This window comes from Lepidochelys olivacea (assembly GCF_965140295.1).
Source record: "Lepidochelys olivacea isolate rLepOli2 genome assembly, chromosome: 27".
Taxonomy (NCBI): domain Eukaryota; kingdom Metazoa; phylum Chordata; order Testudines; family Cheloniidae; genus Lepidochelys; species Lepidochelys olivacea.
The window spans coordinates 15585097-15727383 of NC_140437.1; the positions used below are offsets into that span (position 1 = coordinate 15585097).

Sequence of the window (142287 nt, forward strand, 5' to 3'; positions counted from 1 at the left end):
TCACCTTATCCCTAGGGCCCTGCAAGGGGGAGATCGCCACCGGTCCTCCAGGAGCCTAACGCCCCCCACCCCGGGCAGAGGGCTGCGTCTGCCCCCTGGGAAACTTCACCCATCACCCCTCATCTACCCAAGGAGATCACACGCCCCAAACCTGCCCAGTGGGAGATTGCAGCCCCCTTCCCCCTGGAGCTTTGCGCCCCTCCTGCACCCGGGGGGCTGCCCCTCTGGCAGTGATGGTTTACCCCCAGCTGTGGCTGCTAGCGCTCCCCCCAGCGGTGCCAGAGGAGACTGCAGCAATTTCCGGTAGGAACCGCCGTGCCCCGGCTGCGGCCAATCACCTCCCCGCTGGGCGGGGCTTCGGAATGATGGCGGGAGAATCAAGCGTGGTAGGGGGGATTTAAATAGGCCGAGCCGCAAGAGGTGCGGTGGCTCTGGGGAAGGTAGCAGGGATGGACTCAGCTGAACGTGAGCTGCAGCTAGAAGCCCAGACGGGCTGAGGAATTCAGACCAAAAAGCCCGTCTGAAAGAAGGACTCTCCGCCTTAGGGAAAGACAGATTCCCTCAGCTGAGGAAAACAGATTCAACAGGAGCAGCACCCTAGAATCTACTACAAAACTCCAGAGTAAAAGGAAAAGCACTACCCTGACACTAGATCAGAGGTCCCTGGTGGTAAATTATGGCTGTTGGAGCCTTTTCTATTCTCCACTACACCCTGTGGGCAAATACCCATTTAATACACGTTGTACTTCTACAGTGCCCTTCTTCAGAGAATCTCAAAGGACCTTAGAAACATCACTTAACTTTCCCAAGAGCATTGTGAGAGAGGTCCACATCATTTACAGATAGGAGAAACTGAGGTACAAAGAGGAAAAGGACCTTGCTCAAGATCACATAGTTAGGCAGTGGTATAGCTAGAATTAGAACCCAGATCCCGACTCCCAGTCTTGTGCTTCTGCTTAAAACCATCTTTCTCCTCACATCAGTCCTCAGTTGGGCCAGTGAGTGCTCTCTGTATCCTGTTCAACTGTGCACATTTTAACCTATGGGGGATCTTAGGCAGCAACAATCACAGTCTTGAAATTGTACTAGGGTGAGGAGCCATCTAAGTTCCACAGTGGTTTATAGGAGACAACTGAATGGAAGACAGCTGAAGCACATCAATTGTGAACATAGGCTATAATTAAGGGACTTTAAAGGACCACTAGGGATACAGAACTACTGCTCTGTAGCTGTCTTATCCATAAACACATGGCAAACATTTATATTCGACAAGCCAGTGAAACTTGGTGACCATTGGACTACATTGAATTTTTGTGTAACAGAACAGATTAATCCAATAGATTAGCTTCCTGTGTGGAAGCATGTCTCCACCAAACATTTTGCTAGAACTAAACTAGTTGCTAGCTAACACTAGTTCTCCCTTCACTAATGTCAAATTAGTTACAAGAATTCCTGGTCCTGTCCAGTGATTTTAGCAATTCTGAACAAGGACTGTGTATATGCATATACGGTGCCCAGTATGTTGTGGGTACTAACAGAGCTAAATGACAAAAACCTTGTAAACTGAATATATTATTTGATCATCAGTTCTCACTTAAGAGGGCTAGCCATGAAAGGCACAAATCATTAGGGAATACAAATTTTCCTCCCCATTTTATTTGTTCCTCTTTACCATTAAATCAGATGAGGGCTGTAATTCTAAACCAGAGCACTAAAAAACTACACGTTAAGATTCAGTGCTCTGACCCCCAAGACATGCAGCACGGAAGGCACAGCTGGTGGACAAGGGGGGCAAAGATGGCTGCACCCCTGGGATTCTAGTCTGCTGCAGCCCACAGAATAAATTAGGCTGCCAATGGCCTGTGTTACAGCCCAAAATCTACATTAGGCCATGCACTGTGGAGATGGTTTTAGCATAGCCCTTGCACCAAGGCATACAAAGGAGGTGGCCTTATGGTGTACCTGTGCCTGGGGCATTCTCCCCTAGCCTCTTGCAGCACAAGTTCTGGCTCCTGCATGCCACCAGAGCAGTGGACAGAATGTGTCCCGTACTGTCAGAACCAATGTTTCACTGACAGGCGATAGCAATCTTTGATTTCTAAAATGATTTTTTGTAAGAGTGTTGACTTTACATACCTTGAAGTTAAGACAGTTCTTGGGAAGCAGAATGCTTTTAAATAAAGACAAGACAATATTCTTACCAAAGAAATGTATTTGCATGTAAATAAACATGTTTTGTTTTTTTGCAGTATTTCCAAAAAAGTTGAAAGTACACTCTACATTGAAAAAGAATGAAAAATTAGCAGGAAGTATTTACACGGTTGCTCACAAAAAGCAGATTTGAAGACACTTATTTACATAATGACCATTTAGGAAAGAACCATTTTCTTTTAATCTCAACATCCACTTCTTAACCTGAGATTAAAAGGTTTGGCTTTTTAAAAATTTTTTAGTTTGTTTACACATTTATCTTTCCAATACTGAAAGATGTAAAATATCATATAGAATAACAAAAATATTTTAAAAATAAAACATTTGTAAGAGATCAAACATTTACATGTAAAATGTCTGTGTAATATTGACAAGTGTACCTCATCTCTGATCAGTGCAATAGGAGCATCATGCAACTGTTGCCTGACTTTTAATGGCTGTCTTTCTCCCTTACTTAGTGTAAAACAAATAAGTGTATAAAGGGGAAAGGTTACAGTGCATTATAAGTGGACTGAAAAGCTATTTACCTGCTATGACTACTGTTCAGGATTCAGTTTCTCTCGCAGCACTCAAAGTCACAGATGCTTAAAGAGGATGCAACTTTGTTCCCTGTATTTCTTTAGGTGTTAGCAATGATGCCCACCTCTTGCAGGAGAAATTTAGAACCCTGAACTTGAGTCTTAGGTAAGTAGTGAAGGAAACACATTCAGCTGTTTCATTTAAAATATATTTATAATTTAAATCTTAATAATTTGCAAAGCTGAACAATTTTTTAAAAAGCCTTTTACTGAATCTTTTATACTGTTAAAACACCAGTCCATTTTATTGAGAAAATTATTCCTTGAAAACCCAAACCTTGCTTTCCTTTTGTAACAGTGCTGTTAGCTTCAGCTAAGCCGTCACACAATCCAAAGACATTTAAAGGGTTATTTTAAATAAAGCAACTTAAAATGAGATGGACAGAACTAAAACAGATGACAACCTGTTGCCATCTGAACAAGTATTATTTCCAAGGTGCAGCCACTCTAGCAGGGTCTCAAGATGGGTGTTGTATTTCTTACATCCTCTTCATTGACACCACACAGTCATACAATTCTGATACTGCATCAAATAATGTCATTTGCTGCAGGTTTGGACTTTATTTACTATTTTCTATGGGAGTATTGGTGAGAGGGAAGCCATGGAATGCAGACCACTAGGAGCAAGGGATGGAGGTTGGAAAATAAAAGGGAGAGCTATTGTGTTTGAGAGAGAAATTCCTGCCTGCTTTCCATGTGACAACAGCAATTTCAGTATACAGCCCCAAATAGAGCTGAAGACAGGAAGAATGGAAAAGCCTATCGATAGCTGCATAGAAGCCAACCCACCAAAAAGATACGACCATTCCAGTTTTTTAGGGGCTCTACATGAGCCAGAAAAGAGAAGCTGTTTGGCCTGAAAATTATCAGGGGGCTGGACTGTGTGCAAGACAGGAAATATCTACAGTTTAAAGGAAACCTAAACCTTGAAGTCTTTTCAAACTGCAAACCCAAAATAAAGGGTATTCTCAAGCCCACAGGTGAAATCCTGGCCCCATTGAAGTCAGTGGCAAAACTCAGTGGGGCCAGGATTTCACTCAGTGCATTTCCCTGCAAGACCTAAAAGGAGATGGGTTCACAGTACTCGTTAGATACACTGTGTTCCCTTGTCTGCAGGCTCTTCCATGTCTCCTCCTCTATCAAAACAATCCTAAGTGCTTTTGTTTATAAAATGGACTTCTCGTTCCTATCCTCTCAAGGACAGAGACTAGCAGGTCTTGCCTGCCTCTTCCTTTAAAGTCCTGGTGAGAGAGGGAAATCCGCCATTCGGGGAAATTATTGCTTCTATTGCAGCCAATCAGTTTTCACAGAGCCAAGACATTTCAGCATGGTTTTCATCAACATAAGTTCTAACACCGGCACAGGAATGATTCACACCTATTGGTGAGCTAACAACCTCTCGGGGGGGGGGAGGCATGGGGAATGCTTGTGTGTGTATTACCAGCAGTGCTGCTGTGGAAAAATGTGCTGCACACACACAAAAATTAAAAACTCCCCTTAGGCACTTTTGCAACAAAAAGATTAAAAAAATAAGGCCTGATTCCACAAACCGTTTGCGCACACGAGTAACAATAGTTGCACTGACTTCAAATGGGATTTTTTACAATGAATAAAGTTAAGCCTACTCGTAAGTATTTGCAGGATTGGGCCCTAAATGTATCTCTGTAAAGGTTGTGAATTTTCACAGCACTGGGATTCCGGGGGATTTCATTTCCTTTAAACCTAGCAAAGAGCGCTCAGATCAGGGCAAAGCATGCTGTGATTTTACCAGCTTTCCCAAAGCTACAGTGGCTGCACATTTTCCAAGCTTTCCTAACCCACAGCTAACCAAGCTCCCACTCTCCCAGAGTCCCTTCAAACCCCGCATCACACCATTGAAATATAGAGACTGCATGAAAACCAAACAGCATGAGGCATTCAAATAGGGACATAAATAAATAGCTAAAATGCAAGGTCAATCAAACATCGACATAAATATCCTTCATTGCTTTGACCTGGAATAAAACGCTGATGTCCATCAAAACACAGTGCCTGATTTTGCAGAGCTGCTGCTGTCAATGGAAGATGAAGGTCCTCAGCACCTCTAAGAATCAGACACTAAATGATGAAGAAACTCCATAAAAGAAACCTGCAAAGCATTTCTCTTTTCTCCAGCCACCCTTCAAAAAAAGAGAAAACCACAAGCCCCAAACATTAAAATATGCCCTAAAGTTATTAGCTCAAAACTTTCTAAAAATTTCTCATGAAAAGGAGAGGGAGGGGGGAAAAATCTGATTCTCCCACAATAATTTATGTTTCTGCACCAATTTAGGGTCTGTTTCTCCAAACACTTACCCACATGCTTAACTCTACGCCCACTGACTTTACAGGACTATTAATACGTGTAAAATTCAGCATGTGTGTAAATGAGCTGCACACTTGGGGCCACAGTCAGAAGACTGGTTTGCCATTCCCAGTCAGAAAGATCAGCACTCGCAGGTATTCTGTGCAGGTTTTTGAGATCCTCAGGAATACTGTTTTCATTTTAAACCATGTCCCTCAAGGTAAGTGTGGAACTCTGAAATGAACGATTCTTTGCTTGCTATCTCTAGAACCCACTAGGGGGTTCTAGAGATCTTTTAAAATTATTTTTTTTTAAATTAATTGCCAATCAGAGCAACATCCATGAGGTCATCATCTTCCTCCCCAATCAAAAAATCAGGGCTTGGCCGAGATGGCCTGTCAGCTGATAGGCTAGCACTACTTGTCATGGACAGAGTCTGGTCAGAAGAAATTGGTGATTTAGACCAACTTTCTGGTTTAATGCTGTGTGACTTCTTCTTGTCTCTGTCTTTGTCACGATCCCTATCTCTGTCACGGTCTTTGTCTTTCACTTTCTTCTTCTCTTTTTTGTGCTTCTTATGTTTTTCTGAACTATATTCCGGCAGTGGCCTAATGCCATCATCAGAGCTGGGACTGTTCTGATAGGATTTCTCTGCTATAGAGGAGCCAGACTCGCTCTCACTGTCTATGTTTTGAGGAGTGTATGCTGGTGACTTACTGTGGCTGGGTGAGCAACGTTCATGCTTTGGAGTAGACCCACTGATCAGAGGGGATCCATAGCTTTTGGAAGAAGCCATCTGAGGCCTTAAGCTATCTCCACCTCCTTCCCCAGGTTTCTGCAAGGTTACTTTGGCTTTTATGCTAGGGGAACCACCATCGTGTTTGCTGATGATAATCTTGGCCACTCCAGTACTACCAATGTTTTTGGAATCCGAAGTCTTCTTGGAAGAGTCAACAGATCCTCCAGAAACAGAGACTTTGGATTTGTCTTTGTCACTTTTCTCCCGCTTCCCCTGAAATTCACCTCCAGACATGTTGTGTTTGGAGGACAAAGAATGGCTTGAGGAATTGGAACTTGGCCCCATCTGTCCATCCATTGGGTCTTCACCTCCAGGCCCACTAGTAACAACCCCATGTTTAAGTTTGTCTATGACTGCAATCAAGGATGGCTTCTTGTTTCTGCTTGGAGATTTGCCCTTGGAGCTTCCATGCTGGTTCTGAGATGAAGACATGGAAGAACCACTAGATGAAAAGGAAGATGAAGATGTTGTAGAAGAGTTTGATGAAGGAGGTGGTTTCTGGGACATGGACCCAGAGGATCCCATTCCTGAAGAGGACTTCATATTTGACCCTGATCCAGTCCCAGACATATGTGAGCCCCCAGAACCTGAAGTGATAGGCGATTTTGCTTTAGATGATGGGGGAGTACCTGGAACAGGTTTCATTGGAGAGGCAAGCTTGTCAGAACCCCCTGATGGTCTAGAATGTGAAGGAGAAATGTTTGGTTTACTCATGGAAGGGTTCATAAGTGATGAAGGCTTCCCTTGAGGCTTCATCTTGGTACCTCCGGAACTGCTGCTGAGGCCATGTTTGGTGATAGGGGAGGATCCAGGCTTTCCCACAGACTGAGCTGAGCTTTTTGACTGACCTGAACCTGAGCCACCTTGGCTCAGGTAGAGGCTGCTGCTCATCTTTGAGCCAGAAGACCCTTCTGATTTACTGCTTTTTACTTTGCCTGAGGCAGAAGAGGAGGAGGAAGAGGAGGACGAATGGCTGTGATGGCTTTTGCTGCTCGAGACAGAGCCACTGCTTGTATACTGGCCGTGTGACGGTTTGCCAACAGTCACTGTCCCTTTGGGGATCTGAATTGTGATTTTTGGAATAGGAGGAGTGGCTACACCAGGAGGAGTCTGAGATCTGCCTGAACTTCCAGGAGATTTTGATCCGCCGGAGCTTGCTGGTGGGGTGAAAGGTCTGTTTGATGAACTATGAGAGGGAGATTTCCCTTCTACGTCTGCTTTCTTCCGCTTTGGAAGCTTTTCTTTACTTTTACCATCACTGGACGGGGTCCGGCTGCGTTTTCCTGGCTTACCATCTAGCCCAGGACCCGATAAACTACTCCCAGAGCCATTGCCTTCCTTTACCCGTTTCTGAGACTTTTCCTTTCCCAAATCCCCTGTACTTAGTAAAGGGCTCTGGCTTCCACTGTGATGCTCCATAATGTCAGAGGACCCCAGGGTTTTGCTCGCAGCTGCAATAATACTAAAGTCAACCATGTCTGCCTGATTGCTTCCTTTAAACTTATTTTCTCCCCCGTCACCCCCCAACACTTGCACTCCCAAACTACTTAGGGCCTGGGATGCAAAGCCCTTGAAATCGTCAGCATCTCCACTCTGACTGCTCTCATCGAAGTACTCCTCCCCAAAGCCACTCTGACTCTGACTGTTCAGTAAGTCAGGGTTGAAATCTACTCCTTCAGGGAAAAAATGGTTTGAAGAGTCACTGTTTGGGCTCACAGTCGCATCTGCTATAAGGTCGGCTGGATCAGTGTACGGGGTCTCACTGCTATTTGTCTGAAAGACATCTGGGTCAAATAGGGCACTTTGTGAATGTCCTGAACTAGAAGAGTCCCTTACAGGCGTTCCAATGGGTGGACAGTCCTCGTTAGTGCTGGGGAGCTTGGCAGCCTCCTCTGCTATATCAGAAAGGATATCAGTAACGTCAGCTCCAATGCTGTCTGAACTGGAAAGTCGAACCATCCTCTGAATACTGGGCTGAGAGTGAGGTATAGGCTGGGGGTACGTAGTAGGAGGAGTGCTGCACTGACTGGGCGCTGGAGTAATATGAGGGGTATCCAGAGTATCGGCGGTCATGTTGACATCAAAAATTGGGTTCTGGGAATCAACGTCCATTGAAAACAGCTCTCTCTGAAAATCATCCTCAGTTTGATGCTTGGGCTTATCTGCTGGTGTGCGAGATTTTTTTTTCTTTTGCTTGTTCCCCCCAGGGCCCATTTCCATTCTGGGGGAGCCAGAAGAAGAGTTCTGCCTTTCAAGAGGGCTGCTCCCATACAGAGTGGAGAAGTCCTGAGGAGGATTGTCTTTAAGGAGGTTCATGAGCATCGGGTGGTTCTTGGTGTTGCTTGCTGGTGAGGATACTGGTGGTGGCGTGTGATGGGGAGGGGTTGGACTTGAGCCTATGGTAGACCCCACATTCCCTGTGATCTGCAACAAACTAGTGAGAATAGGGTTCTGAGACACTTTGCTGTAGTCCTCCCCATGGCCCACCGAGTCATGCCTCTCTTTCATGCTCATGCTCATGTTAAACAGGGTAGTGATGGGCCCCCCCGGAAAAGTGTTTGTTGGTGTAGTGGTACCACTCATTGGGTTGCTGCCTGTGGTCATGCCGTACCCTGGGCTGCTGGCGGGGGGCAGGTTTTTCTTCACCATGTCTTCTACTGTCTCTGCAATAAGGGACAGGGCTGGTGTATCTGCCTGAATGGTTTCTGCCTTTCTACGAATGGCTCTCATCGTCACAGGAATGGACATACATCTGCAAGACAGAAAGTGTGAAGGATTTAGTATGCAATTTGCTCATGTATAGAAACTGTCAACTAAAGAGTTTTAAAAACATTACAGGATTCACTGCAGCTCTGAGAGTTAGGAATTATCTCCCTTTTGCAGGAGGGTAAACTAATGCAAATCGCAAGAGACTTGCCTCAGGTCACATGGAAAGACAGCAACTGAGCCAGGAATTGCCAGAATTTAGAATCTTTTGTTCCCTGCTGTATCTATTCATAGCTACTCTATCATACTCCTCTAACCACTGAACAACAGTGCCTCTCTACGTTGCCTTTATTAATATTATCTGCTACATTTTTAATTACAATCAAACTTTAATAATTAGTAACTAAGTAATACTTAAGAGAAGAAGGATGATCTTGCAGCTAAAGAGATTGGGAGTTAGGAGGGATAGGTTCTGTTCCCGGCTCTGCCACAGGCTCTATGTGTGACCTTGGGCAAGTCAACTTAATCTGTGCCTCAGTTTCCCCATCTATAAAATAGGAATAATCGTACTGACCTGGAAGGTAGGTAATTCATCAACATTGTTAAAGAAGTCTGTAGGGTCTCTGTATGTGCAGAGCATTATTAACACCTTGTAGTTTTCTAAATGCTTCCAATGTTGCCTGGGGCTGAGTAATTTTGATAAATGTAAAATCTGGGGGGTGGCAGGGCTATCAAATGTTGGAACTGTGAGTGAGTCACCCTCTAATTCAAAGAGAGGCAGAGACTTTGAAGGCAAATACAAGCTCATCATGAAGCATGAAAACACATACAACTAAGACAGGCATCCAGGAAACAAATATTTAATAAGGTCAGCTGTTGCTGCTCCACAGTTACAATTGGAACCGAGATTCCAATACAACCCTGGTTTTGCCTCCCTTTCTCCCGACCATCATTTGCCTGAAATCCACAGACAAAGGATGAATGGCTTCAAATCTGGTAGGTTTTGTCCAAGGCTGGCGTAGAAAACTCTCAACAACAGGTGAAGTGCAATAGAAATGGAGTTCTGGAATGATGCCACCCAGACAGAAGTGTTCATCAGAATTCAGAAGTCTTTTAATGATATTTTGTCTCTTTTGTAGCTAAGAAATAGAAAGGATAATGGAAGCCGTATGTACCAGTAGACAGGGCATTAGACAGAGGCTCAAGTGACTTGGCTTATATTCCCATCTCTGCCACTTGCCTGCTCGGTGACCTTGGGCATATGACTGTAAACCTCCGTGCCTCAGTTTCCCCATCTGTATAATGGGAATAATGCTACTTAAGTCATTTGTAAAGTGCTTTGAGATTTATGGATGAAAATTGCTACAAAAGATCTAGGCATTATTATTTATTTGTATTATTGTAACGCTATTACTATTATACAGAGAATTGAGGAGGCTAGAAATCTATGTCGCATGCTTAACACAATGATTGTTAAGCAAGAGTTACTGATATATTAACTCGGTTTCATTAGACACCTTCTATTCAAAATTGGAAGACTACAAATGTTCAGCTATTCAAGCACTCTCTTTGGCTGAACAAACTGTAGTGCTTTATAAATAACTATGGAGGATAGTCTGAGCGAGGTAGCAGGTGATACACAACGGGATCTTTCTGCAGAAAAATGAACTGTAGAACCACTGTCCCCTAGATATTTGTGAAGTGCCCACCAGTATCTGGGTGCTAATGTTCTGGGGATTTATAAAAGATGCTCTGAGTAGCATCTTATAGCAGCACAGAGAAGGCCTGGTTTACCTCTGAACAACTTTGGCAATGAAGTCATCTGTGCAGATGAGAGCATCAGAGAGCCCTTTATATAGTTTACAGTTCACATGTGTGGAGTCCTGCACATCCATGACCACTGAAAGACAGAGAGGAGGCATTTGGGAGAAATTAAACTTCCAACTGTAGTGGCAAAAAACAACACCCCTATCTTCACCTGAAATCCATTGATAAATACATGCTTTTCACTGAACCCTACTCACCACACACCAGGGAGTCATTCACAGGATGCTGAAAGGATACACTGAAGCAGGAATCTGAGAGGGGACAAACTTCAAATTGCAGGATCCCAGGAGAATCTGAAAGACACAGGAGCTGGTAAATGCAGCATCTACACAGCACAAGAGACAAAGACAGACATGAGCTCAAATATAGCCATTGAAAAGAAAGAAAAATAAAAAGGTGAAGCAAAGCAGCCTGGGCCTCTAATTTCCTATTCCCCAAACCCGCCGTCTGATTCTAATATGCTACAGAAAACAATCCAGGATCATCTCCAGTCACAGAATTTTATTTATGTTAGTCAATGTGTCACCCACCTTCTTTTAAAACAGTTCGCTTGACACAACTGCCAATCAGTGTGTTGTAGGCCACTTGATGCCTGATCAAGTTGAGGATGAGAGGAACCCGGCCAGGGTGCTGGAAGGTGATTTTACTAATGAGAGTTCCTTGCAGGCTCCTTCCATCTGGAAGAGGAGCATCCTTGTTCAGGAAATAGCAGTGCTGCTGTCCTGGAAGAGCCTAGGAAACAACCTGTGCGTTACCCCAATGGTACTGGATACAAGGAAGTAAAGACAGCTACCAAAGCAAATGCAACTCCAAAATCTGTGTCATGCTAAGTTACCTTTGTGGTTGGAATTGACAAACATTGTAGAGACACTTTCTAAGAATCAAACCCTTTTATAAACTGATTTACAACCTGAACCAACAAAATACCAGTCTAGAAATACCACTGCCAAGAATGATAGTATCACTCTGTACCTCTATACTGCCCCATCAGAGGTTCTCAAAGCACTTTTATACACAGTAAACTTCACTGTCCTTTTGTGAGGTGGTTAAGTATCGATTCATTTTACAGTTGGGGAAACGGAGGCACAGAAGGTGAAATCTTGGCCTCACTGAATTCAATGTGAGTTTTATATTGACTTCAGTGAGCCCAGGATTTCACACAAACTGTTTAAGTGACTTACCCAAAGGTCACACAATGTAGTCAGTGGAACAGCCACATACAGAACCCAAGAATGCTATCTCCCAGATCTCTGCCCTAACCACCACGGTGACATTCCACCTCTCATGGTGCTTGGGTTTTATAATTACACAGTCAAAGTCAATTCCCACTCATTGTACCTGCAATTGCAAAAACATCTATAAACCCACAAAAAGTCCATTCAAATTACATTAAGAATCTAAGATACCTATAGAAGCCACATAATTCCATGTTAATGTAAACAATCAGTCACTTGCTTTTTACAGATATTGGAATGTTCAATGGAAACTGCATCCTTCAACACAGTAGCCAACCCAGAAAGTACCTTTCTCTTCCCTCCTCACATCAGCTACAAGTTTTCCAGCTCATGGCAGTCACTCAGAGAAGCAGTGGTTTAACAGTACAGATGATTTCAATACCTTCCCATAAATCTAGGCTCCGGCATACCATAATTTTGGCTACCCTCATAGTTCTCATCTGTGCAATTAACCCAATCAAAAGAGCAAGTCTGTCCTTAGGAGGATCAGCTCATTAGTACAGGCACACATTTAAAAGAGGTCATTTATCAAATGTTATTAGACCAAATTGCTGATCTCCTCTGGTCACTTTACATTCTCCACTTGTGTTCTGGTATGTGATTCTCAGTTAAATAGGAACATTAAACAAGACAACCCATGCAGACAAACTCATTGGTTGCACATGCATCGGTTTATTTACCAACACAGTACATCGTGGTTTTGGGTTACCTTTTGTAATGGAGGTAGATCAGTTGCAAAAAGAAACTCTTGCAGCCCAGAGGATGACAAATCCACAGTTAAGACAGGACAATTAACCTACTGTGATTGTGTCTTTTCCAGCATTCTGGCTTGGATAACAGGTTGTGTCTACACACAAAAGCTGTAGCTCTTTAAGTATAACTGCATCCACTCTAAGGGCTGTACTGGAATAACTACTGATAAAAACATGCCCCAATTGACAGTTATACTGGTACAAGAGAAGGCTGGAGTTGTATTTAATAGATTCCAGTCCAGGGTTTCTAACTTTTTTCAAGAGTCTTCAACCTGCCTCTTCTGTGTGCTTAGTTCCCCAGTTCTAGTGACATACTTACTGCATAGAAGCGCATGTTGTGGTTTAAAGGTACAGAATCGGTCTCCTTGGATAACTCAAACTGTGTGATCAGCTCATACAGGGGGACAAATGTTGGCGGGGTGTCAAACAATGGGATTCCTGAGGGGAAACAGCAGAGCATAATGACATCACAGAGCTAAAAGGAGCTGCACAATAACATGGACCTAGTCAATCCTCAAAAGCACATATAAAAGAGAGTATAAGAGTTTGGGTTAAACTCACTTGGTGTGCTTAAAACAATCTACTAGTAAAAGCTAGTGAATACTTGTCTGATAGAGTTACAGCTCACCTGTGCAGCTCTGCAGTTTCTGAATGAAAGGCCGGGATACTGGAATAGGTCGTGGGAACTTCAAGAAGAAGCAAGCTGGCAAGTCAACACTGTTGGCACTGGTGACTGATGAGAAGGACGGAGTCCTAAAACGTTGAAGTTACTTGTTATTTTTTATTACATGCATATTTGTATTTATGTAGGTACATTATGCTCCTATCCCCCGAAAACAATGCCTGAGTACCATACAAACATTAATGAATTTATCCTCACAACACACTTGTAAGGTAGAAAAGTATTATGATGTATGCACAGAAACATTTTTTAAAGTGTATATACATTTTAAGTGTAAGATACACATTTTATCCTCTGCCCAAACAGAAGTATAGTGTCTGTTACTTCTGAAAAATTACGACACTTGATTAACACCTGAAAACTAGGCTTCACTCATGTCTCAAGTGCAGGGTATTTCACAGATCAGGGCAACATCAAATCCCATGACTGATGATATGACATTGTGTTACTGACATGCCTTGGAAAGATGACTCAAAAGAGTGACATGCCAGCAGCATCTGAATGAGGCCACTGTGAGAGGCCCCAGCAGAAGTGCCCTTTCCTTACCCTTTGTTGTCAACAGGATGAGATCCCATAATTAATGGTGCAATTGGGAGTTTGTACATAGCCAAGGTTCCTTCGATTGTTATCGACGCGTTCATGCCCAAAGACCGAGGGACTGGAAGGGGAGGCAAGAGAAAGGAGACCATATCAAAACCTGCTGGAAAACCCATTCATGTGTTTTAGAAGTTAAAAATACTGCTCACATAGAGATGTGTTATTTGTCTATGTAGCACCTCTTTTAAAGTTTGATATAGCCTAGTTTGAGTGTGCAGCCTTTTGTTTATGCTATTTGAAGTTCTATTTCTGGAGTGGGCTTGTTACCGGTCAGCAATAACTTTCAGGTGATTTTACAAGCTTGCAGTACACGTCTATGTGCAAAATTATTTATGATTTTGGAGCATTTCAGCCCCAGTGTCTTATTTTTCCAACTTGTCTCGCTTTTGCTAGATACAGAGCTTGGTGTTACTGTATAAAATGCTACCGAAGAGCAAACACCTACGAACAGGTGAAGTTTACTATTCTCGTCCTACAAAAAGCCACACTCATAATCACAGCTGGAACCAGGGGAAAGAATTTTTTTTAGTTTTCTTTTTAAATTAATCAATATAAAATAAACCTACAGTTAGCCATCCTGGATGAAATTCACTCCAGTGCAGAGGACCAGCATATTTTGAGGGCTTAAGCAGGATTTAAGTGATGCACTGGCTTTGTGCAGGCCTGCACAGAAGTGGATTTCACCTCCAGAGGTCAACTGTATCCAGAAAATGGGAGAAGTGTCCCAGGATTTGCATGTGCTTATCAAACCTATGTCCGTCACTCTGCCCTTGATTCTCTCATATTGGAGAGCAGTGGTTGCAGACAGCCAAATGGTCATGACTCCCTGATCCTGGCTGTCCAGCCCCAGTGGAAGCTGGAGTAGCAGGGGATCTAGTTTAACTTCTGTCACTGGTGTAAGGTCCTGAATGGACCATTGGCTTTATGTTAGTGGATGACCAAGAGCGCTGTAGCTCTGCTTCGCCCTGCTCCTCCTGCCCTTGGAACACATCGGCCATGACCTCTCCTTTCTGTTATGCCAGAGGCAAGGGGCTGGCTGGCGTAGAAAGCAGAAGAGCCACCTCTGCCAGCTTTCTGCTGGTGAAGACTTCCCCTATGCAGTGTGAATTCTCCATCAGCCAGCTCCAGATAGGAAGGCCATTTTGTGCTGCTTATGAAGGAGAAGCCAGCCATCAATCTTCAGAATTCTACACTTTCCTCAAAAATCTAAACTCTACCACCAGTGAGTCAGTCACTCACGCTATAAAGAAGCTGCCTTCTTCTACAATATTCTCGCCTCTGACTTCATAGAAAAGTTTAAACAAAACTAGGAACAAGTTTTAGACAGACTGAAAATCTTATGTGCCTAAAGTACAATCAGTGGCCAGAAGCAGCCTTTTAGGTGACGTACCGTTGTTCTCATGCAAAATAATGGTTGCTCCAGTGCCTTCTTCAAATAAATCATAGGGTGAAATGTAATACTTGAGATTCATCAGATGACCTGTGGGAAAAGGCTGGTTAATGAGGGCCTTGATGGATGAGTTACTCTGATCCTTCATAAAAGTCACTAGCAACCAGACCATACTCACTTTGCAATACTGCACAGCACATGAAGTGCAAAGCTGTTCAAACAGTCGCTCTTTTTAACAGAGGCCAAGATGTCTGACAGAGAGAAACTGTGCATTCTAAATCCAGTATACTGAGTGATTTTGTAAAAGTAAAACTACCCTACTGGATCATGAGATACTTAGAAATATGTAGATGACCACCACTCTTACACTGGCAACTCTTATCCACTATTAGTATCTGCTAATATGAAGCTCAGCTACCATCTGTAAAGGTTTAAGTCATCTGAATAAAATCAGACAACTAAGAAGGGTCTGTTCAATCCCCTTTTCTCTCTTTTGGTTACACAAAAGACACAGATACCTCCACTTCTTGGGGTGAGATACCCAACACTGCCATGAAGAATCTTGTCAAGGGGACTTGCATTGGTGGCTTGCCTACAACAGAGAGAATAGTACATTTAGGATGTGCTGGAGCATAGCTCGAATCCCAAACATCTAAGCACTGGTGGCTCCTTTAAGATCTTACAATACACACTTCACAGTCAGATAAAAGTAAATATCTTAAGCTCCACACTATAACTGGAAAATGTCTCAAAGTATTGGCAAAAGGAGTCATCAGTTTCCCCACTAGCTAAGTGGGTTTTAGTCCACTAAACCTAATGTAAGTGGTTTCCAACCTGTTTTGTTGGAACAACCTCTGTGATGGGTGGCTGATCAACCCCATCCCAGGATCTCCTCCTGCTAGATACTAAAAAAGCTGCTGTATCTATTTTTTTTTTTTGGTCAGTCTCTCGTCCACGCTGTCTCTGCTCTTTTTCTATCTCTAATCTCTCTTTTTCATCCTCAGCCTGTTTTTTCCTCACCTTCTATTTCAATTGCTCATTCTGCAGTTAAACACAGACTTTAGAAAAGCCGAAAAAATTATGAACAGTTTCTATAACGCTTTGTATCAACCTCCAGTTGCATGGGGTTGCTCTAATGTAAGCATCAGTTTTTAAAAGGAAGTCAGAAAGTACCGGTCTCATCATGCCGCCAATTCATGCCCAGGTATTGAGAAAATCAAAGGTGTATAAATGTTCTTACCAGTACATCACTGCCATCTTTGAGAGATCCAGCTCCAAAGATTGAAGAGCCAAGTACATTTTAGTTTTAAGTTTGCTTGGAAAAAAGCAATATGGAAAAAAAAAAAAGAATTCAAGAAACTGTACAGAACCTAAAGTTACCTCAGAACTTCAGATTAAATTCTTTACTAAAAGTATTACCCTAATCATGGTATTAAATCACTAAAGACAGTCACTTTTTCCTATTATGGTTTCAATGTAAACTGATAAGACATAAACAGTGAATGATACAATGTCTCACATCTTAGATTGTATATTATATTTTATCTTCTTTTCTCAATTTGTACAGAGCAAATCATGTACATATGTATTCCTAATTTGATATCTGTGTACTTCATGATTATAATAAAATATAAAATTAAGGGATTTACACGTACATCTGTGTTTTTTAAATAAAAAATGCACAGAACCACAGAGGAGAAAATGAAAAGAATAAGAATTTTTATGCTTCATAGTCTTAACTTAGGCCCTGATCCTGCAAACATGTATGCATCTGAATAACCCAATGTAAACCCTTTGGGGCAGGGACTGTCTTTTTGTTCTGTGCTTTTACAACGCCTAGCACAATGGGATCCTGATCCACAATTGGGACTCTTAGGCACAATGGTAATTCAAATAAATACACAGAGGATCAGGGCATTGGTAAGGAAATTTGTTAATATTGTTTATCTTGACAGTAACCTTTAAATGCAGTGCTTTTTTATGTATAAAAGACAGATGGTTATCTGTCACACAAGCAGGCGCATGGAAGCCAACAGGACTAGTCACCTGTGTAAAATTAACATGGGTTAAGTGCTTGCAGAATTGGGGCCTAGACTGGTTATATAACCATGGGGGCGGGAGGAGAATACACTACATACACTTACTTGTCTCCAGGAAGTTTATAAAGGTTCACAAGCCCCTTTAGATGCTTAGAGAATTCATCAAAGTTTTTCTCTCTAGGAGGAGGAAAAAATTGTCATTGTTAAACAATTTGGATAAATTGTTCATAGTAGATCGTTTTATTTTTAAGAATTATTACCTTTATAATACAATTCTTAAATCACTGAGGAATTTACTTTTGCAACACAAAAATTGCGAAAATATGTTTCTTTAATCACTCCTTTAATATTTGCAGTTGATTTAGTTTTAGTTTTTTGTTTTTTAAATGTCTCTGCAAAACACCCTGGTCAAGAGACAATTGTGTGGCCTCGTACAGAGGCTTCAGAGGTACCACACATGATGAAGAGAGTCAGGAAGCCCTAGCCAAACAAAGCCAGAAAACCTCTTGTGAAAGTGCAAAGACTTTGTGAAGAAGGAACAGTTACCAACTGCTGTACAATTCCTCCCATAAAATAGTACTGCTGATCAATATCAGGAAAAAGAATCTTTTTCAGGATGCAATGAACAGCTGTTTTTGCTCACCTCAGCTGTTGCACCAGTTCTGGACAGCTCTGAAATGGAAAGAACATATACTACATTCATTTCAAATTCATCTGTGACTTTTGAACATTTCTATGACTATAAAATACAGGGACAGAATGAGGTTTCTGACCATTATCTTCTGGTCAGAAACAGTTTTACACTCACTGCTCTACACCAGCATGGTTCTGATGCCCTGTTTGTCAATCACTTGCAGCACAAATTCATTTAATACTATCTCCTGTTAAACAACTATACCAGTTTTCAAACTTGGGGGCTTTAAGTTGAATACCTAAATCCATATGTAGGTATCTACTAAAAGTGGCATGGTTTTCAGAGGTGCAATTAAATCAATGGGAATTGCAGATGCTACTGCCTCTGAAAAATCAGGCCACTTTTTTATGATGCCTAACTTTAGGCCTCCAAGTTGAAATATTTTGACCCAAGTTTCATCTTCCATCTACAGAACTGTAAGTTTTATCAATGATAAAGAAATATGCTGAAGAAAACCAATAAAAAGCTGCAGATAACTGTAATTCTGCTTTGTCAATTGATTATACTCTGACTCAAAGAAAAATATGGACCATTATCTAAGTGGTTCTTGTTCACATGCACAGAACTGAACCAATCACCAAATTTAGGAGTGAGAAGGAATCTCCCCATGGAGGTTTTCACCTTCCACTGAAGCCATGAGTAGAGATTTTCTATCAGAACTAGATGGACATATTTTACACAATTGATTCCCTGTGTTTGTGCAGAGGGGAGGCAAACCAACACTGCTTGCCTTTGGCGTTACCCATCTCCTCTTTCTAGGTTATACGTACCACAGGATTTTCTCCATGGTGCGCCACCTTCACATCACACAGCAGCCCTGTAGGATCTAACTGGACTTCCACATAGAACATGTCTGAAGTGATGTAACATTCAGTGCCATTTGCACTAAGGTGAGATCCAAGGCTTACATACAAAACAAAACAAAAATTGCTATGAGATGCACACAAAAAACAATCAAACCAGCAGTGAGATTATGATGATTCTGTACAGATACACAGGAAATGCTTCTGCCACAAAAGAAGACTTACCCATTTTGTCTAGCTATAGACTCCAAGCGATCGGTCATGGCAGGCAGAGATGATACTAAACAGGAAAGACACAAGGCAAGTTTAGATCGAATGACTCTTACTTTTCCCATAGGAGTGTATTCCTTTGGCACTAAGTGCAGTCTCAACTACCCTTCCTCACACACACACGAGCCAACATTATGCACTTGTGCAGTTACACATCTGGGTGTGCGCACACATGAATTATCCACATGCAAAAAATAGCAGGAGCAATTTTTAAAAAGAAAAATACAGCCCACCATCGCAGTCACAACTGCAAAGAAATGAACTGATATTCTTCCATGTTCCCATACCTAATCACTTTTGGGTTGAGGCCAGGCAAATGGTTTAGAATAAAATACTACTGGCAACCTAAACTATGACATTCTACTGTGGCATAAGTGGTAAATATGTGCGTGTGAAAGTGTGCACGCATATATGTCAATGCACATACCATAAACACAAAATGAAACATTTGCTATTTCTGTTTGTTTTTACAATTTAATATTTCTATCATGTTTCATTCTGAACACCATGGAAAGCGTAAGTACATTTTTTGTTGTTACATTTCCAAAGAGTTTACCAACCTTTTAATGCTTTCTGCAAAGTCTCCAAACAGCTCACCAGATGTTGATGGCCCCCAGAGTTCATCGCAACCCGTTTTTCCTAAGTGAAAAGGGAGAAAACAACCCCCATTTGTATGCAATGTTCATCAAGAGTGAGTCATTATAACTATTATTCAGGGCCAAATGTTGTTTATTCAAACAATTTAAAGTAAATTAAATCCCATCCCAGAATTACTCTTCCATTTAGGTCCCTAAAATGAGAACAGGAGCAAGATAACAAAGATATCCACTGCGCACACACCTCTTTTTTTTCCTTAAGCAGCTGATTGAATTGGAGGAACTGACTCTAATAGCTTTTTATATATGCATAATTCTAAACAAACAGAATAATAAAGGAAGAAATGGGGGGAGGGGGAGGGAATAGCCAGGCATGCAAATTTCATACATCACAGAACAATATTTGCAGAAAACTTTTCGTTACCTTTCCCTAGCATGACCAGACGTCCTGATTTTATAGGGACAGTCCTGATATTTGGGGCTTTTTCTTATATAGGCTCCTTTTACCTCCCACCCCCATCCCGATTTTTCACACTTACTATCTGGTCCCCCTATCTTTCCCTTCCCCATTGCTGCCTTTTCAACAAACACACCAGCCGGGCAGTGGTGCTAAAACTGAATGCAACATGCCTAGTATTAGGAACACTTCTACAATAATTTGGTGCAGTGTCTCACAAATTAACTGTACTTCTACCAGAAAAGGAGAATGAATGAGACTGTGCTGCATAACTGCACTAACAGCTAGTTGCCAAAGGGGACTGGTACCTTAGTTCTAAGTAGACACTGCAGTCCAGTGGTTAAGGGCAGCAGGATCATGGGGTCTATTCCTGACTCTGCCAATGTTCCATGGGTGTTAGCCCTTGGGTAAGCTACATCTTCTCTTTGTGTCTGTTCCGATGAAGTGAGCTGTAGCTCACGAAAGCTCACGCTCAAATAAATTTGTTAGTCTCTAAGGTGCCACAAGTCCTCCTTTTCTTGTTTCTCCTTAGTCTGTCTTGTCTATTTAAATTATAAACTTTCTCAGGCAGGAACTATTTCTCCCTGTTTCAGTTAGCACAATGGGGACCCTGATCTTGGCTATGCCCTCTAGGTGCAACTGGTAAAACTCTATCTTCTATGAGCGATTGTAAGGATTAATATTTTGCAAATCATTTTGAGATAGCTGGCTGAGGAGTGCTAAAGAAGTATTACTACTAATCCAGACTACATAACTACACCATTCTCCCAGTAAACAATCTCATCCAGACTCCTCCAATTCTCACCATGACTTGACGGACAAGCTTCACCGTTTCAGTCCAAGGTCTGTTTTGGTTAAACTTTGCATGAAGTCTTTCCAAGAGAGAACTCATCTTATTCAGCTTCTCCGTTTCTACAGGACAAATGATATGGGACAACTCAGTCAGGGGGCCTGCCACTGTTTAATCTCCGTGCTGACAATAAAATTCAAACTTTTACAAATAAAAACTCCTGCGAGTTCCAAATAAAAGATGTGTCCTTTGCCCTTAACAGCAACATAAAACAATTCAGAGAAATTTTACTTATTGCCAATTTACTCTTCTCTCACACACACACACACACACACACACAGTTAAATAATGCAAAGATTGTACCAAAGATCATCAAACCCAGGAGACTATAAGACTTCAAATACCTCCTGGGGAAATCAGTAGTACTACATATGTGAGTAAGATGTGAGAGTGGGATTTGGTCCATCTTGTTTAGTCTTGGTATTGCATTATAACTGACTGGGTACCCCTTGCAGACACAAGAGGATGGTTTAAAGACCTGCTGAAACCTCAAGGAAAACAGAAGATAAGAAGTATAGCAGTTCTTTAAAAAGGGGAGGTTCTACTTTTAATCTCCTGTCTCTTATTGCACTGTATATACATAGTTCCTCTCCAACTCTTTTGTTCTACTAACCTCATTGTATGGCAAAGATCCTCCGCACAGACCACCTTCTCTCCCCACCTCCCACTACATATTCCTCAACCATTTGTATTCTGTGAATCTCCAAGAAGGAAGCTACAGATCACAGTTTGAGATCCACTGTAGTCACATTCATGAATCATAGAATATCAGGGTTGGAAGGGACCTCAGGAGGTCATCTAGTCCAACCCCCTGCTCAAAGCAGGACCAATCCCCCATAGTTGCCCCAGATCCCTAAATGGCCCCCTCAAGGATTGAACTCACAACCCTGGGTTTAGCAGGCCAATACTCAAACCACTGAGCTATCCCTCATGTATTCAATTACTTTCTTTTTTTAAAAACACCTTCACAGCACTGAATGGAAGTCAACATAACACACTATAAAGACTCCAACTGGAGCCCATTTGCAGTGAAGGACCTGACTGAGGCAGCGACAGTTGGAATGCTGTACAGGAAGGGACTCATGCCCCGACCCAACTGCCAGCACCTCAGAGGGCTCAAAATTCTATGATTTAGAGGTATTCTGACCTGCCTAGTGGGATGGAGCCAATACCGAAGGGTTGGTATCCTGTGGGCACGGTATCATTAGGTTGCAGAGATGTCCTAGAACTGGGATTGCTATTTGCACACTGCAAGGGAGTGACACAATTCGAGATTTCACAGTAAATGGGGTTTCAAGGGACACCATCACTTGAAATCTAGTCATTTTAAAAAAATGAGTGTCATGTCTCAGCCTCCTCCCTAGCACCACAACCCTTACTCATCTCCCACCCTGGTGCGAAGGCGAGGTCATGGGGGGAGGAAGGAGGGCAGAGCACTGCACCTGATGCACAGGATTGCAGTGGCACTCAGGTTTGGCCCAGCCACACCTCAACTGTGACAGGAGCCACTGCCGTGGGGTGAGTGCAGGGCAGGCTCATTTACCAACTCCCCCACCCTCCCCTCTGCACCAGGCCAGGACAAATGAACGTTTGCCTGCTTTTGCACCTGTGGTTTCATTATTTCTGTGGGTCCAACTGAACCCATGCTAATGCCACACCTGCTTTTATTAGAAAAGAAACAGGTTCCTCTATAGTTAGACTCTTTGAAATGTACAGCAATCATCACAGTTTATTTTAGCAACCTCATCTGAGTTGTCAGATCCAAGAAAAACAGAGGGAAACAGCACCTGATGATGTAAGTTACTGCTCATGTAAACACACATCTAGGGACTTTTCAAACTCAGGTTGGTGATGGAATAGATCAGAGGTTCCCAAACTGTGGAGAACACCTCTAGGGCAAGGGAAGCACAACATTATTAGGGGAATGTGAGGACCTGACTGTGCTGTGCTGAAGAGTCTGAGCCAAGAGGGGCCCAGTTGGGTAAGAGAAGCAGATAAGGGGGCTGTGTGGGCAGTCTCAGCTGTTAGGACCAGGTTCCCTGTTCATCTCACTCCCCCGCTGCCAACTGGCCGTTACCATGCTCTGCTGGGGAAGCCAGAAGGGACTCTGCAAGAAGGAAGCTGTAAGCTGTCCCCCTTACTTTTGATACCCCTGCAGCACAGAGCGCCTTCCTGTCCCCAGCCCTTCAGTACAGCCCCAGGGAACCAAGCCCCAGCTGCCTCCCCTGCTGGACAGGGTCTGAGTAGAGGAAGCAGACAGAGCCTAGTGCCCCAGGGCCAGGCTAAGAGGCCAAAGTCAGGAGGGGGCCACTACTCATAGGGTGCAGCATTCTGCTGCTCTCCTGATCCAAGCAGGGCTCCATTTGCTTCTCTGCACAGGGAGGAGTGTGATAGGCAGGGAGCCAGGTCCCATCAGCCAAGACCACCCCAACCCCTGTAGGGAGTGGAAACTGCCACATGGGACACACCCACTCTGCTCCCCATAGGTAGCAGGCATCCCTCCCTCAACGTGGGTACCAGACACTCACCCCGTGCGTACCAGGCACCCCACACAAGGGCGTGTGTGCTCAGGACATGAATCTCCAAAGGAGGGCTCAGCAAAAAAAAAGTTTGGGAACTTCTGGACTAAATTATATCATTCACTGACAGTGTAATAGCAACTGAAGGGGCATGTTTAATGAAGGTGAAGGTATCTGCAATCTGATCTATTTTATGCTACACCCATCCCCAAAAGATCTCAAACTCCACTATACAATGCTGTATCTTGATCAAAGCGCAAGCTATTTTGATCAACATAAAGCTTTGCACAGTAGGACCTACTGTAACCTCTCCTGGGCCATATAGGATCATGCTGGATCACCACGGCTTAGGTAGCCGTACGTTCCGTATACCAGGAGACCACGCAGCCCAAGATGAAACGTCCCACCCTAAACAGCTGTGCTGTCCTCAGGCTGCTCCCACGAAGATGCAGCAGCCTGGGCTAGGAACCCGTAAGCTCCAGCAACCATTCACATCCCACTGGGGCGACAGGTAGCGAAGAACCCCAGCGTACATGGGCTGTATTGCTGTGACGGATGTGGGTGGCCGTGGGCCCCCCATGTCGGTCCCCTTCCATGCAGGGTAGCAGAGCAACATGGTAGCAACGGGGGGGGGGGGCAACGTGTGTGTAGGGAGGAAATAACTCCCCATTAGCCGAGCAGGGAGCAACCTAAATCCCTTGGCGCTGACGGGGGGGGGAGCTGAACGCAGGGAAGGGGGCGGGGGCAGCAGAATCTCTGAGGGAAGTTGGAGCAGATCGCCCCCTTCCCTAGAAGCCAGGGCTCCCCCTACAGCGTCTGGGGCTCCCCCTTCAGCTCCCCCCCCCCGAGCCCCGCCTCTCCCAGGGCCAGGGCCAAGCCTCCCCCCGCCCCGACTCACCCTCGGCGCCCCCCTGTGCCGCCTTCATCCCGTGGGCCGGTGCGGGCCTGGGAGGGGGGGAGGGAGGAGGGCCCCGGGGCAGGCCGCAGGCGCCGGCCTGGCGTAGAGCAGGTACCCGCGGCCAGGCCCCTCCCGCTCGGGCCTCAGTCCGCGGCGGCCGCCGCCAGCCCAACGGCCATGGCTACGCTCCAAACCGCGCGACACTTCCGCCTTCTCGCAGCCACCGAGACGTCTCGCGAGAGCGGAGCGGCGAGACCCGGGATGGGAGCGAGGGGGGGGGCGGGTGTCATCTCGCGAGACTTGCGGGCCTCACTCTTTCCCTCCGGCCCTCCCCTTCCTCGGGCAGCGGGGCTGGGTCGTGAGAGGTCACAGGCGAGGGGCACGTGTGCGCCCATGCGGTGCCCAGGAGGGTCACAGGGCAGGCAGCGGCTTCTGCAAGGGGAGAGGGAAAAGGGGTGGGGCGTTTTACGTCCGCAGGTGGAAAAAACACTGCCACTGAAGCCAAAATGTTACAAAAATATTTAATTGCCGGGGGGAAAAAACAAAACAAAACAACCTAAAAAGTTTTAAACAGAAAAGTTTCATCCCCTTCCCCCTCCCCCCCCCCACTTTGTAAAATAGCTGAAGCAGCAAATCGTGGTTACTGCTGGGGGAAGGGTAGCACACATCTCAAAACTACCATCCCAACAGCTAAGAGACTTAACATAAGTAATGCAAAAGCAGGGCAAGTTATTTTAGACAAGACAGGATTCTTTTCTTAGGCCGAAACAACATTGCTGTAACTTCAGCTTCATAATTCCCTGTTTCAGATAGCACTTTACCATTATGATACAAGATACCGCATGTCAATATGAGGCAGAAAATTTCATGTCTAAAATGGGACAGTTAACAGACTTATTTTATTCATTTACAAAGTAAGTTTAATATCACAGGTGATGTGCAGGGGTTATGAAGGAAGCTGCAAAAGCAGCCTCCACTGACTATAGTAATCCAGCCTGAACCTACTGTTGGGTTATAAAATGGGGCAAGAAGAGACTTGAGGAATTAGTGGTTTCATTGGGTATGGCCTAATTCACAGTACTGTAGCCACATATGTCCCAAGATGAATGAGGTAATAGCTTTTATTGGTCCAACTTTTGCTGGTGAAAGAGACAAGATTAATACTGTGCCCCAACACACTTTTCAAGATCCATGGGTCCTATACATGCCTATCACATCATTCAATGTATTTCATCCAGTGCACTAAATGCTCCAGTAACAACAATGTAGTTGAAATGAGCTCTCCAATGAGTTCACTCAGAAAAATGGTGAGACAAAAACACTATATCAGCTGTAAGTAAATACTTTTCACAAAATGATCACTCCCTATCTGACCTCTTAATCCTCATCAAAAACCTACACACCACCCTCAAAATACAAACCTGGGTAGTGGGTCACTTCATCTTGAATGGTTTCTTGCAACAGGCATTAACTCCTTATACCAATTTGTACCACTTTGTATTTTGCTAGGACACTGTTGAGTACGTGCCCCACACCTAAGAAGAGTTGTGTACATTCAAAAAAACCTTATCTTTTACTGGATCAGCTTCTGTTGGTGAAAGACATTACTTCACCCACTATGTATCTAATGTGTAATTTATCTGATCTGTAAATTCCTACTAAGGTGCCACAAGTACTCCTGTTCTTCTTCCTGCTACAGGAACCAGTAGACAAAAAAGTTTAGGCCCTACATTAACAGTTACAGTTCTAAACACATCTAAAATGAGCTTTTAAACTTATTATAGGTTTTACACCTTTCTCCCCAAAGAAGGTTTTTAAGAGGCTATGTTAGGCACCTTTACAATTAGAAAAATCTATGTAAAATAACACAAGTCCTCAAAATATATTAACTATTTTTACATTATTTTTATCCAGTGGCTATTGTTGCTCCCTTTCATTGAGTTAGGTCTTCTGCAGCTGAACATTGCTTGGCTTTTACAACAGATGGCTTTCATCAGAAGGCCTCAAAGAACTTTATAGGCATGAAAGCTCACAACACCCAAAAATAAGGGGTCACTAGTCCCCTAAAGGGGAAACAATACAAGAGCATGGGGAAGAAAATATCCCAAGCGCGTATCATTCTTCTTGGAGCAGGATATAATGCATCAAGTATCTAGTTTTTTGTAGGCAGCCACACTCCCCATCAGGCCCAAATGCATAGTTCTAGCTCCTTGTAGAGTAAACAGAAAGATGCCCTTTTGTAGAATCCAAGAAGCATACCTGCTTCGCTCCTACAATATGACAAACAAAGATCTCTTCTTAGGAGAGTTTGCCTAAGCAGTTGATTTTAACCGCCGACAGACAGACAGACAGATAGGCAAGCACTCTTCTCTCCCCCTGGGGCAATCCAGCCTACTTTCATACCTTCCCTCTTTATGGCACTGACTTTCTGTTAATAAGCCACAGCTGAAGACCCTCTTCTTCAAGAGTGGCAGCTCAGGCAATCTTTGTGAATGGGATAGGATTCTCTCTTTCCCCAAGGAAAGAGATTTATCCCCATTCAATGGCCTATGGTGCAGGGTACATATGACTTAACACGTACCCATGTGAGGTAGTGAATACAAATAAATTAATATTTAACAAAAAAGTAATGGAAAACTGTCCTGATAAAACTAGTAGATTTGCCAATGCAATACAAATGGGGGAAAATGCTACCTAGGACCATAATGGTTGTCACTTTTTTTTACAGAATAATCACTCTGAAATTCATGACATGTGGAGGTAGAACTCATATCCTTCTGCTCCAGAAAGCACTGCATTCTACCAAGTAAACTAAAGGAGAATCTCCTTCAGCTGTTAGCAGTATAGGGCCTCTGATGCACAGGTCTGATTCCATCCAGTAGAGAACTGTGTTGAACACTTATACAGGCCAGCTCATTACAATCTTGTAATAAATCACAGTGCTCTCTGTGGAACCAAACACACATTATAGCGGATCAAATTGAAGAATAAAATCAGGGTGCAAGGAGGTCATCTGTCTACCAGGATATTAGTGAGGCCCTGATCCTGTAATGAGCTCCATGTGGTAGGTGTCCCAAAAAGGAAGTTAGAAGGTGACTTGATTGTGGTTTTGAAGTACCTATATGTGAAGATTTCTGATAGATTAAAAAAACCTTTACTACCAGACAAAAGCATAACAAGATCCAATGGCTGGAAATGTAAGCTAGACAAATTCAAACTGGAAATTAGGTGCAGATTTGCTAACAACAATATGTGGGGTGGGACACTATTAACCATTGGAACAGCTTGCTGAGAGGAGTGGTGGATTCTCCATCTCTTGAAGTCTTTACATCAAGATTGGATGTCTTTCTAAAAGATATAGTCTACTTCAGCCAAAAGTTATTGGCCTTGATATTGGAATTATTAGTTGTAATTCTGTGGCCTGTGTTAAAAAGCAGACAAGGAAAGCAGACAAGATGATCACAATAGTCCTTTCTAGCCTTAAAAACTATGAAGTTGGTGGCACTCTATGTGGGCATAAGGGGCTTTCCATACCGAGCTCATTGCAGAATTGGGGCTTTTAGTAGGGGAGGTGGGAGCAAAAGCAGCCATAAACCACAAACTATTTGTATTTCTTTTGCCATCCTTTAACTTAAAAACAAAGCATAGATTTGTTTTTAAAGTCTGTAAAATATGAGCCTAAAGGCAATTTTATGGCCTAGAGAATATAGTCAAGGAGGTCTATAATGAGATACAAACAACTATTATAGGCAGAAGGCTGTGTTCAAAATGCTGACATGGCTACATGGAAGCCATATATACATACATGCAAATTGAATAAATACTAATCAAAATATTTCAGAGCTTTTGAAAAATTGCCTTTAAGTGATGTGACCATGATACAAAACTACATCTGCCTTCTACAGTAACAGTCCAAACCTTACAGTTTCCAACAGATTTAATGGTGCATTGCTGCGGCCACTGCTATATCATTCAGTAGCACTGATCCCCAATCCATCATGTGTAGCACTCAAGTCTCAAAATAGTCCTTTTCACTATTTTTTCTCTTTAGAATAAGACAGAGATGGAAACTGCAAGGGGGTATTTTTCATCAGAGGGAAGGCAGGGAGTTTTTACTTGCTTTTTCTATTTGATTTAAAGTTTTAAAACTGGCATTTAAAGGCCCTTACTATACTCCTCACTATCAGCCAAATCTGGAGGCCTTCACCCAACTTTTGCTCAGTCCTTACTCAGGTAAAATGTCCACTGAAGTGAATCAAAGTGGGTGAGGTAGTATCTTTTAGTACTCTGTTGGATAGAGAGACAAGCTTCCAGCCAAACAGAGCTCTTCTTGGCTGAAAGCTTGTCTCTCTCACCAACAGAAGTTGATCCAATAAAATATATTATCTCACACACCTTGTCTCTCTAATATTCTGGGACTGACACGGCTACAACTACACCACATACTCTGGAGTGACAAATTGTCTGAGTGATAGGCAAGACAAATGTTCCGATGTCTCCCCACTGATTTTGAGTGCTTCAGTTTCTGGGTAGAAACACGCAGGGCCTGTTTCTCAAAGGGTGCCAAGGACCTGCAGCCTGTGTTGTAAGAACTGCAGGAATTCACTGTCTATGTCAAAAAATTGTCTAGGGGGTGAGAACCATAGGATTGGGAGTCAGAACTCCTGGGTTGTTTCCAGCTTGAAGGGGAGTGTGATCTGGGGTTTAGAGCCACTGCGGGTCAGGACTCCTCAGTTCTGTTTTTGGCTCTGGGAACAGGAGTGGGGTCTAGTGGTTAGAGCAAGGGACTGGGAGTCAGGATGCCTGGGTTCTCTTTCCATGAAGCTGGGCCTCGACAGGCACTGACTCACACATCCCCTCCCTGCCTGGGGGCACTGCTGGGGGGGGCGTGCTTGGTATGTGTTTCATGCCGCCCATTGCAAGGCCCTCAGGCTCCCTCTGGAGCTGGAGAGGGCGTTCCACGGTGCTCCTGATACAGATGCGGACCCAGAGTAACACGGCTGCCACTCTGACACCTGAACACAAGTGTGTTTGGGGCAGGGCCCTAGCGATTTGTCCACACTCTGCATCTCCATAAAGTTTTGTTTGGGGGGGGGGGAGGAGCTGTCCGAACAGCTCGCCTGGCTCCTCAATAAAGTTTTGTTAAAAAGAGAGGCCGCCTTGTGCTCGCTTGTTTCTCTGACGGCGTCACCAGGTCGCTCAATAAAGTTTTGTTGCGGAGCCCAGCGCGGAGCTCTCGCGAGGTTTGAGCGGGCCCGGCCGGAGTTTCTCGCGGCGTTTGGGCGAGCGAGGCGGGGAGGCTTCGCTCATCGCGCGAGAGCGGGAGTCTCGCGAGAGTTGGCGGCTGCCCCCTTGGAAGCGGTGCCGTTTCGCTTTGGGAAGTGAGAGGGGAGGCGGCCCCGGGAGCGGGGCGGACAAAGGGGGCCGCGAGCCGGGCACCCGCCGCGCTGCGGCCGAGGGGGCGGGATCCGGGGACCCTCCGCGTCGGGAGCCACTCAGGGAGCCGGGCCTAGGGACCTGCTCAGAGGCCCAGGGGGCCCCTGCCCAGGCGACCCTCTGCCCAGGCCAGGGCGCCCGCTCCAGGGCCCAGCCACCCTCCTCCCCAGGCCCCCCTCCCGGGGGCTTTCCAGGCCCTTTAGCTTCCTGCCTAGGGGCCCTGTGAGGTCAAGGCCCCTCCCCCCGCCACCCACCCCGGGGCCTGATCCAAAGAGCTGCACCCCATGAAGCAGGGCGAGAGCTAGAAGCAGGGAGGACAGGCAGCGGGGGCAAGTGGCTGTGAATGGTGGGAGGAGAAAGGAGAGCCAGGGAAAGAGGAGAGAGGCCTGTAGCGGGAGGGGGTGTGTGTGTGACTGGGGTTTAAAGTTTGGGGGTTTTGGAGGATTCCCCCCTCCCCTCTTCCAAGCACAGTGGAGAAGGAATGCCAAATCCAGAGAGACATGGGGGCAAGAAGGATGGAGGAGGAGGGGGGTCCTTGCAGCAGCAGACATCCAGCAGTGGCAGTTCGAACAGCAAGGAGAGGCACCGGCTGGTCTCCAGACACAAGAGGCACAGGTCCAAGCACTCCAAAGATTCGCCGCTGGTGGCTCAAGAGGCGGCGGCACCACTGGGTGCAATGATCAAGCCCCTGGTGGAGTATGACGACATCAGCTCCGACTCGGACACCTTCTCAGACGATGTGGCCCTCAAGCTGGAAAGAAGGGAGAATGATGAGAGGAAAGGAAGTTCAGACAGGAGCGACAGGTTGCACAAGCACCGGCACCACCAGCACAAGCGTATTCGGGAGCTGATCAGGAGTAAGCAGGTGGACAAAGAGAAGAAACTGGAAAAGAATCAGGAGGTGTCCAGCAAGTCAGGGTCCACCAAGGACCGGGTGTCGGGGACCTCCAAGAGACTCAATGAGGAGAATGAGGAACATTTTAAGTCACAGCCATCAAGAAGCAGCAACAAGGAGTCCAGGTCGGCCAAAGCACACAAGGAGAAGTCCAGAAAAGAGCGGGAGCTGAAGTCTGGGCACAAAGACCGCAGTAAAAGCCATCGGAAAAGGGACACTCTGAAAAGCTACAAAGCAACTGATAGTCCAAAACGGAAATCCAGGAGTCCCCACAGGAAATGGGCTGACAGCCCCAAACAGGATGACAGCCCCTCAGGAGCATCCTACACCCAAGAATATGATCTCAGCCCTCCACGGTCGCATACATCCAGCAACTATGATTCCTACAAGAAGAGCCCCGGTGGCTCATCGCGCAGGCAGTCGGTCAGCCCACCCTACAAGGAACCTGTAGCATACCAGTCCAATACTCGGTCTCCTAGTCCTTACAGTAGGAGACAGAGGTCCGTCAGTCCGTACAACAGGAGGCGCTCATCCAGTTATGAGAGAGGAAGTGGGTCGTACAGCGGGAGGTCACCCAGCCCATACAGCCGAAGGCGCTCGAGCAGTCCTTTTGTTGCCAAGCGGTCAGTGAGCCGAAGTCCAGTAGCCAGGTGTGTGATCTCTATGTTGTCTCTTATGTGTTGGGGGGAGATTGGATGGCTCTGGGGTTGCGAGTGATTGACCCTCTAGATCATCTATTCAGGTCTGGCCCAGGTAATTAGTGTTCACTTCTTACTGCCAAGGGCTCCTCACTGGTCTGTGTGAGTTTGATGGGCTCGTTACAGTTCCCTTTTGATAGATATCCGCATCTTAAAAAGCACCGCCATTGTTGGCACTGATCAGCCTCCGTGTTGGCAGCCTCAGCAAAGAGGCCAATACTGAATGAGCCATTAGGATTGAATTACACTTGCCTGTAGAGGTGGCTCCTGCAGAATACGAGTGAAGCATTGTGGGGAAGTTTGCACTAGTGAGTGTTCTGTAGAAAGTATCTAAATTTCTAGCGATAAAAATCCAGCACCTTTCATTAGCACTAAATGTACTTTAAAAAGCTCTAACGTTCTGGAAACTTTGATCAAAATTCTAAGAAAGAGATTTATCGCAGTTGTCAGAAGGATTGTTTAATTCAGAGCATATCTCACTCTGAGCTGATTAATTTTTTTCTTTCATCATAATTAGTTGACCGTATTTAAGTTGCTTCTTTCTAGTTTAAAGTTGATTTTCTCAGGCTGTGTTCTGCTCAGTTATGGATCATTTGCTTCCATTTGTTTTAAATAGCTCCTTGGCATTCTAGAAGAGTAATTAGGTAACTTTTTTATTTTGGAACAGATGTATTTTTTTCTCTTTATGCACCAGTAACTTTGACACACACACAAAAAATGCCTATTTTTGTTTGAAATTAGTAATAGTGCTGCATTTTATTTCAGATGTATAGTAATCAAGAGTATTTTGAGTACAGATTGGTAGGTAGCCTAACATTATTTTTCAATCTAAAGCTTGTGTCTCCATGAACTTCCAGTTCACAGCATGTGTGTTATGGAACTATGGGTATAGCTTTATCATAATTCTAAACTGAACTTGAAAGAAGTAAGCCCTTAGGGTAAACTGTCAAAACAACATGTACAATGTTAGTTGTGTTGCTTCCCTGGATTCCATTGGGAGCTGTGAGCAAGGAGATTGGTCTTGGGAATCTTTATCCATGTGATTGGTACTTCTCATGTGGGTAGTCCCATTGAACTCCTTGCTTGTGGAATTGAGCCCTAAAACCACATCCACTTCTCTCAACATTTAGGGAGTAGGCTTTCCAATGAAAATTAGGGCTGGTATGGGCTAAGAACATTGCCTTTGTCTTCACAGCAAATAGTTATCTCAGTGTAAAATCCTAGTGGCGATAAGACATTGGTAATTTTTGCTTCAATTTAGCTCACTGAGGTCAACCCTATTCTCCCCCCATCTGGAATTTATTTGACTAGCTACATGGAAGCAAAAGCTACCTGTCCCTTAGCCATCTTGATATAAAATCCTAGTGGAGACATCTCCATGTAAAAATGTATATATATTGGGGGGGAACGAAGACATTGCTTTCACAGACTATGCGCTTTTAAGCCCCTTAGAAAAGTCTACTGGGTGACAGATGCCTTGTGTATCCTTTCTGGCTGTGCTTGTAGGCTCTGTTAAAGGTGTGTATCTACTCTTCCTTAACCAGCAAGAGGGTTGCTATTGGTTGGAGGGTAGTAGAGGAATCAGTGGGATCCTAAAGCTCTGTGTTTTCCCTCCATTCCTCCCCTTAGTCTGTATAATGCTAGTTACTCCTGTGAAGTGAAGATCACTTTTTCTGAACCTGGTTTCATGGAAGCAGCTTTGAATGTGCTTCCGTGAACTTGCATAGCCATGTGGGAAAGTTTTCAAGGACACCTTTCTGGTACAGCACTTAGCTGGTTAACCAAACCCAAAAAAATTCCAAAGGTTACTGTTTGTTTACACTCTGTTTATTTCAAATTCTTTGAATCTAGGGTTAAATTGATAACCCACCACAGTCCCGCCCCTTTCTCTTAAAGCTGGTCTGCAGTTTTTTTTATAGCACACTCTTTTTAATCAAAGCTCGGTTTCAATGAGCAACACAAAGCAAGAAATAAAGAGTCAACTGAGTGTGCAAGAAGCTTTCGGAAAATGGCTACCCCAAAGTACAATATTACACTTAAATGAGCAGAGGGAAATGTTCAGACCTTATTTTCTTTCTAACTGTTACACACAGGAGTTCTGATTTTCAGTTTGCTTGTGTTAGTTGTTGCTTCACTGAACCTGCATTCCATGCAGTGAGGAAAGTTCAGTGTAAATTCCTCAGAGGGGGAGGAAAGAGTCTTTCCTGTGGCACTGATGTTTTTTCATTGGCTGAGGGTGAAATCCTTCCTAGTGATTCTTTTACCTCCCCATTCCCAAAATGTAGTCTGAGAAGGAAGATGGTGAACTAAATACTGGAATGTCCCTGATGCAGAAAGCACACTGTGGGTCACATTCCAAGTGGGCCCTCCAAACAAACTGCTTTTGGTTAAGGAGGAAATGTGGAGTCTTTGGTTGGGAGGGAAAGTAACAGATATAATCACTGTTGTTCTCTATAGCAGTTGTAGTAACCATGCCATTGCAGCTGTAGCCAAGAGAAAGAATTCAGGTAACACCCCACTTGATGGATGTGGGCTTGTACACTGTTATGAGATTTTAGTTTCTGGGTTTGTATGTGCGCCATAGTCACTGGTGTGCAGCACAAAATCATGTATTGTCAGATGTCCATGAACTGGATTTAGAAGGTTTAATTTGAGGTAGTTTCTCTAATGCAAGGGTGGGCAAACCGCAGGCTGCATCCGGCCCACCAGATGTTTTAATTCGGCCCTTGAGCTCCTGCTGGGGAGCAAGGTCTGAGACTTGCCCCGCTCCTGTGCTTCAGCCGGCGAGCAGGGTCGGGGGCTGCTCTGCTCGGCTCATGGAAGCAGTGGCATGTCCCCTCTCTGGCTCCTACATGTAGGGGCAGCCAGGGGCTCCACTCCACACACTGCCTCCGCCTCTAGCGCTGCCCCCGCAGCTCTTATTGGCTGGGAAACGTGGCCAATGGGAGCTGCAGGGGCGGCACCTGCAGAAGGGGCAGCGTGCAGCAGAGACGCCTGGCTGTGCCTCCGGGTAGGAGCCGGGCGGGGGACATGCCACTGCTTCCAGGAGATGCTTGAGGTAAGTGACGCCTGGAGCCTGCACCCTGAGCCAGCCCCATGTACCCCAAACCCCTCATACCCAGCCCCACCCCAGAGCCTGCACCCCTAGCCAGAGCCCTCATCCCCCCCACCCCGTGTCCCTGCCCCATCCCTGATACCCCTCCTTTCCTCCGAACACCTTGGTCCCAGCTTGGAGCACCTCTTACACCCCCAGCCCCACCCCAGAGCCCACACCCCCAGCCGGAGCCCCCTCCCGCATCCTGAACTCCTCATTTCTGGCCTCACCCCCTCCAGCACCCCAACCACAATTTCATGAGCATTCATGGCCCACCGTACTATTTCCATACCCAGATGTGGCCCTCAGGCCAAAAAGTTTGCCCACCCCTGCTCTAGTGGTTAAAACAAGAAACCAGGAGTCAAGATGCCTGAGTCCTAGTCCCACCTTCGCCACTAACTTTCACTTCAGCACTATGCTTGTGATTTCTCCATTGCATAATGGGGGAATAATGCCAAATAACCTCACCTGTGAGGTATGCTTAATGTTTTTAAATTGCTCTGAGAGCCTCAGGTGACAGGCATTCTGGAAGTGTCCAGTTGTGCTCTCTCTATCATCTCTTGTTCTGCATTCATCACTGGCTGAGGGGAAACTGTTGCTAACAACTCTTAGCAACTTCCAGTTTCATAGTATAGATAGGGCTAGAGATTTCTATCAGTTATTCCTCCAACGATCTCTTTGGTACCGCTCTGATTGTTCCCAGAGTGCTTTGGTCTTGTTTAGTGAGCCATTCCCATTCTCTCCCACTGATACCTTTGTCTTAATTCACGGGCCTCGTGGGTAGCATTTTACACGTCCAGTTTCCTGCATTAGAAATAACAGGAATTTTGTAACCATTCCACTATAGCTGGAAAGAAAATCTTGAACATCTCTAAAGCTGGGAGCTTTTCCTCCCTTTTTAAGTCCTATAAACTAGGTAATCTGCAGTGCAGTGTTGGTTTCAAAGGTGATGTGTGAGGGCAAATCACTAACCTCTCGGTCAGAGATAAAGTTACTCAGTGATTACACTAGACAGGGGAAACACCTTACAAAACTTCCTGTATATATTTGCTTCTCTTAAAACATATTTCAATTCAGTCAGCAGTGACAAAAGCTAATATTGCCTGTGGAGGGGAAGGTTTCCAGATCCATGTTATGAATCACTTGTAGCTGGGATTTAGTGCATGATTCAGTGCTCTTTTCGTTTAGAATTAAGTTAGCTCTGTTTGCAGCTAACCATGTCATACAAGTTCAGTTAGGAATGTTGTCCTCAGCAAAGTCTGCAAGTGTGACCTCTGAGTGCAGTGAAAGCATGCTGCTAGCTATTTCAGCTCTTGACAGTTTTGCAGCGGGATGTGGAAAGTGAACTACTATCCAAATGGCAAATTCTGCCTGTGTGTGTGACAGTTAAACTGATTATCCAGAGTCCCCTGAAGATGACATACCAGCTTGAGGCATATTGCCAGCTTCTGTTTAAGCACAACTTCCATGAACATTGAAGACAGGATCTGAAATAAGTCTTGACTTTTTTTATACTCTTATTGCTGTTTTTTTTCTTTAAGACTAAAGGTAAGATCCACTTAGTCACATTGATATTTGGCCACTACAGTCACAAATGTCTAGTGAAATGCTTTATAATAAGCCATTTCTATCCTTCAGCTTATTTTTAAAGCATTTATGTTGTCAGAATATTTGTTTAAAATTGTGATTCTCTTATCTTATGCAAATTATATTAGTCTCTTACACTGCATTTCAATTATAGTTGACAAATCTGCTAACAGCTTCCATGTTTAAACACAGTTGCTATTACATGTTTTCTGAGCTGTGTGGAAAAGGGAATTTCTTTTAACCATGATCTAAAATCATGCTATATTTTCTACTGTGGTCAGAGAACTCTAGGTTTGAATAAATCATAGAATAAAAATCAGTTGTGAACATGATTTCAACTAAGCAAGGGTAGAGTCTGACTTCAAGATTTTTTTTATTTTTTAGTAACATGTGTCTTCCAGATCATTAAAGTCGATCATTTCCACATTACTCCTCTTAAAATACACTGTCCCATGACTTGCAAAATCCCAATCTTCCTTAAAAAGGAGAAAATATTCACTGACCTGTAAATTGAAAATACCAGTTTTCTGTTTGTTTGGTTTTTATTTCCAGTCTTTCCAATGAATCTTCATTCCTAATCTCCACTAGGTTCACAGATACTGCAGACTTGTGCCTAATCCAAGTTTATCCTCTATTCAGCTCGTGTACTTTAAAGGAAGGCATTTTTCTCCTTATTTGTGGCTCACACTACGGTGCAGATTTCCAAATTCATTTAATATCTCTGCCTATGTAATAAATTGTAGCTCACTTTTTGTAAATTCAGACTTAGAGTATCTCTGAACATGTCTAAATCAGGGTGAAAGCCTCAAATTGTCTTTCTGACTTGCAATGTACAAATGCACTTATGGTAATAGTAAAACCTCTACTTGGAGTGAGGATGTTCTGTGGGCAAAAGTGGCATTCACTAGGAGAATGCCTCATTGCAGTGATACTCAGACTTAGGCTCTTGAGCTGCAAGTAGCTCTTGATTGGGTCTCCTGCGGCTCTGTGCAGCATATGATATTAAAACACTGTGTGAGTGAATATATAATACTATAGTGAATGAAACAATGAATTCACACTACTGTGTCTATTTTGGGTAATGTTGATTGCTAGTTTGATTCCTTAGCCACTGAGGTCTGAGTATCACTGCCTTACTGTAACACCACTGATCAACGCCGCAAGGTTGTGCAGAACATTCCCACAAGCAATACTCATGTCTTATCATTGTGTTTTCCCTCCTGCTCTACTGCCCCGAAAGATTCGTAAACTGTCAGCTCATCCTCTCAACTAAAATCCTCCAGTCAAGCACTGTGCATGTGTTATCTCTTCTTCAACTTGGGGTTTGTCTAACCCTCATCTTGCGGTTCTGTTATTTTAATTGTTGATTTGTAAGCAGCAAGATCTTTGACCTTGGAAGCTCCCTAGATGGTGGATAATTTTCAAGTGTCATCAAACTGGTATCCTTAATTTAAGTGTCCTCAGACAAGCCTTGGGTATGGTCAGAAATGGAGTTGACAATTTATGAATGCTCTTGTCTTTCAAGAGGGCTATCCCTATATGTTAATTTCAGTAACTAACAGAGTATGCATTAGACTGCATCTCAGTTTTCTGCTTCCTGCTCTTTCCATAGGAAGTCTGTGAAGTCCCGAAGTCGAAGTCCTGTATATTCAAGACACTCATCATCTCACAGTAAAAAGCAGAGGTCCGGTTCACGTAGTCGTCATTCCAGTATATCGCCTGCGAGGCTACCATTGAACTCCAGCCTGGGAGCAGAGCTCAGCAGGAAAAAGAAGGAACGAGCTGCAGCAGCGGCGGCAGCAGCGAAGGTGGATGGGAAGGAGGCAAAGAACTCCCCTGTTTTTCTGTCTATAAAAGAGAACAGCTCATCTGAGGTTAAGGAGACAGGGGCGGAGTCTAAAAAGGTACCCAAAATCATTAAATCTGAAAAATCGGCCTCCGACACGGAACTGGTTAATTTAATACACATAAATGCAGAGACTAAAACATCTCTGGAGCCAATAAAAACCAAGATAGACGAGAACTCTGAGAAGAAGCATGCAGCTCCAATTAAAGACTCAAAAACGATGGGAACAAAAGACTCCAAGTCTGTAGTAGCGAAAGAGGAGATTGCAACTCCAAAAGAGACAGAGACAACAGAGAAGGAGAACCCACCTCCATTGCCCTCAATAAAATCACCTCCCCCACCTCTACCAACGACTACGCCGCCACCTCAGATTCCCCCGTTGCCTCCTTTGCCTCCATCACCAGCTGTTCCACCTCTACCGCTTTCCCAGCTGACTTCTGTTCAGGTCCCTACTTCAGTCCCAGCCTCTTTGCCATCTTCTTCCCACTCAAGAACATCTGCTTTGTCCACTCAGGCAAACTCTCAGCCCTCTGTCCAGGTCTCTACAAAACCACAGGTGTCTGTGACGGCTGCTATCCCACACCTGAAGACTTCAACGCTGCCTCCACTCCCGCTCCCACCTATTCTGCTCGGGGAAGATGACTTAGATAGGTAAGGTCATGTGGAAACCTCAGTTCTGCTTGGGTTGGAATACATTGTACTAACACGTTACAGAGAAGAGATTTTATTTTTAGCTTGGTGACTCTTCCTTTACCCTGTATATGTTTCCTAGAAGATACCTAGTTTTGTACTTGATTCTGTTGAAGCCTGTGCCATTCTACTGAAAACACCACTCATAACTAAATGCCCTGTCACGTCGTCGTTCACAATGTTATCTTCTTGTCCGTCTCTCCATCCAGAATAGCTATTTGGAGGGGCTTATGATTCCGTGCTGAAACTAACACAAAATCTCGGTGAGGAAGAGAAGTTTAGAGGCTTTTTTTAAAAAAACAGTTAAAAAAAAAATATGGGAGAAGGTGGGGCTTCACATGGGAGAAGGGATCCTCTTACGTGCAGCAACTTGCAAGAGAAGGTCCTGAATTATTATAAAAACTGGAATGCTCCAAAAAGCTGTGTTAAAGTAACAGGAAAGAGCATGTGACTTATAGGAGAGGACAACACAAAGCAGTGTCGCACTTGCAGCATGTTGTTCGGACATGCAGGCCTTGTCTACCTGAAACAAATTGCATTGCTTTAACTTACATTGGGTTTTTTAATCAATTGCTAATTGATTTAAGCTAAACTAAAAGTACTATATGAGAACTAGGTAGTATTTTATTTATTTATAATAAACTGAACTAAGAGTGTCGACAGAAGTTTGCCTCAGACTAACTAAGCTGCTTTAAAATTGCACCTGGTGCAACTGTGTCCTGTAAGCAAGGCCATAGACAGAAAATAAAAGAATCTCAGAAGTTAAGTAGCATATCTGGGAGGTGGGTTGTTGGGAATAAGGAAACCATGCGTAGTTCAGTAGTTTTAATGGTAATTCACCCTGTGGTTTTACGTGCAACCTGTTCTTTATCTGTGCCCCATGCTGCTTATCTAATTACATTGTTATATAATTTTAATGTGGAAGAGGGTAACCCTTTACTGTCTATCTCTAAGGGGTTTTGTTTACATAGGGATGCTCAGGAAATAAATCCAAGTTAACTTTTAAAGTGGATTACTTAAACCAAATTAAACCCAGGTGTGGATACTCTTATTCAAAATAAAAGTGACCTTAATTTTGATTGTGTCACACAGGGGTTTAATGCAGTTTAACCAATCTACTTTAATTTCACATCTTAAATCAATTCTAATTAATTCTCCTGAGAGTTCACTTATAGATGAGCCCTAAGCAGAATGTCAAGACTGAGTCCTTTCCCAAGTGAGCTGTAGTATTGACTGCTACTCCAATCATTTTGAGATCTGATAGATTACTCAACTAATCCCCTAGATGACTCCAAACACTCACTTTTTATGGTGATGGAAATTATCTGTATAAACCAGGGCAAAGGAAATAGAAGCAACTGAAAAAGGATTAAAAACTTTTTTGTCATGGCAGAATACTTTCTTGAAGTTTTGTAATTTGTGAATGATTCCACATTAGGTCCTCACTATTTTTTACTTTACTAAATTGCTCACCAAAACCCTTGCTCTCTCTCTACTTCTCAGTAAAGAGGTACTGGGATATCTTAATATGAGACTTAATTACTCTTGCATAATGTAAAACAAATCAATCTACTAGTATATTCTGAAGTATTATTACCACTTCTTACGTGAACAAAGTTCATTATATGTTCTTTGTTCACTTACTGTTCTCAATCGATCTTTTAGGCATTAGTATTAGCAAGGTACTGCTGTAATTGTGATCATTACAATACGTTATAAAAGTTTAGACCAGTGCAACCTTATGTTGTCTTTCACAAACAGCACTTGGTTTAGTGTTGTTCAGCTTTTTAAATAGCAGTGAGAGTGGAAAGAATAGCCTTAATGTGGTATCTAGACCAGTACTTGTATTGGAAAAGTACACACTAAACATAATGCTGTGGTTGCTAACATGGTGTAATAGCCTATAGCCTATTGAGTCAGCTCTGGTATAGTTAAGCCAGCCTTGTAAAGCATCATAAACTTTACCTCAAACTCACACACCTCTTATTTTCATCGCTGCCACGCTAATATTGTATGTGTCCCCAGATGAGTGGCTGATTACTCTTTCAAGGTTGACTTGCAGCTTTGTCAGTTTCTTCATTTTACCTCCACTACCATTGTGTATTTTGAGAGATTTATAACATAATTGCAGAATATATTTCCACCCAAAGATTGGCAAACAAGTTCTCAGCCAGCCAGTTCATTTGAAAAAAGAGGAGGCAAACAAATAAAGCCACTTCATTAGGGTTAGCAGGTGTTAGTTGCAAATGACACATTGACCATGCACAGGACATTGTTTTCAATCACTTATAACTATTTGTTGATGGTGAACAAAATTTCTTTAAGTAGGTTTCTTTATTCTGTTTCCAACATGTGGAAAAAACACATGCCCTTCTCGATTTCTAAGACTATGGCAAGCATGAAGTTTAGAATCCCATTGGAGTTACCCAAGTACAAAATGCAGCTCAGATGAGTAAATAAAGATTCTTGTACCTTTCTCTTCATGCTTGTGTAATGCTAAAAAGACTCACGATGTATCATTGCAAAGGATTCACCTTTGCATTCAGATGCAGCATGAGATGTTTCATCTTACAGGGGAGGGCATGAGGAGGGAGTGGAAACGAAGGTTTTAGAATCATTTTAGGCATGTGATGGCTGACGTCACTCTAAGTCTCATAGCTTGAATTCCTTGGGATCTCTGGGAGGTAATGACTATCCCCAAAATAGCTAAGAGATGTGCTAATTACAGTTTTTTAGAGCAGCTACAGCTGTTTTACTGTTATGGGATTTTATTTCCCTTGTTCTTTGTATTGATGGGGTTTTGGTTTTTTGAAGCTTTGCAGCTCATCTTTAAGGTTTTCCACTCCATCTGTATGCAACACTCAGGTTTAGGTAATGCAGAGGTGATGTTTGTTTAGATTTAGTGTTTAAAAAAAAGAATGGCTATGCAAATGTCTTTGCGCCCTGACCATAACTAAATTTAAAATAGCCACCTAGCAGCATAATTCTGAGATACAAATAAATTAACTCCAGCTAGCCAGCAGCCTTAAATAATCAAACGAAGGTGACAGTTTACATCAGTCAGCAGATAACCATGAAAAAACTCCAGAAAAGCCTCTCCTCTCCAGATGCTACCGAGCAACACATCTTCATCCTTCCCCAAAAACCCCGTCAAGCAAATACGCTTCCCAGCAAGCTGCAAAAGTATCAAATTCAGGCTTTTTTGCATGAAGGTGTGTGGAGCATGTTAAAACACTGCATAATGTTACGGATCTAGAACAAATTCCCTGCTAGCAAAAGTGGGTAAAGCTCCGTTGCAGTTGGTGGAACAGGAACTGCTTCTCCTGATGGTGAATGGCACACACAGGCTGAATAACTAGGCGCTGAATCCGAATAAATAACTTTTAAATATTCTTCAAATAGCTTGTTTATAACCTATGAAGCTGGCGAGATAATTTGACCACGTCTATCAGGCTCTACCACAAGAACTGATTTTCAGACGTGGCACTTGAGTTAGGTGCCTTCGTCCGACATTTAGGTATGTCTACACTGCAGCTGGGAACATGCTTGAGCTAGTGCGCCGAAAATAGCAGGGCAGCCAGTGGTAGCACAGGCAGCAGCTTGTGCTGGCTGCCCAAGTACAAACCTGCCCGCGCCCCCAGGAACGTTTGTACTCGAGCGGCTAATCCGAGCTGCCGCCTGGGCCACCCCTGTTTAGACTGCTATTTTTAGCCTGCCGGCTCGATCCCATATCTGAATCCCATTTTGAGGGCTCCTCTTGTCAGCCTTAACGCTGAGGTTCTTTGCTTTCATTAAGACTGACCAATACGGGGCAATCCTGCTCTTCTAAGTTAACTGCAGTACTTCGGGTGACTTTTAAACAGGGGCAAGAGCAGGCCCATAGATCTTTCTCTTGTGTCTGTTGTTACTTTCATGGCTTATAACAGCCATAGTGATACATATCAGTGACAGTTTTCCTCTAGTACTTGGAGTAGCAGGGCTTTTCTAATTAGTTCACTAAACCTATGTGCTGACCTCAGTAGAAGTAAAAAGACAATTTTTTTTGGTCTGTTCCTTTAAAGAGTATCAGAACTCAGTTATTCCAAAGGGGAAAGTACTGTACTTCAATCAAAACCTCCTTCCATGTCTTGCTTCTGTATTCATTTGTGGAATACATTGTGTTTCATCACAGGTTTCAGCTAGGTTGGGAAGTGGCTAGTGAGTAAGGTAACTTTCCTAATTTTCTATTCCCATCAGTTCAGTTGCATTGGCTTCTTTGTGCTGACGAGCAGAATTTTAGACCTGCTGATGCTGACATGCATCAACCTCCCCAAGCAGGTTGCCCTAAGAATGATCCAAGAAAGGCTGCTTGTCTATTTCTCAATAGACAGCTTTTCCCTTTCCTGGGGAGGGTGGAGTCTTGTACAGGGTAAGTATTATGAATAATGTGACTTGCCTACTGCCATTCAACTTGGATTGTAATTCCAATTTATTCAAATCCAGGAATTCTCCCTGATACTCCTTCCGTGTCCCCCCGATAAACTAGATTCTGCATTTCAGTCTCCCACTAGTTAAAGATAACACTACATTACCATTGGTACCATAATAAAAGAAGAAATGAGCTGGTGATCTACCTGCAATATGCAGAAGTTATTGTTGCCCCATTTCTGTCCTTGCGTTAGGTCCTTGAGTTAAAAGCAATATAGTGGAGACATGGTTAGTTTTGCTTCCATGTTATAGATTTGCAATGGCCATTAATGGGCTTAAGGATCAGAACATGCCTTTAAATCTGTTTTAATGAGTAGACAGGAGATGGGAAGTAGGGCTCAATAAATAGATAACAGGTTATATCCCAAATTTGTTGTTGCGTTTATATAATGTTAAGAATTTTTATTCCACTGTCATGGGAGACTTTTAGTTGCAAAGAGTTATGTGGTCTTTTGAGGCTGGACTGTGTTTTTAATTTAGTATTTTTCTATGTTGACTTTGGCTTTGAAACAAGAAAGATGCTTAATTTTAACCCTGAGTGTCTAGAGCTAGGCTCCTAAATCCATACTTGGCCCCCTAACTTCAGGCACTCAAGTCTGAAACTTTTGGCCTGTGATCCTCTTTATTTGAAGTGGCATCTTAAGTTTGACCATATTGTATTAACTTGCTGTAACTTTCTGGGATTTAGTCCAAAGGAGATTCTTCCTCCAAAACTTGTGAAGAAAGAGAGAGAGCAGAGACCACGACACTTGCTCATGGACCTCCCGCTCCCTCCAGAGCTTCCTGGAGGGGATCCATCTCCCCCGGAGTCTCCAGAACCAAAGGCAGTCACACCACCTCAGCAACCATTCAAAAAGAGACCAAAGTAAGTGTTTGCACAGACTGCATGTTAGCATCTCTAAACGGTGTCTTCTTACGGTGGTGATCTTGTGTTTATATAGCACCTTTCATCGAGAAAGATCCCAAAGTGTTTTAGAATGTGGCTATAAATTGGACATTGAAACTGTTTTCCCTATCATGAAAATGCACCTACCTCTGAGGTTAAATCTGCAACTGTTTTAGCAGTTCTCAGCAACCTAGCAAGTCACTTCATGTTGAAAAAAAAATTCCTAATGTATTTGATGAATCTGAAGAGAGAAGTGTAAGTAGGCACAATGCAAATGCCCAGTTGGAGTCTAGTCAGGACACTGCTGTTAATGCTACCAGCTGTGCAAAAAGTACTAGCGGATTTTTAATGACTACACATATTCAGGATCTCAGTTTTATGTTTCTTCAAGGGGCATGTTCTGTTTTACAGCCCAACTTACCTCTCTTCTGGACAACCCATAATTTTTTCTGGAAATCATTTGACCTGAGACAGGCTTGAATCATGATACTGTGGTTCTAAAAAAAACCCAAAACGTTCGAAAGAAACTAAACCCCTGTTGTGCTGGCTTTCTTTTATTCGCTGCATTGACTCCTTTGGGTTTCTAGTTCACATTTGACAGGTTTAAGGCTCTGTCTGTCAGTCTAAACACGGGTGTTTGTCCATGCAGGAGAATGGGGTCCTTTCTCCATCCATTTGAATATTAACAAACTAGAAGGGCTACAGATGGGGGGGGGGGGGGGGGAAGAGCAGGTGAAATGTAGCATATTTGCATCACAATGCCTGCCTGTAATTCAGACTTTATTTTGTCAAGGTTCTGAAAGGTCCCATTGTTCTATAATCTATTACATGATCCTTCCTATGGTGTGAATTACTGGAGTGTTTCATGTACACCATAAGCCTAGTCCACCTTGAAAATTCCCATAAACTTTCATTTAACAATTGCCTTGAAAACAGTATTGTGGCTGAATTGGGAAAGGACCTGTCCTTCTGAAGCCAAAGAAACCTGGCTGGCAAACAACCTGATGTAGAATCTTCAGTGTTTCTAGGAAGCAGTTGTTCAGGAAAAGGGGCTACATACCTTCACTCATGACATTGGTGAAGTATTGGTGATCTATTCTCCACTCGGTGGGCATACTTGACTTTCTTTAACGCTAATGAGAACTATGCATTCGTCAAGAGTATAAACTCTTTTGTACAATTAGGAGCGTCTTCTATATTTTCTTTCCCAAGGCATATTTGCTACATTGTGTCCTAAATAATAATCAAATGTCCTATGTTCATTTCCAAATACTTAACAAATCTAAAATTATGAAAGAATTATGTTACAGTAAAGAATACCAATTGGCTTCTGTCCAAACCCCACTCACATTAAGAGCAATGTAACAAGATCTTTAGCAGAATCCTGTGTATCATTCTCTGTTCATAAGACAGGGCAAATCCATTTATTTGAGGTACAGGCTAACTGAAGAATGGTGAGACATACTGAGAACCTTTTAGTAGTGTGTTTTGATACATCATAACCCTTGATCCCTATTTTAGATCATTGTATGTGGAGAAATAAGGGATGACATTGGATGGAGTTCAAATTATGCTCTTTGGTCTTGTACAATTGTTAGGTCTGTTCTTTAAGTGTAGGGACCTGGTATAGCATAACACTGCCGGATGATGGGCATAGAAAAAAGTCCCATTTGGCTACTCTGCCTGTAGGAGGTATAGGACTATATAGTGTAATTCACTAAAGACTATTGGAGTAAAAATTTACAAAATAGCACTTAATGAGAGTTAGTCATGAAAACGACCATGGAAATAGCCTGTTACAGGCCTCATTTTAGAGCAGGTTGAAACAATGAGTACAGTAGTTGCCATTTTAAATTAAAGATGGCATTTGTTGCTTGGATAGTTAATTTTTTTCCTGTTCTTATTATGTTTTTTCCTGTTCTTAGTATGATATTTAATATTGTTGTGTGGGATGGGTTGATATAAATGTTTGTCTAGTGATGCCTGCTGTATTGAGTAAAGAAAATGCACCTCCATCTAGCGCAATGTTTCTCAATAACCGGTCTTTGGCCTGGCGCCAGTCCCTGAAATCTCCCTGACGCAGCAAGCCAGTCCCTGGTATCAAAAAGGTTGAGAAACACTGATCTAGCACACCGTATAAAATTCCTAACTCTGCAATCTGTTAGATTACAGAACAGTCCCCCCCAAGGAAGTGATGGTATCCCTTTGCTTGTTGGTAATTACTATCTAGATTTAAGGTATACTGTAGTCTGAGGAACAATCCTGTGTTACAAGTTGGATAGGTAAGATGACCAAATTGCTCTCCAGTCTATTAATTTTTAGGATTTAAATTTAAAAAATTCACTTCCATTTAAAGCAGTTATGATCAAGTCCTATTGTTCGGGATTTTAAAACTAATCTTCCCTTTTTCAGAATCTGTTGTCCTCGTTATGGTGAGAGGAGACAGACAGAAAGCGACTGGGGGAAGCGCTGCGTGGATAAATTTGATATCATTGGGATTATTGGAGAGGGAACATATGGGCAAGTGTACAAAGCCAAGGACAAGGATACAGGTAAAGGTTAGATATAGCCTTAGTCTGAATAAGGCAATATTGAAAGAATTTCCCTAAGTGATTCTTGGATGTCTTTTTAATTATTTTTGGTGCTATCACAGTGAGCCTGCTTAAAAGCTCATTCCAGTTTTAGTGCTGTTACTACTCAATGGGGAATACCACCATGACCAGTAATGGACTTTGGAATGTGGACTTTCAGAGGACTCTCAGGGAGCAAGGCTTCCCAAACCCCATTGGCCTTCTTTGGAAGTTGGCACCTAACTGTTCTTTTGTTCCTGTGAAAATCTCCCCATGTGCATCCACAATGTTACTCCATCCTGTAAACCCACAAATTTGTTTTCATGGCTGCTGTCTCTCAAGCCACAGATGAGATCATTGGCACAACAAAGACTCTAACGTAGAGTGACCAAAGCAAATAAGTTAAACAAAACTGTGATCCTGTTCTTAACTCACCTTTCTCTGCTTAGTATTGTAGCATCTATTGCTCTCAATGTTTCTGGTTTTGTGTGGGTATACTATGGGAGAGTTTGCTAATCCTGCACTTTATAGTTTGCACATAGATGGTGTTCTCTCCCCACTTAGCAAAGTTTTAGTAGATGAGACAGCATTGTAGATAGTGAGTTTGCTTAATACGAAGTGTTTCACCCAATGTCCTACAGTGCGTTTTCCAGTGAATTACAAAGTATAACAAATCAATTCCAGATTAAATGAACAAACCACGTTCTGCGATGGTGGGATCCTTGCTCTTTAGTGTGCTGTCCACTTGCTAATTTGTGTTGTCTCCCAGTCAGTGCAAATTAGTGAAGCTCTATTGTCATGTACCTTGCATTTCTAGGATGTCTTTCATCTCAGGATCTCAAAATGCTTTACAAACACTGAATCTCACAAGCCCTATTCCTGTGTGAAGAAGGTGGCGTCCTCATTTTTCAGATTGAGAAACCACGCCACATGGTTTGAACTGACTTTGGGAAAGTAACATAGTTAGCCGTTTGCAGAGCTGGGAATAGAAACCAGGAATTCTGATACCCTCTGTCTGGTTCTAACCACCACTTCACTGAGTAGCTCTTTTGTGTTGAACTAGTGAAATAGTATTCGCAAGCAAAAAAATACTTTAAGATAGAGTTCAGATTGAGCCATGTAACTTTTTTGGAAAATGTCTTCGTGCAGGGATGGGCAGCAGCAGGCCCACCAGATCATCTTATTTGGCCCGCCACAGCCCAGCTTAGGGCAGGCATCTAGCAGCATGTGGGGCAAGGCATCACATGGTGAGAACCAGTGGGCCGGATCAGGTAGCTGGGCCTAACCTTCTGGGACAATAGCCGTCGCTGTCAGGTGGACTCACTCTTCATCTCCCACCCTGGAGGCCAGGACCCGACACACATACACTGTGTCACACCCTCTGGGGGCAGGACCCAACATACATATGCCCCAGCCCAAAGGGTTTTAGTGGCTTTTGTGGCCATCTACTACCTTAAAGTTGCCCATCCCTAACTGTCTTCAGATTGCAATGTTCTTCTATTACCAATGTAACTGGAACCTAGAAAGGTCTTTGCTAAGAACATAATTAAAGACTGAATGAGCAGTTTTCTTAATGAAAACTAATCATAAAAAGACCAAACTCAAAGGCCTGGGCAGGCCAGAGGCTGGACAGCATCAAGAGTTTATCATTTGGAGTATCTATCCACAAACACTTTGACACTGACTTGTTTTGACAGGTGAACTGGTGGCTTTAAAGAAAGTGCGATTGGACAATGAGAAGGAAGGCTTCCCCATAACGGCCATCCGCGAGATTAAAATCCTTCGGCAGTTGATCCATCGCAGCGTTGTTAACATGAAGGAAATTGTTACAGACAAACAAGATGCACTGGACTTCAAAAAGGACAAAGGTATTGCTAGCTGCATAGTGTGGTTGAACTAACAGAAATGTCTCCAGCACCTTGTTTACTATCCTGGTGTAAGGGTGGGTCTAGAAATCTGATACAGTTCTGATTTATTATAGGGTTTCTTGCTAGAGAAAACTCTAGAATTGCCTGTTGCTATGTGTCTGCATCTGGATTAAAAAAAAAAAAAAATCTACATGTATTTTATGACTGCAGATCACAGCAACAAAATCTCCACAGCCTGCTACTGATTTTGCTTCGGTACCAGATATTATCCTTTTTGTGGGTTGCCTGCAACAGAACATGCGTTTTCTGATCACTGGTACAGAATCATTACTTGGAAGTGTTCCCAAGACTCCAAGCATTCATACTAGTCCAAGTATCCAGCTTTGCGGCAGTCTTATAGCAGCATTAGCTCATGAGCTGCTAGAGGCCGAGATCAATAGTTACGCCATTTGGAAACTGGTATCAACATAATGAATTACTCTGATGCTCTAAAGAGAAGACTCCAGCGTCTTCTCCCTTGGCTGCATTGGCTCTGCAGGGTATCAGACTGTCTAAAATGGGAGGTGTGGGGGGAGTTTGTGAGCTGAGAGTGAGCTGAAGTCTGTCCTTTGTGCATCAACAACAGAATTGTTGCTTAAATCTTAATCAGTTACACCTGAGCAACCCTGTTCCTATTGAAGACTGTGGATTTTCATAGGTGTAAAAATGGGCTGCAGATCCTTTAATAATGGTGGTGCTGTACAAGGGTCCAGGTTGACTTTGCAGAACTGTCTGTTAGAAGAAATATATTTGTTCTTGTAAACTAAGCATGCTTGAGATGAATGTGATTGGGAGGCAATGAATGTGGAATGCCACGGTACCAATCTTAGAGTCCTGTCACTTTACAGAGCCGATGCACACTTAGTGCGTCCCAAGGGTAAAGTATACTTGTTTCTGTCCTGGGAGGTTTGTGAATGATCAGTCTTTAAAACTGAGTTTGCCTTTGCTGGTTTAGCTGTAGCATTTTTCCCCCAGCACTGGGCAGTCCCTTTATTATGCTGGATAACGTTGCCTGTCTCAAGAGCCAGTTAATGGTATGGAAGGTTTCCCATCCTGTCTCACTTCTAAGTTTGATGGTGCTTTTAAAAACACAGCCCTTTTAGGTTGCACTTGGAGAGTCCCTTTTTCCAGCAGATTCAAGTCCTTGATGCCATAGGTAGCTTATGGTAATGCTTCCACTCTGGCCTTTTGTCGCTTTCCATGAAAAGAAAAGTGCTGAGCTCCTGCCCTCTGGAGATCAGACCCCCTCCCCTCCTCACCCCCTGCCTCAGAAGTATGCAGCTGAGCATATAAAATCACAAGTCACCTTTTTCTAAATCTTGGCCTTTATCTTGAAGCAATTCCTCTACATAACCAAAAACATTGAAACTTTTGACTCTACTTTTCACCCCCTGTCTTAAACTTTGTTTCTGTGGCAGGTGCCTTTTACCTTGTGTTTGAATACATGGACCATGACCTCATGGGGCTGCTAGAATCCGGCCTGGTGCATTTCTCAGAGGACCATATCAAGTCTTTCATGAAACAGTTGATGGAGGGGCTGGATTATTGTCACAAAAAGAACTTCCTTCATCGAGACATTAAATGTTCCAACATCTTATTAAACAACAGGTAACTTGGTACTGGATAGGGTAGATGATGATTTCATCAAACTGGCTAATTTGAGCTGTGAGATGATAGCTCACTGATTCATTTAGATTATGGGAAAGAATACAAGGATCTTATCTGCTGTAGTGGTCCTGTCTCCTGTGTGTTTCCATCAGAAGTGATAGATATTCTAATTAAGCAATAGGTCCCCTATCTGTAATAGGAGTTTTCTTTAACCAAAGGTGAATGAGCCTAATAACCTTCTGCTTAACTTCCTGTTGGCGGCAACCTCTGCAGAAGAGACCTTTTGCTGGCAAACTTACTGCTCCTTATCTCAGTCTCTTAAGGATGGCAAACCATGTCTGGGTGCAGTTTCTGACTCCACAGCATTTCAACAAAAATGTTGCTTATTTAATACTAGTATTTAGGGGACTTGTTTGGTTATGTTAAAGGAAACATATATGCCTTTTGAATAGGAAATGGCATCCTGGAATGGATCATTCCGGGTGCATCACAAGGTTAAACCTTGCTACTGAAAACCATCTGCAACAAAATGTCATAAAGAACATTGTGGGAAGGCTGAGTTGTAATAAATAAGGTGTTTGTTCAGTGAAAGAGCCCAAAGGAGTATTCCTGCAGCTATTGCTGCTAGGTTCAAGTCTCAAAGTCCCTGGGGGAGAATATAATGGGTTTATTCCAGCACCATCTCCACTGAGTCCTTTGTTGGCATAAATAATGTGGGAAAGGAGTCTTCCTCTCTCTCAATGTCTCTGGATTTTTCTGACTGTTCCTCCCCACTTCCCATCGCCTGCAGACGCCACCCATGCTCTGCACTGTCAGAGTTTAATTCCTTAGCTGTTTAGAGGCTGGGATTGTGGTGGTGGCAGTGTATTGGATGTGAGCTCCAATGTCCCTCACTGTTGACCACCTGGAGACCAGTTTTAGGAGTGGCATAGAGGTGTCAGAATGACTTCCTATGTAGTCTTCTGCTAAAGTCGCTGGATGCAGTGGGATAGGTTACAAATTGGAGACAGTTTTCTAGGATTCTTCAGGTCGCCATCTGAACGCCAGTGAGGGCAAATTAAAACTGATAGAATCTGATCGTAACACTGCAAGTCACTGCAGCCACATGCCCATTTGTGATGGTCGTGAAATTGAATGCTTGTATGTCTATCCTTCCATAGAGCATAGGATCTGTTAAAAATCAGACAGGCATATCCAACATGAGCAGTTGCCAAACACCAGTTGTCCTTGGTCCTTTCTGTTACCTTTCTTTCTATTTCAGCAAGTGATCCCATCTGTAACTCATGCCCATAGTTGTGCTTGTGTTTTTCAGTGGGCAGATCAAACTTGCAGATTTTGGACTTGCTCGACTGTACAGCTCTGAAGAGAGGTAAGTCACTCAAAGGGGGAATTTGCTAACATATGTGAATTGAACCACTGAGTCTCCTGATGCCCCAGTACTCGGTCAGCCTGGGAAGCTAGCCGGCAGCCCCTTTATAGAGTAAATGTGTAATACTATGCCAGCTGTCTAATAGCCTTTCTTTAGACAAACCCAGCTGACTGTGCAGAAGTTTCACTTCCTTGACTGCCATGAGTCTGCTCTTCAAATTTTTGTACCATTATTTTTCACTTCCTACCTTAACTTTTCAGCAGGGTTGCTGTTAAACCTCAGCTACCTTCCAGTTTAGAGTTAGCTGCACTTCAGTGCTGGGTTAGGTGATTTGTGTATGTGGGTGTATCGGCAAGGATTTCTGAGGCTAGCCACTTAAAGAAGTGGCCTGATTTTCAGACATGTGGCCCACCTACAGCTCTCATTGACTTACAGAGGAACTGTGTGCCCCCTCCCCCACACTTCTGAAAACCAGGCTGCTCTTGTTTAACTGCCTAATTCTAGGCCCCTGTGTTTGAAAGCGAAGGCCATGGTTCTTAAAGCATTTTGGGATCCACTGACGTGAAAAGAACTGTACAAATGTAAGTCTGTCATCTTACCTTCCAGCCGTCCATACACCAATAAAGTCATTACATTATGGTATCGACCTCCAGAATTGCTGCTAGGCGAGGAGCGTTACACACCAGCCATAGACGTGTGGAGCTGTGGGTAAGTGCCTCGTTTTATTCGGTAGCATTTTGTTTGAGCTGTGAGAATCCGAAAGAGTCCAAATGTGGTTCTAAAGGTTCTGACAGAACAGCCTTGTGTAATGTGTTGTATCTGTTGGTCGTGCAATAGTAACCGTACAGGTAGGTTCCACTTGATCGCGTCTCTGCAACATTTGAGAAGTTCCGAAAACCCTTGTATCTTTTCCAGAACTATCATTAATTAAACTTTTAACACAAGGGTTCGTCTAAATGGAAACTTGGGGATGGTCTGCTAAAAATTCATAGCTGTATCTTTCCCTGTAAAGGGCTTAATTCCTGGTTATAATGACTTTCTTTTTTTGACATATGTAAGACCACTACCATTACTATACGTAGCCCACCTACTAAAGTAATGCCTCTTTCTTTTCACTTCCTTCATCCCTGGTATAGTTTCAGCCATGCTTAGTTAGCAAACTTTGGGTAAATTCCAAATCCAATGCAGTTAATATTCTGCACAAAGGACCTTTGTAGAATTTGTATATTCTCTCTCGTTGACTTCTACGTCAAACTAGCTCAGTTTACAAGTCCGAAGATTTTATTTTATTTTTTTCTAAACTGGCAAAATCTCCATGGGGTCAAAGAGATCTAGGTGGAATTTCATTCTTCTGCTACACCGGGTAAACAAAGGTGCTGCAGTCAAAACCTAGATGACAGGTTTGGTGATTATTAGACCCTGTCCAAGGATTTAGCATGGTTACAGAACATGGTTAAGTCGATTCTGTGCTACAAACTGTGACCATGCCATGTCTGTGAATCCCTGACTGAGCTGTAGTGGGGACAGGAGTAGAGAAAAGGCCTCTTTAGCAGAGTTTTCTCTCTAGCTATAACAGTTGACGTTAACCCAGTGAAATTTGTATTAGCTTTGTAAATATCTTTATGAAAAAACTTGAGGCGGAGTCTAAAATATTTTTAAACTGGATCCAAAATAAGGGTGCCTTACCACCCAAGTAACTGAAACATTTATTAAGGACTCTTAAGAGCGAGTGTGGAATATTTGAACGCGTGTCGGAAGGCCAGTGTACATTAGTATTGAAGAACAGTAGCATAAAATTTACCTAGTTAGCTTTTTACAGGGACTGAGGCATCGTTGTGTTTAGTTCTAAACCACTTGCTTAGATGTCATTACTATTTAAATTTTAACTAGTAAGCCTTGAAGTTAATGCCCCATTAAGGTGCGCAAGGGAAGTTCATTTCTCAGGTGCTCTTTGTTCATTTTGTGCAGCTTGCTGACTCAGTGCATCAATGAATTGATGACATGATGGAGGTTCTTCGGAATCAAGGAAACTTTATTTAAACAGAGAAGCTAAAGGAAGTTTAGATTTCTCAGAAGAGAGCAATATCCATACAAGATCACAAATTGGAGAACTCAGGGCTTTCCAGTGGCCTTATATAGCCACCAGAGCAATTTGATGCCTGTGAATTTAGCAAGATTTTTAAAGAATCTCAGAACTTGAGTTTCAAGAATGCAGGATCCACAGGTGGGGCCAGATTTTCCAAAGGGCTCAGCACCCAGCAGCTTTCTTTGTGATGCTTTCGGATGAATTTTCAGCTGAGCTCAGCACACGACAGGCCGAGCTCTGTTTTGTAAATCTGCTTGCTTATGTTGGCCTTTTAGTGGGAACTCAGCTCTCTTGACAATTTGGCCCCAATCTGAGAGTGCCGATCCCTTCTGAAAACTGTGACTATGAAGTCAAGTTGTTGTTCAGTGTCCAACAGAGAAAGAGTTGTTAGCCCAGGTGCCCACATCAGACCACTGCTATATTTGGCACTAATTGGTACTCCTGTCGGAAGGCTCACCACAGAGGCCGGGAATTGAATGGATAATGGAGACTGAACTCTTCCCTCCTCTATTTTTTTCCTAGCTGGAGGTATAATAGACTCAATTTATCTTTTTCAAGGCAGGTGAAATACTGTTGGCAATTTCTTATAGACTAGCCTAGCTAAGCCTTCATGATCCTGTTTACATTTCCCTTTGCCTGAGAAGAGTTAATATGTCGCAGGTGTGACATCTTAACAGGGCCACTGGCAAGTGTTGCTCCCTAAATGCATGTGATGGCTGACTCTTCGCACGCAGGTTAGTTGGTCAGCTCCAAGTTTTGAGCTCGGATGCAAATGAACCCTCAGGCAAAGCTGCTTATAGCCAGAAATGCAACACTAGTCAAATGATCGTCCCCAGTGTCTGCTGTCATGACCTGTCGGTTTTCCTCTTCCAGTTGTATCCTCGGGGAGCTGTTTACAAAGAAGCCTATTTTTCAAGCCAATCTGGAACTGGCTCAGCTTGAATTAATCAGGTAAAGCATTGTGCACGCATGTCTATGAGTAGTAGTACTGGGGAACCTGCTCATGCACTTAGTCTTCGGTGTCACAGCCGTTCTCGAACCCTAATCAGTTTGCAAAGTGAGACCAGCAATGACCGTAACTCCAGATACAAGTAGTTAGGCCTCTAGGTGTTTGTGCTTGCAAACCAGGTTGATGCCTCACTATTCATATTTACACCAATAGTGAAGTGAGGGTGTAAGTATTTGAGTGTAAAAATCACTCCTGCAAAAATAGAGATCAGCACTGAAAACTCTTGTCTGTCAAATGGTTTTAAAACCAAGGTAAGCCTCTGTCTTTCTGATACTGCTTTTACCTGAGCTTTTGTCTAATCCTCCTCAGTGTGTCCTCAGACCTGGGCTGTCTGTATGCTAAGCTGATTCAGAGAGGAAATTGTTTCACTTGGGCAGCTCTTCTTCTTCTCCTGCTGTCTGTGCTGCGCATGCTGACTGTGTTCTTGTTCCCCGGTTCTCTTGTAGCCGGCTCTGCGGGAGCCCCTGCCCAGCTGTGTGGCCAGACGTCATCAAGCTGCCCTACTTCAACACTATGAAACCGAAGAAGCAATACCGAAGGCGCCTACGGGAGGAGTTCTCTTTGTGAGTTTGATAAGAGAGGAGATGAGTGACTGTCTTTGTGGCTTTGTGACCTTCTGTAACTGCTTGCTAGTGATGGCACTGTAATGTCCACTGGCTGCCTTCTACTTTAGGTGGCACGGCAGGTGGTGGTGGGATGAAGGGACAGTTCTCCCATTTCACTGTGCCCTCCTGGGGGACTCTTTCCTGTCCCAGGAAAGCTGGAGGTGGCCTATCAACACCTCTTTGAATTTCTACCCCATGATTGTTGCTCAAGAATGAGCTGCCTTCTAACCCCACCCACAGCTCTTTGCAGCGCTCACTTTAAATCCACTGGCTAGGAAACTTTCAGGGCAGCATCAGCCTGTCAAGACTCCCTTCATGAGAACCAGGCCCAAGGGGCCAGCTATCCCAGAAAGCTGCAATTGTCTGCCTCCAAGGACAGTGGTGTGCATGGTCTCTGGAAGACCTTAATCATGTGATTTGCCTTGTGGCTTCAAATAGGAATTTAAAGTCACTAATGGCTAAAGTGACACTGAAAATATTATGAATCCAGTGTCTGTTTTTTGTGCCACAGATACTTTGGAGTGTGTTCCTTGCTTGAGCCGGTACGACTCCAACATTAATTTGGACTGAGTGGGTCTTCCCATGTCTCAAGGGGAGTGGTCAAGCCATTTTCTGAGCCCTCTCCTTTTAGAACAGCCTCTTAATTCTGACCTGGTCCCCATAATCTTCACCCAGCGTTCCTTCGGCTGCTCTTGATCTGCTGGACCACATGCTGACGCTGGACCCCAGCAAACGTTGCACGGCAGAACAGGCCTTGCAGAGCGATTTTCTTAAGGATGTGGACCTCGGCAAGATGGCTCCTCCAGAGTACGTATTGATGGGCATCACCCACTGCAGTTTGCCAAAAGTGGTGGCCTGAGCTAGGATTCCTAGGCTCTTTGCTCTGCTCTGCCCCAGCCGTGTGGCTGTGGGCAAGTCACTTTACCTTAGTGTCTCTTTTGCCTCTCCCCTCTGTAAAATGGGGATACCACTTATCTCTCACAGGGGCTGAAGTTCACTTTAGTAATGCTTGTAAAGTGCTCTGAGATCCTCTGATGGAAGATGATATAGAACAGTAAAGTATCATTAAAAACCCCCAACCTCTTTGCCAAGGAGGATTGGCTGGGCCTTTTGAGTTCGTTAATACTGCTTATTAATTGGCTAGAAGGCTTGCTGTTGAGTAGCATCACACAGCTCCACCCACAGAGCACACTGATTGTGAAACCCTGTTCCTTTGTGTCTCCGTATGCAGGGATGACGGGCTTTGAAATACCTGTGACCCCTTTAGAGCTGCCAAGGGCAGCCCCGTCATGAGACCATCACTTTGTCTCGCAATTTAGCACATCACATGAAGGGCCAGGCCCTGATGGGTTTGGGTTTAGAAATCTGCTGGAGCAGCTGGCTGTTCCCAAGCAAAACCCAAAACTATAAACATACTTGGATTGTTTGAAAGGTCTCAGCGAGGCACTGAACTCTCTTAACGCTCCAAATGAGGAATCCAGACATATGCAAGGCAGTGAAATGGGAGTCTGGGTTTTTCCTGGGCCTGTGAACTAGATTGAGGTTTTCGATTTTTTTTTTTTTTTAAGGCCAAAAGGGACTGTTACCCGCACAAAATTATCTATCACTTGCACACTCTAGAGAACCCACTTCCTACCTAGTTCCTAGGGTTCAAGGCATAACCCGGTTAATGTAGGCACCACCACCCTTTCCCAGTTCCTAGGGCTCCAGGCAAAAGGCACCTAACTTTACCCTCCGTGGGCTCTGGGCTCAGAGCAAACACTCATTCCTTGTGGACTCAGGGCTTAATCTTTTGTGAGTTTACAGGATCTTTTACCAGTGAAAGAGCCTTACACAGTAATATCCTACTTACCCTCTGTTTGTTAACAATCACCAAAACAGAATGCACACGCTACACATACAATGCTCATCACTCCCAGTAAGACAGATTAACTTTGCCTGATGGCTAGACAGGATCAGGTCATCTGGAGGACTCCAGCTTCTGCACGGTGTGGTTGGCAGAGTGTTGAGCTCTGATCTTGGGGCTGTGTCCTGGAGTTGGTTCCCAAAGAACTTTCTTTTGGACCCCAGTTTATATAGTGAAACTTGAGTCCTGCTTAGCTGTGCCTTAACTTAGCCCAATCATTTTACTAAAATTTTACTAACCAAACCTAACATACTGTAACAAAATTCTCTAACCTAATCATCCCGCCACCTTAATTAATTTACACCTAGTAAAATTAATTATGTAACAGACAGAAACAATCAATGAACAAGACAGAGATCATACAGACAAACAATAGAGAAGTGGGGACCATAATGACAAAACAATAAAGAAATGAGGATTTCACAACTATTGATAAGCGATTTCTTGACCGACAGGATGCTGTCAAACTAAGTTTTCTTTAACCATCTTAAAATCCGTTTATCTGGTTATAGTAGGTGCCATTAGGACAGGATTCCTTCCTAACAGCCTGAGATGACATTGTTTTAATGTAATTGAGATGGAATGTGAGGATGACTTCCTGCTTCTAAGCTAATGGCTGCTGCTCTTAATATGGCTGCAGACAAAGACCTTAGGTCTTATAATATGGCTACAGGAAAAGGCCTTATCCTTACAGGACCATTAGATCAGCGGTTCTCAAACTGTGGGTCATGAACCCCTTTTTAATGGGGTTATCAGGGCTGGCGTTAGACTTGCTGGGGCTCAGGGCCAAAGCCCGAACGCCACCACACGGGGCCAAAGTCTGACCCCCTACTGCCCAGGGTTGAAGTGGAAGCCCCACCGCCCAGGCTTTGGCTTTGGCTTTGGCTTTGATGCGCGCCCTCCCGCCCATTTGGGGCAGTGGGGCTTGGGTGGGTGTAGGCTTCAGTCCCCCTTCCTGGGGTCATGTAGTAATTTTTGTTGTCAGAAGGGGATCACAGTGCAATAAAGTTTGAGAACCCCTATATTAGATCATCTAATCTGAGTCTTCTGTCTGTCCCAGGCCATAGAATTTCACCCAGTTACCCTTTTATTGAGTCCTAACTAGGAGCTACGTGCCTCAAAGCTAATCTAGCCCTGACTTAATTAAGATCCCTGTACAGTTTAAGCGGTGTGAGCACAGTAATGTCTCCTTCATCACTGTAGGACACAAACCCCTCCTTGTTTGGTAATGTTGCTGCCATCAGAACAATGTCTCAGTGATCCCTTTGTGTTACTGAGAACTTCCCCAGCCCATGCAAGGTTTAACTCAGGACTTCTCATCGCTTTTCCTATGTTTCTTCTCTCATCAAGTTTTGTCCTCTTCCAGCCTCCCTCACTGGCAGGATTGCCATGAGCTGTGGAGCAAGAAACGCCGACGACAGCGGCAAAGTGGGATAACAGTGGAGGAGCCTCCGTCGTCTAAAGTTTCTCGGAAAGAAACTACCTCTGTAACGAGCACAGACGCTGTGAAGAACAGCAGCAGCCCGGCACACCCACAGCCTGTCCAGCTCAAGATAGAGCCTGGTGCTGGAGATGCAATAGGTCAGTTTGATGTTGTCACAACAGTTTCCTGTGTCTATTCCAGTGGGAACTTTGTCAGTTGCAAATGTTTCCAGCCGGTCTCTGAAGGCTCCTGGTGGAATTTATAATCAGCTGGAGTATACTTTACATAGAGAGGAAATGAGCGCCTAGTACATACAATTATACACCCTCTGCTCCTTTGCATGTATTCCTATATGACAACAAACATGAAAGAGAATCTTGTGAGTCACTTAAGACCAGCAAAGTATCTGAGAATATACTGAAGGAAACAATCGTGCACTGGCAGGCGGATGGACTGGATGACCTAAGAATTCTATTCTGTAACTGTTTTTGACCTAATTGTGTGTTGCATTATAATGACTAACTTTCAGAGTAGGAGGAGCTGGGAATATCTTGTAGGCAAAGTCCAAATTCTCTGCTGGGATCAATGGATTTTTGCCCATTAATCATTGTAGTAAATATTATGCCTGGTAGTAAACATTTGCAGGATCAGGACCTTACACTATCTATTCATGCTGGTGTCTAAATATTAAGTAAACGCAAGGGAGCCATATTGACTCCTGGAAATAGACATATGCAACGTTTTCTAAACAAATCTGTTGTCTGTATTATGGAAGCACCAAGGAACCTCAGTCAGGTCAGGACCCCTTTGTTCTAGGTGCTGTACAGACAAAGGACAAAGAAGACAGTCCATGCCCCAGTGAGATTGTGCGTTGGGATGCAGCATGCGGCTGAAAGAAGACGAATGGGGTTGGGTGAATGAGGGAACAATAAAACATGCCGAGTGACGTGGAAAATCAGAAATCCCAGCTTGCTATTTGCCTGACAAGTAACGGAAGCTTGTTTTCAAGCTTCTGACGGTTTTGCAAAAAAGAACAAAGTATAAAATAAAATACCCCGGCTAATTTCTTACTGGTTATCTGACAGTGTACTCACAGCTTGGTGATTCAGCAACAAATGGCGCTTTCCTCTGAGTCGGCCGCTGAGTCAGATGCTGTGCTCCAGCTTGGTGCAAAGGGAGGCTGTGCCCTTGGTGGTGTCATATTTCAGATGAGACTTTGACACATGCTTAACAGGGCCCAGTCCCACATGCTCTCTGACCAGATTCCAGCGTGAGAAATTACATTTTTCCCAGTACAATTTCCCCTCCCATTTTGATTGGATGCCTACGCTGCTGCACTTTCTGCCCCAGATTGTCATGTGTGCTGTTAAACAGCTGCTGCATTCCAACCCACAAGGACCTGCTTTTCAGGGCTGAAGGAAGCACTTCTGGTCTGCAAAGCACTCTGGGGAATTCTGGTTGGAAAGTGCTAGGTGAATGTAAAATATTAACCACACAAAGGGGGATAAAAATCAGCCAAAACAGCCAAACGCTAAGTGCCCAAACCGAGGAGATCGTCAGGAGGTACTTGAGCAAACTTTAACATGGAATTCCTTTCCTAAAACTCCCTCCTTGCTTTTGAAAGGTTGGGGGGTGGGTTTTCTGCTCTGCTTTTCCAAAGGAATGGTTCTGCACTTATGTGCTATGCCTCTCCTGAACCGCTTTCTGTGACGCTTCTTGTATTCTCTGCAGGCCTTGGAGACATCACGCAGCAGCTGAATCAAAGCGAACTGGCTGTTTTACTGAACTTGCTGCAGAGCCAGACGGATCTCAGTGTCCCACAGATGGCCCAGCTGTTAAACGTACATTCTAACCCAGAGATGCAGCAGCAGCTGGAAGCTCTCAACCAGTCCATCAGTGCTCTGACAGAAGTCACAACTCAGCAGCAGGACTCTCAGAAAGTGGCCCTGGAGGAAGCCATAGAAGAAGAGCCAACCACAGAGGTCCAGCCGCCAGAGGAGCAGACAACCCCAGAAGCGGCTAGCACTCAGGGAGATATGCAGAACATGCTGGCTGTTCTTCTGAGTCAGCTGATGAAGACCCAGGAACCTGCTGTAAACCTGGAGGAAAGCAACGGGGAAAAGAGCAGTGAGCAACGTGGGCCAAGGAAAACTCCTACCACGCATCAGGAGGAAAGCACAGGTAAATAATCGTGACTGTTGCTTGTGGACCTTGGGTGCCATTCACCCTTCTGAGGAATCTTAAGCATTCCATAAAAGTGCATCTAGTTTATAACTGTGACCGTGGGGAGCCAGGCCTCTTGTGCATTGTAAAGAGGGTGATTTACGAAGGGATGAAAAGAAGCATGGTGCCAGGCTTACACCAGCTTTGGTAGTGTGTCAGACTGCAGGACTCTCTGTGGGAGGTGACTGGCCACTCACTCAAGTCGCTTTATTTGAGACTGGGTGCAGCAGAATCTCATAAATAGGCTTGAGCAGCTAGGGCAGATGGTTAAAACTTCCTGAGTAGCCAAGCACACCACAGATATTTCAAAAATTGGTCAGGCCACCTCACTTCTCCAGAGCACTTAAAATCCTTCAACAGGGTGGGGAATGGGCAGTGAAGTCTGAAAAGATTCCTCTTGTAGAAGACAAACCCGATGAGTTCTTTTTTGGTATGATCCAGTGCCCAGTGGCTGATTAACATTGGCCAGTGATACTGTGCTAATAAATTCATGTTGCATTTATACACATGCAGGCAGGTTTTGCACGGGGTATCAGAGCCGCACAGTGACTAATTCCTCTTAACATCGTAGTGGTCTTTCTCACACATGCAAAAATATATATAGAAAAGACTGAAGTGTGTTGGGGATGGGATTGGCAGGGAATGCAGCAGCAGTTCTGTAAGGAAAAAGCTGGCACACCTGGCTTCGCTACGCCTGGTTTTAGACCGTTCTAATGCTGTCTCTCATTTTCATGAGTCCTAAAATTCAACAGACTTGAACAAAATTGAGCTGAGTGCTCATTCCTAAGATAGTGAGAGAGGGAGAGGTTTGTTTCTAAAAGATTTTGCTTGTGCCAGTGGAATCTTGGATTTCCTTTCCAGAGGTGAGTTTAAATGTGCATTCATATTTTCCATTAGTGCCAACAGAGCGACACAGGATGATAGGAGAAGCAGATTATAGAAGCTTCTGCTGCATATGAATTACAACTTATTTCTCCGGAGAACCGCTTTCAACCTTATTCACAGCTCCTCTCTGCAATACAGTTGAAGACCTTGCTTTTCAGTAATAGCAATCACTCCATCCAAATGCACACACCCATCAGAATTTAGTCATGATCATACTTTTGCCCCAGTACTGAAATATAATTATTGTAGAACAGGTTCAAGTACAGTGCAACATCTTGTATTATTATTAACTATTTGAAAAATGGGCAGTGGCCCAAAAGAGTCTTGCTTGTCCTCTGGATTCTAACACAACCTAGTTTTAAAGAGCAATTAATAGAAAAGTAAACTTAAAAATATTACAGGGAAGTGTGTGCTTTATGTTCTGACCAAATCTGATCTGCTTGAGGTCAAAAGATGATTTTCTTAATTACCATTGTTGCAAATTCCACCAAGGCTCTGGCTCTCAGGCTATGTCCTTGCTGCATCTTATAACATCATCAGTAATAACAAGAATCATTATCCATTCAGCTGATCGTGTTGTTGACAGTGAGCTCACGTTGAATCACATTCTTACGGCTGCACTGGCTCTGCAAGCCTAACAAGAGCCAGGACTGTTTTTTTCAGTAAAGCCAGCACACTGCCACAAAGACACCTAGGGAAGCAGATATGTCCAATAGGAAATTGCCTTCTTTCTGTTTTTGTTTTTTTTTTAAATGCATAGTCACTTTTCTGTCTGTGACTGCACTTTAACTGGGAATGGGATGGAACCCTTCACTGTTGTGATGTAAGAAAGCAGAACGCTTTGTTCTTACCACTGACTCAGTAGCAGGAGTAAATAGGCACCAGTGACAGAGTTGTGACCATGACAATGTGCAGAAAATATTTTGGTCTCATAAGGGGAGATCCTTTTGAAACAAACATCCTCATTCGTTCAAATCTGGGCAAAACAGAGCACAAAAGAAACTGATTGTCCTTTTGTAACTGGCAATCTGTAAATCATGTGAAAACATTTTTATACTTCTAAGTGTTTTATATATATTTTTTTAAGACTGTCCTTGTGCAAATTTATTTCTTAAGCTGCTATAAAACAAACCAAGTAAAAAATATAATTCTTGTCACAAGCTTCCTAAGTAGTGAAGAAGGGAAATTACGTTTTACTCTAAGGCTCGGATCTTGGTCAAAACTTGATCTTGATTTTTACACGGTGGGTCCATGCTTCATCAGTAAAATTGCATACAGTTAGCCCCGAGATACAGCTGCCAGTAAGTGTATTAATAGAGCATTGACGCCTTATGTCCTTTTGCAGCAGCAAGAGGTAGCGCTTTCAAGGCGCACACTCTGTCATGTGATTCGCATCTGTCTTTCTCTCCCTCGCTGCGTTAGTCTTTGATCTAGAAGTAGGAATTGTATTCACAGGTACCCGTGTGTTAGGGCAGCAGTGTTTGATGAACCAAGAATGTGGGGAGGTGGGGGAGTAAGAGCAGGGGAAAATGTTAATGAACTGTACACTTGTCTTTCAAGGATTACCAGCTTTAAAAACTCCGCCTCTTTCTCTGTCCATCCCAGAAAGCAGGCTGTCTCCAGTGGTGGGCTGTTTGTTTTCTGTAAATGTATTGATATCTGCTAACATGTGATTTAAGATGTTGTTTAAAAGAAGTAACCCTTCCACAGCATGTCCTCCTCGCATTCTCCCACCAGAGAAGAGACCCCCTGAGCCCCCTGGACCACCACCGCCTCCACCTCCTCTGTCTGAAGGAGATCTCTCCAGTGCAGCACAGGAGTTGAACCCAGCTGTGACGGCTGCTCTGCTGCAGCTTTTTTCTCAGCAAGAGGCGGAGCCGCTAAGCCACTCGACGCAGGATCACCAAGCCTTGAGATCTGCGGATTACGTCAGATCACAGTCGTCCAGGACTTACGGCACTGAGGAGTCGGAGGGGGGATTCAGTGCTGACGAGCGGAATGCTGGCCAAACTTTAACAGAACCCTCTGCCCAGACTCTGGGGAAAAGCAGGACCTTTTTGGGCTCTGTGAGCCACCATGGGGAGGCGAGCAATTACCAGGGCACAGGATCTGTCCAGTTTCCAGGGGACCAGGACCTCCGTTTCACCAGAGTCCCCATAGCGTTACATTCGGTTATTGGGCAGTCCTTTGTAAAAGCTGAGGGGAGCAACAACACACTGGCACACCCAGAGGCCAAAATTCAAAACTACAGCGAGCTGGGGCCAGGGACTGCTGGCTCCAGCGGGACAGGAACAGGTCACAACTGGGGCATTTATGGGAAGGCCTATCGTGGGCCTAGTAGAGTGCCTCCAAGAGGGGGAAGGGGCAGAGGGGTTCCTTATTAAGAGACTTGAGTTTTGTGATGATCTCCTTCCCTCCCTTGCCTCTCAACCTTTAGTGAAATGAATTATTATTATTATTTTATTATTTTTTTTTTTTTTTGCCAGAGCGAGGTATTGTCTACATTTCGGCTACTGCAAAGCTCTATGTTGTATTCCTTGCTCGCTAGGCTGCTAGCCGGTGCCCTCCAAAATACTGTAAGAATCCTAACTGGGCATTTTGCTAGCCAAACTTCTCACCTGGTTAGTTGGTTTCTGCCTTAGTCTGCAGATGGTGGGGAATCGTTTGGAAAAGGAGAAAAAAATGGAAAAAGGAAATAAAAATGTTTTACTTGCCTGGCACTCGGGCTTCTCAGAAAGAGAACCATCTTGGTGTTCAGGTAGGACTCGGAGAGGGTCCGTTTCCCAAGGCAATTTTTTGTCCCCAGTCTTTTTATTTAAAGTATTCATGGAATGGTGCCTAGATCACCTATACTGGATTTGGAGAACCAGGATATGGCACTGGTTTGTATTACAAATTTTTATTTAGCGTCCCTTCTTTCCACTAGGTTGCTGGACACCCCCTCACCCTCTTTCTTTTCAGGTCAGATCGTCTCTCAAAGTTTTACACTTGGGAGATCACAAGCTCAGTCTCGCTCCCTCCCAGATCCTAGATGGTGTGTTTTGATGGCAGCCTTAGTGCACTGGCTTTTGAAAGGGCTCTTTGGGTTTTTTTTTTTAATTATTATTATTATTCCTCCATACATTTGCAGTGGAAATGGTCTTTTTAGAAACTCAAGAGCCTAAGAGAACTCCTGACTTTAAAACAACAGCAAGAAAAAAACCTTTGTAATACTTAAAATCTAAAACATTTTAAGATTTAAAGCAGAAATTTTCTGGCAGGGAAACTTTGCCAGCTGGGAGTGTCTTTTGTAAATGTCAGTCATGCTCTCAGGGCTGGTGGTGTGTGTGTCTGCTGTTTTAAATCAGGCTGACAGCGTTTGCGTACTTCGAGGGTTAATGTATCATTTCTGTATACATATATATTTTTGGTGTGGTCAAGAAAGTATTTACAATGGATTTTCTTCTCCTGCAGAACATTGCAATGGTGTCCACTTCAGTAAGGCTTCAAAACAAAAAACAAAAACAAATTAATAAAACAAGAATACACATTTTGGGGATTTTTCTTCCAAGTGGGCTTTTCTGAAGGAAAACGTACATCTATTCTTTTAATTTTTAAAATGACAGCGTTGATGTGTAAAATGGATCAGAAACTTTATGGCCGTGAGACCTTCTGATCATTGCAAAAGGATTTATTTTCTTGTTTTTTTTTTTTTAAAAATAAAAGCCACGCCCTACCCCCAGCAGGTGGTGCATCGTGACCTACAGGGCAAAAATCTGCCTTATTAACACAGACAAGTGACTGTAGGGAAAAGCTTTCCAGAGGCAGGTGGAAGAAGGAGAGAGAATATATATTATCCTGTAATATATACGAGTCCATTTGTATGACTAAAATAGCAAATCCTTATATTGTCAATTCAGCAAAGACTAGTAACACACTTTGCAAAATTCCAAGTGTAAATTTGTGGATTTTTTTTCAATTGCCAGTTAATGCCTAATGTGCAAAAATAGTACTGTAAAAATGCAGAGTGCACTAAATAAAACAGAATAACCTCTCCAGACATTTTATTTAAATATATATATATATATTTTTCTTTTCAACATGCAGCTGTCAGACATTCTGGCACATTTTTAGTTGTCCTGCTCTTCCTCCCAAGCCTGTTTGAATTTTGGAAGGAGAATTGTGTTACAGTCCTGAGTCTGTGCAGGAAGCAGATGCATCCTTTTCTTTCTTTAATTTTTTATTTCCTTTCCACTTTTGTTACCAGTTTTCATCCACGGATTTGTCCGCCTCCCCAAAACTAGTGTTCGTTAGGGGAAAACAAAAATCTACTTGAATTCTTCTGATGTGGCCCCATCTATGTGCTATTCGCTTTCTAACAGAACTGAATTCCAGGAGTTCTAGTCAAGAACCTCAGTCTTGTGAGCTGCTCCATGAGACCAGGCCTGTATTGACTTTAGTTGAGCTCCTCGGTCTGTCTGGGTGGAGCAACTCTCAAGATGCGAGGGCACTATCTGTCTTGGCTTTTGTAGTAAAACTTGGCTCTGAAAAGAAGCAATGCTGTGAACCCTGACTTGTCCTGCCAGCTTCCCCATAAGCGTGAATAAAGAGAACAGCCGTTCATGCTGTTTCTATACACGTATTTGTGTCACAAACCATCAAATGCTATTACATTGATTTTGTTTCTTTGATTGCATCATTCAATAATAAATTATGCAGGATGCCCTAAAACCATGCTGGGGATCCCAAAGGCAGTGGTAATGTGAAAGTGGATTTTCATTCCCCTTTCAAGTCTGAATCTAAAAACAAGACAAAATCTGAATTTTTTGTTTGTTTGATTTTAAGTTTAAACACCCTCCCGCCCCCCCTATGCACCTGATATTCAACCTGATCCAGCACCCATCTATTTCAGTGAGCATTGGGTCATGCCTTTGAATACCAGGGGATCTTGGCGGGAGGGGAAATGGTATTTGCTGTTCATCTGTTATCCCTTTAAACATGCTGAGCAAAGTTGGACAGAATTAAATCTCTCCTAGTTAGAATGAGAGTGGGGGGGAAAGTTCCTGAGCTCCATCCAAAATGCGTTTACTTAAGTGCACCATGAAGACATTAATTCCATTGCACAGGTGACTCTAGGACAGATGAGAGAAAGTGGCTCAATTTCTGATGAAGGGAGCTGTAGATCGAAGGGGCACAAACTTCTACTTTGTATTTGTGATCCTGGGCAAGGAGGGTGGTGGAAGCGTTTGTTTACTCCCTTTCGTTAGCCATATCTGAATTTATCCTGAGGGACTCTGTACGTAGAAGACTAAAGGATTTTACAAAGAAAAAACAAACTGTCTGTGATTATAAGCTGGTGGTACAGGTTACAGGGAACTCATTAGATGATTATTCACCCCTCTTTTTTTTTTTTCTTAATGTTAGATCATCTTTGGGTTTAACACCAATGTCTAAAAGCTGTAGCCACTGTGTTCCCCAGCAGAGAAGTGTCTGATACCAACACCTTCTTGTACCTCTCCTGAGTTTTGTTTTGAGACTGAGCGCGCCTTTTTTTGGTTGTACCTTTGTCTCTGTACAGATATTTTGTAATATATTAATTTTTTTTTCAGTTTATAAAAATGGAAAGTGGAGATTGGAAAATTAAATATTTCCTGTTACTGTATTATCTTTTGCTCCATTGCATTGAGTTATTACGCTCCTCATTGTAGTCTTTAAAGCACATATGGTAACTTTTGCCTTTAAAGGATTCTCTTTTCCCACTTCTCCATTCCCAACTGTAGCTTGATCCTGAATGGCCAGATATACCGGTAAGTGGGTCTTACCTTAATGCTGGTTGGTGTGGGTGAATAGGATTTGCCATAATGCACCAACACATAGTCCCAGCCTCTTAGATGCATTGTTGAAATACCATTGTCCATTCATAAGGCCCAGGTTGTGGAGAGAATCCTTTTCAATTGAGTCAATACCAGAGCCCCAGGAGTCTGTCTCCATCCTTCCCTGAATCTCCTTGACTGTCGCTCAGAACTGTGGCTTTGAAGTGTTTAAGTTACCTGTGCTCTTCTAATGCTTACTCTGGTTAGGTCTGTGGAGGACAGGCTCTGGACACTGGGGCATTTCGTTTATTTGGGCAACACTTAAATCTTAGGTTTGTACAGGTGAAGGGAAAAATAAGGGGAGGACAAATTTGGGAAAACACAGTGAATGGAAGGAGGGGAAGCAGTGGTGAAATAGAAGCCAAGCCAGGTCTGAGTTGGAGGAGGAAAGACCATTAGGTGTATTGAGAGAAAATTATTATAATGCCACTGGGTGTGTATCGTGCACACCCAACTAGTGAACATGCCAAACCAGAACAGACTTCCTGGGCCAAGAGGTTTATGAACAAAGGGAACAGTCCATTCCAAAAGAGCTGCAGGAGAGCAGACAGGTGTGCAGTCTGGGTTACCGGCATGTATTCCAGAACAGGTCTGCCTCCTGAAGCATCTGAGGGGAAGGGGATGGGATTTGTTGCATGTTGCTGGGAAAAACCTTTCCCAAGGTTTAAAAAAAAAGGGGGGGGGCATGAAGACACAGTGAAGGAGCAAACCCAAGAAGCTGACAGAAGCCAGGTTGGGTCTGACTAGGCAGGAGGTGATACGTAAAGAGGAGCTGAGGCCAGTGCAAGAATTTCAGAAGGTGGGGAGACATGGTTGGGCCATGAAGAAAGGATGGTGGCATCAGCAAGCTGGAGGGAGAAGGAGAGAACCAGAGCATGGGCTAATTCGGTGTGGGGATCATGGTCTGGAGACCTAGATGAGAAAGCAGCAACAAGAATTGGAAAGGGCCTAAAAAGGGAGAACGAGGAAGGAGAGATGAAGGTGGGCGGGCTGGCTGGTGGTAGGGCTGAGAGGAGAACAGGGAGCAGAGGGTGGAAGGAAACGCAGGGATCTAAAATTAGAGCCTGGCAAAGAGCTGCTGGGACTCAGTAACAAGTGAAAGGGGTGGGAGTTACTGCAACAAGGGGAGAAAGGGGATGGAGGGAGAGGAGGCAAACCTGGCTCCTATTCCTCCCCTCCTGTGGGTGTGGCCTGAGCAACCCTCTCACCTCCCTGGGAGTGCCAGACTCTGTGTGTGTCTACACTGCATGTGTTCTTAACTCAGGTTAAAATAGCAGGGAGGACATAGCAACTCAGCTTTTAACGTGGGTTAGCAGATAAGCTGCTGTATAGGCTTTAACTTGAGCTGCTAACCTGAGTGACGAGCCACGTTGTGTCCTCACTGCTATTGTAACCTGAGTTAAGAACACACTTTTTGCATTGAAGATGCAGCCTTCGTCAGATTTCCCAAAGATCTCAGCTGCCATCACAGCCTTTCACTAAAAGGCTGATTTGCCTGAGATCAGCACAGTGCCAGTCTCTTAGGGTTGAGCGTGGCCCTTGCCTAGTAGGGAGACTTGTACCATTTGTTCCTAGTGTGTGCGTGGGGGTGCCGTCCTTACTGCTATCCACCTGTCCCATCCCCTCTTATGTACAAAATTGCCCTTTCCACGTGGCATGCTTCGGAAGGCAACTTTTGCTCTGCCCCCAACACCAGAACTGTGAGCCAAAGCATGCTGGGTATTGACTCATGCAAATCAAGCCATAGCATAGCTCTCCCCTACCCTGCTCCAAGCAGCTGCTAAAACCAGAGGATTCCCTTAGCTCTCTGCGATTTGTGTGCTCCACCCCTATGGAGAGCCAAGGCACAGCCGTACAAGCCTGGCCTCTAAAGCTGGGGAAAGCCACCAGACCCATGTCAGAATTGTAACATTTGGCTCATTCCTCCAGGGTGAATTTGTCCTTGATGGGTGTGTCTAGCCTGAGACTCTCTTGACTGGGACAGGTGATTTCCCTGTTAGACCGTTCTGTAGGGCCAAATCCTGCCCTGGCAGAGGTGGGGTAGAATCCGAGAAGGGAAACTGGGTTGCTGTGTGCTCAGATCTGCCTGGGTCCAGTTCCAGTCTATCCAGGTGCTTAGATGGTCCTCACCGCACCGATGCCTGAGCGCCTTCCTGAGCTAGAGGTCTGCTCACCCATCCTGCTAGATGGGCATCTCTCAGGCATTCTCTGTCCTGCTGGCAGGGTGCCAGCAGTGATGGATCATCAGGGCGTTTCCATCAGGAGCGTGCAGATCATCTAGTCCTCGCTGGACTTTAGAGTCCCTAATCCTAGATCTGGCCTGTTCTCTCCTGGCAGAGGCCTGGGTTGGTGTCCCCCCTGCCTCTGACGCTATTAAAAGAGATCAGTTTGTAGTGGGCGGGTGCCGGGGAAAGAGGCAGCACCAGGGATTCATGCTCTGCTGTGCGCTTGGAAGCAGTGGCAAAACTTAGGGATCTGACCCTGTTGTGGTGACTTATTAGCAGGGCAGCTGGCCTGCTGCGTTGACTCCTCTGCCCTTCTGAGCCATCCCCAGGGCCACATGGGGGCCTAGTCTGCAGGGTGTTGGCCAATCATGGCAGTGGGGAGACTTTACACATTAAAAAGCGGCCCTTTGCCCATCATGGAGGGGAGGCCCCTCCTCACCACGTGGGCTGGTCTTTCACCACTGTGGCCCTTAGGAGATCCCTCCCTTGGGTTTAGGCCGCGCTGTTGGAGTTGCGTGCAAGCAATTCCAGCTCGGTTTGCAGAAGAGCATAGGGAATGGAAGGATTAGTTCTGCCTGAGCTCCTGCGTTTAGTCGCTGCATCTTCAGAGCAGGGCAGGCAGAGCAGGTTCTCCTCGGAAACCAGATTAAATATAAAGCTTTGAGAGGGGAGGTTTAGAAACAAAAGCATCTTATTTAACACCTCCGCTCCCAAGAGAAGCCTCAGCATCACAGCATGGCTTGGTGTGTCCCCACTGCAGGCTGTGGGAAAGCGTGTAGGCAGAGATGGGTCCAGCAGGGCAAGTTAAGGACTCCAGGACAAAACTGAGCCTACAGGCCAAGCAAGAGAGAATCAAAACTAAGGTGATGTGATACCAGTTTGCTACCCAGGCTCCCCTCCCTTGGGCCTGTCTCCTGCATTTGCAGAGGGGCAGATGAGATGATCTCAGTGGGTCTCATCTACCTATTGTGATGCTAGCTCTCGTCCCCTAGAGAAAGGGGGAGTTGGTAGAGCCCCGAAAAAGGATTACTGTGCATGTGTTGTGAATCTAATTGTTACAGCAGCTGCCATGACCATGAATGAGCCCAGGGGAAGGGAAGAGGTGATGAACTAGATCAAACTGGATTTAGCACATTTTTATCTTCAAATCGAAGTGACAGTCCGCAACCATGAATACATTGAATGGTTTTGCCCAGAACCCTATGGCAATTGCCATGTTATCTTTGGCTGGATGCCCTTGCCAGCATAGGCGCAGAGAGCAGCGGGTGAAGAGTTAACTCTAGCTGTTTCCCGTGCCCCCACACCTGCTCAGATATAAACGGAGGGAGTAATAAAGCAGGAGCCCTCGTTAAGGATAATCGGGATTTAAGTGCTTCCACCAGGGAGCCTTAAAAATTGAGCTTACTGGGATGCAATGTAGAGGTTAGCCGGCAGATCGGTCAGCCTAGACCCTTAGAGACTGGTGTGTCTCATTGCCTGATTGAGGACTCCTTTGCTTCCCTGTTTCTGCAAAACTCTTGGTAGCTGTAAAAACCAGCTGAATTATAAGTCTATGTGAGGGAAGTTCTATCTGAAAGACATTTATTGTTGGACAGCCTTGGCAGGTTCCCAGCAGCATGCATTCGCTTAGCACAAATTGCTTGTTACCTGGCCATGGGACACCACGGAAAGGATCTGCATTGCCATCCATCACCCCCGATGTGACTGCCTCAGACTTGATTGATGTCCCCACTGAATGAGTCTGGCAGAGAGCTGCTAAGTATGAAGAATTAAATGGCGTTTTGATACCATGTTTTAAAGGTTGAGATCAGGAAGATGCAGTTGGGCATCTTCAGTTCAGCCCTGCTTTGTTTGCTGTTGGACGTTGAAAAGGTTTTTGGATGTAGCTGAAACCCTAATCCTACCTGTGGCCCAGCTATTCTGCCTTGCACATCAAGAGTAAAATTACGAACACAAGGCTTGAGGCTGTACTCCTTACTCAAGCAGAATTCCCACTGATTTTCAGTGGAAAACTTGTGTGAGGAAAGATGGTGGGATCCATGGCTGAGAATCGGGTTCTTCATAGCTGATGATGGTCCTGATGGGTGAAGTAGAGAGATCCAAGGCTGATTTTTCCCAGTATCACATTAGTTTGAGGCTCTGATGTTTGTAGCTACAGAGGAAGATGGCTTGGTCAGTGGAATGGGGCAGGCAACCAGAAGGTTTGAAATGCCTGTTAACACCCTGATTGCAGGTTCCAGTCTAGACAAGGTCCACTCCGGCCAGAAAGAGTTCTGTGCGGTTTGTTTTGTCTGGGTCTTTCAGATAATTCATGGAGAGGCTTTATCTGTTCCACATGGTGGGACATCAAAGATTATGGCACTTCTTGGGAGGGTAAGATTGAGACACATCCTAGATCATAATTTCTATGGAGCATTTATGGGAAAGAGGGGGTTGATGGTTCCATCAAAAGGGAAGCTCTAAGGTAGATGAAATTTGAGCACTGAGCTACTTTGTCCTGTTGAGTTGTTCTCTTCCCCCCGCCCTCCCCATGATGTTTTGCATTTACCAACAAACTGAGCTTTCTTCATTGTGTGTTTTGTACTCGTGTAAACTGCTGGATTGAGAGCTCCTGGTTGCAGAACCGGCAGCCGCAGTGCAAGCTGTCCCGCCATTGTACCTACTGCTGACCTGGCTGTGCTCTAAGGTTATGGGAGTTGTTTCCTGGGCTCCCTCAATCCTAGCCTACTTTGCCAATGAAAAGGCCCAGAGCTGCTGGTTTGTCCTGATTGGGGCTTTGTGGACTTTCTTTAAATCCTGAGCTTGATGGAGCAGGAATGGCCCCCTCTTTGGGAAGTGCTTGGCGCGTTGTGGACACTGCTGCAAATGCATACAGTTGGAGAAGCCGGTTTCAGAAGGGGGTTGGGCCCTAAACCGCAGCAAATTGGGAATTAATCCTCATTTACCTGTGTCCGTTCTGCACTAGTGCCCTGGGGGGAAGGCTCAGGAACCCTTTACCAATACCCCCAGGAGAAAGTACTCTGTATTTGGGGTCTAAGCGGTGTTCACCTCAAGACTGCTCCCCCACTTAAGAACTTACAGTAGATTTGAACAATTAAAGGTGACTTGGGAATGATTATGTTTAAAGGGCCTGCACACTTGTTTGTTGCTTTATGATGTGTGAGGAAGACTGCAGGCCTTGGCTTGTTTGTTAACCCCAGTCAGAAGTAACACTACTCCCTAGCACATTTATTGCTTCTGAAATACAACCCTGGTCCCCTTAGTCCCAGCCTAGTGCCTTATCCACTGCCTTAGGACTGTCAAATCATATCATCGTCCCTTTTGCTGGAGGACTTCCGGGATGACTCATGTTTCAGGAGTCGTCTTAGCCCTTACCAGCGGGGGTGAGGAGTCCTTACCAAAGAGGTGATTTGATGATTTAACTGGGAATTGATGATTTAACTGGGAATTGGTCCTGCTTTGAGCAGGGGGTTGGACTAGATGACCTTCTGGGGTCCCTTCCAACCCTGATATTCTATGATTCTATGATTCTAAGAGATTTCCTCCCACGAGTTTGGACTAAGCGAGTGTTCACCAAAACCGAGCCGTTAGCCAACCAACAATCAGCCCACTGTTCTGACAATCCTGGCCTAATGGAATACGTTTGAAATGCTTTTTAAGGTACTTTGTTTGGCCACTTCTATTGCCCTTCCATCCCACGCAACAGCGGTCCCGCTTCCCACAGGTTGTCTCATGCTGGGGAAAAATCAGATCTGTAACTCTCAACTGGAAATAGCAATGATAGATCTTGTAGTATAGCCAAGGCTCAGATGGACTTCCTACCATCTCATCTAATCCAACTAAATCCCCTGACTGCTCTTTCTGCTGACTCTTCCTGCTGTTGATTGCACTGGGGAGAACTGGAGTCTGATTTTCTGCCTTGTATAGCTAATACTCTGTTCATTCACCCCTATACAGATGCCTTCCTCAGCACTTAGCCTAGTGAGGAACCCCAAATGTGGGTCACAGTCTGAAATGGGGAATGTGAGACCCATGGTTTGTCCCTTGTCAAATACTTCTGCTCTCATTCAAACAGGCTTCGCCAGGACTTCAAGGGATGCAATTAACTCGTGAGGTAGTCCATCTAAAAGGTGTCAGGGGAAGCAGCAGTTGCTGTATTTGCCCCAAGTCTCCCTGCCAATTATGGTTTTACAATCACATTTTCCTAGCTGGTTTAAATAGTCTTTTTTTCCATCACTTCTGTGAAAGACCCATGCAAACACCTTGGGAAACTGACTAGCCTCAAAGCACTGTCAAGTGTGCAAAATAAACAAACTGGAAAAGTAAATGTCATTTTTCCTGGCTCTTTGTTACAAGAATCTTGGAAGGGAGGAGGAGAATTACAAGTAGCAATAGTTTTTTTTTTTAAAAAAATATCCAGACAGATGTATGGCTGACTGTTCCTTTATCTTGAGAATGCAGGTTCATAACTGGGGCTGCTTTTGCAGTTTTTATATGGGACCAATGGACTGCTGGGCCCAAATTTGACATAATGGCACTAAAAGAGCGTGGAAGGTAAAATCTGGGGTCTTTGTAACAAAAAGAAGCAAAACCCCCTGGAAAGTAAGACCCATCACTGAAGACTTATCCCATTACCTCTCTAGTTTGCAGTCAAGGGTGTTTTCTGCTTCTTGCTGGTGCAATATGTTCTAATGCACAAGTTCTGGATGTCTTGAACATCTCATTTATTTACATTACGGTAACACCTAGAGATCCCAGTTGCACTGGGTGCTGTACAGACAGCAGAGAGATATATTACCTGCCCCATAGAGCTTACAGTCAAACTGATTAGAGTCCTGCTTATTTTATTGGCCCCAAAAATTTAAAGGTCCCATGTTTCCTACCCTTTCTGCTTTTTCCTAAGGGCCGATCCAACGGCAAACCCTTCTGCTGTGTCGTAGATGCCCTAGTTTGATTTAGTCTCATCCCGTTCCCCAAGCAATAAAGCGTCTCCGACTTCTTATTAATTAGATTGGGTTTAAGGAGCGGGAAGGAGGTTAAATCTTCAATCCTTTGGGTCGCCCCTCTGAAGGATCCCATTAGCAGATTCCTATGAACAATGGTAATTGTCTTCATGTTCAGTTCTTCCCCTTTAAAAACTCTCCCTCCTCACCTTAAGCAGATCCGAGCAAGGCCTGCGGGAGCCTTTAGCGGCCCATTACAGCTGTGAGGACTTTGTGATTTGCTGCAAGCCAAAAGGCTCTTCTCTCTGTCTCCTGCAGTGATGTAGGCCTTGGCAACCCCGGGCTTCATTCCCATCAGTCTCGTCACGCTGCCAGTATCGATCGTGCACAGCGCTGCTTCGTGCATCTCCCCAGTGCGGTGTCAAAGTGGCTTTTAAAGCTGGCTGCTTGCGTAGTGGCTGTGGGACTGTGCTGTTAATGCCAGAGTGAAAACCCCAACACTGAACTTACTCCCTCTCTTCCCACCACTATGTCCACTGCTCCCCTTTCTCCCATGGGCCTATTGGTACCTTTCCCCTCCCAGCTGAGATCCCCATATCCTCCTGCCCCTTCTTCCCAAATCCATTGTCCATTGGCAGTAGAGATACCAAAGCTGCGTTGAATGTTTATCATGGACATCTTAGAATTCCCATACCAGATCAACTCAATGGCCCCTCTAGTCCAGTGTCTTGTGCACCATACCAGAAGGTGCAAGAAATTTTGCAGTAGGCGGTTATGGATTAATCTGCTGGTTGGAGAGATTTCTTCCTAATTTCAGACACTTAGAGATTGGCTCTGCCCTAATACAGGAACATTCCAAAACTCTTGGTTACTTTTAAAATCTTTGCTCTGGCTGCTCTTGTTCTCCATAAAGATGGCTGATCCCTTCTGGAATTCTGCTAAACTCTTGGCTGCAATGACATCATGGGGCAATGAGTTCCACAGGCTAGCTATGCCCTTGCTGCTCCCAAGATGAGGCAGAATGAGCATACAGATCCTTCCCTTTTGGTCTGACTAGAATGGTGCAAACACAGCTGGAATCTGGTTATTGTACATGTTGGCAAACTCCTATTTTTCCTCCTTGTCTAGTTAAGATCATGTTTCCATTTGGTTAAAACAGTATGGTGCAATACTGCTGGTTTAAGATCCAAAGGAGAGGGTAATGGCATTAAATGCTTTAGCTCTGCTCCAAGAAAAGCCTCTTGCCTACGTTTTGGTAACAGAACTGCCCTGCTTCTGGCTAGATCATTTCTATTCTATCTGATGATTGCACTCTGTGTTCTTGGCACTGTGTGTACATAGAAGGAGCTAATGGTCCCTTCTACTCTGAATCAGATCTAATACATAAGTTGAAGGTCCAAAATTCAAGTGGTTCAGCCACAGGTGATTATTTGCCGACTAATGGCGTGTGTCTGTGTGTGCACGTGGTCCTCATATTTTCATGAATCAAATTCAGAAATCCCATCTTTTATGTATTTTTAAGACTTTTTGCTACAGATCAGGTTCAGGGCAGTGCAGTGAAACCTTAGATTCCTGGACATGAAATCAAGAAGCAACTGTTCTGATCCTCCATCCTGCATTCCAGCATCATGCAGGCCATAGATTAGTAACCAATGGCACCTTTCAGGGTGCGTCTACTGCAGGTGCCCTGCTTCTCAGAGACTGGATGATGATCCATTTCTTTATAGCAAAAAGGTCTGGCCCATCTTGATTAGCCCATGTTGCAGGGTGGGACATTGGTAGTGGAACTGAGCCCCTGGGCCAAGCCATGGTGACCACTGGCCCAGGACGGCTCTCTGGTTAGAAGACAACTTAAGGTTCAATACATTTATAGCCTGTTTGCTGAAAAAGGCCATTCCTGGCTCTGTCCTCACTGGTCCCTGCCATTCTCAGTAATTACAGCTGTCTGATCACTGCTTTCTTTTGCATACTCTGTGATCCCAATCTTGCAGTCCGTGGCATAGTCTTTAGTAGCGCTGGTTGAATTTTCTTTTTTCCCCTCATGAAAAATGGTAACTTTTTTTTTGTTTAGCAAGAATTTGGAAACCAAAAAACTTCAGTTGACACTCTACATATTTTGATTTGGATCTGGTTTTGTGGTGCCTCATGGGAGTTGTAGTTCGAATGCCCCATGCTCCCATTCTCCTCTAAAGGCCAGGTTGCCTGATTGGATTACATCTCCCATGATCTCTCCTCTTGGAGAGGCAGAAGCCATGTGTCTTGGAAATCCCTGGCCATGGTGCATTATGGGAGATGTCCACTTGGGAACCCTGCCCGAGACAGGAGAATGGAGACCTTTCGGCAACTGCACTGTAACTCCCATGAGGCCCAGTAGCGGCATATCCAAATTGAAACACCCCAATTTGGGGGAATATGAAAAATGGAGATGTTACTGCAGAAAGTGGGTACTTGTTAACTGCTGCCATCCCATCCTTTCCAGCCAAGGGACAGGACGTCCCCAGGTTACAGTGGATCAGGTGGGATCACTGAGGCAAGATTCAGCTTATCTAGTTGCCTGAATGTGTGCTGGCAAGGAGAGGCAGGATCCACTACAGAAGGTTATGTTTGATGGGTTTGCTCAAAGTATTATTGCTCCCAAGGCACTTTGAGGTGCTGTTATAGCCGGTTAGCTGGGCATTTTAGTAGCCAAATTAGAGACCTGCGAAGGATTTGTTTTTAACTGGGTTTGTGCCCTTTATTTTGCTTAATGGTGTAAACTTGACAGCTTGAAACTGTAAAAATAAATAAAAAAATTTTAACCTTAAAACTATTAGAAATGTCACCTCTGGTGTCCTGACTTCATTGGAGAACTCATTAGAGGGTCCCTAAGGAGGTTTTGTTAACTTTAATTGAATAATGGGCGTTCTTTAGCAAAGGCTTCTTTTCTCCAAAATGTTAACAGGCCGTTTGTATTTGTCAATCGCTATTGACGCAAACCATCCCACCCACCCAATAGTCTGACTGCGAATGTCTTCCCCTGTCAATGGCTCAGCTTTCACTGGCTTGGTTCTCATGATGTCGTCATGGCGCTAAGTCTTCAGTCCTGAGAGAGGCACCCGGTTCAGACAAGCCTTGAATTTCTACTGTAAAAAAAAAAACAACAAGGCAGGAAGAAAACCCTTAACAATAAAAATATAAAGAACCCTTCAATGCTTCTCTTCCTATCCTAAAGAGGGGGAAAAAGGAGGCCCCCGGCTTAAATTCCATCCCACCTCCTCTTCAGGTCACCTCTACAGTACTTGGTAACATTTTCAAAAGCACCTCAGTGTCCTTTTTGAAGAGACTGAGGCTTTCAATGAGATTTAAGCGCCAATGGGACTTAGGCTCCTAAATTTGATCCCATTGTCTACACTGTGATTCTACCCCAGGTACAATAGAGTTAAAAGCTGTAGTGTGGACAACACGTCACCACTGTCTTGACACCAGGCTGCAAAGTCTTGGACGGAGGAGGAATTCTACCCCAAAAACCACCATGTGGGTGTGGCATGTTTCTTTTACCGTGTCTGGGTGGGGGGAAATGGGTGGGCCACATGCTAACCCCATGTTGTAAGCCTGGTAGATCCCTAGATTAGAACATGGGTTTCTAACATGATTATATCCACACGGGCAAGTAAAAATAGCTACCGTGGCCATGCTTTTCAAAGGTGTTCTGGGGGGTTTATAAAATCAGGAATGGGGTGGAGAAAGGGAACAGGGAAGTGTTATTTATCCCTTCCCATAACACGAGAGCCAGGGTCACCCAAAGAAACTAATAGGGCAGCAGGGTTACAACCAACAAAAGGTTTCAGAGTAACAGCCGTGTTAGTCTGTATTCGCAAAAAGAAAAGGAGTACTTGTGGCACCTTAGAGACTAACCAATTTATTAGAGCATAAGCTTTCGTGAGCTACAGCTCACTTCATCAGATGCTGATGAAGTGAGCTGTAGCTCACGAAAGCTTATGCTCTAATAAATTGGTTAGTCTCTAAGGTGCCACAAGTACTCCTTTTCTTTTTACCAACAAAAGGAAGTACTTCTTCACACAACGCATGGTCAACCTGTGGAACTCCTTGCCAGGGGATGTTGTAAAGGCCAAACGTATAACTGGGTAGAAAAATGAATTGGCTAAGTTCATGGAGGATAGATCCATCAGTAGCCATTGGCCAAGGTGCTCAGGGACACAATCCCATGATCTGGGTGTCCCTAAACCTCTGACTGCTGGAAGCTGGGAATGGGTGACGGGATGGATCACTTGATGATTACCTGTTCTGTTCATTTCCTCTGAAGCATCTGGCATTGGCCACTGTTGGAAGACAGGGACACTGGGCTAGATGGACCATTGGTCTGACCCATTATGGCTGTTCTTATGTTAACTGTGGTGGAACCAGGTCCCTAGCTTGCTGATAGTCATGGGGTCTGTTTAGTAGGGGAGGAAGAGCTGGCTAATGGGGTCTCCTCTCAGATTTCTAGTTGTGAGGCTTTGAAGGAGTCAATGACACGTCCTTCACGGCTGCTGTTTGGCTGCAGATTAGCCATTTGCAGTAATTCTGGCACACAGGACCCGATTCTGCAAATCACATAGGCACATGCTCAACTTAGTCCCTGGGCAGCTCCATGGATGTTACCGTTAAGCAAGTGGTGCCTTTGGGCTGTCGTAGCTATGGAGAGGTTAAATATTTTCTGAATGAGGGGCTAGAGAGGTCCTAATATGTGTTTCTAAAAAGTCAGCTTTTTAAAGTCTCAGTGAATGTAGCAGTGTGGTCCAGTGGATCGAGTGCTGGGCTGGGACTTAGGAGACCAGGGTTCTATTCCTGGCTCTGCTGTTGGCCTGCTGGGTGACCCCTTGGGCAAGTCACTTCCCCAATCCTGGCCTCAGTTTCTTTATCTGTAAAATGGGGATAATGAAACTGCTCCCCTTTGTAGAGTGCTTTGAGATCTACTGATGAAAAATGCTATATAAGAGTGAGGGGTGGTTGTTATTAAATGTCTATACGAAAATAAATCACATCACCTATGCATGTGAATCGATGATTGAGAAGAAAAAGGAAACGGAGCATAACATTGAAATCAAAGCGGACAGGGCCTGCATCTCCTGACTGTTGTGTATCGTGCGCAGCCCAACAGGGCCTTGCTTCTGAAAAGTGGCTGTTGGATGCTGCTGAAATACAAATAATAATACCAAAGTAGTGGCTGGAAATCAGTGTGTGCTGCCTCGGTGGTCTTGCGGTGTCCAGCAAGGTTATTTTTAAACCCCTGTTGCTCTTTCACTAAGGGCCATAACTGTGAGTGCTGCAGCTTTATGTACTACTGGGAAAGAGGAAGGAGTAGGGGTTAGTGGCTGGAGCAGGAGAATGGGCGCCAGGATTCCTAGGTTCTATTCCTGGCTCTGCCGGTGATTCACTCAGTGACTTTGAGTGAGTCCCCATGCCTCAGTTTCCCTACCTGTGAAATGTTTTATGAGACTGACCTGCCTTTTGTAAAGTGCTTTGAGATCCTCTGGGAATCCCAGGTGCTGCTAGAGAAGGGCTAATGCTCATTACTCCTCTTCCACTTCTCTGCTGCCATAACATGGGGAGACCGCAGTTGTTCTTATAAAATGTCGACAGGGCAGCTGGGCAGTTTAAATCTCTGCAAAGGTTTTTCTTGACTTGGGCTACAGTAAAGGCAATGGGAGCCGTGGGCTGTTCCTTGGGACTTTCTCTGCACCCTGCGGTGTTGCACTAACTTGTGCAGTGCCTCTCAGAGCAGAAGGGAAGGGGTTTTTCCAAGACTGTCTAAAGCACTCCCCTTTTTGTTTAACGTTCAGTACATGTGAACATATATGACCAGTGAACACGCTGGAGAAAGGTAGTCTGTGCTAAATTACTCTTATTTACTATGTTTTACTGAAGTAGCTCCAGGGAGCCTCACTGCTGGACCAGGACTCTTTTGTGCTAGGAACAGATTCAACGCCCTCTTTCTTTTAACAGAGGCTTGAATAACCTCCCTTCGGGGATGGCCAGGCTCACTCTGCAGCCCCTTCCTTCAATACACCCTCATGTATAGTCTTCTTCTTTGTTTTAGGTCGGGTGCTGGCGCGTCTCTTAGCAGCTGATGCCTGACTGGAGTATGCCTTTAGCCAACGCCCGTCTGAGAGTCCCTGCTCATTGTGGAGGGTGATGGCCCATGGCACCTTGGCATCTTTAAGCCTTCTTCCTTCGTGAGTAACCAATGGTCGAGGAGCTGCACCAACCCCAGCTGCAAGGGCTGGTTGCAAACTGTTCTCTTGTGATGTGGTCTTGTGTATCTGCTAACTGGAGACGGGGGTTGTGCTAGGGAGAGGGAAAGCTCAAGGCAGGCAAGGAATGGTTTAGAACAGTCTATAAAGGCAGAAAGGAAATGAGATGCCACTAAGCCAACCCACACTGGATAAAGTCTCGCATGCTTATAAAGTGTCTTCCCGCTGGTAGCTGGTTCCCAGTGGATAACAGCCTTCTACTGCTACCAGCTAATGTTGTTTGTTTGTTTTGTGGCAGCACCTGGGAGCCCTGCTTGTGGATCCCATTGTAGGGCTGCTAGTCGTGTAATTAGAAAACCAGCATAATCCAGAGACTGATACGTACTGAGCGCTAAAGACAGCATGATAGAGCACGATTTGTAAATGGTAGGAATGTAAAACTTACAGCGGGAGATGGAATGGAACGCTAAATTGCAATACCCTGTTTAGCCAGGAGAAGGTACTGTGTGTAACCTACCTGAGTTGCTAATAGCAGGAGCTAGCAGTGAACTGAAGACACATTTCTAGTCTCTCTCGCTCTCTGGAATAGAAGCTCTGTAGCCAGTCCCTATCTGGAGGTGTGGAAAAGCTGAAGTTCTCTGGGGCGCTGAAAGTGGCATGTTCATGAGACTGATCCTGCAACCTTTGTTGCTGCTTTCCTTCTGTTTGTGCTCTCCTCTGAGTGCCTTTGCTTCTGACACCATGACATGTCCCTCTTGCACATGGTAGGCTGCAGGGCTGCTACTTGCAGGTCAGACTCATACTAGATATGAACTGGCTACAGAGTCTGGATCCAGATCAGGACGTTGTGGCTCAGAGCTCACCGTAACTGGGAGCCAATGGGCAGTCTGTGGCCATAGGAAGCTGTTTGCAGCTACTCCCTAATCTGCTCCCCACAGCAGGCATTGCTTTGTTCTGAAGAGTGGGCTGGGGCATTGGGTGCAAACCAAACATTCAGGATCCAAGTTAATGGCTGCAGATGGTCAGCAATGAAGGCCGCACCTGTCCTTTGTGGATCCATCCTCACCTAATTTATGGATCCATTTCCAGACACTGAGGGTATGTCTACATTCACACTAAGCCCAAGCTCTGACTCAGGTTTGAGCCCAAGCCCCTCTTCCGTCCACACACAAGTCAGTCGGACGTTGGACAGCAAGCACTCAGGTCCTAGCTGCGAGATCTGGGTCCTGCAATTATAAACCCAAGCTTTACAATGTAGGGTGGATGCTCAAGCCACGGGCATGGAAACACCATGTCCCCAAGCCCGGGCCCCACACACCTAGGTGTACAATGCAGTGTAGATGCACCCTGGGAATGGAGGTGTTGGAAGGGCTTGGAATCACCCAGTAATGCCTGCCATATGTGGAAGCATGAAATAGCCACCAGATGTCGCTCTCAGCACAGTGACCGTGTAGCACTGTGGTCAGGATTTCGTAGCGAGCACATTTAAAGTTAACAAAAGTTAGTCTGTCACTTTAAATTTTCACACCTACATTTCTCCCTCCAGATACTATTTATATCTGCGTTACAGGTTTCCGCTGTAATATGACCTGTTTCCTTCCAAAGCTGCTACCACCTTTGCTTAAGTGTTTGAAAAAGAATTGTCCTCTCAAATGGATGATCGCTGCTGCATTCAATGCAAAAAGCCAAGGAACTCTCCATTAATAATAATGCATAACTGTTGCCTAGTGCTTTTCATCCCCAGCTCTTCAGGTTTTTGCCACAGAAGATCAGTGTTGTTATCCCCCCGTTTTACAGAGGGGGAGACTGAGGCACAGGTAGGGTAGTGACTTGCCCAAGGTCGCACAGGAAGTCAGCAGCAGAGCTATAAATAAAACCCAGGCGTCCTGACTCCCAGTCCAGTGCTCTACCCAGTGGGCTGCAATGCTTGGTGGCATGTTCTAGGCCTGGAACCTGTTTATTAAAACTGATACTGTATTGCATGCAGAGTCTTTGGTTTTCCCAGTTTTTTTAAGAACAGTTTGGGTGACACTGGACTAGAGGTTGATCTTGTGAATAAGTCACTGGACTGGAGTTCTAGACCTCAAAATTCAAACCCCAGCTCTGTCATGCTCCCGTGTGGGACACTGGGCAAGTCACGCCATCCCTTTGTGCCTCAGTTTCCCCCACCTGCAAAACGGGGAGAATGACAGTTCCCTGCCTCACTACGGGGGCAGGGCGGGGGGATTTGCAAAAATAAATGCTTTCATGTGTGCCAGGTGGAGGGATCCTGCAGGGGCTGTGTGAACACCCAAAGAATTTCAAAGCCACCAGAATGCTGCTGGTTTCAAAGTGCAGCTCAGATGCTGACGTGATTAGGTTGAGTTGTTTGGCTCAGGACAGCAGGTGAAAAATGGAGCAGGAAAGGGAGTAATCCAAGAGTGCAGGATCTATATCAACCTATTTAATGTATAATATGTGCCCTCTGTATCCTGTATTGGGGTGTGCTCTGTGTATGCTAGGTGACCTATCCCTGATACACACTTCAAGCTGATGGGCTGTGTGTGTGTGTGTGTGTGTGTGTGAATCGAATGGGTTGGAGGTGGGCGGGGGGAAGAAAATTGGTCTTAAACATTGTTGCCAACGCTCGTGCTTTTCTTGTAATATTTGCAGTTTTTCTCAAATCCCCAGAGTCCCTGGTTTAGGTGCGAATCTCGGCTCTCAAATACAAAGTAAGTTTCTAGTCTTCATGGTTCAGAGAAATCTTAAAAACGTGAATTCTTGGCTCGGACACCAGAAGGCCAAGAAAGAATCCCAAATGTATGATTTGTTTTAAAAAAAAATCCCCGGTTTTTAAGTCAATCTGGTGACCTGATAGTTTGGGGCCTGACTCATGCTTTTTGAATGCTGCTTTAATGACGAAGGGCTTTTGATTTCAAATACCTTTGCCCAGACGCTAGTCTGAGAGGTTTGCAACCCCTCTAGCTCTCTATGGGTCACCCGTCACCCCCTCCAGCCCTGCTAGCTTCCAGCAGTTTGCAAGTTACTTTCTACTTGTACCCGAACTCAAGAACGGAAGATATTGTTCCTCCAATGACATTCAGGACTCTAGTGCATGTGTGTGTCCGGCTGTGTTTATCTGTGGAGGATTCCGTCTCTTTTCTGGCCACACGAGGGCACTGCAAACCAGTAAACCTCCCCCCTCCCCCCTTCCCACACATGCGGGTTGGGTTGGAATCTCTTAGGCAGCTGTGCGTCCTAACAAGAGACCCCCTTTTCCATCCCTGCTTGCATTCCTCTCCCACATGCTGTGTCTTGGGGAGAGCGACCTGCTGTCAAAGCTTCCATCCGCGTGGGACCTGGGTTTCTGTTCCCCACTGCCCACTTGTCCTGGCGTTTCACACTCGGCCTCCGGTCAAGAGGGGCCTGGCTTGCGCACAATGAATTTTGGCCTCATGGCTCTCATAAGCCGCATGGGACGGGGGAGGCCACCTGGGGAAAGTGGTTGGTGAACGGGGAGGGGAGGTGGGTGCCTAAAGAGGCTCCTGTGCTGGATCTAGCAGATGGCAGTTCCAGGGAAAAGCCCTTGCAGCCTGTATGAGCCGGGCTGCCGATGGCGAGCGGGAAGGCGCTTGGCCTTAGTGTAGGGATGAGCCAGTACAATGGAGAGCTGGCCTTGTGCTTAAGGCCCTGAATCAGGACTCTGGAGAGCTGAGTTTAATTTCATGCTCTGCCACAGACTCCCTGTGTAACCATGAGCATGTCACTTAGCCCCTCTGGGACACTACAGTGCTGGGGCCCAGATGATCCCTGAAGGTAGACAGTGACTGGCCATAGTCTGGTGGTCTTCTGGGCTCTCTGTGCTCATGGGACCGTTCCGCACGGAGAAGATATGTGTCGTCTGTGCTCAGAGCCGCGCCACGCTCCTCTCTGCCGGAGTAACAGGCTCTGTGCTCGTGCTGCCGAGCAGCAGGATTTGAACTCGCAACCTTCAGCACAACTGTTACCGAAATCTCCTAGGTGGGAGCTGTAGCAGACGCGTGTGTGGACCAGCCATTAGAGAGAGATGTGGAGCATGCCCAGGACAATGTGTTGCACGGCCATCTTCCTCGATCGGGCTGAACTCCCCTGCCTCCTCTTGAGCTTTGCTCACAAGAGGGGCCCAGAATGCCTGTTTCTGCCAGAGCCTGCGAACCAGCCTGCTTCCCCACAGCGTCTCTCTGCAGTGCTGGCTTGATCACAACTTTCCCCACCTCTTCATTACCCCTCCACTTGGGGCACAGAGTGGGCAACCCATCACACCGGAAACAAGGTGGAGACAGCAACGGTGGGAACTTTTTTGCATGAAACCTTGGCTGGGTGATTTCGAGCGACAAACGGAAATGCATCAGCGCCGAATGCTTTAGGCACCTTGAATGGTACCTACCACCCCACAACACGCACTTCGAGACCTTGTGTGTGCAAATCCTGCAGGATTCCCGCTGAACTCAACCTGTAGTTAACTGTCAAGACCCTCTTCCCGTGTTGCTCTTGACCAGTCGTTGATCCATAGAACGCACGTGTAGATCCAGAGCAACCTCATCCTACTTTATGCTCAGATAGCTTGCTGAGAAAACAGCCATCCTCAGAGACAGCTTGCGCAGTGGTTAGGACACTAGTCTGGGGCTCGAGAACTGGGTTTAATTCCTGGCTCTGCCACAGCACCCCTCCCCCCCCGGTGACCATGGGTAAGTCATTTAGTTTCCCTGTGCCTCAGTTTCTCCATCTGTACAAAGGGGATTACAGCCCTGCCTGGCCTCCCAGGGATGTTGTGAGGATAAATACAAGATTGTGGAGAAGCTCAGATACTAGGGTAATGTAGGGGTGGTTGATAAAAGAATGATAGATAAAAAGCCACCCGGCCCACTCATTTAATGACCAGTTCAGGGTGTTTGGGACAGAACAGTGGTTCTCAACCAGGGGTACACAGAGGTTCTCCGGGGCCACATCGACTCATCTAGAGATTTGCCTAGTTTTACAACAGGCTACGTGAAAAGCACAAGCGAAGTCAGTGCCAACTAAAACTTCATACACACAGTGACTTGTTTGTACTGCTCTCTAGACTATATCAGTGTTACTCAAACTGGGGGGAGGGTTGGGGGGTTTTGCAATTTATTTTACAATTACATGATATAAAAGGAAAGGAGTACTTGTGGCACCTTAGAGATGAACAAATTTATCTGAGCATAAGCTCACTTCATCGGATGCATTCAGTGGAAAATTGTTAGCGTCTAAGGTGCCACAAGTCCTCCTTTTCTTTTTGCAGATATCGACTAACCTGGCTGCTGCTCTGAAACCTGCTATAAAGGAGAAAGTTAGCAATTTTCAGTACTAGTGGGTTGAGACACTTTTTTTTGTATTTTTATGTCTGATTCTGTAAGCAAGTGAGATGAAACTTGGGGTACACAAGACAAATCCACCTCTCGGAGGGGTACGGTAGTCTGGAAAGGTTGAGAACTACTGGGTTAGAGGTCACAGAACCCAAATTTCCCTCCACCACGTGGGGGAAAATGTCAATGAAATGTGCTTCTGTTTCAGTGGTTTCTCAGGGGCTAGAAATGCCTCAAAATTTGGAATTTCTAAGAGCTAAGTTTTTGAAAAAAAGTTCATTCAATTTTCTGCCCTTATTTTCTGCCCAGCCCTGGTTCTGTCTGTTCAACCCAGACATTAAACCAGAAACTCGATGCAGGTTCCCATGGCTGGGGCTTGGTTCAACACCCCTCAGGGTTGGGAGCCTGCTGCCCTGGGCTGTGGTTTGAAAGGCCCTGCAGAGCTCTCCAGAGTCCCTGCCTCTCTCATCGAAGACAGGGAGGGAGCTAAATTTGTGGATGCCACCCAGAGGTGAGTCAGTGCTAGAGGAGCCTGCGTGAGGAGCTTCAGCAGGGCCATGGTGAGCTTGGCAATTGGGCACCCGTCTGGCAGGGCCAATCCAGGGTTAATTGCAAAGAACAATTTGAACAGCTCAGATGTGGCGCTTGATCTTGCATTTCCACTCGGGGGGAAAAAGAAATCTCTCTTTGTGCTACTTATGTGGCCCTATCACCGTAGTGACTGGGCTTCACACTCTCTTAAGGTATCTATCCTCGCAGCACCCTGATTATCCGTACTGTACAGGTGGGGAGACTGAGGCACTAAGCAACTAAGTGACTTGCCTAAGATCATACAGTATGTTTGTGGCAGAGCAGGGAATTGAACCTGGGTTTCCTAAGTCCCAGGTTAGCACCTAGCCACGGGGTCATCCTTTCTGAAAGATCGAGGTGGCCTCGGGGACAGCTGCCTGCAAACCTCTCTTCAGTACCGATCCCTGTGTTTGACCATCACCCTTCCACAAGCTCAAAAGTGTCACATCCCTGAGCCAGAGAGGGAGAGACATGGGGTAGGGTGAGGGAGGCTGAGAGGAGAACTGGGTGGCAAATCCCGTAGGCGGCGTTGTCAATTTCAGCCTAAATCTCGCCATTTTACGAGACTCTGCTGGCAGGTGCTGTAGAAAACCCACGTACGAGCCGGGGCAAGTGGCCACCTTCACTGGATTGTTCTGTTCCCTCACCGCCTTTGCATGATTTGCACTTATGAAGCTTGATCAGTTTAGCTTAGCGGGAGATTGAGGCGATTTGATCTGTAACTAGCTAGACAGGGAGAAGGCTCCACTCTGGCAGAGCAAGAGCCAATGGCTGGCAGTGGAAGCAGAGAGAGATTCAGGCTAAAAATAAGGTGCAGAATTTGAAGGGAGGAGAATTAACCACTAGGGCTGTGGTGGATTGTCCATCACATGGGGTCTTCCACTCAGTACTGGATGTCTCTTTCTAGAAGCTCTGCTCTGGCTCAGCCGTAAGATCTGGGCTGGAGGCAGGGACCCCTGGGGAAGGGTCTCTAGCCCATGCTACACGGGAGATCAGACTCTAGTAATCTGCCAAGGAAGCTTCACTTATTGAACTTGCAGCGTCAGATTCCCCTGTCCCCGCCCGCTGCTGAAGGCCAGCCCAGAGCTGTAGGGACCCAGCTTGGCAGTCTGGCTCCGGGGTTCTTTCAGTCCTTGTGCTGTTTGCTACAATGGGGTGGAGCGCGGTGCAGGCCGGATGCCTGGAATGAGACCTCCCCAGCCCAGCCGCCCTTTGAACTCCCGGGCTTGGCTCTGGCCTGAGATCTCTGAGCTCAGGTCTTGGGCGTGGGGGTACCAGGCGCACTGGCTTCCCTTGCTAGGGCTAGCAGGCCGCCTGGCCTCAGCGACCCTGCTCTGCGTCCTCCCTTCCCCCAGCCCTCCGCGGTGAAGGCGGCTTGATTAAAAAGCCGGCGCGGGTGGAATTGCAGCACAGCTGGTGCGCCTGCCGGCCCCCCGAGCGGAAAGTCACTGAAGATTAAAAGCTCCAATTAGCGTTAAAGTGAAGCCGGCGAAGCTCTGTGGGTTCCCCAGCCCCAAATGGCCTGGCCCCCTTGAACCGCCTCCTGGCCCAGGACCTCAGCCCCCGTTCAGATCACTCCTTTGCCTCCTGTCCCTTCCCACCCAGACCTGTCTCTTGTATTTACTCTGGTTGCTCCTGTCCGGGAGCTAAATGGAGCAGGGGCCCTCATCCTTCCCCCAGACCCAATCTACCGGCCCCCTCCTGCCTGCTTCCACAGTTACTGCGCCTCGGGTGGGGTGCCAGGCGCTGTACACAGGTCCTGGCTGCTGGTGAGGTGTGTCCACCGGCCAGTTCCCTGCTTTGCTCCTGCCCCACCTCCTTGGTGGCTAACACAGGGCTCTAGCACCAGAGCGTCCCGGCCACTGGCAACTGTCTCCATGTCTGTGGCTTCTGTGTCTGGCCCTGGCCGTTTACCTGCCTGTCACTTCCTTGGCTAATGTGTGACTGCAGAGGGGTTGCAGGGCACTTGGACGTCACAGTGACAAGCAGCCCGCGAGCCAGGAAGCACCTGGTTGTTTAGCCACCTGGTCACTTTTGCCAGCTGCTGTTCTCTGCAACAGAGGCGTGCCCGGCAACTGCAGCTGGGGCTAGGCCCTTGGGCGCTAGGTGCTGTACAGACAGGGTAAGAGAGTGTCCCTGCTCCCAACAAGCTGACGGTCTAAATTGCAAGGCAGACAAAGAGGAAGGGAAACTGAGGCACAGAAGCAGGGAATGACTGGCCCCAGGTCCCACAGCAAATCAGTGCCAGAGCTGGGACTAGAGCACAGGTCTCCCGTGTCTCCACCCAGTCCTCTCTCCACTGGCCATGCCCGCTCTCTGGCTAGGTGTCTGTGCTCCCTCTGTCTCTGTCTTCCAGCTTCTAGTCAGGCCTTTGCCATCAGCCCATGTGTCCCTCCACTCCCACCCCCGCCATTTGGCTTCCCCTCCACCCTGCGTGGCCTTCTGGCATTTCCCGTCTCCCCCGCCCTCCCCAACCCTGAGAGGGAATGCCCACCGGGCACCCTGGCTCCACTGGCCCATTAGGATTCATTTCTCCCAGCGGTAAGGGCAGGGGGGAGTTGGCACAGAGTCCACCCCGCGTCCGTGGGCACAATCAGTAATGAGCATCTTGCCAGATTCAGCCATTCGTATCCCAGCTGTCACATCATTACCAGGCCTGTTATCCTCTGTCTGTCTGTCCCATCCGTTTGGGGGGAGGGCACAGTGAGTATTTGGGCAGGGGTGTTCTACCCTGCAGAAGCCTTTGCACCGGCTTGTCGCTCCGACAACTCTGCTCACCGGGGCCCACCCCAGCCGTCCCAGCTTTGGCCCTGGCAGCCCGAGTGGCCAAGGGGAGCCGGGAGCAGTGCGACTTGAAGAGCAGCAGGGCACAGCTGATGATCCACCAGCCATGGAGATCAGTGCTCGTGCACCCACCCGAACAGACTGGCCCGGGCGCTGCTGGCTGAGGTTCAGAGAACCCTCCCCTATTCCTCTCGCTCAAATCAAAGCGCAGCTGAGCCAAGGCGGAAGGGGGACCGGGGTGGAATGGGCCAGGAATTGCACGTTTTCACCTGCCATTTAATTGGATGTATTTTTAATTAATGGTGCCTCTGGGACCAACATGAGACAACATGATCTCTGAATAGGGACAAGGGAGGAATTGGGAAAGGTACAAGGATTGGACTACAGGGTACGCTTACCATGAAAACACTGCCATCAATCACGCGCTACTTTCAGCTCTGGACTCTTGGCTGGGGATCAGCGCGGAGGGAAAAGGGGTAGCGGCGGGGGGTGGGGAAATGAAAATGAATATTCCAGCCTCTGCCATTTAGCCAGCTTGGGGGAGGGGGCAAGTTTGCCCTAAGAGGGTTATGAGGAGGAGAACCCTTCAGCCAAGATGAGAGCCACATGTCCTGCAAAGTCTCAGTGGCTGACTCTGTTGAGAAGGGTTTCCCTCACTGCTGTATCGGAGGCACTCCCAAGAGGTAATAACCCAATAATCGTCGTCCCTGGTTCACCTTATTTCTGTCAGTCAATCTCCAAGTGCTTTCCGGAAGAGAGCAGGATTGTTATCCCCATTTTCCAGGTGGGGAAACTGAGGCACAGTCACCTAGCCACCCAGTGGCCGAGCTGGGATAAGACCCCAGATCTCCTGAGTCCCCACCTGGTGCTTGCTCCACTAGCTTCATGGTGTTTCCGCTGTGCCTTCACCCAAGGCAGCTGGAGTTGGTTCTTGGTTCCGCAGGCTGGGATGACTGGGGTCAGTCCCACGGCTTTGGCCCTGGGGCTAAGAAAGCCAAAGGGCTGCTCCTTGTCCCTCTCCTCCAGGTCTAGAAATTTAAACTACCCCCATGTACCCTGCACTCCCATTTGCCAGCAGCCGGCGAGTTGAGAGCCCGATGGCTGAGGCCTGGTCTACACACCTAGTCGCATGGATTGACTAGAAGATGTGATTTGAACCCCTCTGGGTGAAATCACTGCAGACCTGCCTGGTCGCCCCACGGCCTGGTGTTCACGAAGATTGTGTCAGAATAACTGGGTCAGTAAGGGGGGTGATTTTTATACCACTCTAGTTAGACCGTTCCAGTATAATGGCACTGTGTCCCAGTCTGGCTAATTCCCCTTCCCTCTGGGGACCTTTACACTGGTATCGTCACTTCCAAAGTACACCGGTACACTGCAGGACAGCGTGGGTATGCAGCCAGTCCCCTTCGTCGGTTTCACCATGGCGTAGCCAGGGTCAGCTCTTCACTTTCAGCGGATTGTACACTCGCGGAGACGGGGTGAAATCCTAAGTGTTGACAAGGCCAGTTGGAGTTTTGATGTGTATTGGCGGGGAGACGAACTCCCAGTTCCTGCCCCAATCCCATGTTTCACCCCAACCAACTAACCCAGCTTAAAATGCGGCTTGCCCTGTCTACACTAGGGTTTTAATGTGTCTTTGAAGCAGACCTTTCTTCCCGGTCTAGTCGAGGCCTTTCATGGGTGCCAGCTGAATGGCTGGACCCAGCCTTACATGGGGGGGGGGGCGTGCTTGTGTACATGCTTTGTAGCAGTTTAGAGCAAGGGAAAGTTTGGCCATGGGCCAGCCCCGAGAGCAACGCCCCAACTCCACCACTTCTGCTCCACCCTTCACCCTCAGCCACTGTTAACCCCCCCCAACAGCCTTCCCCAATCCCCCCCCATCCCCACCTTCCGGCCAGGTGCTTGCTCTCTGTATTGTGCAGTGCCAGGCCCTGGATCACGGCCCAGGACCTCGTTGTGCTGGGCTCTGTACAAACCCGGAACAAGGAGCTGAAGGAAAACGGGCACCGTGGGTCCGCTAAGGTAGATGGATCTGTTTGGGGTTTGAGCCTATGAACGAGAGAGGCAGGGATGGGGCAGAGGCCTGAAGCTGGCTTGGATGCAGTGTGGACCCAGAGAGCGTGGGAGGTGGGTACGTTCTGTAAATAAACCGCGCTGGGGGAATTGCTGGCTGACGTCACCCGCACAGGAAACACCCCACTCCCCGCCAGGCCCCAGGTCTGCTTCCTCTTGGCCACGGGGCAGTCCCCAATCTGAGACCGGCTGGACGTTGAAGCTGGGCTGGTGCCCCACATTCTAGCCCGCAGCGGGCCTGGCCCTTTGTGCCCCTTCAGCCCAGGCTGGGGGCCAGCGCCCCTCGGGGTAGCAGCGGGCGGGTTTCCGTCCAAGAGCGGCTGCATGGTTGGGCTGGGGAGAGCAGCTTGGGCAGACGCTGTTCCCTCGTGCAGCGCGGGCACAGAACGGGTGGGAGACGGCACCGGGGGCAGACAGTGATGGGCAGCTGGGGCTCTTCTCGGGTTTGGCTCTTTTAAAGCAAACTTCCCCTCCTAATTGTCGCCCTCTTGCTGTTGCCCTTCACGCCCCACGTGGGACAGCTGCTGCCCTCCCTCCCACTGCTTGGGGGGTTGGAGCCTCTGGTGTTGACAGGAACCGTTCTGCTTGTTCACGCCAGGGTCCCTTGCTGCCCCGGTGCATTCTGGGAGTCCTGGAGAGCCAGGCCTGTTGCTGAAAGAAGGGACTTCTGGGTAATTTGAGCAGCTGCGTACGGTGTTGTGGGACAGTCAGGCGGACAAAGCCGTGCAAGGTGCAGGATGACCCATAGCCGGTCTCCCCTAACGGCCTCAGGATTCACTGATGCGTCTCCTCCCTTCGCCCTGCGGAGACCCCGCGGCCGATGCTCTGACTGCACAATGCAAAGACAACGCTTGGGCCTTCCTGAGATCCAGCGGCTTCTGCTTCCCCTTAAGCCACGACGGTTCTCTCTCTGGATGGACGGACAGACGGGAGGGCCCGGGCTGTGAGGCCACCTCCAGCCCACCTTCCCCACCCCTAAGAGGAGACTGCTGGTGGTACCAACCTCCAGGCCTTTGGAGATCCTCAGTGCCCATTCTAGAGCTGGGGTAGGTGACCCTTGGCTCGTTGCCTGCAGGACAGCAGTGTCCTCAAGCTGCTCTGGAGCAAGCAGAGAGACGCCATGTGGTGCCAACAGCTTGATCCAGGATGGAGGTCGCTCCGAAGAGGCGAGCAGTCCTCGCTCCCAGCTGTTCTCCGTGTGCCCATGCCCAGCCCTTGGCTGGAGCACGGGTACCTGGGGTTTAGCTCCAATGCAGACCCCACCTCAGCAAAGGCCAGGCCCACCGGCTCTCCACCCTGGACCTGGGGCTTTAAAGGGGTTTCTCCTGGGGGTGGGGGGTGCAGCCCTGCTGGGGAGCGAGGGCAAAAGATCAAACTCGACAGGGAAGCAAGCTGCAGCAGGGAGGTAACCCCTTGTTGCCCAGACACTGTGATAGAAGCTTCCTCTGCCCTCCGGAGGGCCAGGGCAACTGTGGCTTTCTGTGGCCAGGATCTGTCGGGGAGCTACAGGACAACCTGAGGAAACAGCAAAACAGAAGCGAGGACCCGGCCTTGGGTTACAGGGGCAGGAGCTCAGCACGTCTCACTTGGCCCCTGGGTTATGGCAGCTTGGAGCGTCCATCCAGCAGCATCGGTTGGATTGGAAGCTGTCAGCTCGTGGCCACATATAGCAGGGCCTTGTGCTGCACCAGTGCATTCTGGGTGTCCCAAAAAGCCCAGCCCTTATTCTGAGAGAACGGAGTTTTGGGTCACTTTTAGCAGCTGATCATGAACCCCCCTACCCCCCATGCTCTCTCCACTGGCTGTCCCTGGACGATCTGTGGGCACCACTGGCCAGGAGAGGCAGCGCTGTGTGTAGGGCGGAGCTGGCCTGGGTCCTGCGTGGCAAACCCGAGTGCTGCTATGGTGTTTGGGCCCCCAGCTGAGCTGAGCGGGGAGGGGGGACGTTTCCAGAACGAGATGGGGATGGATGGTCCTGCTGTGGGGCAGGAAGGCGCTGCCCAGCAGGTGACTGGGAATGGAACGCTTTTCAACCCGGGGCGACAAACTGGAATTTCCTGTGACCGCTTCCTCCTCGTAGCGAGACCTGGAGGATGAGGACCCATGGGCCCTTTCCGTGCTAAGAGCCAGGTGGATGAGGGGGCCCGTCTACACTGAGTGTTGCAATGATGCCCGTGGCTGGGAAGCCTTTTGCGCTTGGATGGAGCCTTGCTCCCACAAGCCGACCCTGGCCCTCCGTGTGCGTCACTTGCATGGGTTGGCTGGGGTGGGCCGGGCTCTGGCTGGGCTGGACTCAACAGCTGATCGATCTTTTCCCATGCGACTTGCTGTCCAAGGAGCTGTTGCCTTCCAGGGCTGGGAGGCTGATGGCTCCTCCATTGGGTGGGTTCCCTCTGTGGCCTGGATCCCATCCAATGCTTCCCTTCACCCAGCCCCCCACACAGCTGGATCCTCATCAGCTTTGCTCCCCAACCCTCCGCTGAGACCCCCCCCTCCAGTCAGTGCTGCTACCCCTTAGGGGCAAAGCCCACCCCTCCCGAAGCCCCCACTTAGCATCCAGCCCCCCTCCTTTGCTTTGTTTATATCTTCCCCTCCCTGGCTCCCATGCACACCGATGCCTGGGAGGTGCGTGTGTGTGTGTGTGTGTGAGGGGAACCTCTGGAAAGGGGAGCGCAGCTGGTGCACAAGCTTCCTGCTCGGCTGCACCAGCCCCCTCCCCCCCACCTTCTGGCGTGTCCCAGTCGGGGGCGGGATGGGGGGCATCCTGCTGGCAGGGAAGGGAAGGATGTCTCCTGGGCCATGCGCGAGGGCAGCTGCCCTGCAGAATGCAAGGGGTGGGGAAGGCACTCGGCTCTCCCGGCTCACTCGAGTCAGGTGCAGGCTGCCTAATGTAGGGCAGCCATTAATATTTAGTGTCATTTGGGGTTTTTTTTTTCTTGCCGTGTTTGCTGCACGGCCGCCGTCTGCGCTGGAATGCAAAGTACAGCCCCTCCGCTGCCTGCTGAAGGGGGGTTAGCGTCTCTCTTCCAGGCGCCTCCGATGGCCCAACGCCAGGCCCGGCTTCTATACCGACAGGATCTCGCTCTTCCCGCCCGTGCCGGCAGCACCACGTGGGCCGGCACGTGCCGCCAAGCCCAGAGAGGGAGGCAAAGCGCCCCCCCCCCCCGTGCCTGTCGGGAGCATGGAGAGGCCCTGCTGGGCCGGGTGCTGCACAGGCTCGGAGCGAGAGACCGGCCCTGCCCCGGAAGATGGCAGGGAAGGGCAACAGTGGCACAAAATGACTTGCCCGAGGGCACCGGCACGTCCGTGCTAGAACTCAGGGCTCCTGATTCCCAGGCCGGGCCCTGCCGATCACCTCCCCGCCAGCTGGACACACACGGCTCTTCCTAGCAAGAGCCTGGGAGTGCGGCTAAGCCGAGCTCTAACGCGTGGGGGCTAAGACAGAGACCTGCCCCCCCAGGCAGGCTATTCCCTGGCTGTCCACTCCTGGGTTCCTTGCACCTTCTTCTGAAGCAACTGTAGCTGGCGCTGTCAGAGATGGGACCTTGGGCTGGATGGCCCTTGGCTCTGGCCCATTCTGGCAATGCCTGAGTTGCTATAGGAAGTGTGGAGTGAAGCTATCCGTCTACCTACCCATCCCCATGCACACCCATCCGTCCATCCCTTCTTACCTGGCTTCCATTGCTTGGCATCGCTCCTCCAAACGGTTAACCTTCTATGGTTAGTCTAATTTCCCTGGTTACTCTTGCTTCCAGGGACTAACTGTGCATCCTTGGCCATGTCTCCTTTCCTGTGGGCACCATGAGTTGACGCACCGATCAAATGAATTCAGCTGGCAGGGTGGGACAAAACCTTTGCCAGTCCACGGGCGAAAGTCTGCCTACAAGAGCACACAGCCCTGATCATCTCAGGAATCTTTACTTCTCACCCTTTGCTGGAACAACAGTTACCTTCCACCCGGGACGTTCCCTTGCTGCTCGCATGTTTGATGCTGCTCTCAGCTCCGACGCTCCCTCGGACGGATGTTACTCAGAATTCCCCCTCGTTCAGTGGCATGATGGGAATTGAAACCCAGACCTTGTGCCAGACAGCACTTCTCCATGTACAGGGGGCCTGTTTGCTATCCCACGTGCTTGTTTACATGGCTTCCTACCTCCCTGAAGGGTTGGGGTGTGTACGTGTCTGTGCATCACGCCTGGATACAGTCTCTGTATACCCCCCTTGCGTCTTGGCAGCGTTTCTCTTGTGAGAATGACAGAGACTTGGAAGAGAAGAACAGGGACGGAGGAAATAAAGGGACAGGCGGAGAGATGGAATCTTGCTGCAATAGACTTGACTGGCATCAGTTGCTTCCTGATCTGAATAGAAAGGGGGAGACATTGGACTAGACCGATAGTCACTATCTCTGTGGCTAAGATCCTGGGGGCAGCATCCGCGGCTCCCCTTCTGGGCTGGGCGTGCTGGCATCAAAAAGCACCGCTGCTGTCTCTAGCTAAACACCTCCCTCGCCAGCAGGCAGTGCCAAGAAAGCAGCTGGCATGCCCAAGCCAGCTTCTGAGACCGGCCCAGACTGCAAAGGCAGAATCAAGTCTCTCCCCCCGGCCCCCCTTGCCGTAACATAGGGCTCACACGGAGGCCGCTTGCCTGCATTGCAGATTCCCGGGAGCCAAGGAAATGGGCTCCTGGGGCAGTTCTGGGTTTATCTGCCTTGCAGGTGTCATAGAGCCATAGACTATCAGGGTTGGAAGGGACCTCAGGAGGTCATCTAGTCCAACCCCCAGCTCAAAGCAGGACCAATCCCCAATTTTTGCCCCAGATCCCTAAATGGCCCCCTCAAGGATTGAACTCTCAACCCTGGGTTTAGCAGGCCAATGCTCAAACCACTGAGCTATCCCTTCCCCAAAAACTGCAACTCCGCCAGCTTGCCAAGCAGGGTTTTTTTTTTTAATGACTGGGATAAAGTCAAATCGGACCAGTGGAGATATCGGTGCCCCATGGATATGGGAAGTATCGCCTCTGAAATTCCAATGGGGCTTGGATTTTTCCTCCTGTATACCAGATCTTCTGGGAATATTTTTCTTGCCAGATCCGTGCACCATGAGCTACTGGAATTAGACACTCCAGGGCCTATTAATTAGCTAGAGCAGCTGCATCGTTATATTTGGGGCTCAAAGAGCCTCCCCCATGCTCTTACTCCCAAGAATGCGGCTGCCTTGCTTCCGACAGCAAAGCAAACCAGCTTGCATTTCCCTTTCGCCATTGGTAGCCAGGGTGCAAGATTGTTAGCCCTATAAAACAACGCTCTTGCACTGAGCCACCGAGCAGAGAACGCGTGCGCATGGCCTCTTATAACGTACCTGACCTTAACCCTGAGCTGCCACCGCCTAGGGCTGAGAAGGTCAAGCACTCTTTAAAGGTGGCTTTAAAACTGGGCAACAAACGGGCAGGTGAAATTCAATGTTGATAAATGCAAAGGAATGCACATTGGAGAACATAATCCCAACCCTACATATACAATGATGGGGTCTAAATTAGCTGTTACCACTCAAGAAAGAGATCTTGGAGTCATTGTGGATCGTTCTCTGAAAACATCCACTCACTGTGCAGCGGCCGTCAAAGAAGCGAACAGAATGTTGGGCATCATTAAGAAAGGGACAGACAATAAGACAGAAAATATCGTGTTGCCTCTATATAAATCTGTGGTACACCCGCATCTTGAATACTGTGTGCAGATGTAGTTGCCCCATCTCAAAAAAGATATACTGGAATTGGAAACGGTTCAGAAAAGGGCAACAAAAATGATTAGGGGTATGGAACAGCTTCCGTATGAGGAGAGATTAATAAGACTGGGACTTTTCAGCTTGGAAAAGAGACAACTAAGGGGGGAAATGATAGAGACTATAAAATCATAACTGGTGTGGAGAAAGTAAATAAGGAAGTGTTATTTACTCCTTCTCATAACACAAGAACTAAGGGTCACTACATGAAATTAATAGGCAGCAGGTTTAAAACAAAAGGAAGTATTTTTTCACACAGCACTCAGCCAGCCTGTGGAACTCCTTGCCAGAGGATGTTGTGAAGGCCAAGACCATAACAGGGTTCAAAAAAGAACTAGATAAGTTCCTGGAGGATAGGTCATCAATGGCTATTAGCCAGGATGGGCAGGGATGCAAAACCATGCTCTGAAGCGTCCTGAGCCTCTGGTTGCCAGAAGCTGGGAATGGGCGACAGGGGGTGGATCACTGGATAATTCCCTGTTCTGTTCATTCCCTCTGGGGCACCTGGCGTTGGCCATTGTTGGAAGCCAGGAGACTGGGCTGGATGGGCCGTTGGTCTGACCCAGAATGGCCGTTCTTATGTTCAAGTGCAGCTGCTGTTTTGTTCTGTGCCCACAGCACTAGTGTCAGCCACACCTGGAGGCCACCAAAGCATGGTCAGATGGTCGCCACCAACCTTGAGTCAAGCATGGAAGTGGGCTCCACTGGCCATTTCTGAGTCCATGTGTAAGCCATACTGTGGGTGCTTTTCAATCACAGAATTGTGGGTGCCAACTCTTCAGTTACCACGATGATCCTTCCATCAGAGCCCCAAGACTCCGTTGTGAGGAGCACAAACCAGGAGCTTTGTTGATCCTGTCTGCATTGCCGAAGAATCCACCCAGCCCCAGCTAAACTCCCAAAACCTGGGCTGGGTTCTGAGGGGTGGGGCGCAGTCTCCCCAAAGCTTTAGTGCTGGAGGGTGGTGGGATCTGCCCCAGGTCCATGACACCAATATTATCCTTTTAGGTTCACCACGTTCCCCCCCGTTTTCTTCCTTTAAAACATCAACTCCTCCCCTCGCACCCCCGTGGATCTTAGGCTGGTGATTTGGGGTACCAGAAGCACCTCCAAAGGGCCTGGCTTTCAGAAAGTGCTGAGTACCCACCCTCTGGAAACCAGCCCCATTTAAAGGTGTCAGGGTGCAGCCCACAAAGTGCTAGTCACATTTGCAAAAGACGTGGCCTTTGTTTCTTTTCGCTCCTGTCCCATTTAGCAGCAGGATTCGGGCTGGAAGGGACCTCGAGAAACACCAAATGTTGTAGGACTTGGAAAAACAGAGAGTTGGTAACACTGCACACACAGGAGCAGTTGCACTGAACTCAGTGATGCTGACAGGGCTGCTCCTAGATTTAAATCTCATTATGTACCTATAAGCACCTATGTATCTAAGCGTGTATCTATAGGCATCTGTGCCTCTAAGCATGGGTTGATAGGTACCTATACATCTAAGCGTGTTTCTATAGGCACCTATACATCCAAACATGGGGCTAACTGGGGCCTGTTATGTCTAAACTTAGGGTCTTGGTCTTGTGAGTAGAACCAAGTGGGTGGCCTAGTGGGCAGGGTACCAGACTGGGAACTCCCAGCCCTTGGTTCGTCTCCTAGCTCAGCCGCAGACTCCTCAGGTAAGTCTTTCTGCCGGCCTTGTGCCTCAATTCCCTACCTGTAAAACGGGGATGCTGCTCCCCTCGCTGTTTGAGGATTGAATCCTTTAACGACTAAGCTGCTCCAATGCAGGGTTGCCAAGGGCCTAATAAACAGACACCCCCTCCGCCCCCGGGCCATCGCTGACTTCACGCTCTGTAGCATACTGGATCGCGGCCTCCATCCTCTCTTGGCAGCATTTTTCATTATGACTTGTTCTCCATTCCTCTTTCCCCCTCCAGAGCTGGGGCACGGCTCGTGCTAACCACCAGCCCCCTCTCTGGATAGCAAAACTCAACTCACCATCCCCAGGCCTGTGGTCCAGGCCATCCGGGCCCCGGGTACGACCCTCTCCCCCCATGAACCGGCGGCGTGTGTGCGTGTGTGGTTTATTAGCGTTATTTCAACATTGTGATGCAGAGAGAGTCAGTGTAACAGCTGCTCCTTGCTCGCCGTGTTTATTGTTACCTAGAGACAGCCCACTGGCTTTTTCCCAGCTTCCCCCCACAGCTCCGCTCTCCCCACTCTCTGATGTGAAATTTATAGCTTACCCATCCTGTCCCTTTAACCCTCTCCCGTCCGGATGGCTGGCGGGAAAGCAAGGAATCCCGGTGGAGTTAAGAGAAACTGAGGCAACCGGCCCACAAGGTGAAAACTTGATGGCATGAATGAACCTTGGCAGGAGAGAGAACCCAGCTCGGAGGTTGTCTGGTTAACAGTGGGTGGGAGCCCCTCATATGAATGCAATTGATCTGGCTCTAGAGAGAGATTGCAGACACGGCTAGCAGAGCAAGGCTGAGAGGAGACGGTGCTGATGCTTGAGCTTGGGTTACTCTAAATTGTGTGTGCGTGCGTGTGTGCACAGGTAGATTGCTAGGCCATTCTGAACATCTCGTCTGATCTCCTGCCTAGCACAGGCCGGAGAATCTCCCCCAGTTCCTGCATGAAGCCCACTCGTTCGTGGTTGATGTACGTATAGTTCATACGTTCGTGGTTGATGTACGTACCACACCTGCTCGTCTTTACTCCATAGGTAGGATGGATTCTGAATTCCTCCAGACTCTCTCTGTTTATCCAACACGAGGTGCTCAGGGTCTTAGTGCAAAATAAACCTCCCTTTGAAGGAACGACTGCAGGATCGGGCCCTACATGTGCATGTGTGTGGGTGGCTTGCTAATGTACAGCTATAGAATGAGACAGGTGGTCTAGTGGTTAGAGGCGTTATCTAGGAACCAAGACTCCTGGGTTCTGTTTCCGTGCCTGGTAAGAAAGTGCAGTTTAACAGCTCCCAGCCCCACCGTACTCTGTCCAGTAGGTGACACTCCCCTCCCAGAACTGGGAATAGAATGCAAGAATCTTGGCTCACCATTTCCTGTTCTAACTGAGATTGCTGGGACCGATTCCTGGTTCTCGCCCCCCGTGACTCAGTTTCCCCATCTATACAATGGGGGGATAACTCCGACCTACCTTGAATAACTAATGCATGTACCTTAAGATTCTCCAGTCAAAGACGCCAAAGCATTCAGAGTATTATGATCATTTATTATTCCAGGCCTACTGGGAATGTGCTGGAAAACATTGTGACCATTCAGATTTTGGCAAACCTTACAGGACGTCACTGAATATTTATTGCCAGATGGTTCCATTTCATTGGGTTTTTTTAAATCTTCAAAATGGTACATCCGCTCTTGAGTCCATCAGGCCACTGCTTTCCATTGCTTGCAATTTGCAAAAGCTGGATTGATTGGCCACCAATGGCAGCCCTTCCAGTTGCGCATGTGCCACCCGCCAATCCGATCGCAGGGGACCAAAGTATGTCAGTAGCAGGCTCAGATCAGGTGGCTAGAAAGTTAGGGGCGTGGCTGCAGGATGCAATGTGCTTTTCCCTTGATCTGATTGGTCAGAAGGAGCGGCTCACAAATAGATATGAGAATCTACTGGCTTCTGATTGGCTAAGAGAGAGTTCGCCCCCAAGCTCGGAAAGAGTTTCCTTGTACTGATTCTTCGCTGATGCAGCAAATACCACGGTGATGGGTGACCTGATAAAAGCTTACATAGTCAGGTGTGTGTGTATGCACCTATGACTACGCAGAGAACACAGTAATGGATGACATCATAAAAATCTAGATCGGTTTTGTGTGTGTGTGGGGGGCAGCACCCTGTGTTTGTGCGCATAATATATAATATAATTATTAAGTGTGTTTATTCTGTTTGCTTTTCACATCAGCCGCTCTGATCTCGTTCCCCTGGGAGACTCCGTGGACGACAGGAGAACTGGTAGAGAGATGACGTCGTGAATACCAAGGAAGCAAAGGCTGTGTGAGAAGGGAAGTGATGTTTATTCAGACTTTTTTGGGAAAACCCTGGGGAGAAAAAGCTCTTCGGGAAGGATTCCTTGCCCCTTCGACAAAGGGTTGAAAAAGCCCCAGGCCCCGATCCCAGTGTCCTGCAAGCAGCTCTTCTGCAAAACCAGGGAAGATCAGAGGTGACATCCCTGAGATTTCTAGGGAGGAAGGAGCAGAGGAAAAAACACTTGTCAGGCTTTCCTTCTCCACCTCTTCGAACCACACAGGAAAAGGGCAGAAGCCCATTCATTTCCTCTTTGCAGGGCACCTTTAAAGTGCATCTTTCTGGAAAGAGACTATGTGAAATAGCCCAAGCTGGACACCCTCCCCGCACCAGGGCATCTTCTCTAGACATATTTGGTGTCCCAGCAGCAACTGTGTGCTCAGAGAACTGGTTGCTGCCCCTGCATTTGGGCCAGGAGGGTGTTTCCCCAGCTGGACGCAGAAAGTTCGAAGGGGGGGATGGGGCCTGCTGTGAATTCTGCATGGCAATATCAGTCGAGTGTCCCTGTGCCATGATGCCTGGGGCGCCAGCCGGGTGGCACTGCCATATGGGAGACATAGCAAGGTCTCGGAGTGCTGTGGAGGCTGAATGCTCAGCGCCTGGCAGTGGGGAGTATCATCCCCCAGTGCCCACTTTTGGCTGAGTTGGCACATTGAGCCTGCCCCGTCCCAGCCCACCTCAAACTGTGGAAGGAGAGCTCCATCTCCATGGCCCATTCGGTCCTTGAGTGCTCTGCTGAAACCAAGAGGTGCCAGTTGCGATCCTGGTGTCTTGTGACATCGACTCCCATCCCCGCGAGAAACTGAGCTGAGTCCCAGTGAACTCATTCACACAGACTATGATGTTGCCTTCCAGTTGACGTTACTAGCCACCTGGGTCAGATTGGAGCCTGTGACTGAGGAGGGTGGGGGAGGCTGGGAAAGGTTTAAGGATGGCTTGTTGAAATAAAATTATACGCGCAGGAGGGACTGCCGTGTGGTTAAAGGCAGCGGGTGGGGACTCGGGAGATCCTGGTTCTCATCCCTGTTCTGTGACAGGCTCCTTATGTGATCCTGAGCAACTCCCTTAATCTCTCTATCCCTGGTTCCTCATCTGTAAAATGGAGCCAATGGTCCTTCCCAACGCGATGAAGATTGTCAGCTGCTCAGGCAGGGCCTGTCTGTGCAGTGCCTGGCACCATGGGGCCCTGACCTCGGCCGGCTCCTCTCTGTAATGCCAGGATACTGGTAATAACAGGCCACCTGCTGTTTATCTCAAACTGAGAAATCCAGCCCAGAGCAGGCAGACGTGTAGGGCTGGAGATTCTCTCCCAGGACAGGGCGAAATCGCACTCGGGGAAACGTCGGCTAAAGAACGGGTCAAAACGTCCCGCTGGTTCCATCCGTCGAGAGTCTCCCATCGTGTGGGACGTTTCCGGTTGGCCTGGATCTGTGCGGCCCTGACAGAGGCAACCGACGAGGCAAAGCAGGGCCCCTCCTCTCCGGGTCCAGTCTCCTTTTCTCAACTCTGTGGGCAGAGCCTAGCTCCTGGGAAATGGAGACAGGTACAAGAAGTTCCAGCCGTCCGCGGAGACTTAAGATGATCAATTCCAGGACCCCAAATAGAACCTGCCTGACCCCTCCTGGCTTTCTCTCCCCAGCTGCATGAGGTACCTTCCCTCCCCCGACCCTCCCAGCCTCCCTGGGCAGCATTTGGGCCCCTCAAGAAGAGACTCAGCCAACCCACGTGATGTCAAACTCCCCTTCCTCCGGGTCGCCCAGCACGGTCACCACCTCTGCCCTGGAGATGGCGAGTGACTTGTTCCCGTCCTGGGCATCCCACACGGCTCAGCTGGTGCCCCTCAAGCCCAGCATGCAGCCCCATTGCTATTCCAGTTCTGGGGCCTCCCAGCTCTGCCAGCAGTCTTCATTCCTGACCTACAGCGCTCCCCACCCCCCGGATACAATCTGGGGCTCCCCCGTCCAGATTTGCCGATGCCTCTCAGCCTGTAGTGCCCCCTTATTCCGGACCGTCTTTTGAGGCCGCTCCCAGCCCTCTGGTGGTTCTTCCGCAATGCGGATTCAGGACTAAACACAGACCAACCAACGGATTTCACTTGTGAGTCCGATTCCATCACTGCTCTGTGCAATGGCTTGTGTGCGGCGCTGCACTCGACGGGCGTGTGACCTACACGCTTGTGCTCCTGTCTGGGTTGCATCTCACAATCGGTTCTTCTCTAGCCCAACCCCTGCAAACCCCAGGAACGATGCTCCGTATTGTTGAGCGCCAACCCCTGGCACCTCGTTAGTTAACCAGCTACTCACGTGTGTTCAGACGTCCCTCGTGTCTAGAGTGTTCCTGTAAGAGGAGCTGCCCGTGCTCAGCACTTGTGGAAAGCAGCCCGGATGTGAATGCTAAGCTCTCCCCTCCCCCTTTGCTAGCATGAACAGACCCTCCCAACCCGCCATCGAGGGCAGGACCCTCACCCCCATTTTACAGCTGGGGAAACTGAAGCACGGAGCAATTAAGTGACTTGCCCAGGAAGTCTCACAGTCCATGCGTTGTCTCTCCTTTCCCAGTTCCCGACCTGCCGGAGGCAACTCAATTGCTTGGGAGCATGAAAAGCATGCGGGTAATCAGGAGAGGAGCTAAAACCAAAGCTGCAGCATTTTACACACGCACACGGTGTATCTGAACTGTTTGGTTTCGTATCCCTTGACGCACATCTCGAGCAAAGCTGCCCTCACACCCCTATTGATGCAGGTCACTTGATGGTTTGATTCTGGCCCCCCAGTGGGTTTGCTGCTCGCTCCAGTTGTGGGGACTTCTGCAAAGCAGATCGCAGTTGAGTTTACACCAGACACACCCAACAAAGCAGGACAAAAAACAGCTCCACCTGGTGGAGAGGTGGGTTTGTGCTTGGGTCAAAGAGGCTTCTGGAATCTACTGCTTGAGGAAGCATCAGCATTTGGAGACTAGCAAGTTCTTGAGACAGAAATAGCTCCCTGGCTCAGAGGCTGACACCAAGCTCATGATAGGGTTGTAACTGACCCACATGCCACCCTGTGCTAGCAGAAATCAAAGACCGTTGGGTTTTCCTGATAGGAAGTAGGAATTGTGGACAACAGTACAACTGACTTAGATCCAATAACCAGCTTGGGACCTCAGTCCCAGCCTGGACCATGTCGGAGGTTCAAAAAAGTTTTGGCTGATGTTTTGGGTGTTCATTCAGGTGTGTGGGGGCGGGGGGGGGGAAGGTGTTTCGTGAGTGGTCTCTTAAATGTCTGTGCCCTTCTGGCTCTCCTGGTTGCCTCTGGGGGCTTGTGATTTTTGTTCAAGAGTCCCCCAAGTGACAGCGAGCCCCTAGATTTATGGAGTGGGAGGATTTGGCCTTGAGTTTCCTCCTCTGCTCCTACTGCTGGAATGGAAGTTGCGGTGAAGGTGAGCTGATTCCATCGCTGAAGAGGAAGGCGAGGCCTCCCTGTGAGTTGTGGGCTCCAAATGGCCGGGTGCTTTGCTTGTCCATGAGCCCAGGGTTGCGTTTATCTGACTGCAAAGGCATTAGATCTTTGGAGAAATGCTTATTGCCAGTTATGGTGCAGTACTTAGACAATGAGCACATGGCTGGTAAAGCTTGATCCCTCCCTGAGTCCCTCTGCCTGAGAAACCCTTTCCTGGGTGCAGCTGATGCCGATAGGTTGTACCCACTGCTAACAGCACGTGGTGCCATCACGTTACCACCGGCCTGAGGTGGGGCACAGCTGTAACCAGAATAACAAAATCACTGCCTCTCACTCCCTTCGCTCTTCTGTTCTTCGCCTTGCTGCTCCCTCGGCCTCCCTCTCCCAGCCTTGGCTTTGCTCCTTCGACCACGAGCCCCCTACAGTGCCGTCTTCCTGCTCTTACCCACCGGGCCCCACACCCTCGCTGACTCGAAGGGTTGTCTGTGAGAACCGCTCTGGCACTGGTGTCTTGCCTACCTTGGGGCCCCCTGTCTGGCTGGGAGTTGGGTTGGGCCTTTACGCTGTAAGCTCTTAGGAGCCCAGAATACGTCATGCTCTGCAACTAGATAGGGGGAGACGGAGCTTCAGCATTGCCATTGTTTCTAGGGCAAAGAAAGAAGAGATGGGCAGGCTAGGAGGAGTGGGGTATGGAGGCTCTCACCTCTTGGTTATGGCTTTGAATGCAGCCCAGGTCAACAGCAACCCAAAGTGGCTATGGTCCCATGCCTGTTTGGCGACCTGGCTGTGTGGGCTTGTGGGTAAGGTGCTGGCCTGGCCTGTAGGAAACTGGGTTTCTGGGACAGAATTCCTGTCTCTGGCACAAACTCCATCTCTTTGAGCCTCAGTTTCCCCATCTGTCAATTGGGTAGAATCATCTTCCCTTTGCCTGTTTAGATCGGAAGCTTGCTGGGGCAGGGACGGCCTCTACCTCTGTGCAGCATCCAGCACAATGAGACCTGATCTTAGCTGGGGACCTCTAGGTGCTACTGTAATACATGTAATAGCAAGGCAGGTGAGTTTCAGCTGCAGGGTTTTAACAGGCCTTGGAGGCCAAATTCCCACGGTGATGCTTGCTCTGAATTTGAGCAGAGGCCCGGAGTGTGCATATGAGCAGGAAGCCTGCACGGCAACTGCCCAGGTCATCCCATAATTCCACGGCGTTGGCAACTTTCACAGGTGCTAAATTCACTTCTAAACTAGGAAAACTACCTCGCCCAGCCTCCGTTGGAAGGATACAAATCTCCTCACTTCTATTAAAAAGAGGTCTTTAAAAAGGCTGCTTATCGCCATTTCCATTGGGGGCTACTTGCTTTAATTCCTTGCCGAGCGGTGGAATTAAAGGAACGACAGAAATATTATGTAAAGCGGAGATGACTTGATTTAATCATCACGGCTGGAGTTTGAGTTGTATTCTTAAAATCCCACCAGCGTTTAGGAGACAAAAGGCAGCTCATGCGCGTTCTCCGCTGTTACTCAGCCATCCAGGAATCTTCCCCTACGATTCCACTCCCCTCAGCTCTGCCCCTGTGGAGGGGCGTAGGGTGGAATCAAGGCACTAGTCCTTTAAATGCATAGCTTCTCTTCCATTTTTCTTTCTTTTTTTTCTTTTCTTTCTTTCTTTCTTTCCCCTTCTCTCTCTCTCTCTCTCTCAGCAAGTTTTTTTATGTGATTACAAGCACTGCATGGTAATTAGTGCTAAACTCATTTGCACAACTACAGTTAATTGGCTACAACAATTAATTAATGTGTTGGAAATTTGGCACTGGAAAAAAAAAGTTTGTCTTAAAAAAAAAAAGAGAGAGAGAGGAAAAGAGAGAGAGAAAAAAATTGCAAAGTAGAATTTATCCTAAGCCACCCCCCTCAAGAAATCCTGGGTTAGTTTCCAAAACACAAAGACTTCTCCAAACTTTTTTTCTGGTAATAAATTCTGCATTTCTCAACTTTTCTTCTTTCTTTTTGTCTTTTCATTCCCCCCCCCCTTTTTTTTACATTCTTTTCTTTTTCTTTACAACTTAAGCAAACTCATTTCCCTGATAAAATATAGCATGACTAATGACTGAAGCATGTAAAAATCATTGGGAAAATGTCCTTGGAAGACGAATGCATTTTCAGCAGAATAATTAACTTAATTAACAAATTCACATGCATATTCATCAGGCTATTAATGTCTTCTCAGCTCAGCTTGACGAACATTGCGGTAATAACCATCTCATTTGCATACTGCATTCTACTGCTATCCAAAAAAAAAAAAAAAAAAAGGGAACATATACACACACACACACACGCAGGAATACACTCAGCAACATACAGCTCCATGTCTTGTGTTGGCACATGCTTAGAGTCTTGGTGGTAGATTTCAGAAGGGCTTATAAATTCATGGGCTTTTAGCATACATAAGCCATCATCTGTGTCTTGTGCGTATGTGTGTGTGTGTGTGTGTGTGTCCTCTCAGTGTGTGTGTGTCTCTCTCTTCTTCTTCCCCTCCCTCCCGTATCTCTCCCAAGGGAAAACTTGGCACCGGTTCCAACTTTTCTTCACTTTCCCCTGCTCCCAACTGCTGCCAGGCTGCATCAACACAAAATTGCCATTTCCCCCAGCTCTCTGCGGAGCAATCTTTAAAAGCAGTAAGGTGTGACGCCAACGACAGCCAGCTTTGGCAGAACAGCCTGCGGAAAAAGCGCAGAATGGAGGAAGATGAAGAGAAATAGAGTGAAGGGCACCGTTTCGATCGGTGTGTGGAGCACTGAGGAGGAGAGAGAGAGAGAGAGACAGAGGGAGGGGAGGAAAAAAAAAACCCCCACAGCAGCTGTCGTCCTAATTCCACTAACTCTCTGCTTGTGGTCATATTAGAAAAACAGATTAGGCACCTCTGTGGCAGTCATTTATTCCTGACATACGTTAATATTCTATATCTTAATTCGCCCATCTTGAGGCGGGCAGGCTTTTGGGGTTTAGCCTTTGCGTGCTGGGGAGCGGGGGGCTCCCGATAAAGGGGGTGACTCGCGCCCTCCTGCCGAGCCCCCTACCCCCAGCCTCCAAGGAGTGAGAGAAAACCCAGCCCTGTGCATGGGTGTGTGTGTGTGTGTCTGGCTTGGATTCTGCAGCCTACTGTACGCAGATGTCTGGAAGGCCTCTGCCCTGTGGCATATAAGGGGTCAGACTAGATGATCACAATGGTTCCTTCCGGCTTTGGCATCTATGCCTCTATCCTGCTCCCCCCCATCGCCCCCAGTTTAACCCCTGGTGCGGTGTTTTGGTTCAGCAAGGCAAAGGGTTAAATGAAAAGGGGAGGCAGCTGGCCGGGGGTGGGGGGGGGAGGTTTCGTTCTGAGGAACTTTGAACCTCCTCTCCCTTAGGCCAGTTAATTGGCCAGGTTTGGACAGCGTCTGGCACGGCGCACGGGGGCAAAACTCGTCGGCAGCCAAATTAGAACCTGCTGTCTCGAGTTATTCCTCTCGACTGGCTGCGCGGAGAGGGCAGTCTTGCCTGGATACCTAGGTGATGGGCACTTTGTGGCTGTGGGGAGGAGCTCTGTGTTGTATCCTTGAGGGGAGGGGAGGTGGAGGCTCTGAAAATTTTAACCCAGTCTTTGTGCCCAGCCCCTCCATGGCTGGCCTAAATCAGGCTCAGAAAGGGGGCAACCGTTATCAATCTGGCTCTTCACAGAAAGCCCTGGTGTAATTCCACTGACTCGACAAGGGACCAGATTGGAACCCAGGTGTCCGGGTATTCCCAGCCACTCTGTAAGAGACAGCACTGTCAGAGGCTCCTGCTCGTCCTGCCCTGACCCTTTGCTCTGCTCCGACTGCTGCCCTCTTCCAGCTTGGCGGGGCTGACGGGACAGCTGGGGCAGAGGGAGGGGGTTTCCTACCCATCCTCTGCCCCCCCCCCCCATTATTAATCTCGTCCCACAGCCCTGACCTGGGATGGCCAGCTCCTGCCACGTTGACATGCCACAGAAGCCCCTGGTGGGGCGTTGGCTGAGCCGTGGGCCGAAGCTGTTGGTGGCTGGATGGCAGCAGTCAGGGGAGGGGGGGGGAACAGCTTCCTACTGCGGTCAAAGAGCCCCACTTTTGTCCCTTCAAAAATCCATGTCTCTTGCTTGGAAGCTGCCTCTGTTCCCCTCCCACACTAGCGCCCCCCCTCTCCTTTCCCACCCCGTTGGGCATCTCCCCATGGACTCTTCTACTCAGTCTGGTTTGTACAGGCCCTGCGGTTCCTCTTCACTCCCCAGTCCCCGCCAAAGCATCTGAGGATGGTTCCTCCTCCTGGCTCTGAACCAAGAGTCACTCCAGATCGGGCCAGATGTTCACCAATCTCCTTTACAGCCTATCTCCTCTCCTTCCCCTCCAGTGAGTGCCCCCTCTCCCCTGGCAGCATTCACCAATCTGGCTGGAAGGGATGGGGGAAGGGCAAAGGGGCGCGGTTCTAGGCGACTGAGATGGAAGCTGTCTTTAAAGAGCCAGCAGGAGGTGCCAGTCTCCCTCCTTCCCTGCACCCCAAGTGGTTTGGTATTCCCCACCCCGCACGACTGGTAGAGCTGGACATAGGGCTGCCCAGCGCCATGCCAGGTTGCTAGCTTGCTTGCCAAGCAGCTGCCCCCCTGCTTCTTTAGCTGAGTCTCAGCACTGGGGCTGGGCCAAATCCTCGGCTGGTGTAAATTAGTCTCGCACCACGGATGACCCCAGCCAATCTTCCAGTGGCAGAAGCCATAGATGCAGGCTCTGAGCCCCTAGGAACCTCCCACGAGCCGCTTCCAAAGAGCCCTCGAGTTCCATTCCTTCAGCGTCACCTGGGAGAGAAAAGAGGAAGGGCTGATGTGCGCACCGCTGCCCCCCATTGGGTGAGATCCGCACGAAGCAACTGTGTCATAGACCCCACACTGCCCGGTGTTTGTGTGTAGTAGAGATTCTCCTTTAGTTTGGGCAGTTGGATGCAGAGGTTTCGAGTTCTACCCCCGCTGTTGCGTTTCCTTTACTAAGAAGCCCTGTCATGACAGCTGCCATTAGTGGGCACCCAAAATGCTATGTGCACACCCCGTTGCATTTAAGGGAAGTATTTATTTCCCCAGCCAGCCTGGCCTCCTGCTTGGAGCTTCCTGCAGCCAAGGAGTTTACGTGTGTTTGGCCCGCAGGGCGTTGAAGCCGGCCTTTTCCTCCAGCCTCGCTTTGCGGGGAGGCGGGGGGTGTTCATGCCCCACTCCCCAAATGTCACGGTGAGCTTGGGATTTGAATTGGTCTGAGCAAAACTGGTCCTGGAAACAGAGTGGGATGTGGGGTGGAACTGTGGGTTAGGTTGGCTTGGCTCCAAAGCTTCCTGAACCTCCAAAAAGCCCTGGGCTGTCCACATTTGTACTGCTGTGGCTGCCTCCATAGGCAGTGCTGCTGCACACAGTTCTTGGCACGCAAGCGAGTTTTAACTCTTGGGAGGAAGACATGCTGGGGGTATTGTAAGTTTTGGGCTGTGCAAGGTTTTGTGCAGATGCGACTTTGGGAGCCGTACAAGCAGCAGGAGTTTGCACTGGGCCTCGAGCTCTGACTGGGGCAAATTCAACTGCTTCTCGGGAATGGGGCACAGATGGTGGGCTGAGATCCCTGGGAGCAGGGACTGCCTGTGTGCTGTGTCATCGTTGCAGGACTGGTGGGGGTGTGAAAACAGAGCAAACCCCAACTCCATGAGACTCATTTCTCCTCTGTGGGAAAGCTAACGTGCAAGGCCCTGGACACCTGCTACTCCTAGCCAAAGGGGTGAGGATGGTGGCAGTAGTGGGATACTGGAGTCAGAAGAAGGGGCAACAGCTACCTATAATGTGCCCATCACAATAGTTCATCTGATCTGAGAAGGAGAATTTCCATCTGGAAAGAGCCATCTTCTCCCATTGCTATCATTCCTTGTGGGCCAATTATCTGCCTCCCTGAGAAGGCCAGCGGGGCCAGTGTGCAGCCACTGTTATCATGAGGAACTCTGCTCCATCTAGTATTTCATCCCCAGCTGTTTCCAGCACCAGTTGCTTCAGATGAAGGTGCAAGAAACACCCCCCTAGTGGTCAATTTTCCATAGGGAAAGTGTTCCCTCAACTCTTGTCGGTTACCAATTGAGCTGATTTAACTGGGAATTGGTCCTGCTTCAAGCAGGGGGTTGGACTAGATGACCTTCTGGGGTCCCTTCCAACCCTGATATTCTATGATTCTATGATTCTATGATACAAGAATTTATCTCTTCTAAAAAACAAAATGCTTTTCATGCTCTCTAATGCAACTGTGAGTGATCTCATTCTCCATATAAGTGTCCAGAGTCCTCCTAAGCTCAAAGATCTCTCGTGGCAATGAGTTCCAGAGGCTAATTATCAAAGGTGTGGCAAATGTTTCATGTAATTAGTGAGAATGTTTCACGCATTTCCTTTTAAAATTTCCTTTTCTCAAACTTTTCCGTGAAAAAGTTTGATGTTTTCTGGATTTTCTCTTTTTTTGTTGTTTGTTTTTTACTTTGTTCCAACCCTCCTCTTTCTTCCCCCACTTTGCCACTGGCAGAGTGGGATGAAATGAAAATATGGAGAAAGCAGGGTTTTCATTGGGTGGTTTTGAAAACTGAAAGAGGTTTGTTTTTTACCTCTCAATGACGGTCGTTATTTTGTAGCTCTCTAGCAAGTCTCCTGTCTAACCCGCTCCAATCATTCCAGCCCCTCTTCATGCAAAAATCTCTCCAGACCTCTAGCCATTTTCATCGCCTATCGCCAACCCTCCTCTATTTCCGCTAGATCTTTTCTGAGACAGGTTAGCCAGCGAGGAGAACTGGGAGTCAGGAGTCTGGGGTTTGTAAGCCAAGTTGACGGTGTCACTTTGCCTCGGTTTCCCTATGTGTAAAACTGAGATTGAGTCAAACCTCCCTGTCATGATGTGGGTTTACGGAGCTGCACCCTGGTTGCAAAGCGCATGGTGACTCAGCTGTAAGGGGCTAGAGAAGAGCAAATTCTTGTTGTTACGTTGAACCCTGTTGGGGAAAAAAACATGAGAAACGTCAGCCCAGCCCCGCTGCTGGTTCAAGCCCATCGTCCCTTTCACCCTGGATTCAGATCAGGGAACCCAGCGCCCGCCTTGATCCTGGGCAAGTGGTCCAAAAGTGCCTCTCAGCAGGGGGGGCATCACGCTGCCAGCCCTCTGCGGAGACCTGTTGCTTAGCAACACCCACTCCGTTTTTCTGAATCAATCCCTGGCACTGGGGCCTTTGGGTCTGGGGGTCAATTACTGTTCTTTTGGGGGCTTTTTTGTTTGTTTTTGAAGAAACCTTCATGCAACTCCGGGAAACAAAAATGGAAGCCGAACCCCCCCTCCCCCCGACTGAGAACGGAAGGGCCCCGTGAGCGCACTGAGCTGCCCTGGGGGGCAGAGGGCTGGGAAGCCTGGCCTGGCACCACCTGTGCAGAGTCAGAAGGAACGGGGAGCTCGGGACCTTCCTCGCAGGAACCTTGGTGTCCAGTTCTGGCTTGGGTCAAAGGCCAAGTTCACCACCGTCCGGTCCAAGGCTGGGGTCTGTCTTTGTGCAGGAGAAGCACCGAGCTGGAGCAGCGGAGGAAGGAGGGTGCAGTGGTTAGAGAACTAGCCTGGGACTTGGGAGACGTGTGTTTAATTCCTTGCTCGGCTGGACTTTCAGCGTGACCACGGGAGCCTCGCTTCGCCTCCCTGGGCCTCAGGTCCCCCGCTGTGCAATGGGGGTCAAAGCCCCGCCCTGCCCCGCAGGGAGGAGAAATACTGGAAGGGATTGTGACAGCTCAGATCCTGTGGTGATAGCCAGGTGAGCCCACTGCCAGAAGGGGGGGCTGCAAGAGCGGGGCAGGGGGAAGCCTGGAAGGGCAGCGGGCCAGCTGCGGAGATGCCTTGGCAGAGAGGGAGGGGGACTGGACGAGCAGTGGAGGTTACAGGTTAGGATTGAGGGGTATTTAGTGGAGGTGTGGCTGGAGGCGCAGCCCAGGGTGGGGATAGTGGGGAGGGGGAGCCCTGGGGTGGGACGGAGGGCTATCAGCAGGGCTTAAATTCAGCTGGAGCCATCCGGAGTCGGGGCTGAAGCCCTGAGCCCCGGGAAAGATGCTACGAGAACTTAAGCCCTGGGTAGCAGTGGAGTGGTGTGTGTAGGCAGGACCCCACGACTGGCCCAGCAGGTGGGCTCTGTTCTGTGCCTGTTTCCCCAGCCCCTCTCTCTCCTGGCTGTTAAAACCCCAATCAGGCGCCTGTTGGCTGCACGCAGGGGCCCTGATCTGGGGCAGGCCTTGGCTCAGGGGTCCCTGAATTGTATTTCAACCCGCCCAGGAGGCTCCCGATTGGGGAATTTGCTGTCGAAAGGATCGGCCCAGGGTGGTGGGGGGCACTATGGGAGAGCCCATGACACCGGCTTTATGGGTTTGGCAGCAGGAAGGTGCGAATCTTGCATGGCAGAGGCTGCTCATGTTCCCTCCCCGCTGGAGGGATGGGGCTGCCCCCACGCCCATCCCCCTCTTGGCCTGGGATCTCTCAGCAGAAGGAGCTGGCCCAGGCCTCTTCAGATCCAACCAAGAGCAGCTGCTGCTCTGAGCCAGTGACAGTCTAGAGCAAACTCCTTGTTTGTGAGATCGTGGCACTTCCCTGGCCCCTCCACCACTGCTTCAAAACCTGCCACGTCCTCTGTCTGATCCCAGCCGGCTGGGGCGCAGGGGGCATCTGCAGCCTTCCACAAGGAAACCGCAGCGCTGAATTTAACAGCATCTCAGGCAGAGCTGGTGCCTCTGCCAACCACGCCTGGCAGCTCATCGTGTACAGGAGCGGTTCAGCAGGCCTCCAAGTTAGAGGACAGGGGCGGAACTCCAGCCTCCTGGGTTCTATTCTCAGCTCTATCTCTGCCTGCCTTACTGGTAACCTTGGGCATGTCATTTAACTTCCGTGCCTCAGTTTACTCATCTGGAATAAAGCCAGCTATTTGATAATGGTGCTGGGAGGTTTGGTGAATGAATGGATCTAAAGGGCTCTCGGCTCCTGCCAGGTAAGATGCTTTAGGAAGGCAAAGCAGGTGTTAATAACCTGGGAGCATGGAAGATTTGGAATCTTTTGGGGGAACAAATAGCTTCGTGCACATTTGCCAGGAGGAGACCTAGGGATCAGGGCCAGCTGAACTGGCTGGACTGTAGGAGAGAGGGTGTCATGCCCCGGGGTATCATGGCGGGACGCTACTGAGCAGATAAACAAAGATGCTTGTCTATATCAGTGGGGCTCATGCAAGCACATATGATGTCCTTCCGCCCCCTGAGCCTCATCCACTTGTTATGGTGGAAGATGCACCAGGCTCCCCTTCTGGCAGGGGCCTTGTGCCCTGGCTGGCCTGGGCAGAACTAAGATCCTGCCCTATCGCCCCAGCCCTGTAATAAACAGAGGGCTAATGGATCCGTCTTGTACAAACCAGCAGAGGAGAGAGGAGGGCATTTGGCAACTCTGTTGCCTAGTGAGTCACCCACTGCAGGCTGCTGGCCGGAGCTGAGGAGGGCTGAGATTAGCAGAGGCCGGCACGCCATGCTGGGAGCAGGAGGCGTGCGCGCGCGTTGGTCGTGAAGCAAGGTGTGTGCGTGCCCATAGAATTAGTGATCAGTAACCTAGCCGCGTCTGTGTGCGAGAGAGAGAGAGATGCCTTCCCGAGCCCTCGCCTGTGAGTAACTAGACGGCTTTGCTCCCCGTCCTTCGGTCTGTCAGAACCATCCCACACGTCGTATTTTATGCGCAAAGACGCTCTTTGGAGAATTGATCACGCTCTGACCCCACCTGTTCCCCAGCTCAGTGGAAGCCCATTAATGAAGTTGGGCTGAACAGGATCCCAGCCAAATCCTCATGTCCTCATCAAAGGAGACATCTGTCCCCTCCAAGAAGGAAGATATCACCCAAGGGGGAAAAGGGAGGGGAGTGGGGGCTGGGCTAAGGGGGGGGGGGCGAGCGAGTGCGAGACCTTCCCTTTGATAATAAAAGGGCTCAAACTGCCCCTGCAAATGCATCGTGCTCTGCTCTCGGTCCCCAGCAGAACCCCCGCATTCCACTGCACAGTGCCAAAGGGGACCCGAACCCCTCAGAACTGAGCTCCCAACGCCCCCGCCCCCCGGCCCTGCTCTTCGATCCCCCCCCCGAGTACAAAGCTACCTTGCGATCATGTGCCAGAGCGACTCACTTTCTTTTATTCATGTGTTATTTTATTGCTGGCAAAAGCTGTCGGAGGATGGCTCATGCCAAACGCGTCCCCAGCATCTTGGCCTAACATACAAACGGCATGCTAATGCGGAAATTTAAAGAGGCTCTTTGGGTTAAATCGGAATTTTAAATGAGAGCGAATGCACAGAAGGGACCCAGTCAAAAGCTAACAATATCGCACCCCCCCACCACCGCAAACGGACCCTCCCCTCTTCGGCAATTTGATGGGCATAGATGGATGTGGAAGGAATATGCTGCTGGGCTTCTTGTTTTCTTTTGGATGGTGTGTGGAGGGGGGGAGGGTAGGCAGAAGTTGCCTGGCATGGGTGAATGTTCCATGCCAAGGGAGAGATCTGATGCCAGAGAGTGCCTCCCCACACATACATGGGAAGCTCTTGAAGTTGGGGAATGTCAATGAGGTCAGAGTTAAGGGGAACAGAGGGTCAACCCTAGATCATGCTTTTCTCTGGCCAACCTTCCCTGACTGGAGAGCTGGGTCTCAGAAGTGGACAGTTACTGAATAACCACTCAATAAAAGAAGTTTCTTCCTGACCCACTAGGTTAGAGCTTGGTTTGTGCCCTGGAGCATGAGGGTTGAGATGATAATTTCATAGGTTCCAAAGAACTAGGGGGGAGAAGACACTTCTACTCTTTTCAATAAGATTTTGCAGGTGAGTTTTTAAGTGCTTCTGCAGAGCAAGTCTCATAGAAGTAATATGTAGCAGGGTTACGGATGCTTCTTTAGTGGTGGGCTTATACTCAGTGGTACAGTGGTTGAGTGCCAATCAAACAGTCACTGGTTCAAATCTGGCTGTCCCTTGAATAACTGCCTTATTTGGCGGGGAGATGCTCTAGTCTGGGTATGCAGCAGGATGCGCTCGATGACTGTAATGTGCCTGGCCTGGCTTTCCCATCCTGGGATCTTGGGCAATGGAAACGCTAGAAGCTGTTTATAGAAGTTCCAGTCCTACATCCACTGAAATTGGTGGCCAAACTCTCCCTGCTTTAACAGCACTGGCTCAGGCCTGCAATGGAGGGGGCCACAGCTGGGGGGGGGGCAGTCAGCACACGTGCGTGAGTGGTGGGCCTGCAGCTGGAGTCGACACTGGAATAAAAGACGTCTCAATTTAAATTAAAGTTTTGTTGGGAAGGTTCTGAGGGCCCGGATGGAATTTGTGGTCAGAACTAGGGAGAGCGAGAACCAGCAAACGGCCAATAGTAGCCTTGCTAATAGCCCATTGGCGGACACTTTCCAGGGTTGTTGGAGTTCTGGGTTCAACTCCCTCCGCTCTATGATTTGGACTGAGAACCTGACCCTGTGACTGTTGTGTCCCAGGAATAACCACTGGGCTATTGGACATCTGGGCTTGGGCTTCTCTCTTTCTTATTAGTTTTTCATGAAACATATTGAATGGTCTCGGGGATAAGAAAAAATTATTGAAACCTTGACATTTTTCACAAAACAGGCTTTGTATTTTCTGGCTAGTTCAGAGCCTGCACATCCCACACCAGGGAGCTCTCCATTGCCCTTGGGAATACAACCCCCTTGTACGGATGTTAACTAATCCCCTTAGCTCCCCAGGGGGAGAAAATATCCCATCCCCACTCACAGATGGGGAAACTGAGGCCGAGGAGTTAAGTACCTTGCTCACAGCTTCAGAGAGAGTGGGTGTCAGGGGCTGGAACTCCACAGCTACTGGCTCTCAGTCCTACACTCTGGCCTCTGGATCAAGTCACGCCAAGCAAAATGAGGCATCTGTAAGATCTCTGGAGAGTGACTGTTGGCTCAGACCCCCTCCTACCAGCCCAGCCTGGGCAGGTGACTCCCAGCTGGGACCAGCTCGGGATGGCTCCTGCTGAGAAAGCCAGTGGTTCTAGACCAGTAGGACATTGTCACTCTCAATGGCAGTAGGATGCAGGAAGATCCACAGATGGGTGTTGTGGAGAGGAGCTGGTGGGGCGGGGGGAGTGGGGGAGAGCAGAGGCTGCCGTGCTTGGCCATCAATAGGCAGACAACTCCGGGGAGGAGGGAACTCCGGGGAGAAGATCACTTCATCTGAAATGTCCTGGAAGCGGGCTGGACTCCATGGCCTGCTCTGGCCGGCCGATCTTTCTTCTGCTGCTGTTTGGGACGTGGTGTTCTGATGGAACAGCGCTGGCCCCTTGCTTCGGTGCTGGGGCAGGGAGAGCCCGTTCGGGTCTGAAGGAGCAGGCAGCACATAACTCCAATCAGCAGGGTCCGAGCCCAGGCAGCGGGGAAGCCGGTTCCAGAAGAGCGGTGGCTCGCCCTGCCACACATGGCACCGTGGAGAGAGGAGCCCTAGCTCATTTCCAAGCCAGTCCCACCACCTTGTGTGGCACTGGAAGGAAATGCGGGTGTTGGTGGGGGCGAAGCTGAGGGTGGCAAAGTGAAAGCGGAGGTGTTGATGGGGGGCGGCATGACGGTGGGGGTGCTAGATTCAGTGCGAGGGGTTGGCGTCAGTGTGATGGTGTTGGGGTGATGGTGGAAGTTCTGGGATGATGGTGCAGGTGGAGATGACGGTGGAGGTGTTGGTGGGATAGCGGAGGTGACGGTATCGATGTGACGGTGATGGATGGAGCTGTTGGCATTGATGGAGGTACCGTTGTTGTTCTGGGGCAGGGCGGTGGTGGTGTTGGGTGCTGGGCGGGGTTACTCAGCTGTGACTGGGTGACTCCTGCCCTGACCCTGCCCAGTCTGCACCCTGCCCAGCATGTAAACACCCCGTGGCGCAATGGCCATGGGAGCCATCCCTACGGACGGCTGGGCTGTAACGTTCGGGGTGAATTCTGTGGGAGGGGTGGGAGCGCTGCCCACAGGAGGTCCCCTGAGTCCCCTATCAGCACCCAGCCTGGCACCCCGTCAGCCAGGGAACGGGCAGGTCTCTGACACCGCACGGGCCCAGATTCCTGTGTGGCAGCCGAACTCAGCCATCTTGGAGCTTTATGAAAAGACGGGCGGGGGGAACCAGGGAGGAGAGAGACTGTACCTGGGCCCCCTGATTCTGATGCCACGTGAATGTGACCATTGCCAAGGTGCAGTTGCTTTGGGACAAACCCAGCCTGTCAGATCCCTCCTGCTCCAGCACGGCCCAGCTCACGCAAGCACCGGGCCCCGAATCTCTGAACCGTCTGGAGGACTTGGCACCATTTCCCTCTCCTCAGTGCCCCTGCGGTGAGCCGGCATGCATGGCAGGCTGCAGCTTCATTACGGTGATTGATTCCTTTAGCTGCTAGCACACAGTGGGGGCCTGGCTCCAGAGGAAAACAGGGAGTGGGCTGCATCTGGGAAAGTGCCACAACCCTGCTCTGGCGCTTGGCTCCAGAGCGTGGCGTGGTGTTCTTGGGGTGCCCTCTTAGCCTGGAGATCAGGGGGTCCAGTTTCAGATGGAGCCTAGTGAGCTGCGCCCCAAAGAAGTGAGGGAGAAGGTGTTTTATTTGCTCCGTGAAGTGGGAGATGTGAGTGGAGAGCAGGAGGCATCAACGTTGGAGAAAGGCCCCTGGGGTGGGATGTCAGCAATGCTCGGCTCATGAGCCTCTCCTCATCTTGGCCAGTCCCCGGTGAGGCTTCCTAATGCAGCAGGCCAGGATGGCTCTGAGGCTTTCCTGGTTACGGGCACAAAGCAAGAGCCCAGCTCTTTGCACAGGCCTGTAACAGCTGGGGATGGCCTGGGACCTGAGAGCCCAGTGGGCCCATTCTGGACAGCGTCCGCAATGGGGAGGCAGTGGAGAGCTTATGTCCTTCTCCAGATGGGTTTTTATCAGTGCCCATGGCACCTGAATACCATGGTGAGAGGTGCAGCAGATAGATTAGATTGGATGATGTGTATGGGAATGGATGGATGGATGGATGATGTTCAAGGGGGTGGATGGATGGATGGATGGAGAGAGGAGTGTGTATGGCTGGATGGATGATGTGTATGGGGATGGATAGTTAAAGAGAGACAGATGAGATGGATGGAGGGGTGGATAGCTAGATGTGTGTGAGAAGGAGTGTGTATGAGGATGGATGGATGATGTGCATGGGGGTGGATGGATGGATGGACAGAGGATTGTGTATGGCTATGGGTGGATGAGAGACAGATGAGGTGTGTGGAGGTGTATGGAGGGCTGGATAGCTAAATGTATATGAATAGACAGATAGAGAGAGAGAGACAGATAAGGTGGATGGAGGACTGTATAGCTAGATGTGTATGAGAATGGACAGATAGATAGAATGTGTATGCAGATAGATGGTTGGATGATTTGTATGGGGATGGATGGGTGGATGGATAGAGGAGTGTATATGGCGATGGATGGATGTTTGGATAGATAGAGGAGTGTGTATGGGGATGGATGGATGATGTGCACGGGGGTGGATGGGTGGATGGATAGAGGAGTGTGTAAGGGGATGGATGGATGGATGACATGCATGGGGGTGGATGGGTGGATGGATAGAGGAGTGTATATGGCGATGGATGGATGATGTGCACGGGGGTGGATGGGTGGATGGATAGAGGAGTCTATGGGGATGGATGGATTATGTGTATGGGGGTGGATGTATGGGTGGATGGAGAGAGGAGTGTGTATGGGGATGGATGGATGATGTGCATGGGGGTGGATGGGTGGATGGATAGAGGAGTGTGTATGGGGATGGATGGATTATGTGCATGGGGTGGATGTATGGGTGGATGGAGAGAGAAGTGTGTATGGCGATGGATGGATGGAGAGAGGAGTCTGTATGGCGATGGATGGGTGACGTGCATGGGGGTGGATGGATGGGTGAATGAATAGAGGAGTGTGTATGGGGATGAATGGATGATGTGCATGGGGGTGGATGGAGAGAGGAGTGTGTATGGCGATGGATGGATGATGTGTATGGGGGTGGATGGAGAGAGGAGCGTGTATGGGGATGGATGGATGATGTGCATGGGGGTGGATGGGTGGATGGAGAGAGGAGCGTGTATGGCGATGGATGGATGGATGATATGCATGGGGGTGGATGGAGAAAGGAGTGTGTATGGCGATGGATGGATGATGTGTATGGGGGGGTGGATGGAAGGATGGATGGAGAGAGGAGTGTGTATGGGGATGAATGGATGATGTGCATGGGGGTGGATGGAGAGAGGAGTGTGTATGGCGATGGATGGATGATGTGCATGGGGGTGGATGGGTGGATGGAGAAAGGAGTGTGTATGGCGATGGATGGATGATGTGTATGGGGGTGGATGGAGAGAGGAGTGTGTATGGCGATGGATGGATGATGTGTATGGGGGGGTGGATGGAAGGATGGATGGAGAGAGGGGTGTGTATGGGGATGAATGGATGATGTGCATGGGGGTGGATGGAGAGAGGAGTGTGTATGGCGATGGATGGATGATGTGTATGGGGGTGGATGGAGAGAGGAGCGTGTATGGGGATGGATGGATGATGTGCATGGGGGTGGATGGAGAGAGGAGTGTGTATGGGGATGGATGGATGGATGAAGAGAGGAGCGTGTATGGCGATGGATGGATGATGCGCATGGGGATGAAATCAATGGGCCGAACTGATTTGACCAATATCCCAAAGAGCATCTGTGGCAGAACCAGGAATTGAAGCACAAGCCTGTGGTTCATGCCTGATCCGTTGGACCAGATCCGCTCCAAAGCCCTGGCCAAGTCCATGGGCCTAGTACACGGGTGTGACATGCCTCTGTGCAAGTGAAATCTCCCCATGCAGAGGGGCCGGCAGAAACCCCAAGACATCACCTGCTAGCAGCAGTTCAGTGGCTTCAGCAAAGCTCGGTCAAGTCACGTGTTGCCCAGACCAGTGCAGCCGGCACCTTTCACCTGGGCCGGGCATGAGTCTGTCCTGGCCTGGCTCTCCCCTCCAGCCCGCCTGTGACGGCAGCAGCCCCGGCGCACTGGCAGGGGAAGGCAGGTCAATCTCCTCCTGACACAGACGTTTGAAAACGCTGCAGCATTATGTCGCAGCCCGGCTCTGCAGCTGTAGCAGGCGGCTGGTGCTCCAGTCCCCGCACGGCTCAGGGAGCTGTGAACTCTCCAGTGCAAGGGTTAGCTCCTTGCCAAGCGGAGTAATTAAAGCTTCTCGCTGAGTCTATAAAGACATGTGTGAACAGCCAGGGTTCTGCAGGCTTTCAGGTGCTGGTTACAGCTGTGCGGGGAGCTGTCTGGCTGGGCAGTGGCTTTTGGAATCGGTCGGTGACTGCTGACTAGTGGTTAGAGCAGGGAGGACAAGGCGTCAGGACTCCTGGGGTCTACTTCTTGCTGGGAGAGGGGATGGGGTCCAGAGGTTAACACAGCTGATGACTAGCTGTCAGGGTTCCTGGCTCTGGGATGAGAATGTGGTCTAGCAGTTGGAGTGGGAGGACGAGGAATCAGGACTCCTGGGTTCTCTTGCTGGCTCGGGGAGTGGAGTCCTGTGGTTGGGGGGGACACGGGCAAATGAGTCAGGGAAGGAGCGGAGGTGCAGAGTGGGAAAGGCTGTGCGCAGGTGTGACTGCTCCCTTCTGCTTAAGGCAGAGCTTCTGAAAGGGGGGTGATTGTGTAACCCACACAGCACCTGGGTGTGGCGTTCTGTCCCAGCTAATGGCCCCGAAACCACTTAGAAAGAGAGAGAAAATGAGTCTGCTCTACAGCCTTAGCTAAGAGCTGTTTGGCTTTTAGCTCATGCAGGAGTGGCTCATGCACTAAAGCTCCGAGGTCCCAGGTTCGATCCTGCCCGCCGATGACTGGGGTCTATCAGTGTTACAATTGCATCGCTTTTGGGGAGGTGGCGGGAGGGGGGCAGACCGCACAGCTGCAGGCCCTACAGCTCACAGCGGATCCCTTCAGCCCAAGCTGGAGTGGCTTGTACAGCAGCAGTTCTTCCTCCAAAGCCCCTGAACACCATTATCTGGCTGCCGCAACTTCCAGCCACAAGCTGGCTGACGCTTAAGTAGTAGCCGAGAAAGAAACAAGGGCATTTTGGCCACATGCTACTTAACTCTCATTTCATGTACAAAGAGCCCATCTCCCGTGTGTGATCCAAGAGGCTGAGCAGAGATTAAGTCAAACTGGGCCCTGCAACTGGGAGACCCAACCAGACTGTTCCAGAGACGCAGGCTCCAAGGAAGCAGAGCCGGGAAAAATGGAAGGGCAGAAGGACCGGAAGCCTGGCAGGCAGCTACGGAGAGTCGGCAGTCCCTGCGCCTCAATTGGTTCATGGGTTTGGTCATTAACCAAAAGGTTGGGGGGCTGAGCCCCTCCAAAGGGGTCGGGGTGCTGCAGACGAAGGATGGGCTAGCAGTTAGAGCACTAGCCTAGTCCCAAGGAGCCTGGAGTCTGATTCAATGCCCTGCTACAGGCTTCTTGTGTGACCTGGGTCAATCTCTGGGCCTGCTCTGTACAATGATGTTAATATCCTGACACTGTCCTGCCTCCCGGGCTGCTGTGAGAGGGGATATAAGTACCTTACTGGTCCTATAACTAAATGGCCTGATTCTGATCGAAGGGGGAGGCCCATATGTACCTCCTGCAGGTTGGATCTGGGCTGCCATCTGGATTTCTGTGGCCCGCACAACTGGTTGTGAAAAATCTCTACTCCTTGCAAGTTTCTAGCCCTTGGGCTTGTGAAGGAAACCTTCCAAGGGCAAACCCCCTGCAGTGTTGCCTTCCTGAGTCTGCAGACAGCCTGGAACAATGACTCAAGCAGATGTGACCCCCTTGACCCTCTATTTATCTCACTGGCCTTGCAGTTAAAATACTGCTTGAAGTTTGACATTGACTGTGGAATTGTGTGATGGGATATACAGGCATCACCCTGACCAGGAAGGGGTTAATGAAAGCCTGGGGCCCCAATCAGCCCCACCCTGTTACACCTGGGCCAGGTGTCAAGCCTGGAGGGAAGATCTAAAGAGGAAGAGCTCAGCTCAGCAGTAGGTGATTGGGTGAGGGAGTGGATCTTTTTAGCTGGCTCTGGAAGGAAGGCCTGGCAAGCCAGATTAGAGACTCTTCAATGTTTGACCCTCCAGGGAGCAGGTAGGCCTGGAGTGGGGACCTTTTATTTCCTTTAAGTAGTTTGGCTCCTCTTTTGGGAGCTCCACAGAAGAGTCAGCCTGGGAAGAGACTGAGAAAGGCCAAGCTGGGCACCGTGGCAGGAAGCAGCCCAGGGATACAGCAGAGGGCCTGAAAAAACGGGCCAAGTCTGCTTTGTCCAGGGTCCCTGCTCTGGAAGGAACCCAGAGCAGAGGGCTGGCCTAGGTCCCCCCACCGCCCCACGCAGGGCGGTGGCCTGAAGACCCCGGTGGAGGGCCCACAAAGCCTGACGTTGGGCCGAAGCTCTGGCATGGTGGTGCCAGGCTATCGGCGTGTGGACTCGGTTTCTCCCTGGTCACAGGAGTGCCTGTCGGCAGAGGAGAAGAGGCCACTGTGCCACCTGAAGTGAGTAAACGCTTCCATCCATTGCTGCTCATTTTAGCAGCCGGCGCGGACGGGCGTGTGGGAGAGACGCCCGGGGGTGGGAATTGCTGCAAGGAACAAAATGCAGGGAGGGGAACGGAGGCAACCCAGACGAGCGAGGAGGACAGGGAAGGAAAAGGACGGAAGGGCAGCGGCCAAATCAGCGCAGGGCGGTTTCCCATCGAGTAACAATAACAAGCTGGGGGGACGACGGGTGGTCCAGCAGCCTCGGTAACTAATCGCCCTTCGTGTCCAGGCCAAGGACATGCCAGAGGAGGGAAGCCGAGTGGGGGTGGGACCCGGGACGAGAGGCCAGGCCTAGATCAGGAAGGATTTTTACAAACCATCAGCAGCTGGCCAGGAACCCGTGCCAAGGAGCCAACAGGCCTCCCTGGGCAATATCCGCAGCCAGATGCCAGTCCCCTGAGTCTTTGTGTTTCTGCGAAGCCACCTAGTGGCGAGTGGGCCCCACTGCGGGCAAGTGCCCCCCCCCCCTCCTGGGGGGGCGGCTGAACAAAAGAGGCTGTTTGGAAGGTGGCAGAGGGATGCTGCCGGTCCGATCTCTCTGCCTCCTAAACCAGGAGCGGGGAGATCACAAACACGGGGGGGAGCCGGGAGGGTCTTTGCTTTTCATCTGGGAGGGTCACGCGAGCTGCGAAGTCACGTCGCAGAAATGTCCTTGATGCCACCGACTCAAGCAGCGATGGGCAAATTCTGCCCCCCCCACATACCCCCCCCACCTGAGTTGGAGTGAAGTGTGCGGGGAGGGTTTGTACCTGCTTTGGAGGAGGAGCAGGGGGCTCTTAATCGCCAGCCAGCTGAGACGTTCTTAGGAGCGGGGGCTCGGGGGCTCTGCGTCCCTGGGGGAGGTAGCCGGGGTGAGCGTCGCCGGGTTCTTAAGGTGTAAGTTCGTCTGTCAACTTGGCCGCCATGAAAGCCAGAGATTAATGACGGCAGAGAGATTCGAGCCGCAGACAGGTGCTGAGCTTCTGCCAATCAACGCCCTGGGCCCCCTCCTCTCTGCTCTGCTGCTCCAGCGTCACCCACAGCCAGGGCTGCCAAGGGGGTGAGAAAAGGGGGCAAAGGTATCAGGTCCCGCGTGTGGGGGGCTCCCTATATATCTGTAACATCTGCGTGAGCGGGGTGAAATGGGAGGGGATGGGACGCCAGGGAATGTGATGTACCAGGGCCCCACATTTCTCTCTCCAGGCCCTCCGCTCCCCCTGCTGCTGCAGCAGCCCTGGGCCCACACCCAGCTCTGCCAAAGCCCCACGTTCAGGGCCCTAGCTCCCACTGAAATCCGAGGGGTTGGAAGGATCCGCTACAGAGCGGGGCATTCAGCCGCTCCGGTAACGGGGGGGGGGGCCGCTAGACGTACCGTGGCTCGTTCCCTGTAAGCTGCCCAAACGTGTGCTCTAGATATTTTGTTTTGATCCGACATATGGTTTCATCTGTTCTCCAGTCAGTTACTTTTCAAACTGCTCTTGCATTAACTTTTGCCTCCAGGCTTCCAGGAGGTCAGCTCTGAAGGCAACATACGGCCACTGATTTTTGCAATGAACAGTTTTACAAGGATGGAGGGGCTGGGGAGAGGGGGGGGAAGCGAAGGATCTCAGGGGCTTGTTCTGCCTGCCTCTGCCCCCTCGGCAGGCTTGTGGGGGGGGGTGTCTCTTGCACCAAGAACAATGGCTGCAGCGCCAGGCCGCATTACCCAGCTGCAGCTCTGGATCCATGCAGCCCCTTTCGATCGGTGCGGGACCTGATGGGACCCTGCCTCTTGTCACCTCTCCGGTCCCATCTGCCAGCCAAAACGGAGGGAGGAAATGGTGCCGCTTGAATGCAATCGTCCTCGCTGCAGTGAGCCCAGATCTCAGCTGGTGTAAATCACTGCAGGCCTCTGCTGTTGGGGGAGACACCTTGATTTACATCCGCTGAGGATTTGGATCTCTCTGTGTCTCTTTGAGTTCTGCCCTGCAGCCCTGCGTCTGCCCCAGCCCTTCCCCTACCCTGCTCCCCAAAATTTCCCTCCAAACCCTTCTTTAATAACAACACACTTGCAGAGAGGTGTCAACCAGAGCGGTGTTCATTCACTGGAAAGGCTGCAATGCGCACACAAGGTATTTTTCCAAATTTTGGCCACACTTTCCAGTGTTTTAATACACACACCCACACCCACCCCAGCAGGGAAAACTGATCAATTTGGGACTTTTTTCCTAGTTAATTTTCAAAATTGGGAGTCATTGACATTTTGGCTGAAATTTCAAATTGGGGAGAAAAATGTCACCACTTTATTTCCCACCCCCAGCATCTGAGAAATTGCAGAAGGAATTTCAGAGACCAACATTTGAATGAACAAGGCACCGATTCAACCACCCCGTGCAGATGCTTTGTTTTCTGTTGCATCTCGGTCCCTAATATTGGGACGTCTCTGGTCACCCCAAGGAGGCGTGAAACGCTCTCATTCGGATCCCACCTTTGCACTTCTGTAAATGACACCGTAAGATGGAGGATAATGGTGAGTGAAGGCCCAGCCGCAGGGTCGCGGAGCATTGGGTCAAAGCAGCAGGGCAGCAGGGGGCCAAACCCTGCCTGCCTTTTATAGCAGGGGTGGGAGGAAGCAAGGTCAGGTGAAGGTCACCCATCAAATCCTTGGCAAGCCAAGTGAGGGGAGGCACAGCCATGAGTTTAGAAGACAGGGATGGTGGGGGGGGGAAAATAATCACAATGAAATGGAACAAGCCAGCTATAAATGGGAGAGAGCCCTCCCCCGCCCCCCCCACACAAGCCCTGGCAACTATTGCCAAATACCAGCAGTAAAGTAGTTAATTTAACGGCAAAAGCGAGCAAGCGAGATTGAGAGAGAGAGAGCAAGTTGGGCCCCGATCCAAAGAGTTAATGTTCCACAGTATGATCGATTAGTTGTCAGATGTGATTTCGAACCAATACAAGATGAATAGCATAATTTTCCTTCTCTCATTTTAGACAGAATTAAGAAGCCATTAGCTAACACAAATTTTTGGCAACTTTAATAAAAAGCTCCACTCTACATTGCTAGCAAACGCTCCCCAAGGTATCTTCCAAAGATGCAAATAACCTTTTTATTTCCCACCGCCTCCCGTCTCACCTCCCCCCTTTTTTTTGTAAATAAATTGCCCCGTAGCTGGCACGTGCTCCTCCCCCCCCCCTCTATTCTAGAGAACAATCCCAATCCTAGATGCAAGGTTATTTAGCTGTGAAAGAGGCTGCGCTAAGAGAGGCTGGGGTGGGGTGGGGGGGTTGTTTGTTTGTTTAAATTGGCACGGAAATAAAGACCTGGCCCCGCAAACGAACCCGAAGGAGAGTGCGGATTCTGAGCCGCTCCATCAGCGGAGCTCCCTGAGATGAGAATTCAGACTTCAAGCGGCACCACCATCTTCGCCCCTCCCGGGCCCACCTGACAATTCACCCGGCCTGCGAGTGCCTCGCTGGAGTCCGTGGCCTGAGCCACCGAACGGGGAGTCGGCAGCAGTAGTTTTGCAAGGGCTGTTGCTGCCGGGGGCTGGAGCCCAGGGAGGAGAGCGGAGGGGACGACGGGCTGCTGTGCTAGATTGATCTCCCCAGAGGCCTCTGCCCTAAGGAGGGATTTGAAGCCACAAGTGGGATGAGTTTGGTGGTCTCAACTCAGCCATGTCACCGCACAACGTGCCATAGTCAGCAGCTGCCATGCAGGCCTAGGACTAAAACTGGAATATAAAGGGGCTGCGGGACGGGACGCAGCAAAGCAGTGTGTGTCTGGGGGTGTGTGTGTGGGGTGTGTGTCTGGGGGCGTGCATCCAGGGTTGGGATAACAGGGGAAACGGAAGGTCTGGACTAGGGTGCACTGGCAGGATTGAGCAAAGGAGGGCGGTGGGTCAGGACTGAGGGGCGGGTGCAGGACTGGAATTGCAGGGGGAGGGGCTGAGGGTTGGGATGGAGGGGCATCGGCAGAGCTGGCTGTAGGGAGCCTGTGGCTGGAGTAGCGGGGAGGGGGCTGCAGCTCAGAGCAAAGGTTCGTCGCAGAGACCTGCGGGGAAAGCACCGCAGAATGTTCAAGGCCGATCTCCCAGGTGCCCACGGCCCATGGCTGTGCCATTCTGGGCATTGCCCCTCACAGCTGGTCAGAGCAGCAGGGTGCTCCAGATTAAATCCCTGGCTTCCCCTCCCCTGGGGCACCAGGAGCAATTGAGGCCCCCCGGGCCGGCGTTAGGCTACCCAGCCAGCTGTCTGCACCTGGAGCCGAATGACCTGTTGTCACTGCAAAGCACCCCACTGTGGGAGCAGACTCGTTTGTGACACATTGTACCAGGCTAGTGCACCCGGTACCATTGTCTGTCTCTCTCACCCCCCCCCCCGCCCCCGGGGTGTGTTCTGGGAGCGGGGGGCGGGGTCGGTGCCACCTCTTCCCCCTGGGAGCTGTCCCAGGCCATGGCGCAGGGTTGCCTTCCAAGGTGACATGTCCAGCGCCGTTAATGCCTTCCTGGAACGCCGCCCGGTTGAGCAATTAGGGTTCTATTCTTGGTTCTGACACTGATTGGCTGGTGACCTTAGGCATGTTCCTTCTCTCTCTGCCTCAGTTTCCTCCTCCCCATCGGTTGTGTCTATTTCGATGGGAAGATTTTCAGAGCAGTGACTGTCTCTTCCTGTGGGTCTGCACAGTGGGCGCCCTGTGATCTCAGCTGTGCTCTTCAGACAACAGTCAGTAGGTGGGAAAGGACTAGATTTGTGTGTTGATTTCACTGTACGCACATGAACCAACGAAAAAGATTTCCCTTAATGATGATCATCCTTTACCATGAGCAAAGCAAGAGAAATGCTGCTTCTGAATTAGGCGTTTGAAAAACAGACAGGGAAAGCATAGTGAAAACTGGTCTGAGTTGTTGATTTCAGGATATGGATTTTGTGTGTTTTGACGTGTGATGTTGACAAGTTGTGCTTGAGAGGTTTGGCAAGCTTTAACTTTGTGAATCTCCCCGTCTACTCTCATTATATAATTGTCTGACCCTGCCCCCTCCATGATTTCACACAACTGTGAACATTTAAATAGGTAAAAATGCTTAAAACCCATCATTTCGTGCAACTGTGAACATTTAACTGGGTAAAATCCTAAGCAATGCTGGAAATAACCATTGATGGTCTCCTCCCAAGTTATAAAACTGGAATTCTGCCAAACTGAAACATGAAGCATAACGTGTGGGGATCCACTGCACAGGCTCCAGGAGAGCCCCCATTTGACAGATAGGGAAACTGAGGCATAGATGAGTGAGCAGGGCTTGTCCAAGTTCATGCAGCTGAGCCAGTCCAGGGCTGAGGCCATTCTCCCTTTGAGCCACCCTTTATGCCTGGGGGGTCCCCGTTGCCCTCTGGGTGGCTTCCCAGCACCACTCGGCAATCAATTCCCTGGCAAGCTGTCTCAGGAATACTGGAATGGCAGGTGCCTTATTTGCATATGTAACTATGCAAATAGGAGCTCCTGGCATTGGAGCTGCTCCCTGGCCCTTGGAGAGAGAGGAATCTGATTGGATTTCATGGGGCTCCGAGCTCACTCCCATAACAACAAGCCCCACCCTTTGGATCACATTGACCTCTGAGCAGGACCCTCTGGGGTTCAGAGGGGACCAGAGCCAGCCAGCATCCCTGCAGGCAGCTGCTCGGCACAGGGGGATGGCAATACCCCTTTGCACACAACCCCTGAGCCCTGAAGTAACGCCCAGGCCTTGTGCTGCGTCTGCGCCACGCCCTGGGGTTTGCGTCTCCTCCAGTCCAGCTGGTGGATGCGGCCATCGGCGAAGGGGTGAGAGAGGGTGGAGCCCAGCGTGGCCCCAAGATGCTGCTGTTGTAGTCAGTTGAATGCAGTAGATGGGCCTGCCCCCTCCACGGTTGCCCGAGCTCCCTGCTTGGGCCTGAAAGTTCAGGCCGTGCTCCCAAAGTTCAGCCCTTCGGCTCTTTCTGTCTCCATGGCGCTTGTTCCCCAGTGCATTGTTTTACCTTGCTTGGTACGATGCTCCCGGCACTTCCCTGAGGGCTGCAGTGGGACCCACTGAATGCAGCCGGTCCCAGGATATTAGAGAGACAAGGCGGGTGAGGGAACATCTGGTATTGGACCAACTTGTCAGCAGCACGTGTTGTACTCCGGACTCGGCTGATGTACGTGCACCTTCCTGATCCTGGGCCCAGTTCTATGCCAGCCTTGTCCCAGTGTAGTTTAGAGCAGCCTCAGGACTTCCCTACACTCTGCTGGCAGGGATGATACCTCTGCTGAGGAATGCCAGGGCGGAGGCCCGCTCTGACCACGCCTGCTTTCCCCCAGCTCTTTCCCCCCCGCCACCAGGGACTGGTAAATGAGCAGCTGTAGAGACAGCTAAACCAGCTGGGGGCCGGGGGGGGGAGCATTGTCAGCTGGCTGGATTCGCTGTCTTTCTGACCCCTTCACCCCACTGGTGTGCAGTGAGGGACCCCAAGACCCTTTGGGAGAACTCCAGGGCACAGAGATCCAAAGCTAACTGACTCTCGGCCCCGGAGAGGTTGACGCATACCGTGTCTCCCCCACCCCTCCCTTAGCCACCTGAATCTCTGGAATTTAGGCACCAAATGGGTTGAATTAGGATTATTATCACAGCTGTTCCAAATGTAATTAGTTTTGCTCTGAGTTTGTTTGCTTTGCCGGGATTATGCAGCATTCCAGCCTATGCTACCGGCTTTAACTTTAGAAAGGCTTAATTACTCTAATAAAGAGGATGGTGGGTTAATTTGATGATTCCAAAGGTGTGTTTTTCAATTACATTTAACGGTAAGATTTATAGTCAAGTGAAATTCAATTAGGCGTGTGCAAAAGGGCTGGCCCGCGGGAATCACCGGCACCCAGGGAACAGGCTGGCAGGGTGAGGTAAAGACTTCACGGGCCCAGGTTTGGGTGCCTGGCTCCATTTCACTGCATGGCAAGGGACGCCCGAGCAGTCCCCGTGATCTCTCCAAGTCAAGGAATCCGGGAGAGAAAAGCCCATTGTGATTATTACAGTCACACCCAGAGGCCTTCACCAAGATCAGGGGCCCGTTGCGCTCGGTGGAGCACGAACACAGAGTGAGAGACAAGCCATCACCCACTTGTTACATTTTCAAACCAGCACCTTCAGGCTTTATTCCAGGCTGACCTCTCCATAACCCCCCCCCCCCCCCACACACACACACAAAATCCTCGTTGTCCTTCGTATCCTGCTGCCTGCGAAGAACTTGACAGCGTCCCATCCTGCTGCCGCATGATGTGGCCTTCTCGGTTCCATGCGGTCTGTCTGCACCCAGCTGGTGGCTCGTGCCTTGTACTTAGATTGGACCTTCCTTGGGGCAGGGACCATCTCTGTTCTGCCTGTACAGCACCTGGCACAGTGGGTCCATGACTCGGGTCCCTAGGTGCTACTGCAGTACAGAGAATAATCTAATAGGCTGGGAGCCGAGCTGGGTGGAGGATTCACGCTCTGTTTCGTGGAGGATTTTGAAGTCCAGGGAAGTAGGGAATCCCACTGGGGTCTCCCAGAGCCCTGGACCAGCCTTGCTCCCGGACAAGGCCCTAACTGTCCAGGCAGGGATTGGAAAACAATCCCCCCACCACCACCCCCAGCTTCCTTCAATGTTCCCTCCTCGCTGCACTCATAGACCCTCAGGTTTCCCCCAGGCTTCCTTATCCCAGGCCACTCGCCTTCCCTGCACACGTGCTCCTGGACTAACGCCCGTGCTGCTATTGGGATGGAGGGAACTTACCAGCCCCTGCTGTCTGACTGTCCCGGTGCTACTCGCTCTTTGGGGTTTGGCTGTGGCCAGGGACTCTGGCAGGTAGGAAGATGCAGCTGCTGGATGGCCCGGAGATGTTCTCTGACCTGCTCTGGACTGACCCTGGCTGGAGGAATCCGTCTCCTCTGACCCCTGCACTCTGGAGCCAGTTCAAAACCCAGTCCTGCTGGTTACAGAGCTCCATCGGAGATCAACCGACCCCAAAATCACCTCTCCTCCTTCTCCAGCCCTCAGGGCCCAGGGAAGTCAGAGGGAGGCAAGACCTTTGCTGGAGGTTCTCAACACCTGCCACTGTGGGTCTGTCATCTCCCCATGCCTCCGCCGGGCAGAAATTGCTGGAGAGAGGGAAGGTGCTTGTCTCCTTTCAATGGGATCGCAAAGCCCAGGAAAGTGCTTGAAGACCCCTTGATGCCAGGATAACGGCCCCCCACACTAGGCATTGCACCAGTTTAACTGGAGCGGTAAAAGAATCACTCCCCTTGTCGTCAGAGGTAAACCAGTGCGGACACTGCAATTGACTTACTCTACCCCGCAGACCTCAAGGCACTTGAGCCAAACAAGTCACTGGGCTCAAGACAACGGGGGGAAATGTAATGGTTGTGATATACAGGAGGTCAGGCCTGACAATGAAGAGCAGGCGCAAAGCCCCCTGCACGGGTTTAACCGCATTGCGTTCAATACCCACCTTCTCGACCTGCCCTGCTACTTTCCCTGCAGGTGAGACATGAGGGCTTGGGTGAGGGGCTGTGGCCTGCGATTGGCAGTAGGTCGGACGAAGTGATCGCGATGGTCCATGCTGGCTTTGAAGTCTAGGAGCCATTTACTGCCTTTAGTTCTTGCCTAAAAGCCATCCTTTCTCCCTGCAGCCTGGCCCTGACCCTTCCCAGGTTCAGCCCCACTGCAGTGGGTCTAATGGGGGACAGGCACTGGCCTTTTATCCCCACTACTTTGCCTGCTAAAGTTTTCTACATTGACCAAAGAGCAGGAAAGCTGCAGCACGCAGGAGGCCATTCTGCGTTGAAATCCGTGAAATCACTCTCCAGGGTCCCAGGAAATCAGTCCCACAGGCAATGAAATCAATACCAGTGTGCTCCATGAAAACACTGAAATCTGTCCCTCTGGTATCCCACCAAAATCAGCTCTGAAATCACCTGCCTGTGCCCAGTGAAATGAAGTCAGAAATCAATTAAATCAGCCCACCAGTGTCCTGTATGCATAGACAGCAGTCCCTCTTTTGTCCCATGAAATCAGGTCTGAAATCAGGAAAATCACTCACCAGGCCTCCATGAAACGAGTTCCCCTGTGGCCTAGAAAATCAGCTCTGAAATCAAGGAACCATCCGCCCCGTGTCCCACTGAATCCAAGCTCAGCCGGGGCTGCAGAGCCGAGCCCCCGGCATGGGGTGGTGACAAACGGTTACATCTCCCTCGGCAGCTCAGCTCTGCCTTACCACCGGTGTCAGCATTGAGTCCCTCTCCACTAGCCCCGGCACCTACGGCCTTGGTGCGGAGCCCACCCCCTACTCGCTCACACTTGACCGCGGTCCCCGCCCGATAGCTCCCACCCTCCCCACTACCTCAAGGGTTGGCACTGAAGTGGGGAGCTTCTCTTCCGTCCTTTGGGTTCACTTCCCCCTGCTGGGCACCACAGACCATCCCGCCAATCCTCACCCCTGACAGATCCCCGGGAAGAACGACCCCTTCCGGCTTTGGAACAGGCCACCCTCGTGTCAGGTGTCGGCTCTTCTCCTGTGGCCAGACGCGGGGGGCCACCCCACAGCCAGCTCCGCTGACCCCCTCTTCGAAGCCCGTCTCGCTCTCTTTTCTTCCTCCACGGCGAGGGCCCTGTGCCCAAGCTCCGCTCATTAGCGAGACGGGGACGTGCGTACGTTCGTTCGCCAGTCCTGGCATATTTGATCTTGTCTGGACGGGAGTCACGTCTTTGTCCTGTAGAGATCTGGGAGGGTCACGTTTCCCCTCCCCGATTTCTTTCTTCCCTGTCTCATTGCAAAGATCACCTGGAAAAAAGAGCAGACGATGGGGGCCGGGGGGAGGTTTGACAATGGGTGGGGGGGGGTCTTGGAAAAATCTCTGCAAAATAAGATTGTGGAGCAGGACTCTGGTCTGGATCCTGCTGTTCTCTGTCTCTCTCGCATTCACAAAGGCATCTCCTGTGCTCTCCAGGCTGGTGATACTGCTGCCGTAGTAGCCGGGTTGGAGTGGGAGGAACAGATGTTAGCACCGCTGCGATGCGGAGTCGCCCAGGGTTCGCCCCCTCCTGGCCTTGGAGGCGCCAGAGCAAAGCAGACGGGGGCTGCGTCTGGCCTGCTGGGGGACTCGAGGCTGGGGACGGGGAGGACCAAGGCCTAAAGCCGCAAGGTGCAGAGAGCTGGTCAAAGGAGCAGCAAGCTGCTGGGCCCCCCCCTTGCCTTGAGGCAGATGGTGCGCCCGCCCGCCCAAACTACGCAGATCCCCCGCCCCGCTCCTTTGCCTGAGGTCTCCATCATGTCTAAATCTACGACCTGGCCAGGATCTGACCTTCGAGCCCACCCTATTGAGCTCAGTACAATGGGGCAGCTCCCAGCATCACCCCCTTCTTCTGTCTCCACTCCCCTGGGCGGGGACTAGAGTCTATGGCCAAGGTTTGAAAGGGGGGCTAGGAGTGGGGGGTGGGGGTGGCTTTTTTCTGGAGGGCGCCCAACCATAAGGCACCATAAAGAGGCCTGATTTTCAGGAATTGCGGAGCCCCTCCCCCCCAAATCAGGCCCCCCATCGAGTTATCTCAAGTTGGGCACCCAATATCTCTAGTTCCTTTTGAAAATCTAGGTCCAAGCCCCTAAGTTGCTATGGTGACAGGTGCCCGTTCCACACTCTAGCTAGAGTGACAGGTTGGGAGGCAGGGTTAGAATCCTGCCCGGGAGAGGAGATGCAGCGACCTGTCTAAAGGGGGCAGACACCTGTTCTCCACCACGGGCTACCACAGGGGATGGGTCCTTCGATGTCTTCAGCCGAATCCTCCGTCAATTACCAACTCCCAAGCAACTGGATGGTTCACACTGCTGCAAGGTGGTTGAGTAATGGCTGTAACCCCCGTTTTGTTGATGGGGAAACTGAGGCAGGGATTATTTTGTGAGCAGTAAGGGATGCAGCAGGCAGGCGGAGTTGTCGGGAAGAGATCTGTACTGAGCATGCACGGTGTCAGCATTACAGGCTAAGGGGCTGGTGTGTGTCCAGCCACCTGGCCCTGGCATCCCGGAATGAGTGATGTCACACCAGATACAGCCTGGTCTACGCTAGGAAATGGGTCCGACACTAGGAAAGATCCACACCCCTGAGCAACATGGTTAAGCCGACCGAAGTCCCCCGTGTAGACAGCCCCTCGGGGAGGTGGATTACCTATGGAGATACGCGTGGGCCCATTATGGCACAGGCTGAGGCTAGCTAACTCATGGCACTTGTGATCCAACTCGGAGGATTAGAACATAAGCGTTGCTGGCTCCTTATTCTGCACTTGCATCTCCTCAGATGCTGCGTGTGGAGGCCAGGTCACCCTGGACAAATCCCATTGCAGGAAAGAACAACCGTGTCCAACAGGGATCCCTGCAAAATTGAAATCATAAGGAGGCTGTCCAGCAAATGCCCCCTCGGCGGCACACGGCGGTTTGTTAATAACGCACAAAGGCTGCTAACGCTGGGCTGATTGAGTGCCATCATTATGCCCTGCTTCCTGCGTGAGGAGGGGAATTCCAGACTGTTCTTCCAGCTGTTGACACTGGCATTATACTCCCAGAGCTGCAGGGCCCAAGACACTGCTGGGAGCAATGCATTACTGGGCCACGGCGAAGCTGCAGCCGCAGTCGAGTGCCAGGGAAAGAGCCAGTGAAGTGTGCGGGTGTGTGTGGAGTGGGTTGAGCATTAATAACAGTTGAACGAACCATTTGGAATTGGATTGTTTTGTGTGCCTTATTATGTCGATGCATTCGCTGTAACAAGCCAGGAGGGAGGGTGCCTCTTTATTTTAGCAAGTGGTGGTTTTTGTCGTTTGGTTTAGAATGAGCACAACCGCGCGGGGATCGCAGGTCACAAATCATAGCAACGGCACCGAAGGGTCTGATTTTTGTCCCAGGTGCTGAGTTCCTCCCGACTTGCCTCTGAAAAGGTCTGAGCTCCACTGATGCCACCAATTTGCACCAGCTGAGGATCTGGCCCTAGGTCCAATTTCCTTCACTCACTGAGTACAACGGGTCTCAGAGTGGAACCAGAGTGTTTAAAGCAGACTGGGACATTTAAAAGCCTGAAAGGAGACTCGGACTTTCTCTCCATACAAATGATCAGTTTCTCCCAGTCTCAACCAGGACGGTGAGGATAAAGAACCAGCTACACTTGACTAGCTTTGCCCTCTCCTAGACCAGAGATTTGTTTTGATTACAGCTGTCAGGGACCAGCTTGGAAAACTGGAGAGGGCTGCAGAGAAGAGCTCCTGGACGGACGGGTGAGCTGCAGCAGGGCCCTTGACGAGCGATGGGAGAAGATCAGTCGATGTAGCTTCTTGGAGAAAAGGTTCCCAGGTGACTCTTGCGTGGTCTATGAGCACCGACGTGAGGAGCAGAGAACAGAGCGTAAAGTGATCTTTAACCTAGCAGACAAAGAGTGAATGAGATCAAATAGCCCGAATTTGAAGTCAGACAAATTCAACCTGGAAATAAGAGGCATGTTTAATAGTGAGGGAATTTCACCCTGGAGCTGCTGCCCCAAGGGTAGGGCAAGTTCACATTTGGAGTTTTCAAATCAAGTCTGGGTGTGTTTGTAAAAGATGTTGGATTAGCCCGTGGGGCTGGGGGGCAACTCTCTGGCCTGTGTTTAGGTGCTGAGGCACCTTAATCCTGATTTACAGCCAGGCCCCTGCTCTCTATGGCAGCTTCAAGCAAGGCCCCTGACTGGAGTGGTTTGAAGACAGGGACGGGCCACTTGTGCTCCAGCTGGGCATTAAACCCAGGTCCTCCATTCTCCTTAAACAGTGCAAGCCTTTAGGTGAGGTCTAGTGCTGGCTTGACGGGAGGGCTCTGCTTATTCCCAGCATGGGTACCGCATGGGCACCAGCAAAAGAAGCTCCCCACACTGCCCACCCCAACCCCCCGAGTCCGAGGCACCATCTAGGGGCTTGAGGCCAAAGGCACAGTTCACTGTCATGGCCCATGTGGTCCTCAGTCTCTACTGAGGCTGCCCAACCAGGGGGCCAGTGAATGCCAGGCTTGAGAGTAGGTTTGGCTCTGTCCACTGGGAACTGGACTGAGACCTCCCCAACTCGTCTCACAGATGAGCCGCCAGAGTCCCTTGGGCTGAACCCAGAACACTCCCCTCACACCTGTAATGACAGCACAGAACTTGCTATCCTAAAGCGGTATCTAGGTTTTCGATGCTGCCCATGAGGAGAGGGAGGGGCTAAGAGAAAAATAAGCCCTAACTCTTATCTAGCGCTTTTCATCCATAGATCTCAAAACACATCATGAAGGATGTCAGTATCTTTAGCCCCCATTTTACAGATGGGGAAACTGAGGCCTAGAGCTGCGACGTGACTTGCCCAAGGTCCCACAGCAGGCCAGTGGCAGCACCGGGAATAAAACGCACACCAGTGTTCTAACCACTAGGCAATACCACCTCCCTTTCACCTTCTTCCTCCCTCCTCTCTCGTGTCTCTTCTCTGTCCTGGCATCAGTTCTCAGTTAGCCTCTCCCAGCCCCCAGAGAATAGAGGCTGAGTGGGGTCATGAGCATTAATCGCAGGGAGCAAAGACCTAGCTCAAGCCCTTCCACCCTGGGATTAGATCCACGGGGGGTAGCCCGGCTCCCAGGGGGTTCAATGAGACCAGGACCACCTGCAGATCAGCATGTTACATTGTAAGCTGTTCAGGAGGTTGTTGCCTCTGGCTACATCTCTTCACAGGGCCCTGATCCTGCCTGGGTCCACCTGATAAAAGCAAGGAGCAACCCTCCTGTCCTCTCCTCTAGGAAAGGGGATGCAGTATGTTGAAAACTGTGTTACAATTGTAGAGCTATAACTTTTAAAATCCTCAGGGATTTCCTGGTCCTATCTGCAGGCTAGAGGGCACTGTAGAGAAGCAATCAGTCAGCTGTCAGCCAGCCAGCCTAGAATAAGATGGGCGGAATTGTGCCCCTGTTTTAGGGAGCAGCCTGCTTTCTCTCTCTCTGACTTGGCATTCTTGGGCATTATTGCTCTGAATTCTAAGAAATCAAGTGGCCCTAGTGCAGTAGCCTTCCAGCAGGAGTCTTTCTGTTTGTATCTCTCGGGGCGTGTGCCAGGACTGAGCAGAGCTTGCACCTTTGGCATGTCATAGGAGTTAAAAAGGCAGCCTCATGGAATCAAAACCAAACACTTTCCATGGGGAGATACTGTACTCTCTCTGACCCTCTGCCTGGCCCCAGTCAGGAATCCACAGTAGAGATTAAATCCCCTGCATCCTTTTAGGTGGGTCCCCTGAGGTCCCCAGAACCCACACACTCTCTTTGAAGGGAAGGCATCCCCTCCTTTAGGGGAAGTATCTCCCTACAACCTGATTCCCTGCCCCTTTAAAAAAACCAGGCCCTGATCCAGCAGACGTGTCTGTGAGCAGTACCATTGACACCCCTTGTGTGAACGCATTTGCTGTCATCTCTGCCAGATCTAGAATACCCCGGCATGGGAGAGAGAAGGCCCCGTCCCCCCTTCAGGACCGCAAGACTGGGTTAGACGAGAAGTCATGCACTGCCTGATCTCTGGCGTGTCAGTTTTGCCTCCTCGCTTTCCAAATGTCACCAGTGTCTGCTGGGCCCGATCCAGCCACCTGCATCCCACAAGAGGCTCAGAGCCTTGATCTTGCTCATCGGAGCCATTGGGAGGAATACCACAGGGGTGGGCAGTGTGGGTCCATCTGAGAAGCAGCCAGCTCCAGTCCCTCTAAACGAGGATGACCTGATGTCCTGATCTTATGGGGACAGTCCCGATATTTGGGGCTTTTTCTGATATAGGCGCCTATTACCCCCCCCCCCATCCCCTGTCCCGATTTTTCACACTTGCTGTCTGGTCACCCGACTCTAAACCTTCTGCATTGCACTCCTCCATCAAGGCTTCCCCACCTACAACCCATCCACCTGTGTCAAGCCCACCTGTCTTTTTTTTTTTTTTAAAGGCGCTAGACATTTGTGGGTGTGTGTTAGGTCCCTGCCAGAGAAGGGAAGCTAAGAGGCGGGGGGGGGGAGTTAAGATCCCTTTAATTCCCCCCCCCACTGAGGACACCCGGATTTTACTAGCCTGGTCCCCTCCTGCCCCCCAAAAGATGCAAGCCCAGTACGACTACTACTAATAAAGGCCCCTCCCTCCTGCCGCAGTCAGCACAAGGCATGCAGGATGCATCAAGCAATGCTCCTGTCTCGTCACTGTCAATGTTCAATCAAAGCAGATGGGTTACAGCTGTGAGCACCAGCATGAAGAACAGGCTGCTTAAAGTCACTTGGGAGGGAGAGTAAGTGAGAGAGAGAGAGAGAGAGATGGGGGGGGGAAGAGCTACTTTGATCCAATACAGGCCTCCCCCAAGCCTGGCCATCCCCAAGCTGCCAAGAGAAATGGGCATGTTAGGGGAGGGATTCAGGCCAAACCAAGGCTGGTGACATGGGGCTGTAAATCAGCTTTTAAGTAGCAACAAAATGGACATTTCCCATATGCAATTTGCAACAACTACCACACACAGGAACTGGTCGAATCATCGGACTGGAAGGAACCTCGCGAGGTCATCTAGTCCAGTCTCCTGCACTCAAGGCAGGACTAAGTATTATCTAGACCATCCTTGACAGGTGTTTGTCTAACCTGCTCTTAAAAATCCCCAATGATGGAGATTCCACAACCTCCCTGGGCAATTTATTCCAGGGCTGAATCACCCTGACAGGTAGGAAGTTTTTCCTAATGTCCAACCTAAACCTCCCTTGCTGTAATTTAAGCCCATTGCGTCTTGTCCTATCCTCACTGGTTAAGAAGAACAATTCTTCTCCCTCCACCTTGTAACAACCTTGTATGTACTTGAAAACTGTTCTCATGTCCCCTCTCGGTCTTCTCTTCTCCAGACTAAACAAACCCAATTTTTTCAATCTTCCCGCATTGCTCATGTTTTCTAGACCTTTCATCATTTTTGTTGCTCTTCTCTGGCCTTTCTGCAATTTGTCCAGACCTCTCTGTCTCACACACACGCATACAAAAACCCAGGGCTGACAATGCCCTTGGGGATCACAGCACTTTGCCCTTCTCCTCAGCCCTGGGCTGGGGCTAAAACCCAGAGCTGGGCTCAGCAGAGGGTAGATGGGAGAGTAGGTGCCCCACTATGCCAGCATAATTTGGTTTATCTTTGGTTGTGGTCAACATGTGTGATCCGTCTGGCCCAAGGCCTCATCCAGTTGCATTAAGGCCCCTTTATGCTGTTTGCTTGTGGAAACCTCCCCCTGAGCAGGGGCGCAGAGGACGTGAGCAGTGTTCCTAGGACTACAGCTGTTCTCTGCTTCCCACAGACCATGGCGATGGAGCATGGGATGCAGAGCAGAAGTCAGAGCAGCCCTGAGGCCTATGAGCTTTCCACCCAGCCCTGCAGGTCTGTCTACACTTGCACTAAACCCAGGTTCTGACTAAGGTTTGAGCCCAAGTCCCCCTTGTGTCCACGCACAAATCGGCCTGACTTGGGTCAGTGAGCATTCAGGACCCAGATCCTAGGGTTCTGCTGGGGGTGTGTGGCTCAGCGTCCGAGTCCCGGTGTGACTCGTGTCCAAGCCATGTCCTTTTGCAGTGTGGATGCAGGTCAAGCCGCACACCAGAGTCAGGTGCAGCACGGACGCAGCTGTGAGACCCGGGCCGAGCCTTGGTGAACCAAGGAGGCTGAAGCGCTGGCTTGGAACCACCAAGCCACGGAGCCTGGGTCCCACGGACCTGGGTTTACAATGCAATGTAGACAGGGATTGCAAAGAGGGTTTAAAGGCAACTGAGCTCCTCCTTCCCCCAGCCAAGGAATGGGGTGACTTGGACCCGGGCCACCTGGTTTGGATGGGTGGCTGAAGTGTGATGGTGTGATGCAGCTAGGACAGCTACTGAATGTGCAAAGGTTTGGGCTGTAGCCTCTCAGCGAGGGGGAGCTGATTTCCTCTCCCAATTATCCACCCTCTCCCAGGGGCCAATACCCAGCTCCCCTGCCCTGGGGGGTTCCATTTGTTCCTGTGGCTTTAAAACCCCCCAGCCAGGCCCGGCAGCAGGACCCAGGCCACATGGCAGCAGAAACCCACTTACCAGCCTTTGCAGTGCCGCCTGGGGACAGCTGATCAGGTGGGCAGCACCTGCTCCTGGTGCATCCCCGGCCAGGGAGGCAGGAAGCTGCAGCCCAGATACAGCCAAGTGCCAAGGACTGAAGCCTGTGCTAGTTATTCGGCACCTTCCTTTGTCACCCTGCTTGCAGAGCGCCCAGCTCTCAGTGGGGAGGGAGGGTGGGGAGGGTCTTTAACTAGCTCAGTGCCCTTGTCGCCCTGCCCTAGCTGCAAACTGGGTGGATAGAAATTGTGAACGACCCAGATCCTCAAGCGCTTGGCCACCTGCTTTGCTTTGTGCCCTGCGAGCGCCGTGGGGATAAATTCTGAAATCCAGACAACATTTGGCGGGGCCAGGATTTCCCCCGCTGGGACCGCACAACGCGGAGAGTTAAACACCTGCAGGATCGGGGCCAGCCGATCCATTAGTTCACCTGCAAATCCTCGCAGGGCCTGTGGCTTGTGGATCCCATACAAGATCGCCATTTTTTGGCTCTCATTTATTTGGCTGCGTGGAGGGAGGGCGCATTTCTGATTCGCCAGCACTTTGTCTGAAATCTGTCTGGTTGAAACTAAATTTACCATCCAAATCCTTCCACGAGCTCTGCCCGATCACCTGCCAGGCGGCAGGAAGGAGATTTGTGCGATTCAAAAAATGACTAGAGGTCATTTAAAGAAAAGAAGAAAGAAAAGCAATCCCTTCCCAGCCCCGGCCCTAAAGCCGTGGGATCGGAGGGTAAATATCTCGGCAGGCTGGAGAGATCTGAGCGGTGTTGTCTGAGGCTGACCTGATCAGTGGGTCGAAGTCCTCTCAGCACGAGGAAAGCCAGGAATTTTCCCACGGCGGGTGTGGAAATAAACAACCACCCCCTGTCACCCGAATCTTACCCGGGCCCAAAAATGCCATCCCGAGCCGCCCTCTCAACTTCTTGTCAGTTGCAGAAGAGCCAAACTGCCCTGAAATCCCCCCTTACCCCACCCCCAGGTTAATTACAGGCTGCCCGCGCTGCCTCGGAATTTACATGTAATCAGGAGCATTTGAACAAGCAACAGGATAGATCTAGATCTAAAATGTCCCCTGGAGCCCTGGTCTGCCCCTGTCCTCCCATCCCTGGGCCCCTCCTCTCAGGAAGGTCTGAAACCGCCTGGCGTTAAATAGTAACGTTGAAAGGGAACCCACTAGACGAGCGCCTCGTTGCTTTGTTTCTTTCTGGTTCAGTGGGTTTTTCCAGAGCACTGAGCGCCAACGCGGACGGTGATCTCGGTTTCCCTTCGATACCCCCTTCCCAAACCCATCCTCCCCACGCCTTGGGAGAGGGGAATCTGTCCCTTTGCCCCTGAGCTCCCAGCCAGTCCTGATCCACAACGTTTGCCTGCCCCCCACCACCCCCACTCCATTGATCCGTTTTAGATACAAGAGTCAAGCAGTTTTCTTGTGTGTTTAAGCCTTTATCCAAATTAAACTGGTAATAACAGGGCCACCGACTAATTGATTCTGGCTGCTACTGAAAGCCTCGTCCTCTAACCTTTCGTGGCAACCTTGCCAAAACCCTTGCCAGCTTGGGAAAGAGACTTGCATCCTTAACGAGATCGCTCGGCTTCCCATCTAGCACAATTGTGAGGGGGTGAGTGCCCCTCCGCCCCCAGCTCCCAGGATTCAGATCAAGCCATTTCAACAGCTCTCGGCCAGTATACAAAAGGGGAAGTCCTTCTGGAAGGGGGTCCCCGCCCCCTACACAAACACACCCCAATCTTTGGGCTGGTATACATCTCTCCCGGAG

General features: G+C 48.5%; 2 protein-coding genes across 4 annotated transcripts; one reads left to right on the plus strand and one right to left on the minus strand.

The window, feature by feature from the left end:
* Positions 1-2257: 2257 nt before the first annotated feature.
* Positions 2258-24434, minus strand: MED1 (mediator complex subunit 1). Its single transcript, XM_084615438.1, has 17 exons — positions 24227-24434; positions 20765-20871; positions 19467-19545; positions 18862-18916; positions 18604-18736; positions 17783-17811; positions 17245-17316; positions 16341-16415; positions 15619-15692; positions 15101-15190; positions 13660-13771; positions 13060-13184; positions 12751-12869; positions 10975-11176; positions 10642-10737; positions 10412-10517; positions 2258-8663 (listed from the first exon to the last, which is right to left on the minus strand). Exons 1-17 carry the CDS (start codon positions 24252-24254, stop codon positions 5429-5431), a joined length of 4737 nt encoding a protein of 1578 aa, XP_084471564.1. The 5' UTR covers positions 24255-24434; the 3' UTR covers positions 2258-5428.
* A 5145-nt stretch (positions 24435-29579) lies between these two features.
* CDK12 (cyclin dependent kinase 12) lies at positions 29580-102189 on the plus strand. Of its 3 annotated transcripts, XR_014709797.1 has the most exons (15): positions 29580-31207; positions 37549-38433; positions 43628-43804; positions 46238-46377; positions 48093-48263; positions 49721-49910; positions 51223-51279; positions 51886-51987; positions 54239-54316; positions 54821-54937; positions 55655-55786; positions 58252-58466; positions 60040-60489; positions 80516-80651; positions 101138-102189. XR_014709797.1 is itself a non-coding variant. In XM_084616097.1 (14 exons), the coding sequence occupies exons 1-14, from the start codon at positions 30144-30146 to the stop codon at positions 63798-63800; spliced, it is 4452 nt and encodes a 1483-aa protein (XP_084472223.1). In that variant the 5' UTR covers positions 29580-30143; the 3' UTR covers positions 63801-67040. The 3 variants fall into 3 exon arrangements, 2 of the variants coding, with proteins under 2 accessions (XP_084472223.1, XP_084472224.1); XM_084616097.1 differs by lacking the exons at positions 80516-80651; positions 101138-102189 and adding an exon at positions 63127-67040; XM_084616098.1 differs by lacking the exons at positions 80516-80651; positions 101138-102189 and adding an exon at positions 63154-67040.
* The last annotated feature ends 40098 nt before the right edge of the window (positions 102190-142287 follow it).

What these genes read in the sequence shown, in the direction of transcription:
- CDK12 (XM_084616097.1), top strand. Translation starts at nt 30,144, where the DNA reads ATGCCAAATCCAGAGAGACATGGGGGCAAGAAGGATGGAGGAGGAGGG. An exon ending in AGCCGAAGTCCAGTAGCCAG is followed by an intron (nt 31,208 to 37,548) that starts GTGTGTGATCTC and finishes CTCTTTCCATAG; the next exon opens with GAAGTCTGTGAAGTCCCGAA. An exon ending in CTGTACAGCTCTGAAGAGAG is followed by an intron (nt 51,280 to 51,885) that starts GTAAGTCACTCA and finishes CTTACCTTCCAG; the next exon opens with CCGTCCATACACCAATAAAG.
- MED1 (XM_084615438.1), bottom strand. Translation starts at nt 24,254, where the DNA reads ATGAAGGCGGCACAGGGGGGCGCCGAGG. An exon ending in AGCTTGTCCGTCAAGTCATG is followed by an intron (nt 19,546 to 20,764) that starts GTGAGAATTGGA and finishes CTTTTCACTTAG; the next exon opens with GAAAAACGGGTTGCGATGAA. An exon ending in TTTGCAGAAAGCATTAAAAG is followed by an intron (nt 18,917 to 19,466) that starts GTTGGTAAACTC and finishes TTTCCTGTTTAG; the next exon opens with TATCATCTCTGCCTGCCATG.